General features: G+C 37.0%; 2 protein-coding genes and 1 pseudogene across 9 annotated transcripts in view; 1 reads left to right on the forward strand and 2 right to left on the reverse strand.

The window, feature by feature from the left end:
• The window catches only part of IL31RA (interleukin 31 receptor A), a 97,413-nt gene extending 58,162 nt beyond the window's left edge, over positions 1–39,251 (reverse strand). For 2 of the 5 annotated variants that reach the window (XM_027863477.1, XM_027863473.1), the window contains exons 1-3: positions 38,876–38,953; positions 16,714–16,761; positions 15,370–15,436 (exon numbers count right to left, since the gene is read on the reverse strand). The gene's annotated coding sequence lies outside the window, so the exon portion shown is untranslated. Of the gene's footprint in view, positions 1–7,074; positions 7,111–15,369; positions 15,437–16,713; positions 16,762–38,875; positions 38,954–39,231 lie in introns of those variants that run through there. The other 3 variants (XM_027863474.1, XM_027863475.1, XM_027863476.1) reach the window with 3 other exon arrangements.
• LOC114044083 lies at positions 4,020–25,924 on the forward strand (annotated as a pseudogene).
• A 12,723-nt stretch (positions 39,252–51,974) lies between the features above and the next one.
• Positions 51,975–112,776, reverse strand: DDX4 (DEAD-box helicase 4). Of its 4 annotated transcripts, XM_027863571.1 has the most exons (22): positions 112,629–112,776; positions 111,939–112,024; positions 110,833–110,890; positions 103,227–103,304; positions 100,491–100,571; positions 99,184–99,234; positions 96,645–96,701; positions 84,765–84,863; positions 82,668–82,751; positions 82,004–82,045; positions 80,992–81,039; positions 80,824–80,868; positions 80,300–80,442; positions 79,653–79,805; positions 73,758–73,912; positions 73,399–73,528; positions 72,392–72,558; positions 61,669–61,814; positions 57,622–57,721; positions 56,420–56,690; positions 56,130–56,243; positions 51,975–52,208 (listed from the first exon to the last, which is right to left on the reverse strand). In XM_027863571.1, the coding sequence occupies exons 1-22, from the start codon at positions 112,774–112,776 to the stop codon at positions 52,122–52,124; spliced, it is 2,343 nt and encodes a 780-aa protein (XP_027719372.1). In that variant the 3' UTR covers positions 51,975–52,121. The 4 variants fall into 4 exon arrangements, with proteins under 4 accessions (XP_027719372.1, XP_027719373.1, XP_027719375.1 ...); XM_027863572.1 differs by lacking the exon at positions 112,629–112,776 and having other exon boundaries at positions 100,491–100,564; positions 103,223–103,304; positions 111,939–112,010; XM_027863574.1 differs by lacking the exons at positions 100,491–100,571; positions 112,629–112,776 and having other exon boundaries at positions 111,939–112,010.
• Between the last annotated feature and the right edge of the window lie 11,704 nt (positions 112,777–124,480).

The raw sequence follows: 124,480 nt of genomic DNA on the forward strand, positions 1-124,480 counted from the left end.
ACCTTTCCCAAGGGTTGGTTGGCTTCAGGGACAAACCACCTACAGAAAATATTGGCTAGCCCGAGGCGAGGAGGATACAATGTGATTTGTCCCTGAAGCTAACCCTTGGGAAAGGTCCAGTCTAGGGACTGGGTCTTTTAAATGAAAATAAATCACTCCTAAATCCTTAGTTTAAAAATATCTTTAGGAATATCCAGCCCCATTCTGATCAATACAATGATCCAAGACAATTCCAAAGGACTCATGATGAAAAAATGCTATTCACCCGCAGAGAGATAACTGATGAACTCTGAGTGCAAACTGAAATATAACTTTCTAGCTTCTTTAATCTTTGCTTTTTTCTTCTTCCATTATGGCTAATATGGAAATATGATTTGCATGATTTTATATTTATAATTGATATCATTTTGCCTGCCTTCTCAGTGGGTGAAGGAAGGGCTGAAGGGAGGGAGTGACTCAGATTTGGGCTTGGATTCTTGGGGAACAGTCTTTTTCACCTCAATAGTTCTGGGGTCTAGAGTTTTCTCCTGCACAGGAGTTTTCTCCTGCAGTCCCAGTTCTGAAGGGTGGGTAAGTCTTATCCCCAAAATCCCTGCTCCTTGTCTATCAGACCTTCCACTTTTAGGTTGCAGTCTGTTTTCTTTTTTCTCCAAGCGGCTCTGGGGGAAGAGATCTAGACAGGTCTCCTGGAAGGATATCCTCTGTAATTGGCTAGGAGTCAGTCAGAGTTAATTGACATGTGATAATTCTAAATTTTGACTAGTAAATTGTATTGTAATAGAAGGAACTAAAGGGTAACTCAGAAAAAATCGGCATGTGCTGAATTTTGACCAGTCTAATTCTAACTCTAAATTGGTTTATCTTAAAAACAAACTAGGTCTAAAAAGCCAACAAGAAAATTTGATTCGTGCACCTTGTCTTGTCATTCTGTCCATGTCCTTATGTCTCTGTGACTGCCATGTTTCATGTTTGTGATGAAAGATTTAAAATGAAGGCCTGTAATTAGAGAAAGAACATTGGGAAAGGACTCCCACTTTAGGCTTTTAGTGGGAGATTAAAACCTTTTTTTCTTTTTTTGGGGGGGTCCCAATACTGGCCAAGTTGGGAGGCCCAAGTCAAAAAGGAGGGACTCTCCCAGAAGTTAGGAGAAGGTGAAATCAGAGCAGCAAGCAGCTTCTACTGTTAAAGATCTAGAGCATACAGCCCACGAGAGCTAGGGCTGAAAGAGGAAAAAGATAAGAGTTTGAATTCAGGTTTAATCAGATCCCAAAGCTGAGAGTTTAAATTGCTGTCTTTGTACCCCTCCCACCAACATATCTGATAGCAAGGCAATGTATTTAAAACTGCAAAAATAAGGGTTTTTCTGTCTCTTAATGCAATCACTTTTTAAAATGCATATTAACATTATAAAAGCTGTTTGTGAAGGGTGTGAAATATAGCTCTCTTGATTTGTAAATTATTAAGTGTTAACTCTCTCCAGATTCTAACAAGTGAAGACAAAGCAGGACAAATTGGAGTATGATTTTTATTTGGAATGTAAAGGAAAGTGGAGGTAGTCTGAGTAATGGATTTGAAAGATTAGGAAGGAAAAATAAAAGCTTGAGTGAAAATATGAAAGGGAGAGAAAAATAAAACCATTTGGGGACAGACGGGAGTGGGCTGGGCAATTACAAACCCATGTACTCTAAGTGTCCCCCCTCCATCTTGGGCTGGGTGCCCTTGTGCCAGCTTCAGATGGTTTAAGCATGTTGAGAGGGTGTAAGGAAGTTTGATTTTCTTTTAAGTAGAAAGATTGAAAATAAAAATTTTATAGCTTGATTTGAAAACCAGTAAATAAAGTTATAGAGGTTTAGAAGGAATTATGTCCACCCGCCTTTCAGGATAAATCTATAGGAAGGCCTTATTAAATCTAACACTACATAAATACTGGCTATTGTAAGATATTGGTTATTGTGATTTGTGATTATTATATAAAATCCTAAAATGTTCCCTTGTACTACTCAATTAATTATTGTTAACGCTAGAAGTTCTGGAGTTTTCTGCCTGGGGAACCAGCTATACCCTGTCATTAAATCAAATTCCTTAGGTTTCCTTTTTGGCTGGGCCAAATCCTTTAGCTAACCTGATAACAGGTGATTTCAAACTGTTTGTAAAACTTCATATACATTTCCTAGTATATGCAGCCACATGTCTTTTTAAGGGAATATATGAATTCATGGATAATATTTCCTTTTAAATGGTCAAGAGAATTGGACTTTAAAAAAATGTTTTTATCATTAGCAATTATAAATCCAGATTTGATTTAAGTCTTTTTACCTCAGTTTACTGTTCTGTAAGGGGATAATAGTAGAACCCACTTCCCAGGGATATTGTAAGGATCACATGATTGTAAAATGACTAACATATGCTGGACATGACATTATTATCTCTCTTTTTTAATGTAATTGTTAAAGTACCAAAAGTAATAAGATCAATAATTTCTGTCTATGATAATCTGAAAATGTAAATGGTGTCATCCGAAGCTTATTGTTTGTGTTTCTAAATTGTATTGTATTTCTAAAATTCTCTTAGACTGTAAAAATTTGAGAGACCATTGTGAGGTAGAAATGGTGTTAAAAACAACTTTTAATCTGTATTTTTGTTGCATATGAATTGGGCCTTTTAAAAAAATGTGATAAAATTTTTTGGAAAACTGTTAAAATTTAATGAGTATAATTTGGTTATTAATAAGTAATAATAATAATAATGATATTTATTATGAGAGCACACTTTTTCATTTGAAATCTTGACTATTATGAAAATATTTAAGATGGTTTCAGGTTATAACTTCAACATATTAATGATGAGATGAATGATTATCTGTGCAAAGTGATTTAGAAATGCATTTACCTAAATTGATAACAGGTTGTTTCAAGTCTTAAATACATTATAATGTGTAAGATATTATTACATTTCTAAATTGGGCAATTTGACAAACAATTGTATCACTTATTACGTTAGAAAAGCTATTTCTCTTATTATCTAGATGTTATTAGATTAAGAATTGTATTGTCAGAGGAAAAGAAAATGAATAGGTTAAGAAACTGTTAGGTCATTCTATCTGATCATGTATTGTAATATTTTGAAGTACTGTAATTTAAGAAATCATAAACTTCCAAGTTTTGTCTATATTAAAAAGGAAGTTTCAGCTGAAATTATTTGGTTCTCACTTATGAAATTTAAGACTACTAACTAAGCTATTTGAAGTTATTGTTAATTGCGCAAAGAAAGGAACTGGTAAAATCCTGTAATTAATTTAGTTTGTTATAGTAACAGGATAAATTGTAAGCTGTTTTTAAGAAAGGGAAATACTTTTACGAAGAAATGTTTTGCAAAATCTTTTTTGTGAGTTTTAGAAAGCCTACTAGATTTCCATTTGCAAGCTAATTTTGTTGCAGTGATAATTTATTATTGATGATAATTATGTCCAAACCTACTGTGAATTTCGAATTTTATTCCTAGATTTGTTGTGTCCTGGGACTGGCCTTAAATGGGCCAGAGGAACAGAGTCTCAATGGAAGCGGCATCAGAGATCTAAGGCTAGTGATTAATACTAAAGCATCTAAATGTCTGTAATGAGCTGTAAGTAGGGAAGATCTTGCTGTTTTGATCTGAATTCATTCCATAGCCTAGCAAGGGTTAGAATGAGTGTTTGAACTTCTCACATGCATAAGATTCAATTCCTGAAAGTGCCTCATTCTTTCAGATTAAGTATGGTTAGAGAGGGATAAATAAGCTTGAGAAACAGAAATGCAGATCTATTTGAATAGCAACTTAAGATCTTAATGGAAATTTGATTTTACTCATGATGTCATTTAATCAGGAACTAGAACATGTGTAGGAATACAGGCAAACTACTTAAGGCTTACTTTAGAGATGTTCCCTAACTAATGTGAGATTTTAGTCACATCTGAAACCCTGATGATGGGAGTTTGCTATCCAAGATATTATAGACTATTATTCTGAGTCTAATTCCAGGTATGGTCATCAAGGAACTGATTGAGCTACTGACCTATGATGCCAGCAACCCCGTGGCGGGGGTGGGGGTGTCCATGAGCTGCATCTAGGAACTGCAGAGGGTGTTCTCATGGGAAGGTAAAGAGAATGACTTTTCTACATGAGCTGAGGTAGGAGTCTCCTGACTCAATTTCCCCACTATGACACTTGGCAGACTTTAAGCCTGGCTCAATGCAATTGGCTGTTTCATGCCTGGAATTGACATGAGGTTAGGGAAGCATCGTTCCCTTACTTTAGTTATTTCCCTATTCTTTTATGGCACATTTCTATAATCAAAAAGTTTTGTAAGCATAATATCAATATTAAATAATAGATTGATGCTGGAACATCTGAGGTTATTATAGTAAGATGCAGGTATAAGATTGAGCTATTCGGCCTAGAATTTTAGAATTAAGTATTTAGCCTTGACATGTTGCTAGCATGTTCCTGTATAAGTCAGGGTCCTTTAATTCCTCATAATGGTACGGGGATAATTAGGCTGAGGGCTTGTGAAACCAGGATATTATTCTGTTACTTAGTTAATATCAAAGTTGTCTCAGCTTGTTACAATTAGTTAACGTTAAAAGAAGAATGGCTTATGGTCTATCTTGTAAATGACTTGAAGAAGCATCCATTTTAATTAAGGGTTACTTATTTGTACATGACCAGAAGTTGGACTTGTTTTATTCCTTGATAGGTATTGTTTTTAAATTGATTACTCAATGTATTTATGTATGTATTGGAGTCTGATATTAATTCCTTAGTAGAATTTCATCCTCCTGATGGGGGAATAAATAATAGTATTAATGCAAAATATAAAAACTGCAAATAATTCAAGGTATAATACTAGAATTAATGCAAAGTGTAAAAGCTGGGTTCTAATTTTCCTGTTACTATTTTTCTAATTTCAGTTTCTTAAACGTGACAATTGGCCAAGGTTCCAGTTTTGATCTTATAATAATAGAGACATAAGGGTTCAGTTAACTTTCACTATTTGACCTGGTTATTGGCAAGGTAATTTAAAATTGTGTTAAGATCAATCTTGTAGGAGAATGGACAGAAGAAAAAGGATCTCTATAAGACAACAGTCTGCTGGACACTGCCTGAACAGCACTCAGACCAGAAAACTTCATTGGATGATGTCCTGAACACCAGACAGCTGTATGACAGGAGACTTCTGAAGCCTTAAATGGACTATTTATTGTTACTTTTTCCCTTTGGTTCTCTGTATCTGTACTTACTGAGGGGACTGCCCCCTTTGATTTGTCAATGCGTCAATCAATTTCTCCTTCCCTTCTCCCATATTGTTATAAGTCCCCAAGACCCTTTGATGAAATGTTGACCATATCAGTTAGTGATTCATTGAGAAAGCTACGCCTCTCATTAGAATCAGATTGGGGAATGTTAAAAATTATTTCCCTTGGTAATCTGTCCTGGAGACTCAGAGCTCCACCCTGCCAGCTTTCTGCTTCAAAATTCTTCAGAAGGACATCTCTGATAATGACATTGCATTGAATCTTCTTATCTTGGTCAAACTCCAACCCAGGCCTGAATTGATTTTATCTACTAAGGTTTGGGTGGAGGCAGACTTCCAAGATTGAGGGTGATATTTCCTTTGATGGCCCCTGTGGGCTGTGACATAGAACAGGTACTCAAGACTTCATCTTAATATCACCCACCATGTTGACCAATCACAGTTGATTGGCACCCCCTTCGGAACACCTACTCTTCAAAGCGCATGTAACACTATATCCCAAAATCCCAAATGGAACCAGTTCTGAACTGGCCCCCTTGGGGGGGGCAGTTTTGGACTGAATTCCCATGCAATGCATGTCAAGTCACTTTGAGAAATTAAAATGTGCACACACGTACCCCAATTTCATTTGTCTCTTTCTTAGAAAAGACTGTTTCAGATTGGGGTTCATGGGGTTGGGGGTTCACATAAAAGACTGGCAATGGCCCCTGGATGCAGTGGGTGACCTTGGCCTTTCTAAATGAAGGTCTTTCCCAAATCTCAGTTTGTCTGAGGCAACACCCATTCAGTGACAAAAGATGGCCTAATTTACCAACACAAAAATATTAGTCTGAGAGGGGGAAACCCTGCAACTTTCTGGCCAGAACAGAAAACAATTGCTATTCACACTCATTCTAAGCCATGAAAATCTAAAGAATGAGCCACCAAAGATCAGACTGGGAGCTTTTATTAGCCATTCAATAAAAGCCAGAGTGATTTGGGTTTAAAGGCATAGTAGCTCCATCTGAAACACAATGTGCTTTTTCAAAGCTTGTTTTTTCACAGCTTTGTTGCTGCGTTGTTTCAGTCAAGTCCTATGAGATCTCAATGACCCCATATGAGTCTTTCTGCTCCAGGCCCAGTGCTCTGTGCACTATGGCACCATGGCTGCCCCAAGAGCTATGCTTCAAGAAATCATAAATGAAAACTGCATGCAACAAAAAGCAAATTGTCCCAACTTTTTGAAAAAAAAATTTTTTTAAGTAAAATTAAATAAATAAATAAATAATGAATAAGGTTAAAATGGAGAAATCAGTCCCAGGAGCATTCCAGACATAAATTCCCCAGGCCCTCAGCTTTTTCTGAAGTAAAATACCTGGAGGTGTAAAGCTGGAAGTGGCTTTAAGGGAGATCTAGTCCAACCCCTTCTTTTTATGGATAAAGAAATGGAGGCCCTGAGGGATTAAGACATTTGCCTAAAATTATGTAGGTAGTGGCAGGACTGGTCTTTTGATCCCAAATCCAGTGTCCTTTCCACCATCACAGGACAATACTCTTGTGGTTTATAATTTCATTGTCTGTTCAATTAGGAAGCTCTTGGTCCTCATTTGGCTGCTTTACCAATAGAATTTGAACTTTGGTCTCAACAGCAACAAGTCTCAAACCATGGATCAAAACATTTCACAAACTGTAGCCTTAAGAGCTAGAAAAGCTAAAAAACATAGCTCTATATAAAACAAAGCAGAGCAATGAATAGAGTGCCAGGCCCGGAGTTATGAAGACTCATACGTAGGCAAGTCACTTACCCCTGTTTGCCTCAGTTTCCTCATCTGTAAAATGAGCTGGAGAAGGAAATGGCAAACCATTCCAGTATCTGCCAAGAAAACTCCAAATGGGGTCACATAGCATTAGACATGAATGAACAACAACAATATAAAACAATGTCAGAAAAACTGAATGTTTTCAAAGCACTCAGGGAATTGCCAGAGAAAAGTCTGAATTTACTGGCAACACAAGCAGGTGGATCATCACCAGTTGTTTTGTTTGTTTGTTTGTTTTTTAAAGGTCTGAGTGGCCTCTCTGAGTCCTCTCATCTAAAGTCAGCAGCTATACCTCCAAAAGATATTACTCCTCTCTTCTTAAATCTGGCATGTCTAATGCCCCCTATCCCAGATCACAGGGTCAGAGATACAGAGTTATAAAGCTGAAGGGCCTCTGGAGGCCTAATCCAATCCATTTGTTTTACAGATGGAGAAATTTAGTCTCAAAGACTCACCTAAGATTCTCACAAATCATAAGCATCAGAGGCAGGCTTCTAAATCCGGTTGGTTTGTTTGTTTGTTTGTTTATTTTGTTTTACTCCAGGTCCAATGTACTGTCCACTACACCATGTTTTTAAGAAGAACATGAGTCTTAGAGTCAAGAGAAATGGGTTCAAATATGGACTCAAGCACTCACTAAACCCTGGACAAGTTCCTTTATCTCTCATGTTTCTCACCTTCAGAAAGGGAATAATAATATTTACACCTACCTCACAGACATGTCTATCAGAGACTTGTCAAACCTCCAAGTACACAGAGAAATAGGAGCAATCTTTATTAATATCACATAGCATCCAGATGTCTTACTTCAAACCACTTCCCTTAACAAGAAGAAATCAGCCACTTCATCAGCTCCTGCTGCTCTTGATAGACCCAACTGAGCAGTCCCAGAATCTCAGAGACCTCTTCTCGGCCAACTCCTGAATGATTCAAAATTACATTTCTAACAGATGGCAAATGGAAAATTTGGCCATGTAGAAATGTGGCTGATAAAATTCTACAATTCTTAAGTTAACCCTTTTTTGTCTCTGAATGATCCTCCAGCAACTCAACAAAAGATATAATTAGTAATTATTTGACCCATGGAATCAATTGAATTATTTAGGATTTAGATGAAGCACTAACCTGAAGCAGTGTCCCTCCGGTGACTACAGATGAGGAATTACCTTCCTTATTCACTCTCTGTCCTCTAGCACAAGTCAAGTCCAAGAAAGGATTTTTGAGTTTTAATTTATCCACTTTTAAGCAAGATACAAATTTCCCCTGGGAAAGCTCCTCTGGAACTTTCTGGGAAACCAGCACTTTGCTTTTAGAAGGCCACCCCCCAGGGTACCACAGTGATTATCAATTTAAAGTAGAAGGTGGAATACATTATTGTAACTTTAAACAATTATCTCATTTTAAGTTTCATTTTCTAATATTACAGGAATCTGAATTCTGAAATAAGCAATTTTTAAAAGTAACTAATATTTTCAGTAGGCATTCCTGAACCCGGTTGTTACAGAAAGCTTTTGTAAGTAGACTTAGGGGAATTTCTGATACTGCCCACCCCCTCAAAAAAAGGGAAACTATGCAGCCTCCTCTTTTTTTTCCTCCAAATGACCAAGTAGAAAAGGAAAAGAAAAATATAGTCAGCGAATAGATGACCCTGGAAAGAGCTTAATAAATGTTAATAACTATGATAACTCAATCTTTATGAACAGTCAAGAAAATAACAAGGATTAAAGAAATATGTAACATGAGGTTTAAGGTGAGGGAGGTGAAGTCCAAAAGCACATGCAGAGAGAAAGAGAAAAAAACAGAGACAGAGAGAAAGAGAAAGAGAGCTGAGTTTACAGTTTGAAAACTCAAGTTCAAATCCTGTCTCAACAATTAACATCTGTGTAACTATGCTGTTATGAGAAATTTTATTTCCTTTTATTAATTTTTATTATTTGGGGTTCAGGGGTATTTCTCCTAAATATTTGGCTGACACCTATCTCCTATTAATATTAACCTCTCCTGGCTAAAACCTAATTCATGAACCAATAGTATTAAGAGAAGCTTTTTGACATTCCTGAAATAATAAACCAAAAGAGGAAAAAGTGAATATAGCATCTGCACATTTTTAATTAAACTCTCTCAAGGGGATTTTACTAACTTTATTTGAGGAAGGATCCCCCTGGCTCTGATCCTATGATTATCATTATGATGTGTAAAACTCCCCTCTCAATTAACCTATTGGAAACTGTGGACCTCTTTTGCCATTTGGGTTAGGCTATTTTTTAAGGTGTTATTTTCTTCAGTATTTTTTGAGGTCTCCTTTAGCAAGTTGTTGACCTGTTTTTCATGATTTTCTTGCATCACTCTCAGTTTTTCCTGTACTTCTCTTACTTGCTTCTCAAAATCCTTTTTGAGCTCTTCCATGGCCTGGGACCGATTCATATTTTTCTTGGAGGTTTTGGATGTAGGAGTTTTGACTTTGTTGTCTTCTTCTGGTTGTATGTTTTGATCTTCTTTGTCACCAAAGTCAAATTCTATGGTCTGACCCTTTTTGCACTACTTACTCATAATTGCAGCCAATTACTTGAGTTATAAACTCTTTGTTAAGGTAGGGGTCTGCTTCCAGTGTGGAATATGTACTGTCACAAGCTTTGGTGGTTTTGTGCAGCTGTTTTCAGAGATACTTCCAGGGACCTGTAAATTTTTAGTTCTTCCAAGATGCAATGATCAAGGGCAAGGTGTTTACTCTGATCCTGGCCTGTGCTCTAATCTATGAGTGACCATAAGCTTTCTTTTCTGTCTTGGAACCATGAGGAGGATTTCTTCTCTACTGCCACTACAAATTCTACCATGCCAGCACTCCTCCTCGCCCCAGGACCACCACACAGAACTGTGACCCAGATCCAAGTACAGGCAAAGCAAGAGAATCCTGAACCAGCAAAGAGATCCCTGCAATCCCCCTCTGATCAGCTACAAGATTCCCCCTCAGTCTGTGGGCCAGAAGCTCAGGAGGCAGCACCTGAGCTGTGCTCGGGACCGTGCTTCTCTCTCACCACAGACACAGACTTTTCTTACTGACCTTCTAGGTTGTCTTTGGTGTTCATGGGTTGAGAAGACTGGAAACTATCATAGCTACATGTGATTCAGTCCTCTGAGGCCTGCTCCAGGTTCACTGAGGCCTGCGTGCCCATGCCAAACTGCATTCCTCTCCCACCCAGCGCAATATACCTTTCTGATCAACCATCCAGGTTGTCTTGGGCTGGAAATTTGTTTTAGTGTCTTTTTGTGGGCTCTGCTGCTTTAGAATTTGTTTAGAGCCATTTTTTACAGGTATTTGGAGGGGTTTGGGGGAGAGCTCAAGAAAGTCACTGCTTTCCCTCCGCCATCTTGGCTCCGCTTCCCATTTGTGTCCATTGGAAACTCTTGAAAACGACTTTTAACAAGTAACCAAGTCTTTTTGGCTAAGAATGCTAAGAGGTTATAAGCCTGCTATATGTTAAATTTTATTTTTCTGTCTTTTCTGATAATTTTTTTCTCTATAAAAGTTTTGTCAGAAACCTCAATCTTGGTTTAGGGTTATTTTTCTGAATCCTGAACCTATGCTGAAGCATAATAAAAACCTATTTTTTAACCTCTGGAATTTCTGCATTGTATTAGAGTTTTTCAGCAGCAGCTACCTATCACATGAACTCAAAAGGAAATCTTTTCCCTATAACAATGTCAAATTACTTTACATCCTCTCAGACCCTCAGTTTCCTCATCTGTAAAACAGGAGTATTAGCAATACTTGTACTTCCTCCCTCCAGAGCTCTTATGAGGAAAGTAAATGAAATTTTATTCATGCTGCACATATTTTCATATGTACTTGTTGCCTCTGCCCTAACATATAGAAGGCATTTAATAAATACTTGTTGATTGATTAAATATACAACTTAAAAGTGAATTATTATTTTAAGTGAAGTTTCAACATAATGCAGGCCACAGGACTTCCATATTTTAACAGAATTTTGTCAAGCAGGAATGATAAACTGTACCAAAAATTACATTTCTTTTATTCATGTATGAATTCACTTCTTGGGGAAATCTTTGTTTAGCTTTCTGTGTGTCTAGCACTACCATGATAAATTCACATTATCTTACCTCAATAGTGCCATCTCTATGGAACTGCTATAATAACTCTATTCATTTCATTTCTCTATCCTACTCCTTGTACCTTATACCTGATGTCCCCAAAGCCACCCTCATCCCTCTTGCAGTAGATTATTTATCTTCCTAGCTTATTATGGACATCAAAGCCATATATCACAAGTTCCTTCATCGTTCATCCATCTTTCCTCAAAACTTCCCTATACCTTCACCCAATATCTTCACCTTCCCTCTAGCCTCAGACTCAGAAAAGGTGACCCTGCTTTTTGCCAACCTCTCTACTTCAGCCCTTCAGCCTATCCTCTCCTCTCTCCTCCAGGATCTTGCTCTAGCAATCAATCAATCAATAATCAATAAGTATTTATTAAGCTCCTATATGCCAGGCACTGATGATCACTCGCTATCATCTTCAGTCTCTACCTCTCTACTGCCTCCTTTGATCTACAAACATACTTAGGTTTCCTCTATGTTCCCCACAAACCCCCCAAAATCCCTTCCCTTATCCCTCATATTTCTTTAAATTATCATCCTATCTCGGTTCCCCTATTTACTACTAAGATTCTAAAAAGGGTATTTTATACCTATCTCCTCTTCTGTACCACCCACATACTCCTTAATCCCAGCAATCTGACTTCTGTTAATTCCACTCTCCCTTTTTCTAAGGTCACCCATGATCTCTTACCTGCCAAATATAATGGCATCTTTTCAGTCCTCATCTTCCTTAACCTTTCTAAAGCATTGGACATCGTTGGCCACCCTTCCTTTTTGATATTTTCTGTACCTTGGCTTCAATGATATTGCTCTCTCCTGACTGTCCTCCTAAATCTCTGACCAATCATCAATCTCCAGTGGTACTGCTTCCTTTTTGCACTTGTTAAGTGTGAGTATACCTCAAATCTCTGTCTTTGGCTCTTGTCTCTGCTCCCTACATAATCTCATCTACTTCCGTGGCCTTAATTATCACATCTATTCAAATAACTTTAAAATCTATATCTCTGTGTGTGACCCTGGGCAAGTCACTTAACCCTGATTGCCTCACCAAAAAGCAAAAAAAAAAAAAATCTATATCTCTGCTCCCAGCTTCCCACTGAGCTCCAATCTTGCATTTCCAACTGCCTGATGTACATTTCCATCTAAATGTCTTGTCAACACCTCAAACTCAACATCTCCAAAGCTAAACTCATCAATTTCTTTCCTAAATCTTTTTGTCCTCTTAACTTTCCCATTTCTGTTTATGTTGATCCCAGTAATACAGGTTCAAAATATCAGTCATTCCTGATATTTCCCACTCTGTTCACCTTCTGCATCCGATCAGTCACCATCTTGACTATTCTACTTCCAAAATTTCTCTCACTCATCCATTCCCACTTCCATTATTCCTAATTCAAAACTTCAACCTCTCTCACCTGTCCCTTGCCTCTACTCACTGCCTTTTCTAATCCATCCTTCACAACACTACCCAGGCGGTGTTCCCCAAGTCTTACCTTATCATTTGCCTGTTCAAGAACCAACAGCAGTTCTCCACTGACTACAAATAAAATGCAAGGTTAGCCTGGCATTCTAGGGCCTCCCTCTGCATTCTACCTGCAACATATCTTTCTAGCCTTATTTTATAGTATTCTTCATTAATTCTATACTCTAGCCAAACTGGATAATTCACTGTTACATGATCTCATCCTGCCTTTTCCTGTCTCCTTACCTTGGCACAGGCCCTCTCCATGCTAAGAATGGGAACAGCTTCCCATGTCTCTCATCATGGCATATTGATATTCTACCTTGAAGGTCTAGCCCAAGTGCCTTCTCAGTCATGCTACTGTCACTGTTCCTCTCACTTCAACTAGGAAATGATTCCTTCCTCCTTAAATTTCTCCAGTTACTTTGGCCTCTTCTATGTAGTAACTGTTGCTGCTCAGTCACGTCTAACTCTTCATGACTCCATTTGGGGTTTTCTTGGCAAAGATACTGGAATGGTTTACCATTTTCTTCTATAACTCATTTTATAGATGAGGAAACTGAGGCAGAGTTATGTGACTGGTTCAGGGTCACACAGCTAGTGTCTGAGGCCACATTTGAACTCAGGTCTTCCTGATTCCAGGCCTGTTACTTTATCCACTGAGCCACCTGGCTGCCAACTCCTATGTACTTAGTAATTTTGTAAGATATATCTATTTGTATAACCCTTATCCTGCCCCCCTCCATATACACCACTATATTGTAAGATCCTTGAGGACAGAGGACTATGTCATTTTTCATGTTCACATCCTTGGCATGTAACAAGTTCTTTGCACATAACAGGCATTTAATTGGGCAGCTAGGTGATTCAGTGGATAGAGTGCTGGGCCTGGGATCAGGAAGACTCCTCTTCCTGAGTTCAAATCTGATCTCAGACACTAGCTGTGTGACCCTGGGCTTAACTTAACCCTATTTGCCTCAGTTTCCTCATCTATAAAATGAGCTGGAGAAAGAAATGGCAAACCCCTCCGGTACCTTCGTCAAGAAAATCCCAAATAAGAGTTGGACATAACTGAAACAATGGAACAAAGGTATTTAATTAATGTTTGCTATTATATTGACATTTCCACTGCTGAAGGAATTGAAGATGAAAATGGACCCCACCTCTCTGTAATGAATTAGCAAATGGAAAAAAAAAAATTCTAAATCCTGTAATGGAAGGAAGAAGATGAGATATACTCAACACTCTTCCCCTTTCATCCTCTAAGTTCCTGAATCTTTTTGAGCCCTAGAATACCTAACCTAAAATCATCAATGGAAAATAATGTGTTAGGTGAAATAGGATTATAGAAGGCAGTTAATCACATGGGGAAAATGTTATAAATCAGACCATCATGAAATTGTCATGAGTTTTTTATTCTTTTTTTAAATTTTGGTCTAGCATGACCATTTCTATTTGTAATGAAAATCATATAAATGGTTGAGGCTTTTCTTATAGTGTGCTAGATTAGCTGAGACTCCCAATTATTTCAATGGAGAAAAGAAACAAATCACAGTATAAGAATTTTCACAATAGTCACCTGGTGGTTATAAGTCCTAGACTACTCCTATCAGTGGTTATTGTCTTATTTTACAACTAGATCTGATGTGATTTTTCTTCTTCAGGTACCTTTTGGCAAGCAAACTTCCTTCTTCTCCATTAGCCTAGCACAAATTTTACCAATTTATCTTTGGAGTGTAAATCTTTATCTTTCCTTTTTTTTTCTTTTTTGCAAATGTAATCCTAATTTTATTTATATATAGATACACACATATATATGTATGTATAAATATGTATACATACATACATACATAAAATTTATACACATGTTTTTTTTCTCTGATATAACTGGAAACCATAGAAGCCTTAGAAAAAGCTTTATCTATTGCCCAGAGGTAATTTGGAAACTCTAAGCCTTTGCTTTGAGTGTATAATAAACCTAGTTTTTAAATGTCTCTGCATGTTGATAAGTATGATTGGCAGCAGTACCTATCAACAAATCTTTGGATATTGCCAAAACAACATCAGGGCTTTACAATGCTATGGTGGGGTTCATTTATAATATATCAAAGATATTATATATGTATATATATATAAACTTATAAAATTTTATACTATATTTATTTCTAATTTTTTCTATATTAAATGTATTTTCATATTAAATGTATTACTTATATAAATTTTATAATAATTTACATGTAACATATCAAAGACATTACTACGAAAGGGAGTATGCACTTGGAGGGTATGCCCATACTGTTTTATTATAGTAGTTTGAGAACTTAGATGAATTGTTCTGATGGGATTGCCACAAATAGAAGAGAAGGGAGGTAAATGAAATTGAAAAATTCCAGCTGTGAAATCTTTCCCTAGACTCAGAGCTGCTCTCTGTCCTTCTCCCTGCCTGCAGACAGTCAGAGCACACAGTCAGAGGCAGTAGGGGACAGTGAAAAGCACTGGCCTAGGGACCTAGTTTCCAGTCCTGATTCTATCATTAACTTGTGTAATCCATGGGCTGAGGCCAAGGCTGAGGGGGCAAGCAGCACTCAATACTCCCAAGCACTGGGAGATTAAAATGTCATTAGAAAGGAGTAGTTGAGTCCTGCAGGACAGAGGGAAGTGCCATTCCAGTAGAATGCTTAAAGGGGACGTGTACTTACATTTGCAAACCTATTTGGAGATTAGACCTGGAATCCTGTTATTCTCAAGCACTTTCTGATCCAGTAGCTGGAAAAAGAAAGACTTTGGGTGAACAGCAGTCAAGACATGACTGTAATGGTCACGCCGGGTAGTTGTTATCTCCTGTTTGCACTGTTGCTGCTTCACGTACACTAACTCCTGGGAAGGCAGCCAGTGGAGCAACTGTTTCTCCCGTTTCCCTTGTATGGATATGCTTGGTATGCTACGTTGATGTGCTACATTGGAATCAGAGTCAGCTATGCTACAAGAGAGTGTCTGTGATTTATTTGTAGCTCAGAACCAACAGATGGCTACATATCTGATTAAGTACCCTGACACTAGAAGGTCTTAGATAGGGGTTTTCCACCAGCATTATAGAAATTATTCCTTCTCCTCCGGTAACTACAGAGAGGTTAGTCCAATTCATTCAAAGACTTAGAGGGTGGCTTCCCAATTTGAATGACAGCTAAGGTCATATCATGACAAAATTGCCTTACTCATGTTGGCCACAACAAGACCTCAGTTGAATCACTTTAGACATGTAGCACTGTGGTAGAGTGAGGCTGAGGTAGTGTTTGTGCTGCGGACACAGGAATTCATAAATGGATGCAATAATAGTGAGTCTGTGTATGAGGATAGGGGAAGAAGAGTGAGTTGCAATGTGAGTGAGAGCGAGAATATGTAGAATTCTGTGTCCGAAATTCTTCCCATGAAGAACATACACGAGCACGGAAAGCAAAGATATATACCAAATCTGCCTTATCTGAATCAGGCATCTGAGCTCTTTATAAGCTGTTTAGGGAAGTGAGTGAATACTAGAATGGATCCTGAAGGGGATCAAGGAGAACTAGAGAGCGGCATCTGTGGGACCACCCAGGATGGCTTCACAACACCCTTACCTGAGCCCACATGATAAACATGCCCATATTTCGGCAGCAAAGAAAACATGTTTTCATTGCTTAGGCAGGTTGAGCTAGAATTTAAAAGCAAAACTCATCAGATAAAGGCACCAGTGGGTTTTGTTATAGGGAAAATAACAGGAGCTACCCTTGATCAGTCAGTCCCTCTGATGGAGGAAAGAAATCAATTGTTAAATTACTAGCATTTTAAGACAAGTTTCTACAGGTTTGGCACTCTTGACTGACTACCTTACCATCTAGCCTGACAGCTTTGACAAGTCAGAAACTCCCAACCAAAGGCTCAGGAATGAAGGCTGATTGAAAATGTGGCAGGAATTTTTATTCAGGGTAGTAAGATTCATTAAAAGACAAGATAAAAGCAGAAAAAGATTAATTGCCATGATCAATCTATGAGTCAAAGGTTACCTGAGGTCTCAAGCCTCCAGGACAAGCAGGCCTGAATAATGACTGATTCTGAAAAAAAACAAACAAACAAACAAACAAACAAACAGAAAACAAACAAAAAAAAAACAAGCAATTAATTTTATGGCGGAAAATCTCAATTTTATGGTGGGCCTCACTTCTGCCAAAAAAAAAATCCTTCCATATAATTCTTATTTCCTATTCTATTCTACACAGTAACTATTCTAAATCTTTTTCTCTCTTCCAAAGACCCTAATAACACTCCAATATTTATAGCAGATGACTGAGGTTCTTATTTTACTGACAGAATTAAGGTCATTCAAAAGGAACTCCCTCAATTCCACTCCTCAACTCCTCGAAACTCAACATCGCCCATTCTTTCCTCATTCCCTTTTGCTTAAAGGAAACAGAATCTCTATGTTCCTTGCTAAGGCAAGGTACCAATATCACTCCCTTGTCTTTTGATCTCCACTGGTTTTTCCATCTGCCTACAAACATTTTAATGTCACCTAATCCTAAAAAATTTTTTAAAAAATGGAAATCCTTCCCTTCACCATTCTATTTCATTTCATATTTCAACTTATTATCACTGCCAAATTTCTTGAAAAAGTTACCATAATCTGAGACATCTCCAAAAGTCTCATGATGGAAAATGCTATCCACATCCAGAGAAAGAACTATGGAGTTTGAACGCAGATCTAAGCATACCATTTGCTCTTTTTTTTTCTTCTGTTTTGTTTTGTTTCTGCTTTCTTGTGGTTCCTCTTATTGGCTCTAATTCTTCTTTACAACATGACTAATGTGAAAATATATTTAATAGGAATGTCTATGTAGAGCCTATATCAGATTGTGCATGGTCTTGAGGAGGGGGGAGGAGAGGGAGAGGGAGAAAATTTAAAACTCAAAAGCTTATGGAAGTGAATGTTGAAAACTAAAAATAAATTAATTTTTAAAAAAAGAAAAAAGAAAGAAAAAGTTACCATATCTGATGCCTCTACTTCCCTACCACTCACTCTTTTCTTAATTCCTGGCAACTGGGCTTCCATCTTTGCTCTCCTGCTAAAACTGCTCTTTCAGAGGTCACCAATGACCTCCTAATCATCAACACCAGTAGGCTTTTTTCCAGTTCCCATCCTCTGTAATCTCTTTGTAATGTTTCACACTGGCAACCGCCCTCTCTTTCTGAATACCCTCTCCTCCCTTGCCTTCTGGATGTTGTTTTTTCCACTCATGACACTTTCATTCCACTCACATCAACTTAAAACAAATGTTCAAACAATTATGCTTGGATTGTTCATGAAAATTTCATAAGACATTAAACAGTGCTAACCATCATCTTAAGTTATGTCCCTGTTAACTGTTTTTACATCATATCAGGCAAGTATCCAAAAAAAAATCACAAAAGTAAAAAAGAAAAACCTTAATAATTTAAATACATGTTTGTTTTGTTAATGTGCTTGACATACAGTAACTTTATGAACGTTAAGCAATTCATTTTTACTATGTCTTTATTTGTACATTTGTTCTTAGATCACCTAAATCATTTTAACACAAAGAAAATTAATATATCAAAAATGATAAAAATGGGGGCAGCTAGGTGGCGCAGCGGATAGAGCACCAGCCCTGAAGTCAGGAGGACCTGAGTTCAAATCTGACCTTGGACCAAACACTTGACGCTTACTAGCTGTGTGACCCTGGGCAAGTCACTTAACCCCAATTGCCTAAAAAAAAATGATAAAAATGGCTAGCCATGGTGGCACATGCCTGTAATTCCTGCTACCAGAGAAGCTGAGGCTGGTGGATCACTTGAACTCAGGACTTCTGAGCTACAGTGGACTAAGCCAATTGGATGTCCACATTAAGTCTAGCACTAATGCAGTGAGCCACCATGAGTGGGAGCCACTAGGCTGCCTGAGGACAAAGTACCCAGCCCAGGTCAGAACCAGAACAAGTCAAAGTTCCTGGTTTACTGTGCTGGAGCCTAGTAGTGGCCTTTAAGTTTCCAGCCTGAGTGAGATAGGGAGAACCAATCTCAACAGCAACAATAACAATAGCCAAAATGAAAACAAGTAGCGGATAACTATACAGATAATGAAATGTAAACCATTTCTGCCCTTCTCCAGAGTAAATTGAGTAGGTCAATACTCTGTCTTAAGGAACACTTTTGTAACTGTAATCTTACAGGTATATATATCCTAAGATGAACGTAGTGTGGCATGTAATACCAATATGGGACATCTGTTTCTACCACATCCATGAGTGCTTCAACCTTAAAGCACTCCAAATAACTAAACTTATGGTATAACCAATTATCCCCTTCCCCTACCATAACAGGCCACTATGTAGACAGTTTTCTTTGCTTAGATGCGGAAGCTGTTTTAATACTGGCCTTATGAAATCACAATATACCAAAAGTACTGTGCCAAACCTTTAGAATATTTATAATATTCTTATTTTGTCAATAGCTATCTGCAAGGGAGTAGACTCTCTCTTGAGAGTTCAGGATTTCATAATAGAGCAAAATAGAGCAAAGAGAAGTTTGGAGCCAGACCCAATCTTATAAAATGTGTTGATCTTCTTTTTGCTCATTAAAATGCTTCTTGAAATATTTGTTATCATAAATCCACTATTCCTTTATTGTCATCACCAGCAACAATCTAAACCAAATAAGGGCAGTAGTCTCCTTTCATTTTCTGTGAAGCATTAGCAGTCCAGAACTTTTCCAATAAAGACAGGACATTATTGCAGATACCTGCTATCAGTTTTGTCTCTGTAATCTCAGACCATCTGATGTCTTTTTCTCGGCACCTCAGTGCTTGAAATCACCTACCAAGATGATCTCAGGGTACCTACTACTTTTTTTTTTTGGTAAATAACAGGAGAGAAAATTCCTCTTCTCTTTGGATAACTCAGTTAAAGCTTTCATGAAGCCGCTATGTCATCACATCCCTTAGACTGCTCAGCCAATGTGCATTTCTGCACCAGATCATTTTTATCCATGGTTAAGTATTCTGTGCTCAGAATTAATGATGGTAACATATGAACAGGCAGCACATAGGTGGCATATAGTAGTTCAGTGGCTTCTGCGTTGCCCTCCCTTGGTTTCTGATACATCATACCCTCCCACTTCTCCTCCCTCTCTGCTTTTCACTACCTCTTCTTCCCCATCGCAACCTCTTAAGGTGGGCATTTCCCGGGATTATTTCCTTATCCCTCTTCTCTTCTATCTAAATTTTCTCCTTTGACAATCTCATTACCCTCACAACTTTAATTATCACCTCTATGTAGAAGCCTCTAGCCCTGATAGGAGTCCCAGACACACATTTCCAGTTGTCTATAGGACATCTCTACCTACATTTTCCACATACATCTCCAAACAATATGTCCAAAACCTATTCCCCCCCCCAATCTGCTTACTTATTCTTCTGATTTCATTATGGCATCAACATTCACCAAGCCTTTATGTTTGAAATTTTGATGTCATATTTTACTTGTCCTTGTCTTCATCTCACTTAGCCAATTTACTAAAAATTCCTGTTGATTCTACTTTTACATCACCTCTCCTAAGAGGTAGCTTGGTGTAAGGGGAAGACTACCAAAAGAGAATTAGAATTATGGCTGAAGATTTTGAGTGGCAGAGACAATGTTACTGTGGAGGGCTTTGGAGTTCACAAATGGGTACAGAATAGGAGGAGTAAGCCTGTGCTTACTTCCTCCAGGAAGAGGAGTGAGTTGAGACTTGTTCAAGAAAAGCATGTCAGAATGTGGGTCCTTGCCCTGTCAAGTAGCATGTATACCAGCATGTTCAGCAAAGATGATTACTATATCTATATCAAGCCTTATCTGAATCAGACATCTGAGCCCTTCATAATTTGTCTATAGAAGACACAGATAGCAGAGTTAATGTCTGGGTTCAGATCTCAGCTTACCAGCTACGTGACAAAGGAAAACACTTTGCAATCTTTAAAGTGATATATAAATGTGAGTTCTTATGATTTTCCCTTACTGTTATGTTCCTAGTGCAACTGACACAGTAAAGCCCCTCATTACAAACGTCCTCTCTCTAGAACAAGATGGCCTGGTCCCTGAAGGCAGGGGTGGTCTTGCAATAATAGTGTAATAGGGCCTCCTGCCTCTACTCTCTTCTCCTTCCAAACCATTCTTCACATTAGTACAAGCCTGACACCCCTTATACAGAGAATTTAGCACGTCACTCCAATGCTCAAGGTCCTCCAAAGGCTTTCTATTGACTACTGAATGAAGTTTGTACTTCTTTTGCCTAGGATTCAAATTCACAAATTGGTTCCAATCCAGTAACAACAAGCCTTAAAAAGAGCTGAACATGACTGAAATGACTGATCAACAACATCTTCAATTTTTCCTGACGTTGGGAAGATACCAGTAGAACTCTATTTGCCTGTCATCTTTTGTTCCTGTTATTCCTGCTACATGACCAATCTTCCAAGAAACCCATGAAACAAAGAGATGAAATTTACTGGAGACAAACAAAATCTTATACTTAAGTTGAAAAAATCAACTGTGTATGGTACAGTGGGAAAAGCTCTTAGAACCAGCAATTCTACCACTGGATAAATATTCTCCATGAAGTTAAAGTCAGAAAGGAAACAATATATATCAAAATACTGATCACAGCACTTTTTGTGGTAGCAAATGACTGGAAACAAAATGACTATCCATTAATTGGAGAGTGGCTGAATAAACTGTGGTATGTGAATGTAATGTAATATTATCGTGCTGTACAAAATGCCAAGTATGAGAATTTCAGAGAAATGTCTAAAAGATGTGTATGAACTGATATAGAGTAAAATGCACAGAGCCAGATGAACAAGATTCATAATAACTATAATAACGTAAATGAAAAGAACAATACCAAGAGGATGCTAAACTCTGGGTTACTGTTGTGTCCATTCTTGGTCCCAGAGAACAGATGATAGTATGTCTCCATCCTCTTAGCAGAATGTGGATGGCATGGCTAGACAACAGTTCATGTAAAAAAGACCTGAACTCATAATGAAGAATGCTATGCACCTTCAGTTAGAGTGTCTTCCATTTATAGGTCTAGAGGGAGCCTGACTTTTATTCCTAGCATTATTATTATTAAAGAAATTACCTAGAAGAAATTATTAAAGAAATACCTAGAAAAAAGACAGTGATAATCACAAAGAGCCAGTATGATTTCATTAAGAATGAGGCATGCCAGATTCACTTGCTTTTTTGACAGGCTGGTTAAACTGGTAGATCATAGGAGTACTATAGTTATCATTTACCTAAATTTTAGCAAAGCATTTAATAAAATATCTCATTTATTTCTGAGGTAAAGATTAAGAGTTGTGGGCTAGAAATTGTAATAATGCAATCAGGTGGATTCAGAATAGGCCAAAGAAATGTCTCAAAAAGTAGTCATTCCTGATCTCCTTATGTATCTATGTTTAAACTAAACTTAACTCCACATGCCCCACACAAGGAAGAGCTTTTATATTGAAGGGGAAAATGGGGGATTGAGGGTGGCAATGCTTGAACCTCACTCACATCAGAATTAGTTTAAAGACAGGGGAAAAAAAAAATATATATATATATACATATACACACACACTCATTCATACATAGAAAATTAACTTACCCAATAGGGAAATAGGAGGGGAAGGGAATAAGAAAAAAGTGGGGGGGGGAATAAAAGGGAGGAAGGATTAAGGGAGGTGGTGGTTAGAAGCAAAATAGACTTTTGAGAAAGGATAAAAAGAGAGAAAGAAGAAGGAAATGAAATAGAGGGAAATACATGGTTAGTAATCGTAACTGCAGATGTGAATGGGTTGAGTTCATCCATAAAACAAAAGCAGATAGCAGAATGGATTAGAAACCAGAATCTAACAATATATTGTTTACAAGAAACACACTCGAAACAGAAGGACACACACAAAGTTAAAATAAAGGGCTAGAGCAGAATCTAATATGCTCCAGCTAAATTTTTTAAAAGGCAGGGGTAGCAATCATGATCTCAGATGAAGCAAAAGCAAAAATAGACCTAATTAAAAGGGATAATCAGAGAAATTACATTTTTCTAAAAGGTACTGTAGACAATGTAGTAATATCAAAAAATTTATATCAAAAAATTTATAGCAAGTTTCTCTGATAAAGGCCTCATTTCTCAAACATATTACAGAGTATAGAACTGACAGAAATTTATAAAAATAAGAGCCATTCCCTAATTGACAAATGGTCAAAGGATATAAACAGGCTGTTTTCAGAAAAAGAAATTAAAGCTATCATCCAACTATTTTGGAACTATGCCCAAAGGGCTATAAAAATATGCATGCCTTTTGACCCAGCAATAGCACTTCTAGGGCTGTATCCCAAAGAGATCATAAAAATGGGAAAAGAACCCACATGTACAAAAATATTTATAGCAGCTCTTTCTGTGGTGGCAAAGAATTGGAAATTGAGGAGATGTCCATCAAATGAGGAATGGCTGAACAAGTTGTGGTATATAAATTTAATGGAATACTGTTGTGCTATAAGAAATGATGAGCAGGCAGACTTCAGAAAAACCTGGAGAGACTTGTATGGACTGATGCTGAGTGAAGTGAGCAGAACCAGGAGAATGTTGTACACAGGAACATCCACATTGTGCGAGGACTAACTTTAATAGACAGCTCTTCTCAGCAATACAAGGATCTAAGACATCTCCAAAAGTCTCACGATGGAAAATGCTATCCACATCCAGAGAAAGAACTGTGGAGTTTGAATGCAGATCGAAGCATACTATTTGCTCTTTTTTTTCTTCTATTTTGTTTCTTCTTTCTTGTGGTTCCTCTTATGGGTTCTAATTTTTCTTTACAACATGACTAATGTGAAAATATATTTAATAGGAATGTACATGTAGAGGTTATATCAGATTTCATGCCGTCTTGGGGATAGAGGCAGGAAAGGGACGGGGAGAAAATTTAAAACTCAAAAGCTTTTGGAAATGATTGTTGAAAACTAAAAATAAATAAATAAATTTTTAAAAAAGAAATTAAAGCTATCTATAGTCATATGAAAAAAATGTTCTAAATCACTATTGATTAGAGAAAGGCAAATTAAAACAATTTTGAGGTACCACCTCACATTTGTCAGAAATAACTAATACTGGAGGGGATGAGGAGAAAATAGGTACACTAATTAACTATTGATGGAATAGTGAATTGGTCCAATCATTCTGGAGAACAATTTGGAACTAGGTCCAAAGGGGTATAAAACTATGCATACCCTTTGACCCAGCAATACTAATACTAGGTCTGTATCCCACAGAGATCAAAGAGAAAGGAAAAGGACCTATAAGTACAAAAATATGCATAGCAACTCTTTTTGTTGTGTCAAAGAATTGGAAACTGGGAAGGTGCTCATCAAGTGGGGAATGGCTGAACAAGCTGGGGCATATGATTGTAATGGAGTACTATTGTGCTATAAGAAAAGATGAGGGGGGTGGTTTCAGAAAAACATGGCAAAAGCTACATGAAATGATGCAAAATGAAGTGAGAAGAACCAGGAGATCAGTGTGTACACTAACAACAATGTTATAATGATATGAAAGATTTGGATACTCTGATCAATATAATGATTCATGACAATTCCAAAGGATTCATGATGAAAAAATGTTATCCACTTCCAGATAGGGAACTGATGAAATGAGAATGCAAATTAATGGATTTTCTTCATTTTCTTCATTTTCTTCATTTTTCTTGCTTTTTAAAAAAGATGGCTAATATAGAAATATGTTTTGCATGATTTCATATGCATAATTGATATCATATTGTTTGCCTTCTAAGTGTTTGGGGTGCTAGTGAAGGGAGGGAGAGAATACGAAACTCAAAATTTTAAAAGAATGTTTAAAATACGTAAATAATAAATTTGAAAAAGAAACCAAAGCACATGTCAGCAGATGATTCAAAGGATGACTTTGTTCTAGATAAAGATGATCAGTGTTTACTTTCTTATAAAGATGGGAAGACAAACCAAGAAATAGATGACCCTAATGAGGAGAAACAAGCCTGAGAAGTCTGTGAAGAAGACAGTGAAAAGGAAAGGAATAAAGAGAGAGAGATTGAGGATTCAGAAGAAAGTGATGCCCCAGGGAGTCACTCTGACCTTGACTCCAGTATGGACAGTGAGAAAGAAACCATTGTACAGGAGAATCAAAAGAAAAAACAAGTCCAGGCTCCTGAAAAAATCCAAGTGACACAAACCAAAAAGCAATGATGGAAGCTTCCAGAGTTGAATTCCCATATAAATTTGCTGCTTCTAATTCTTATGAGGAACTTAAGTCTTTACACTTGGGAAAATCAACAGAACAGCAACCTGTGGTGGTCAAGAGAATTGAGAAACGCCACCAGCCAAGCCTTGGAAACAAAGCAAAATTAGAAAAACTCTTTGGCTTCCTTTGGGAGTATGTTGGGAATCTGGCTCCTTAGGCTCCACTAGATCTCCAATCGATTGACAAGTTAGTTGTGTAAAACCTTTGCTGGATGTTTCCTGAATTTGCAAGCAGCTCTGCTAAATTTAAACATCTCAGAGACGCTGTGCATGAGGTGGGAGAAAAGACTGAAATCAAAGGCTGTGCAGCATTTCTGGGATTAGACGTATTCATCTATTTGAAAATTAATAGAATATTATTTCCAACTTCTGACAACCATTAGTAACTCCTGCACAGATGTGCATGAATCAAATGCTAAGTGTCCTGTCATGTAACTCCAAGACATTGTTAAAGGAATTTTTGTGCACTGCTTATTCCTACAATATCTTTGTCCCAGAGATTTTTACCTGAATTTGTTAATTTCCTTGCTGGGGTGCTTCACTTATCAACTCCCAACAAAGGTAGTCAAGATTACACTCTAGTGCATGCTTTCAAACCACTAGAAAAGAATTAAGAACTGCTTCTGGTTTCTGATAAGGAAGATATGGAAACTTGGTCAAAGAAAAGCCTCGACCACCCCAACCCCCCCCCCACTCCTGCCCCAGTAAAATGAATGGATTAAAAGAAAGCAGTAAAACAGAAACAAATCATATCAACACATCTATATATCTAAATCTCATTAAACAATGTTTATCTATGTACAGTACACTACCATCTCTTCCTGAAATAATGAAACCTATCAAAGTCCTCCTTCCAAAGCACATTCCAGAGTGTGGATGCCCCAGAGAGCTGCAAGGATTCTGAACAAAAGCAAAAAGTAAAATAACTTTTCAGTAGCCTGGCTACCCAGGAAGGAGAATAAAAGGCCCTGAAAGGAAAAAGCTCAAAAAATAAGTTGTTTTATGAGTGGAAAAGAATTTATTTTATATTTGTTCTAGGCCAAGACTGTTCTGAATTCACAGTGAATTTTGTATCAAGATTCCATGGACAGAGCTACACATCTCCATTCGTCGTACAGATGCAGGCTCTAACGTGAATATTGGGGCATTGCTTAATCAAGTCAATTCCTTAAATACTAAGATATCAATGATTTTTGGTATATTTTTGTAGTTTAACAAAACCTCGAGTGGAAGTGGAGGAAAACTAGATAGTTTATAACTTTGAGTTAGTGGAGGCAGTAAGTGAAAGTGAATCAGCAGGCCCGTTTCATTTCAGTGTCCTTCTCAAACTCAGTTAGGCCTTCGTGTCCTTGGAAAGTCCATAACGCAGAGTGCAGTCCTTACTGACCAGCTCATGACCTTGCAGGGCCTCAGAATCATACTGCAAAACAGTGATTCTCGGTGTAAAACATTCAGTTTGGAAGGTGCAGGAGTTTGGATTGCGGTGGACAGAACGTAGGACTGCATGAAAGTTGTTTTTGAAAGTGAACTCCTGGTATAAAAAAAAATTTATTTGCAAACCGTAAAGTGCTATATAAATGCTACTACTACTATCATTAGCAATTATCTAACCATACTGTGGTTAGAGTACTGTCCCTTCACACAAAAACAATTAGAATTTGGATTTCCCACTTAAGGGATTATTTGGCTAGAATCTTTATTGTTTAATTTCAAATATGACATGATCTGTAAGTCATCATGCTCTCTTTCCTGGACAGATTTACCAGAAATATGTCTGGTGTCAATACTGGTGATTCTCTACGGGAATCCAGTGCCTACTGCATTCCATCTGCACTGGCAGAACACACTGAAAGCAATGATGGGGCAGACCTGAAAAGAAAGAGTGAAATTCCCATACTGCATAGACTATGTTGCCATAACTTCTGCTGAGATGTCTTAGCCAACCAAGTGAGGACCCAATGTCCTCTTTGAGTCATCATGTCACTCTAATTTCCCAACACTATGAAATGGGACAAAAGGTCCACCCAGGCGACCTCTCAAGCCTTCCCCAGGAAGCAATGGTGCTGTTAAAAGGGCAACAATTTCTTTCTCAACAAAATAAGGCCCTTCAGTTCCCTTCTAGCTCTTAATCAATGATCCTATGATTTGGGAGACGACTGTTTCTGGGATGAGAAGAATCATGTGCAAAAAGGACAAGATGTTGTGTTTTAAGGGCTGTCACAAGTCCCCATGGCCTAAAGTGAAGGATGAAAACAAATGCTAGTTATGTGCACAAAATATGAAGAGAACCAGAGGAGGGCTCTTTGGATAGAAGTGGAAAATACAGTCAAGAACCCAGAATCTGTATGCAAAAAGGACATCCCTATTCCAATGAGACTAGTCAGAAAATGAATAATCACACAGATTTAAAACTGAAAGGAACCTTAGGGCTCATCATCTATCTCTTCTCTCATGCTCCTCAAATCACATTCCCCCAACACCATTTCCAACCATTTCTTCTTTTACTCCAGTCTCTGATGAAGGGAGGCCTTCTCTCCAAAGCCAACTCCTCTCTATGAACAACATTTGGTTCTAAGCCCTCCCACTTTCTCCAAAAGATTGAACCTCACAATCATCCCCATTCTCCCTCAAATCTTCAGTCTCTCCCCATCTACTGGCTTCTTCCCTGCTGCCTACAAACATGCCTGTCTCCCTTTGCCTAAAAAAACAAACCAACCAACAAAAACAAAACCCACCTTCCCTAGACCGTACCATCTCTACTAATATTGTCCTATACCTCTCTCCTCTTTTACTTAGCTAAATTCCTTTTTTTCAAAAATGTCTACACTCACTGCCTCCATTTTTTATTTTCTTCCTTTCATCTTGTTTTTTTCTTTGTTTTGAAGAGGACCAATGAATGACATCATGAGATGATATCTTGACTTGAGTGTGAATTAGATTTAAATGAAGCAGAGTTAACCAAAGTCATCAGTCTCCTCTCTCTTCCAGTCACTGAAGTCCAGTAGCAAGACAAAAATCAAGACCACTGGCAACGGTCAGGGATATAGTTGATAACCTTGGCGTCTTCAACATCTGACCAAGCTCTGACCACTCCGCTGTGCCTACCTCACTTACCTTCATGGCCGTTGGAACAAATTGTTCTCATCCACCTATTCCACTGGGGAAAATCTTCACATGCTTAGACATAGTTGTAGATACCCCCACCCCACCGCCCACAACTCACCGACAGATTTGAACCCTGTTGGTTACTCTCAACCTGGTTTATTCCATCTGGCTTGGATGGTTTTCCCAGGGTGTGGCCGTTATATATGGTACAACTTCTTAGAGCCACAAGTGAGAGTTTGGTGAAAGGTGCACACCAAAGGTAGATGAGCAGCCCTGAGATCAGCAGACCTTCACACCAGAGATGCTAGTCCTGCCTGAACGTCTTCCTTTCGTCTACACCTGCAATGTGGACTCCAATTTTCTCATTCCAAAGTTAATGATCTCATGACCTTTTCTCTATTCTTGATCTTTTTTACTCTTTGTAGCCTCTGACATTATTGGCCATCCTTGACTACTTTCTCCTCTCTTCAGCTTCTATGACACTAACTCCTGGTTCTCCTCCAATCTGTCTGACTACTCCTTCTCAGTCTCCTTTGCTAGATCTTCATCCATGCCACACCAACTAACTATAAGTGTACCCCAAGGCTCCATTCTGGATTCTGCTCTTTTCTCTCTAGACTCTTACTTGGTGACTCCATCAGCTCCCATGGCTTCAATTATCTCTGCACAACACTTCCTAATCTATATATTCCATCCAAATTTCTCCCCTGAGCTCCAGTCCAAAATTACCGACTTCTAAATGGACATTTAGTATTGGGTATCCTGTAGGTATCTCAAACTCAACACATTCAAAAGAGAACTCATCAACTTTTCTCTAAAACCTACTTTTCCTTGGAACTTTCCTAAGACACTTGAGGGCACCAGTCAGGCAATTGCTCAACAAAAAGTTATTAAATCTTTACTCATGCCAGGCACTGTTCTAAGCACTAGCAAAACAAACAGAGAAAAAAAAAACAACAAAAACCCACCATCCCCTAGTCTTCCAGCTTTGCTACCATCTTCATCTCCTCCCTCTTACTCACCCCATGTATCTAAGTATTGCTATTTCTACTTTCACAATCTCTCTCATATCCAAGTCCTTTACTCCAGTCCCGCAGCAGCCACTCAAGCTCAGACTCTCATTTCCTCTCACGGGAATATTGCTAGAACCTTCTTCTTTGTCTCCCTGCCCCATATTCCTCTCCACTATCCTCCATCCTGCTCATCAGTGGAGTCCAACTACAATAGAAATGGGGGCCACTAAACCATACATGGAGCATCTCTACAGGCTACATATTGACTTAGAAAACCACACGTTAACATGATCTATGTTCTATTGAATTTTTATTTATTTTGTTAAATGTTTCCCAATTGCATTTTAATCTGGTTAAAGTTGCACTGGGGAGTAGAGTCTGATACCTCTGCTCCACATAAACACCAAAGTAATTACTTTGAAGTTCTAGTTCAGCCATGCCCATTGCTGTTGTATAACTTCAGTCATGTACAGACTCTGTGACCCCATTTGCAAAGATATTGGAGTGATTTGCCACTTCTTTCTCCAGCTTATTTTATAGATGAGGAAACTGAGGCAAACAAGGTTAAGTGACTTGCCCAGAGTCATACACCTAGTAAGAGCCTAAGACAGGATTTGAACTCATATGGATAAGTCTTCTTGACTCCAAGCTCAGTGTTCTAACCATTGTGACACCTAGCCATGCTCAAAGCTTCATTATCTTGCAAGATGAAATGTAGAGTCCATTCAGGACATTTAAAGCTTTTTACAAGCTTGGCCCTTCCTACAATCCCTTACACATTATTCCCCTCCATGAACTCTGTGGTTCAGCTACATGGGCTTGCTTGCTGTTCCTCACACACAACACTCCAACTCCCACTGGATGGCTTTGCCCAGTGCCCAGTGCCTGGTGTGCCCTCCCTCATCACCTCTCCATCTTGAAATCTGTGATTTTCATTACAACTCAGCATGAGTAGCACCTTCCACAGGAGGACTTTCCTGGTTCCCCTGGATGCTACTGTCCAAGTAGGCACCTTGTGCGTATTGCCTCCTCAGTGAGAATACAAGCTTCTTGAGAGCCCAGAGCTCAGCCTCTACCATCATGACAGAAATCTGAGAGGTGGGTGCCCAAAGTAGTGTGATCTGTTTTATAGAGAAGGAAACAGAGGCTCAGACAGTTTAACTAACCTGGTCACAATTACTAACAAATGTCAGAGCCAGAACTTAAGCCCAGGGACCCTGGATTCATCACCATTTCTCCTTCTGCCCCACCCTCTGTTTCACTCTGGTCCTTCCAGGACCAGCATCCTGCGAAACAAGCAAGAACCTGTATGGGTAGCTTCCACCCATCCCCATATTTATGTATATATGTATATTACATTATATATATATATATGTACATTATATGCATGCATGCATATATCATGTGTGTATATGCTTGGGCTTTTATGTGTATATGTTATATATGCATGTATATATGTATGTATATACATGTATATTATCTGTATGTATAGGTATAGGTATGAGTACAGGTTGTTAAATGTATCGTATATGTCTTTGTATCCCCTATGCTTAGCTCAGAGCCTGCATTGCAGGCATTGAATGAATGCTTGTTGACTAACTAACCCATTCCCTCTTTTTTCTTGTTCTTCCTTTTTCCCTTATTCTTTTCTCGTTCCTATTTCTTTCCTTTTCCTGTCTCTTTTCTCCCCTCTTTTCTTTCCTACTTCTTGTCAGCCAACAACTGCCCCAAGCATTGTTCAGCCTTCCTAGGTCCCTAGTTCAAGGGAATTCACTGTCAATCTTACCTTTTTCCCTTCCTACTGAATGTTTTTAATTACAGAAGAGAGGTGGAATGACTTGGCAACTTTAGAATGTTGAGTGTCTATAATTCAAAGGGGTGTCAATAAAGATGAATTTTTCATTTCTCCCTAGGCACAAGTTCAGAATTGAGTTTCTTGGCAATAGCAAATAAAGCACTAAAAACAGGAAAACCAGATTTCAAACTGTGAAATAATTATCTGCTAACAGAGGAGAGTACTGCACTCAGAGTTTTGTGATCTGTAAATGAAAAGATGCATTCATTTGAATTCTGGATGTCTCATTATAAAGTAAGGATAATTAGAGGGCAGCTCTCACAGAAAACTTTTGAATTATTAAGGAATAGGTTTATGGGTAGTATTTATCCGTATCCTTTTAGTCATGGGCCAGCTCTAACAGCTCAGCCAGGATGGGCTATAGAAAGGAGGCAGGAAGGAGCCATCTTATTCAGACTTGACCCAACCTATCCAGTAGGAAGGAAAGGACTCTGGTCTTAAAGCTAGGAGTCTTAGCTTCCTACCTTGCTGTTGATGCTTAATACTTGTAGAACCCTTGATGAGTCTCTTAAATTCTCCAAATCCAGAAAAATCTAACCTGTAAAGTCATCCTATCAGTCAATTAGCATTTATTAAGAGTTTACTATGAGACAGGCAATGTGCTAAATGTTCAAGACACAAAGAAAAGACCAAAAAGAAAAAGTCCCTTGCCCTTAAGGGGCTTACATTTTAATGTCTGAGATAACATGAATATTAATTTATAGAACTAAGATACTCCAGCATGTGAAGGCAAGTATGATTTTTACAATGATCAATATTGATATGTGTAATGAATATACTAATAATTTAGAATTCTCAAGCATTGCCTTTTCCAGTTTGTGAGTCAAAGCTCACAACGCAGCTTGAAATGATCAAACTTTGACAACACTCACAATCACTGCCTGGGTACTGTAAGTGAAGCAAATCAAAGACTGTAGAAACCTGTTCCCCTCACAGAACTCTGGTTCTGTGCCCTAAGGGAGGAGGTCACGACACCCAAAGACTTGACTTCAGAACTGTTGTATTGTGGAATTTGTGGATTTCTTGTGGGAAGCCACTGAACAATTGTTTGTAATTCCCATTTGTGATTTATGTATATAACCTTTGTCTTCACTTTAGCAAAATGGAATTCTGACAGGAGAATTCCTGATCTGCAAATCTGTTCCTCATAATGAAACTAATTAAACTCCTACCTGATTACCGGCACTTTGTCTCTGGCCTGCTGTATCTCATTCTCAGGTTAGAGATTGGCTCAGTAAAAACCTGTTAAGAACCCTACATGGGTAGTTTAGGAGGCTATTACAAAAGATCATGTGAGAGGTGATGAGGGCCTGAACCAACATGGTGACTGTGTGAGAGGAGAGAAGCGGATTTATAGGAGACATGCTATAAAGGTAGAAGTGACAAGCACAGACAACTGGTTAGAGATATGAGGTGAGTGAGAATGAGGACTTGAGAATCGTAGTGCCCTGAACAGTAATGTGAAAGTTCAGAAAAGGGATGGGGTTAAGGGGAAAGGCAATGAGTTCTGTTTTAGACAGAGTTTGAAACACAGCACATCCAGTTTGAAATGTCCAGATGGCAGACTGGAGCTCAGGAGAGAAACTAGGGCTGGATATGAGGATGTGGGGATTATTTGCATAGAGATGGAGATATTAACATTTGCTCAACCCATATCACAGGGTTGTTAGTGATCCTGAAAGACCATTGTGAACCTCAAATCGCTATGTAAATGTGAGTTATTATTGTTGTTGGTTATTATTGTTGTTGATATTGTTATTATTATTATTATTTATCCAGATCCCTTCCCTTACCAGCAGTAGCTCAAAAAGTTGACCTTTGCCCTGTCTAGCTTCTGTATGATAATAATAATAATAATAATAATAATAATAATAATAATATCATTTATAAAGCTTAGTAATTCAGAAACCATCCCTGAAGCTTAGCTTGTGGACCACGATTGCTGGCATTCCTACTGGACAGAACCACCAGCCTTGACCTCCAATATGTCGTCCACTTTCTGTTTCCTTTACTCTTTCTGTATTCCTCCAAGTGTACCATGTCCAAGAGTCCAGGCTGTGCAAGGATTTTTTTACTTTTTGTGGGGTCATGGACCCCTTTGGCAGCCTGCTGAAGCCTACAGACCAGTTCTCAGAAAAAAATCTTTTTAAGTGAATAAAGTAAAATACATGGGATTACAAAGAAAACCAATTGTACTGAAATAAAGATGTATTTTTCCTCATCTAAGTTCATAGACCCGCTGAAACCTGCAGACCCCATATTAAGAACTCCTTTTCGGTGTGACTGACCAGTAAATAAGTGGAAGGAGGAAAGTTGGTGAGCCCAGCTGTCAAACTACAGAATAGATAATACCAATGCAGACACATAACTCATAGTAAACTGTGGTTAGGCTGGCAAGCAGCTAGCTGATGGGGTCTTCATCTAAAGTCACACTTCCCAACTCAACATTGTCTCTCTATATCCTGTTCACAAATCATCAAGGTGTTGCAGTAAAAATCATTAGATAATCTGCTTATAAATTTTTTTTCTTCTCCTCACTCCCAACTCTAGCCAAGAATCAACCAAACACCAAGTTGGGTCAAGGAAGTTCTGTAGGATTTTTTATTTATATTCACAGCAGCACACTTTGTAGTAGCCAAAGAACTGGAAACAAAGAGGGTGTCCTTCAGTTGGAGAACTGCTGAAAAATTTATGGTATGTGAAGATCATAAAATATTATTATATGGTAAGAAATGGCAAGTATGAGGAATTTAGAGAAAGATGGGAAGATCTGCATGAACTGATACAGAATAAAAAAGGCAGAGAATACTATATAGGACAACAATGTAAATAAAAAGAACATTAAAAGGAAGTTGAACTCTGAGTAATAATTTTTTTTTTTTTTGGTGAGGCAATTGGGGTTAAGTGACTTGCCTATAGTCACACGGCTAGTGAGTGTTATATGTCTGAGGCTGGATTTGAACTCAGGTCCTCCTGACTCCAGGGCCGGTGCTCTATCCACTGTGCCACCTAGCTGCCCCTAAAAAAATAAAAAATAAAAAATAAAAAAACAACTACTAATGAAGGTCATGGAAGAGACATAATTACAGTGGGGCAGCTAAGTAGCACAGTAGAAGAGTGCCAGGCCTGGAGTCAGAAAGACCTGAGTTCAAATCCAGCCTTAGACATTTACTACCTGTGTGACCCTAGGGAAGTCACTTAACCCAGTTTGCCTGAGTTTCCTCCAATGTAAAATGAGCTGAAGAAGGAAATGGCAAGCCACACAAGGATCTTTATTAAGAAAACCCTCAATGGGGTGACAAGGAGCCACACAACTGGACAATGACGACAACCACCCCCTCACAGCTGCTGATAAATACGCTGAACTATAGACATCGCCAGATCAAGTTTCTGGGACAGATATTTTCTGTCACAAGGGAGTGGAAGGAAATGACAACTATAAAGACCAAAGATATTAATTAGAGTATTTTTTTTAAGAACCATGAGACTTCTCTATCTAGTTATAGTAGATCATGGATTTAGAGCTAGAAAGAATATTAGCAGTCATTGAATCCAAAACTCCCTCTTTACAGATTAGAAAACTGAAATCTGGAGAAGTAAAGGAAGATCACCCAGGTAATTAGTAGCTGAGCAAGAATTTTGAACTCAAGTCCTTTGATTCAAAATTCAGTGTATTTCCTTCTACCAAACTACCTTTGATGCTGGTATCAGTAAACAAATATTGATTTTTTTTAAACGAGGGTTAATTATCAACCCTTTATATTCTGCCTTTATATATTTAATATTAATTAATTATATTAATATATCATATATTCATACTAATTATATATTACTATATCATCTATCAATATTAATTACATATATTAATAAAACAGATTTTAATTTACTTAATAAGACAGATATCAAGCTTAACCCATTCTACAAATGGCATACAATTTGATAATGTTATAACACAAAGTCTATTTCAAACAGGTGCCAACTGTGACACCAAAAATCTCCCCATTTTTTCAATAGCCACAACAAACTACTAGTTCCTAGTACTGATGATCTTACTGAGACAAAACTTTTTGCTGTCCCAAAGGATTGCTTAACTAGTAAGATACTTCAGCTAAAGGAAAAAAACATGTTGAAATTGTCAGGACATGCCACATTTCACTAGCAAGCACATGCCTGGATTATCATGTTTTGTTCTCCTTGGCCAGAAGTAGAAGAATAATTAAGTGAAATTGATGGATGAGTTATGGCGATGATAGAGGTTTTGCTATTTAAATAATAAGCATCATTTGGACACTACAGCTGTAGGATAACCCAGTGGGAAAATTTATAACAAAGGTTCATTCACCAGCTTGGGAATGCAGTCCCTGACATTTCCCAGAAATCAACAGACTTATTTGCCATTGATTCATCAAACCAATAATTATTGCAACAACATAAGAGTCCCTTCATCCAAACAGTGTAGTAAAGATTCTCATAAAATATCTTTTTTTAATGAAGAGTCTTAATTTCATCTATTTCATTCCAAGATTTTCTTACCTCTACCCTTGATTCTAAGAAGCTTTTTCATATTCTCATATCCCACTAGCTTTATCCCCAAAGCCAGTATTTTGGGGTTCTGACCGTGTATTTCAAGGCTTAGTGTTCTATGACTAGAACCAGAGACTTCTAGATTCTGTGGTCTTGAAGTTCCATCTAATTTCCAACAAATCATGATTCTTAGGTGAAAGCTCTGTTGCTTCATCAAATGGACAGGTGGGTGTGTTTCCCCCAGGGGATTTTGGTTTTTTGGGTTGGTGGTGATCTTAGTCCTGTAGACCCTGGTCATTACTAGCCCCAAAGAATTCTTGCCAAATAGAAATTGGTGGAAGAGTAAGATTGGGGATGAGGGTAGGATATGGGAAATGGTCAGTGTGAACAGCATGACCAGAAAAGATTGGGATTACCCCTACCTATCCCTTAGTCTGGATCTAAGGTCTTGTTGGCAAAGATACTGCCTAAATCTAGAGTCCTGGCTAGCTATGAGGACAGAAGTCACAGGGGTTTCTCAGCTTCTGTTCACAGTTCCCAAGAGGGACAGTCTAAGACAATAGCACAGTAGAAGGCCAAGTTGTCTGAGGCAGTGTTTGAAGTGTTGCCCATTCAGATGGTGACTTGGGACTGATGGTTGGCTGACCTTTCTCTCTGACAAATACCCAGAAATCTCTGTTGAAGACAGCTTATGTGTCAATGGCAAAGGGCTTCACTGTTACTTCCTCCAGCCTTCCCCCAATCATCTTTGCCATACCTGGAATTTGTCCCCATCTGGAATGTCCCATCATGCAGGTGAACCATGCTGTTCCCTTGCCTTTGCCTGTCTCAAGCCACAGACCCAGAAGCTTGAGCTCTGGTGTAGCCACAGCTATAGAAACTGGGAGCCAGCACTGCCTTTTCAGAAGGTCTCCCCTGAGATGTGAAAGTATTAGCTCTTCCTCAGAGGATTCCAGTCACCACAACCCATTCCAGAAATTGTCCAGCTAGCATTCCTACCTTATAGATAAGCAAACTAAGGGAGAAAAAAAAAGGTCAATTTAGGTATCACATGGTGAGTCAATAAATGGTATCAGCATAATTAATAATGCTTCTGATTGGTGATAGAATATAAGTTCCTTGACAGCAAAGATTGTCTTGTCTTTTTTGTTTGATCCTGTCTCTCATCATTTTGCATAGTAGCTTTCATGTAATTGAATTATGTATTTCAAATTTAAATGGCTTCTTTTAAAAGCTGACACCAGGACAGCTAGGTGGTGCAGTGGATAGAGCACCAGCCCTGATGTCAGGAGGACCTGAGTTCACATCTGACCTCAGACCAAACACTTGACACGTACTAGCTGTGTGACCCTGGGCAAGTCACTTAACCCCAATTGCCTAAAAAAACAAACAAACAAACATAAAAGCTGACACCAGTCTCATTTGTGTGTAATGTCATACAACATTTATTATCTATGGTATGCAAGGCACCATGCTAGGTGTTGAGAATACAAGAATGAAAATCAACAAAATCCCCCTGCTTGCAAGAAATTTATAGTGAACTAAGGAGGTTATTACATGGGCACAAGTAAGTATGTATGTGGCAGATGAGAGAAATAAAACAACAGTATTCTAGGAAAGTGGGAAGAAAGTGGACTGGAAATTAGAGAAAGTTTCATGAAATCTCAGCAAACTCGAGAGGAAGAGAAAGACTTCAACAGGTAGAGAGCAGAGAGTGCATTTCAGATATGGGGGATGGGTTGACATGATATGATACAGGAGGGTGGAAGACACGAAGCCAAGATCAGCAAAAAGCCAGAAGTCCCATTTGGTTGTAATATAAATTGAGTGAAAGTAAGAATTATTAAAATAAGGCTGACAAGGTAGATTAGAGTCAATCTGTGAATGGTCCTCAAAGCCTCACTAAGGAATTCACATTTTATACTAGAAAAGAAAATTAATGAATATTTTTTGAGAAGAGTGACATCTTTGGACTTTTGCGATAGGAAGATGACTTTAGCAACTGTGTAAAGGAAGGATGGACTGGAGTAAACAAGACTGAAGCCAGGGACATCAGTTAAGAAGTTATCACAGCCCTAAACTCAACAATCCCATCTTCAAGGAATGGATTTAAAAGGACAGTCTTAAGGGAGACAAGGCAAGCAGGCTATGTCCCCCTTCATATTCTGACCAGACTTTTCTTCTGTGCTTGCAGAGAAAGCCCGCTTTGTGAATCCCAGAGTCTTGGAGTAGGTAAGGACCAAAACACATGATAGGTATAATAATTTAGCTGTGCTGTTTGCTCCAGTTAGATGAATAAGAATGAACACAGAGATTTTTTCTTTTGGAATATACAATAAACAAAAGCCAAGGAAGCAATACACATGCTTTCTGCAAACTGAAAACAAGAGGACAGGATTTTTTTTCCTAGAGAGGAAAGGAAGGCAGCAAGGGTGTTATTGCTGTGATTCTGTTGATTTGGAGTCTGTAAAGCACCTTCATAAGCATCTATATCCTTTTTCCCCATGACATAACAAAAGAGGTAGGACTGAGATTATACAGAACAGGTAATCCTCCAAAGATGCTGTTAGTAGCAGATCTTTATTACATCTGACAATTACCAGAATTATGAGCCTAGTGAGTTTTATTTTGTATGCATTTGTATTGGCTGTTTAAATTTTGAGAATCACTAAAAGAAGAATTTCACTTCCAATCATAATAGCTGCTTTAGAAAACTCAACAATAATGTCTTTAAATGCTTAATACATGTTAAGAGGAGGGAACTCAATTGAAAAATATTTGAAGGGAAAGAAAACAAAATTCAAGTCCCCTTTTTTGTCCCTCTCCTTCGCAAACCAATAACCCGTAGAAACTTCAAAATCCACATTGTTGTCTGATGGAGAGTGGGAGGATGGAGTGCCTTAGAGAAAGAGTAAAGAGGGAATCTCTCAGGATCACTGTGGAGAAGTGACCCATACATACATTCATTAACCCTTCTAAGTGTCTCACTTTGTAGGTCTGTAAATCACTTTCCTGTTATTAGCAAAGTTGTCCACCAGTCACCAGAATTCAAATTTTGCCCCATCTCAACTTCCAGAATAGCATGAAGTGTAATAGAAAGAAAGCTGACCACTTTTGTGACCTTGGGCAAGTCAGTTTCCCTCTCTGAGCTTCAGTTTCCTCATTTACATATGCCATCAATTCGTCCTAAAATGCCCAAAATATTCTAAATTATCCAGTCCTGAAAACCTAAACTTCTAAATGCACAACATCTAGGCTCCTAATTAGAAAACCAGGCAAGGAACCCAAGATATCACCCACCACCACCACCACCACCCCTTCAAATCCAAACCATAAGATGATCTCATAAACCACTTACCCCCTTGGCACAACCGGTCCTGTTACCACTTCTCTGACACTGACCCTGACCCTTATTTTGCCTTCCCTTACATCCACATACACCCCCCCCCCCCCCCCGCCCCCTTCTTGAGCTTTCTCCTCGCGGGTCCCCACCTCTTAATCCGCGCCCCGCCCCCCCTTCCCCTGGTACTTGAAACCACTTTCCATGGAATACCTCGACCCTGCCCAGCAAGTAAGGACGCCTCCAACCCCTCCCTGCTTTCTTTTCTGGGGAAAAGATCCTCCCTCCCACCCACTTAAGAAAAGTTGCAGCGAAGTCTAGTTCCGCAAAACAGAACTGGACTGGGACGGCGCCTGGTCTGAGCGCGTACAAACCGGGAGAAGCTAACGCCCTTGTAAGCCGGGAGGGGTTTGCAGGATGCCAGAGTCCTGGCCCGCAAACGCACAGCCAGGGCTTGCGAGGTACCCGGGGCATGCACCACATCACAAAACAGCTCTCCCTCAGCTCCTCCCCACCCCACCCCACCCCACCCCACCCCATCCCATCTCTCTGATTTCTGATACTGAAAACACTGATGAGGGAACTCACCCTGTCCATCAACCTCCATTCTCACTCTTGACATCCAGAAACATGACAGACCCCTCCCGCCCCGCCACCATGGGCAGGGGAGCAAGGAACGTATTCTATATCTCCCCAGACCGTTGGGCTTCTCACTGCTCAGAGGGTGGGGAAGGGCCTAGACTTTGAGCCAGAAGGGACCTTGGCTCACCAGTCAAAACCCATTTTACACGGTAGAACTTGTTCGGTTTTCAGTGGTGCCCGTTTCTTCGTAACACCATAAACCACAGGATGCTTATGCATGGGACTTTCTTGGTAAAGATAATGGAATGGTTTGCCATTTCCTTCTCCAGTGGATAAAGGGAAACAGGTTAAGTGACTAGGCCAGAGTTACACAGCTAGTAATTGAGAGTCCAATTTGAATTCAGGCTTCCTGACTCCAGGCCCAGCACTATCCACTGAGCCACCTACCTCCCTGACTGAGGACACTGAGGTTTAAGAAAGTGAGATGATGAGCATTAGATACCATGGGTAAAGTGAGAGGTGGGATCTGAACCCTGGTTCTCTGACTCCAAATGCCTCCTTTCACCAGACCCCACTGCCTCTTTCCTTACAATTCTGAGTTCTAGATTTGGTTTCCTTTTTTTGGTTTTGTTTTGTTTTGATTTTGGCAAGGCAACTGGGGTTAAATGACTTGCCCAGGGTCACACAGTTACTAAGTGTCTCAGGCCAAGTTTGAACTCAGGTCCTCCTAACTCCAGGGCCTGTGCTCTACCCACTGTGCCACCTTACTGCCCCTGAGTCCTGGATTTGGAGAAATCACACACACTGTTTAGAGAGTGTAGGAAACCGCCAAGTTAATGGGATCTAAGCAATTAGTTGTAAATCATCTACTGTAGCAGAGGTACAATGTTGACTTGTCAGCCAACTATGAGAAGATGACTGGGAGTCAGAAGACCTAAATTCTAATTCCTGCCCCTCTTGCTTCACCTCTCTGTACCTCAGTTTCCTCCTTTGTAAAATCAATCCTTTTAAGAAAAAAAACATGATTATAACAATGAAAATAAAAGCAAAATAGAACATTTTAATACAAAAAAGTTTGTTTTGTTGACATTCTGAATACTTCTAAATAAATACAATGTTTATTAGTATTGTTGTCCTTTTAATAGGTGTCCTTAAAATCATAAATTTTCTTTTGTGAGGGGATGCTTTGCTTTGGTATCCCCATTTGGAATCATGTGAATTATTACAGTTTTTTCATATAGCTAGCCAATAAAAAGCTTTGATCTGCACAACCCTACATACTTGTGATGGAATAATAAAAATTTGTATGGAAACAATTTTCCATAACTAGAAACTGAAAGCAGTTAATAAACTTAAATTTCACGTAGGACAGTAATATGTTCAGATACTATATTTACAGAGTGGAGAACATACAATTATATTGTATATTATTGCATCATTATTCAGCAAACATACTAAAATTCTATCTTTGAAGGTCCAATAGAAGGGTATATTTATATTATAATACTTATATGGGGAGTATACACTCATCTTCACAATGGAAGTTATGTTTGTGATTCCCATGTTTCAGAAGCACAAAGAAAGTATCCCAAAAGTAAAAGCTGTAAATCCAAGACTGCTTTGTTAATCTTTGAAAGTAAATTTAATAGAGGCAGTCAGCTCTCTAGTATGAAATGCAGGCAGCAATAAATAGTCCTTGAGAAACTTAAGATTCTATATGGCTATACATAACTGTAAATTATTACTAAGATTTTAAGTTGGTTCTAAATGAAATTATAATCAGTCTTATTTAAAATGACATGCATTTTCCTATCAAGATTTAGATAACACTTGTGATATTTGCCCCTGTACAAATAAAAGTCTTTGATAGAAAATACAATTAAATACAGTTAAATTAATTTCAATATAACTGAAAACACAATTAAAATTTGGCATTAAAAGGTAAAATGCTTATAGGCCAACTGTCTAATTTGATCAAATATTTTTTTCCTTTCCAAGACCAAAGCTGTGTGTTCATTAAAATTAACCATTTCTATGCTTATCTGCTTACCATTTCAGAGGACAATTTGGCAATTTTGTGGTTTTGAAATAATGTTTCTCTTAAGCACCAGTGTTTTAAAATATGGAGTATTATTTTGTCATATGATTTTGACTTTCAGATTCTTATTTCAGGTTTGCATTTGGTTGTGTATAATTTTGGGAGGAATACTGAAAATTTTAATCCTATATGATCGTAATAAACTAATAATTGCAAAAGTTTAAAAATAAATTTTTAAGCATTTACTATATGCCAGGCAAATACAAGCAAAAAAAAAGTCTCTACCCACGAGAAGGTTACATTTTAACAGGGGAAAATAGCAGATAACTGCTCCCTAGATGGATGTCTGCTGGGGGGAAAGTTCTGAGAGTCAGAGTAGACCCCAATACAAGTGAGCATGGATAGCCTGGGCACCCAAGGCTAGCCCTCTAGATCCTCAAGTGAGGCCCTTTCACTGAATCCAAACTTCACAGAACAAACCCTTTTAATAAAAACTGGGTCAAAAGGCTGCACCCAAGGACCTAGAAGGCCACATGTTCACCACCACTGCCTCTGGGCTCTTCGTGAAAGAGATGTTCTAGTCACAGTAGAGTAGACACTGCTCTCTCCTGGACATCCTCATGCCTGTCTTAATTACTCCTTCTCAGTCTCCTTGGCTGGATCTTCATCTGGGTCATATCCACTCACCATGATGTCCACGAAAAGTCTGTCCTAGGACCTCTTCTCATCTCCCTCTATACTATCTCACTCGGTAATTTCATCAGTTCCCCTGGATTCAATTATCATCTCTATGCAAATTACTTTCAGAACTATTTACTCAGGCCTAACCTCTGAGAAAATCAAATTTATTCTGATTCCATTTTGTAATTGATTCTATTCTGTATCACCACCACCATATTGCATAACTAACTAACATCACATTCCTTTGTCTCTAAGTTAAGTTTGGAAGTTCAGAAGTTTAAAAACTCAGCTTTCCTATAATGACCAGCTTGCCTTTCTGAGTTAAGTTTAAAAGTTCAGCTGTCCTACAAGTCATCTTTAATTGGAAAAACCTATTATGACCAGCTGTCCTTGATCAATTAGAGGAAATTCGTTATTTCTCTACCACTAGTTGTCCTTACACAATTAGAGGAAATCTGTCATGTGTCTACCATTAGTTATTCTCATAGGGTGTAGGTGGGTTCAATAAATCAGTAATTTCCTAGCAATAAGATGCAAGGAGGGAAATCTTTATATCCACTCAATCATATTGTTTTCCAAGCCTATGATGTTTTCTGACTTTGTAACCAATCATATTGTTTCTGCCATCTATAATGCACCTTGTAATTTGAGGGGGGGAGGGCTCCTTTTGTCTATAAAAATGATCTGTTAGTCCTCAGAGTGGTTTAGCTTGCTGAGGAGCTGAAACACCCTGTTTATTGGTAATTGTTAGCCTTACAAATAAAATTATCGTGCTTGGAGCTTTGTTCCTCAGTCTCCCTTATTTTCAATCACAACCCTTCTTTCCTGAGTTTGAGGCTTAAATTTCCAACTGCCCATCAAAAATATCAAACTGGATGTCCCAGAGATATCTTAAATTAAAATATCCAAAACATAATTGATTATATTTCTCTTCAAACTTTCTCCCTTCAAAATTTCCCACCATCCTCCCTATCATACTCAACACCTGTTTCTTCCTTGATGCCTCACTCTTACTCAACCTACATACTTAATTTGTTTCACAGGCCTGTTCTTTCTACCTTTAAAACATCTCCTGTATATGCCCTCTTCTCTCCTCTTGCACACCTGGTGCAAACCCTCATCACCTCATGGCTGGACCATTTCAATTGCCTTTTGGTTGGTCTCCCTGCTCCTGTCCATCTTTCACTCAACTATCAAACTGATCCTTGTAAAGCACAGGTCTAAACATGTCACTCCCCTACTCAATAAACTCCAGTGGCTCCCTATCACCTTTAGAATCAAATATAAAATCCTCCATGTCTTTTGAAACCCTTCACACCCTGGACGCTTCCTGCCTTTCTTTCCTAATTTCCCTTTTCTCACACTTCAATCTGCTCCACATGCTCTATAACCCAGTAACACTAGCCTTTTTGCTGCTCCTTGGATACAACCCTACACCTCCTGCCTCTGCACCTTTGCAGCAGCTGTCCCCCACATCTGGAATGCTTCCCTTCATCACTACCTTCTAGTTTCCTCTGAGACTCGGGTCAAATCTCACCTTCTGTAAGAAGCCTTTCCTGTTCCTCAATGCTAGTGCATTGAGGTTACTATAATTTTACCCTGTGTATATTTAGTATGTATGTAGCTGTTTGTAATTTCTTCCTCCCATTAGACTCTGAGCTCCTTGAGAACACTGCCTGCTTTTGCCTTTCTTTGTATCCCCAGTGCTTAACACAGGGCCTGGCACATGGAACGTGATTATTAAGTGTTTGTTGACTAACAACCTCTCCTCTGAGGATGGTTCTATCAATTATACCACCCTATCCAGACCCTCGTGGCAGTCATTGGCCAATAGCCTTCCTCTCCACCCCAACCTATACCCTAATATTTTAATACACATATCCCCACAAGTACTCTATCCCACAAATACTTCAACAACTTCCTTGATGTACATGATCCATATTTTCACTCCTTCTCAACTTGGATCACAGCCTCACCTACAATTATTCCATCTCTGTGATGCAGCTAGATTGCTCAGTGGATAGAGTGCTGGCCTGGAGTCAGGAAGACCCAAGTTCAAATCTGACCTCAATTACTAGCTATGTGACCCTCAGTCACTTAACTTCTGTTTGCTTTAATCCATTTAAGAAGGAAATGGCAAACCACTCCAGTATCTTTGCTGAGAAAACCGCATGGACTACACTGTTCACTGGGTCATAAAGTGTTGGACATGACTGAATGATTGAACAACATGATGTCAAACCCTGAAATTCCTCCATCTGATCTTAGCTGTCCAGTCTTCCATAGCTGCTTAAGCCTCACCCTTCCTAAACCTAACCTTCAACCTCACCAAATCCTCCAATCCCTCCACCCCTCTACATTCCCCCAGGCCTCAGTGAGAAGGCTTTGGCCTCACTTAATTTGATGCTATATTTTACCATTTCAACTGTCCACTATCCTCAGGTCTTGCTTCCCTTGCCCCTCTGTCTATCACTACTCAAGCTTTGCCAAACTGCATCTCTTGAGTTAACCCCCATAATCACCCTTTCCTGCATCTATTCACATGCTGCCTGCTGGCACCAGAGGAAATCACACAACTGCATTATGTAATTTCAACTAGGCCCTCACTGTACGGCATTCCTTGTTTTCTTCTCTAATTGACTGTCATAGTGTCTATCCACAACAGCTCTTTCAAACCATCTCTTCTCAGGTCTCTCAAATCCCTTGTCTCCTCTCTCTCTCTGGCTTCCAGGGGGTAATGCTGAGGGGTTTGGGTGATGGTTTCTCTATTCATTGCTCATGAGCCCCCATCCAGTATATCCTCCCCCATATTAATTACCAGTTAACATCTCCCCAATATCAATTGATCAGCTGACCTGTCTTCAATATCAATTAATCAACTAAGATTAATTAGCTGTTACGAAGGGGTATTTACTAAGAAGATATAGTAAGAGCTGAAGCATAGAATCTCTCAAATTGGATTCCCATTCTCCTCTACCACTTCACCCCTAGGGAGAGTGGAATCAAAAGCAAGTGTTGGCCACCAATATGTGTCCCACCAGGTTCACTTCTGACTGTAGAATAGCCAATGGACAAGTCTCTCCCTTGCTTGCGAAACAGTATCTCAGTTGCCAGAACAATTCATAGCTTGCTTGGATCAAGCAGGTCACTCCTCAGGTGTGGCTCCTCACCAGACTCAGCTACTTCAGCTATCATGGATTCCAATTGCTGGACCACTGGTGGCTCCTTCAATCTTTTCAAGATGACAAGGTTACATAACCTGATCCACTCTCTCTCTGATACTCATTCACCAAAAATCATGAAAGGACACAATAGGGACAGAAAGAACATAGGAACCATTTGTTCATGGCCACATAGTGGTGCAGGTAGGGAGCGGCAGGAGCACCTATCACTGTGGCTGACATTACTTTTTTCCCCATCCTGCACTGCATAGTATTTCTTCCTACTCATTGCAAAGCTTACAGGGAGAAAGAGGGCTCTTTCCATCTACTTAGCCTTTTGTATTCACATTCTATGCTGGCTTAGCAGTTAGTTAAGAGATTTTTCAGCACCATGCAGTGAGCCAACAGGACTGTCAGAAAATACCTGTGCATGCTCTAAAGCATGTAACAGGCCCCTCCATTACTCATATCTAGAACCAGACTCACCCAGCCTCCATGGGGATCCCAGCAGGCAAAGCTCTGGATTCTTATTGGCCACTCTCCCTTCCCCCCACCATTGCTTTATACACACACACACACACACACATATGTATATATCTCCTTCCCCACTTCCCTACCCACTGAGCCATCCCTTGTAACAAAGATTAACAAAAAAAAAAAAGAGTTCAGCAAAATTAACCAGCACATTAATGCAGCTGATCATATGGCATCTCTATCCGTAGTCCCTCCTTTGGTCAATGAGTCATTTTCTTAGCTCCTCTCCTCTCCCAAGTATCCTAAACAGCTTCTGAAGACTTTGTATATGCGTTGATGAAAATCTTAGAGAACTTACTAGATATTTGTCTAAGTAATATTCCCTATTACCAATCCTCCTTTTACTTCAATATTTTGTATTGCCACACTATCCTTCAGAAGTCTAATACTGTCTTCTGAATTCTTCCAGATTTCTGCTACTTGTTTTCAGCTACTTGATAATTACAATTTAATTATTATAAATCCTGATTATACATTGCACCAACCAGCAGACTATTAATTGTCACCTATAATAATTTGTCTTTGGCTACAACATATAGATCATTTCAAAAAATGGTCTTTGCTGATAAATTGAAATGCTTTCATATCTATGTTTTAAAATCTTGTTATACTTGGCTGAAGTATGTTGATTATGAAATTCAGAAAGATCTGTATCTATTTGCATGTGATGTTATATCATGTGCTAGAAAACACACATAAAAATGGGTATAGTAGAATAGTAGAGATTCATAATTTCGTATCTAGCTTTTTTCTATTCTTCCTTGCATAAGGAAATGTTTGCATTTATTTTTTGTCAAGATCATAATAATGTGACCTGAATTCCAATGGAATAATGGGGCATTTTACATGTAATGAATGTGGAAGGAGCTTAACTCAGGATCGGTGGAGAAAATGCTGCCATGGATGGCATGGTGGGTAGAGTTGATGCCAGAGCTTCCTGAGAGAAGGATATGTGTGGTTTTACATTCTTCGAGAGAGATTTTTTTAATATAGAAAGCTGCAGACATGTAGTGAAAGCCAGCTTTTCAACATATCCCTAATTTCTAACTTGCTTCCCAAGAGATTTCAGAGAACATAGGGCAAGATTGGAGCTTCCTGGTTGAGCCGAGATCTTATCCCATCTGAAGAGCTCATTCCTTCACATTCGTTCTAGTATATTCTAATCTATATAACTTCTGTTTGCTGTTTACTTGAATAAAAGGGTTTACTCACTATTCTTTATTTGTGATTATCTTTTGTGTAACCATTGTTTGCTGGAATGTGCCAAGTCAGCCAGAATAAAGTGATTAATGGAAGTGGGGTTTTTGTTCTAAATCAAACCAGCATTGCTGGGAGAGAAGGGGAATTGGCAGGGAGAGGATAGAAAAATATAACCTTAGTCTGAAACTTCTTTTGACAATAGTCAGGGAAAGTAGCAAGGCACCAGAGCCTTCTTCTGACTTCCCTCACAGTAGGAACTTAAGTCTTCTATGGAGAAGATAAGCCAGATTCCAGAGATACTTATCCATGTCACCTGTCTGCTAACCATATTTAGGAAACCCAGTGAACAGTATCTTGAATAAGCACACACATCTGACAATAAAAAAGGAAAAATTTTAAAAAGAAAACATATGTGCTATAAGATTATTGCACTTCTCTCTCAACTACAGAAAATAGTGTAGGAATTCAACACACTGTTAGCAAAGTGATATTCCTAAAGCATAGGTCTGCCCATGTCATCCTACTCTTCAATAAACTCCAATGGCTCCTTATTACTTCTGCTGCAGGAACAAATGGAAACTAGTCTAGTATTCACAATCCGGCTTTACCGTTCCAATCTTATTATGAGGCACTTCCCTTCGTGCACTCTATATTCCATCTAATAGACTACTTATCGTTTCCTCTGCATGACATCCCACTTCCTGTTCATGCTTCAAAGGCTCTTCTTCATGTACAGAATACTCTCCATCCTCACCATAGCCTCTAGGAAACCCTCACTCTCTCTGAGGTGCAACCTAAGTGTCAGGTCCTACAGGTTTTTCCCAGTATCTCCAAATGCTATCGCCTCCCACACCCCCAAATTAAGCAAATATGGAAATGTAATTATATGTGTTTTGTTTCATTTAATTTGAAAAAAAACTATCTCCCAAGTTGCAGTTTTGGATACACGTAATTGCTATAAAGTTTTCTCTATCAAGCCAAAATTTGCTTCTTTCCAACTTCTACTCATTACCCCTCATTCTGTCCACTGAGACAAAGCAGAATAAATGTAACCTCTTCTCTATTGTGATAGCCTTTCTAGTACTTGAAGTCAACTACAATCCCCACCAAGTCTTTTCCTCCTTAGGTTAAATATCCTCATTTTGTTCCCAAATCTCTATTTACCTCTAACTTTCCAAATCAAAATACCCTTCCCTAGCTACCACTTCTCCTAAATACACTTACTTTCCTTATTAAAACATAGGCTGGTTAAAGGAAGCTTCATTTTTTCCCCACATTCCTTTAAATCATGCTCATATGGCACAAGCTCAAGATCCTTCAGTCTACCTTCATATTTATTTCATATGACTTCTATTCACATATTTTATGTCCAGCAAAACTAGAGCACTAGGTCTTGAATCAAGGAATTCCATTTCCTACCTCCTCGCATTCACCTTGGCTGATCCCAGTGCCTCGAATATACTCCTTCCTCATCTCTCAGAAGTATCCTTAGCTTACTTCATGTGCCACCTTTTTTATTAAAAAACTTTCCCTGCTTCTATTCTTCTCTCCCTGAAATCATCCTGCACTTAACAAGTGTAAAAATATGTGCATTTAATACATACCACAATAGAATGTGAGGTCCTTAAAGCAGATTACTATTTTTCTTTGCACCTCCAGGTCTTTATACGGTGCTTTACATACTTTAAGTCTCTGAACTGAATTAAAGGGTATGAATAAGCACCAATAGGGAAATCCAAGCTGTTTAGTCATATGAAAAAATTCTCAAAATCAGTAATGATTAGAGAAATTAAAATTTAAATATCTCTGAGGTACATACTTATCAGACTGGCTAACATGACAGAAAAGGAAAATGATGAATGCTGTTGGTGGATGTGGAAAAATTACACTAATGTGCTGCTGCTGGAGTTGTGAATTGGTCCAACCATTCTGGAGAACAATTTGGAGGTTTCACAACAAAGGTTTCATGTAGAAGGTGGTGTTTGGCCTAAGTCTAGAGGTATTCTATGATGCAGAGGTGAAGAGCTAGTAAATTTCAAGTATTAGAGACAGTTCAACAGCACACAGATGGAAGATGGAATGACATGTGAAGAAATATGTAGTGGGGGAGGTGGGGAGAAGGGAAGGGAGTAAGCATCTATACATGCAGTACAGCACTGTGCTAAGTACTTGACAAATATCAATCTTCAAAACAACCACACTGCAAGATAGGTGAGGTTATTACCCTCATTTTACAGATGAGGATATAGGCTAATGCTGGGGATTTACATAGACAGTGTGCTTCCAAGAAAATCCTATGTTAATGCTTCACTGTGGCACTGAAGTATAACCCAGAGTTCAAGAAAGCTATGTCAAAAGCTCTGGGAAGTTCTACCAAACAATCAGGAAAAGCTTATATAAAATCATTTATGATTTGAATACTCACAACTAGAAAAGTATTCTACGCAAGGTGATACATTTTTTTCCACCCCAAGAAATTGACTTTATGCTCTGCAACAGATACCAAAACAAGATAAACCTAACTCGTTGATCATCTGCTAAAGCAACCTATAAGCCATTCATTTCAATTAAATAAGCACTTATCGGAAAACTTAAATACAAAATACACTAAGGAAATCTCTTAGGGGAGAACACAAGCGAAATGGGAAAGATAATTTAACAACGGAACAAAAGCTCTGCAAGGTACAAAGAAAAGGTGGCATAAGGCCTAATGGAGACAGGACAGGATGGGTGAGGCTAATCGGAATGGAGCAGTGGCCAGGGAAGGGATCTTCAGTCTAGACAGCCTATGACTGTCAAAACGATTCTAAGTGAAGTTATAGGGTGGTAGATTTTCATATCATCTACAGCATAACTGGTTTTTTGATAACAATATCAATCCCTGAGCAAGAAGTAAAAGGGCAAATTACAAGTCCCCATACTGTCTGATGATCCAAGCAGTGGTTGGAGAGAGATCCCTGACTCGTTATAGAGAGAAGTCATACTTGAGGCACTCTTCCCTCAAACCTCAACCAGGTCAGCTTTGTCCCAGGACTCACTCCAAAATTAAGTAACTTACCTCCAAATTTCATTTATAATGAGACTGTTAATAGAGTTTTGGTTCATGTGCTGAAATTATCAAAGACTTTTCAAAAAGTTAATTTTCAGAGGTCGAGAGGTAATATTTCTCTCTTGTTCATTCCCTAGTATTAAGTAACAAATGCTCTCTAAACAAGAAGTTACGTGGCAATATTATGCAAGAAAAATGAGAGAAGACAACTTGTGCATTAACTTATGGGTCCAATGGATTTATTTAGATATATCATAATCAGCCAGTCCCGTGGTCACTGGGGAAGTGGTGCTCAAACAGGATAGCCTCTAATAGTTGATCAAGGGCTTAAGAGAAATCTTCACATTTCCACACTGATGAACTCTCATGCATGTGGAAAGCAAGCAGCACAAATAATGGCTCAATTTCTGAGCTTTTAATAACTTAGGAGACCTACCTTTTGAAGTTATCTGCTTTCAATCTTCTCAAGTCACCAAAATCTTAAGATGATTGGATGAAACAGGAATATTCTCCATCCCAACCCAATTCAGGATTTGAAATGCTTTGGTCTTAGTACCCTGAGTTAAGGGCTACACAATTTTTGTCTATTTCCACCCACATCATGAGGTGTCCCATTATCTGATCAAGGTAGGGGGGTGGGTGGGTATGGGTGTGGGTGTGTGTCTGTGGATGTATGTGTGTCTGTGTGTGTGTGTGTATGTGTGTGTGTGTCTGTGCTCCTAAAGAATTCTGTATTTCACAAAATTTTGGTAACATCTTTCTCATTGCTTAGCTACACTCAACCTCAGAGATTAGAAAGAACTATCACATAGTTCATTTTTAAAGGCTTTTCAGCTTCACAGGAGCTGACAGAGCTTCTGTTCTGTTGGCACAACCTTTGAGAACTGCACTCCACTAGGACGCATCATAGCAGAACACTTGTGTAAAATCTCCAAGGATACTTTTTAACAAAATCTCAAGTTCTTTTGAAATTTTTAAGTAAAGCCTATGTAACAGAAATTATTAAAATATAAAAAGTAGTAGTCAGTACCCCACCAACTAATTACATCTATCTTTTTGGCAAAAATGACAATCACATTCATTAGAACACTGAGTATTTTCTAACATAGTTGATACAATGAAATTCTGACTTGTTATCTGATCTCTACCTTTTGGTAGAGGTAATGGTAATAATCTAGAGCTTAAGAGGCAAAGTCAGGCCAAAAAAGAGACAATTCCCAAATGGTCATTATGACCCCCTTTTTCCTTTATGATCACCTTCCTTAAACTCTTCTCTTGGAATCAAGAATAATACGAGGATGGACATGGTAAGCAGGGTCAATGTGATCCAAAATTTCTCCTTCAACACTTCTTATAACTAGTATCTCAAATTTAAGCAGTAAAACAGTGATCTAAGAACCTGTGTTTGGGTTTTTATTCAGTACGTTTACAAGGAAAGTTTAGCGGCTACAAAAAGTAAAAGCATTTGTCATGTCATTGGGTACAGAGATCACGTTTCAAGCATTTAACAACCTTCACCATATATTTAATCATCTAAATCAAAATCACTGAATCTTACACTATTTATTTTATGTAAATTATTCTACAATCACATGGTGACACTATTGCTTTAAAGGTTTCTTTTTAAGAAAAAATAAAAAGGACCCAATAATTTTTAAATCAAAAATGTTTCACATCTTTTTGCTTATTTTATAGGCTCAAAAAGCACTACTAATATTTTAAAGACTTAATATAGATATGAAACATGTTAAACTCCTAAATAATAAAAGAGGTAAACATGACATTTAGAATGCTTAAGCCTTTCCAGTAAACACCATTTGTATTAGTAACTGCAACATTTCAACATTTAGCATTTCACGTAACTAGCCAGTAAAGAATTTTATTTTTTTAAAAGAAGAAGGGAAGATTACAGGATGGACAAGGAGTTACCAAAAGAGTGTCCTACTTCCTTTAAAACTCAAAACTCAAAACCATCTTCACTGCATCAAAACTGTATCTGGAACTTGAATAATTTTGGCTTTAATCCCATGACTCATCATCTACTGGATCTGGAGCTTGTGCAGAAGAAAACCCTACAATGTTCATGCTGCTCTTGCCTTGGTAACTCTACAAAATTGAAAAAGACAATTGTATAACTGTCACATTAGTTCAATCTTACATTTAAAACAGCACCCTGACCCAGTATGAGCAGCTTTTTTTTTCAATTTACAAAAAGATTTGATCCTCACTAATTCTAATTGGATACAGATTCAATCTAAATTAAAAGATGAAATAATAGTTAAATAAACCTTAATTTTTAAAAATTCTAACCATTTCGGTCCTCAAGTACCTTCTTAAATGAACAGGTAACAATACTTGTAATTAGCATATCAAGTGCTTCTCAGTACAAAGTAAATATTCTAAAATTATCATCAAATAACAAATAGCCTTTCCTATTACAGGATTTCAGAGCTGAAAAGGTCTTAACATGGTCAATGTTACTAAATCACCAAATTAGCATTACAAAAATGAACAAGCACAAATTCCTAAAAATTTAAATTCCTTATCTGTCAAAAGCATTATAGCTAATAATTTCTCAACTTGCCTAAATGATAATTTCATCCTTCAAAAGGCAGAGAAACCACAAAGAGGAAATTTCAATTTCTATATCTGATTCTTGTAAGAAGGAGAAACTGGTTGCTTTGGTGGAAAATGGGAAGGTGGGGATGACCATATTTTAGGATAGAGAAAAGGAATTCTGAGTATAGTCTGACATATACCCCTAGATGTTGGAGAAAGCAGATTTCAATGAGGTCACAGGAAGTATGGGTAAATATGTAGTAAAATGTAAATAGGCAATAATAGAAATCTGACTGGATGGATAATGGAGCACTAAACTCCTCTTAAAACTCTCCTTTATAGAGGGCAAGACCCAAACTTTCCAACTCACTCTCTATTTTCCATCTGCATTTGTGCTTGGTCTGAATTCCATTGAACAAGATGCCCCCATACTAGGTATCTCAAGGTATACCTCTCTTGCTTTCCAGTTTCCTTTTGTATACTATCTTCCTCTATTAGATTATAAACTCTGTGAGAGCAAGGACCATCTTTTCTTTTCTTATTTGTATTCTCAGTGCCTGGAAATACACAATGCCTTGTATATAGCAGGCACTTAATAAATGTTTACCGAATTAAATTAAAAAGTTAACCTGGGAGAGGAGAAGCTCAAGAATAAAATTCTGAAGACACAAAGATGAAAACTTCCAATGACAAAGTAAAACATGGTGTTTGTCCAAAGAGATCCATATGGATGCAGAGGAAACTCACCAATTTAGATTTTTAAAGGAAATGTATACAAGACGGAAGTAGGTACAGTTAACAGAAGACAAACTTAGGAGAGTTTACAATCCTATGAAAATAGTGTTAAGGATGCTAAAGATCAGAATCAGTTGAGGTTCCCAAAGGGAGCTAGGGACAACAATAACAAAAAAAACTTTTTAAAGTTATATTGGGAGAAAAAAGAGACCAAAGAAGGGAAAGAACCTTTGTTTGGAGTATAGAGAACAAGGATAAGTGACAGTGGAGAAAAGATACAGCTGCCCAATTCTTGTTTGTTTGGATTTAAAGGGAGATGATACTCAAAATAAGTAAAGTGAAAGAGAACACCTAGCTACCTCTGATGAATTCAAATCACTTGGTCAAGATGAAGTACATCAAGTCCTGAAAAAAAGAACTGATAGTTGTGATTGCTGAGACACTGTCATTGATATCTGAAAGATTACACAAGAAGGCAAGGTACCTCAGAATTTGAAATGGGTATGTGCTATCTTGATTTCAAAATAGGAAAGACAACAGACTATAGGCCAGTGGGCTTAACTTGGATTCCTTGGAAAATTCTAGAAAGAATCATAAAAGAGATCTTTGGTGAATATCTAAAAAGGGAAGCAGAGATTACAAAAAGCAAGCAGGGTGACATCAATAACATGTCATGCCAAATTAACTTCATTTCCTTTGATATAAAGGATTATCAAACTAATGACAGATGAAGGAATGCTGTGAATAGAGTTTACTAGGCTTTTGATAAAATTTCCCATCTTATTATCATGGAAAGGAAAGAAATGTGGATTTAATAATAATAAAACAATCAGATGGATTCAGAATTCACTGGATGATTGAACTCAAATAGTGGTTAATGAGTCAAGGTCAATGTGGTAAGGCTTCTGTAGTGGAGTATCCCAGAAATATGTACTTGGCTCTGTGCTACTTAACATTTCTGTCAATGACTTGGATAAAGGGCATAGAATGGTACACTCATCAAATATGCAAATGACACAAAATTGGGAGAGATACAGCTAACACACTGGATGACAAATTCAGGATCCAAAAGGATCCTGACAGGCTAGAGCACTGGAATAAATCTATTAAGATGAAATTCAATGGGTACAAATGTATAGTCGTGCAGTTGGTTATAACAAAAAAAAGGGGGAGACAAGATAAGGGAATTGTTTTGAAAATGATCTGAGGGTTTTAGTGGACTGAAAGTTCAGTATGTGTCAGGAGGCTAAAGAGGTTTGGGGCACTTTTAGAAGAAGCATAGCTTCCAGAAATAAAGATTATAAACCTACTGTATTCTGTTGGCCCTTGTCAGAACTCACTTGAAATATTATATTCAATTCTGGACACCACAGATAAAAGTGTCCAGTGGAAGGTAATCAGAATAGTGGAGAGCCTTCAATTCATGGCATACAAGGTTGGGGCTTAAAGAAGGTTAAAGGTTGAAAGAAGAAGGTTAAAGTTGAAGAAACTGAGGCATATTAGCATGTAGATCATAAGATTCAAAGAGAATCTGACAACTATCTTGATAAAAGGGAACATGAAGGGCTGTCATGTAGAAAAGAGTTCAGACTTGCTTTGTTTGGCCCAAAGAGCAATGGGTAGAAAGTGAAGAAGCAAATTTAGGTTTTGACATTGGGTCAAAATATTTTCTAACAAATACTTCCTAACAATACTTTCTAACAAATTAGAGCTCCCCAAAAATAGTATGGCTTTCTTCAAGAAGTGGTAGGTTCCCCTTCTTTAGAGATCTTAAAGCACAGGTTGGAAGCTCACTTCTTGGGTATGTTTTAATGGGGATTCCTTTGTATTAGACTAGGCAGCTGTTGAGGTCCCTTACAATTCACAAATTCTGTGGCGTGGTTGGAGAACAGTTTTCCTAAAAAAACATTTAGGGGTTTCAGTAGACTGCAAACTCAACATCAGTCAACAGTATTTTAATGGCAATCAAAAAAGGTAATGTGATTGCAGGTTGCATGCAAAGCAATATAGCTTTAAAGAATAAGGAGATAAATTCTCACTTTAAAGTCTGCCCTGGTCAGAACACAACCAAAATATTGTGTTCTGTTCTAGGTACCATGGTTTAAGAAGAATATTGTTAATTAAGATGGATACTGTCCAGAAGGGAAATGCTGGTGGTAATATGCCTTGATTTCATGCCATATGACTATTAGTTGAAGGGAATGGAAATATTTACTCTGGAGAAGAAAAGGATGGACAAGATAGCTGTCTTTAAGTATCTGAAAAATTGTCATTTAGAAAAGAGATTAAATTTGTTCTTTTTTTTCTGCCTGAGGGAAGAACCAAGAACAATGGGTAAAATTTAGAGAGACAAATTTTGGCTTGCCATGAAAAACTTCCTAATGATGAGACCTATCCAAAGGTAAAATGAACTAACTTGGAAAAAGTGGATTACCTCTTAACTCAGTCTTCAAGAAAGACGTTAGGTAAAATTTTTCCATGTTGTAAAGAGGATTCTTTTTTCAAATGGACCAAATGCCCTCAGAAATCTCTTTCAAAACCTCAAATTCTATGATTTCACGAGTAGGAAGAATCTAAGCAGACATACGTGTGTATGTATTGCTGTCTTAAAGTATTGTAAGACAATATTCATGTCATTATTTTAACCATAGTTTATCAAGACTTACCAAAACTCACAATTTTAACTAAATTAACTGCAAACATTTCTGAAATACAACTTTTTCTCAAACTAACCTTTCGAGTATCAACTGAGGCAAACACATTTCCCCTTGAAGTACCACCACTGAAGCCCGGGACATACGTACTGAAAGCAATTTCTTCTAACCACGCAGGGACATCCTGTTGAGCCTAAACAGAAATACATCTCTTAAAACCAGCAATTACTACCCTCATGTCCAAACTGTATAACTGAAGTAATCAGAATAGATTACATCTCCTGAGTTTTGCTTCATATGTACTCAAAACTTTTAAATGTTATATCATAAGATGTGGAAAATTCCTTAAATGTTTAGAACAAAACTTACATCTGACAGTACTTTTACTAAAGGTTGTGCTAAGTGGCTATCTGGTTCTGGATCAAAGAAAGAAATAGCTTTGCCAATGTTCCCACAGCGACCAGTACGTCCAATTCGGTGAACATATTCATCGATGGTGGAGGGAAGGTCAAAATTAATAACATGTTGAACATTTTCAATATCTAGCCCTCTGGCAGCTACTGAAGTAGCAACAAGAACTGGACACTTTCCACATCGAAAATCCCCAAGAGCTTGCTCTCTCTCCCTCTGTTCCCGATCACTTTAAACAAACAAAGATAAAACACATATTAGAATAGCTTTTTCAAAAGAAGTCCCCCCCCAAAAAAAGTTCTTGCCCCTAAGTAATCCAACCCCTAAAACGAGCTCATTGCAAATGAGATGACTAATACATGTTATAACTATAAGTGATATAAGTGACATAAGTCATTACACTTTACTGGGTAATCTATTTCTTCAAGAACATTTCTGAATTTAGGACCACAGATGTAAAGCTAAAAGGGACTTCAGAGGCCATACAATAAAAAATGAGAGAACTAAGTGAGTTCAGGGGAAGTTAAATGCTTCACCTAAGGGCACACAGGTAGAAAACATTACAGACTGGATTTGAACCTAAGTTCTCTAACTCAAGAATTGGTATTTCTTCCACTGTACCAACACTGCCTCATGAATCCAGTTTTAAGTATGAACATTTAACAATTAATGGTCTGCTGCACTGACACAAAATCCTTAAGAGTACAAATTGATGTATGTCACCAGCACTTGGGAACAAAGTCGTCATTTAATGAATTCTTGACTGAATAATAAAAGGTGGATTAGTTTACTAGTTAATAGTAAAAACATTTTCAAACCTTCCTATAATCAGAAGAGTTAAATTCAGCAGAAGAGAAAACAGGGAAATAAAATACCACAGGGTCAAAAGCTTAAATTCAGTGGAGAAACTGTTATTCATCAAGGACATTAGGATAATGATTCTAGTTTACCTCTCAAAAAACTATCTCCCTCAACAACCTGAAAAAAACTAGCTGTATGATTCAAAGAATAAGAACTAGTACAGTAAACATATTGAATCAATCTTGAATCCTAATTTCAGTTAAGCATCATAAACAATGGCAGATTTCTTAATAAGTTAAGGCCACCACATTGCTCAATTACAATTAATTATCATTACAAGTATAAAAGTCTTCACTTACCCATGAATACTTGTTGTTGATATTTTTTCTTGACAAAGAAAGGTTGCAATAAAATCAGCTTTTTTTTTAGTTTCAACAAACACCATTGTTCTTTCCTCACCTACAAAGCAACATAATAGATCAACAGTCAAATACAAAATTAGTAAAGAGCACGACAAGTGTAATATGTGGTCCTTAAAGCAGATGTTCTTAATCTTTTTTTGTGTCAGGAACTCCTTTAGTGAAACCTATGGACTGTTTTTCTCATGTCAATAAGCATTATTTAAGCACCTACCATGTTACAGATGATGTGCTAAGCACACAGAATGTTTTTAAATGGTAAGATAAAATACATAGGACTACATTAGAAACCAATTATGATGAAATATAGTTACCAAAATATTAAAAAAAATTCAGAAACACTAGGTTAAGAACACTTGCCTTAGAGTCATTCTTTTGTTTTTCCTGTGCTATAATTTACATGATCCCTAAAATGCTTCAAGCTGAGTTTTTTTAACTTGTATATAAAAGTTGAAATAGTTTCTAAGAAATTTAAATTGTGCTTTCTATTTAAATGCCCTAAAACCTAAAAGACAAATTCAGTATAAGATATATCATTAAGTTATTTTATCCTATACAAAACAAAGATGTCATTAAATGACATTCCAACAGCACATAATATTTAAAATTAAATTCATGTAACCTTTTTGAAAGGGAGTAGACTATATATATTGTCATCAGCTCATTTCCTTGTTAATATTCAATAACATCTTCAACTATTAAAACTTAAAGAAGGTTTTGATAAAAGTTGCAAATATAGACTCTTTTGTCACCTTGGGAGTCAATTTACAAATATAAAAACCATTTAGGAAAATGATTTCTATTTTAGCACATGAATAAGATGAAAACTGAACTAAGTTACTTAATAATTTAAGTTTACTGTATTGTCCTGGTTTTAAATTTTTTACATTTGTAACTACAATGAAGCACTAGAATAACATTCATTTGGATATTGGTTTTCCCTTGATTATGTGACCAGAATATCTTCTTTCCCTCCCCACTACCTCTAACCATATATTTCTATGATGACACTCTTTTTTTAGTAGCATTTTATTTTTTTCTAATTACACGTCAAGATAATTTTTAACATTCGTTTTTTATAAAATTTTGAGTCCCAAATTTTCTCTTTCCCTTCATCCCCTCCCCCCCAAAAACAGTAAGCAATATGATATAGGTTATTTATGTGCAATCATGTAAAACATATTTCCCTATTAGTCATGTTATGAAATTAGAAACAAAAGGAAAAAACATGAAAAAAATAAAGTGAAAATTCTATGCTTCAATCTAACATTCAGACTCCATCATTTCTCTCTCGATGTAGACAGAATTTTCCATCATGAGTCTTCTGGAATTGTGTTGGCTATTATGACATTCTTTACACCACTTCTGCGTAATTCCTAATTTGTACTGTGCTGCATCCTGTTCACACCCTCCAGGTGCCTCTCCATAACCCTTTGGATAATGCTGGCTTAGTAATGATTAAAAAAAAGGGGTCCTTTGTTTTGGGAAAAACTTGAAGTCATTAATAAAAGTGGACAATCTTCCAAAAAACAATCAAACTCACTATCTTCCTCTAAGTTCAATTCTGAGTCTAATTTAATATTCGTTTGCAATGTCAATCCCACAAATACTGATACATGTAGGGCCAACCACCCAATTGAATATCATAGTCTCAACAATAAGCATTTTTCAGCCATCTGATTTTTCCTTCACAACTGGAAAGAACTCCTGAAATGATGAGATCACAAATCCATTTCAATATGAATACTTGGTGCATACCATATTCAATATTTCCCAACTGTTTTGTCAAAAAAAAAGAATTCATCATATGTAGGCATGAGGCTTTTAGGAAGCCTAACAGCCTTTTGCTTCTTTCATCCCTTAATCATGAATACATGTTTCACTGTTCTTTCCTTTGTTAACATGTACATCGAAATCACTGAGTATCAAAGAATACTGGATGATCTAATCAAGTTGTTCATAGAATTTTTCTACTTCTTCATCTTCTCCAACAGATTATTGGGACATGAGCTGAAATTATCATTAGCAAGATGCTGGAAACCATCTAAGATGAAACCTGCTGATGAACTGTGAGGAATGTGTATTGAGGCTATGTAAGAGGAAAAATTCAATCAATCACTGATGGAGTTAAACAAAAATCTACATTAATTTGCATTGGTTAATTATGCAATTGTTTGGTGTGATCTTAGTCAAACAAAAAATCACGAATCATTTACTAAGTGCTTTACCATGTGTCAAGAACTGTTAGACTCAAGATATATACACAAAAAACGCAATAGGCCTTACCCTCAATGAGCTTACATCCTAACAAGAAAAATAACTCTTCTCTCCTAAGTTACTAACGATCCCTTAAAAGACCAAATCTAATGACTTTTTCTCAATCCTTATCTTTCTTGACCTTTCTGTAGCACTTTATATTGTTGACCACCCTCTCCTCCTGAATGACTTCTCCTCTATGGGTTTTCAACATAGCATTCTCTCTTGCTGCTGTGTGACCATGCCTTCTCATTTTCCTTTCCTGGATCATCATCTCTATCAATTCCTAAATGTATGTGTATCCTAAAGCTCTGTCCTGGGTCCTCTTTGTTTTTCTTTCCATACTATCCCATGAATTCAATTATCTCGTCTTCCAAATCTACATATATATACACTATTATCTAGTCACACTATTTATTCTTCTTGTTATTCCTTGTATACTACATCTCCCATCCCTTTGCCTTTACACTGGATACCCCTATGCATGCAATAGTTTCTAACTTCACCTTCATTTTTAATAACTCTTGTGTTTCAAAAATACCTATACATGTGCATATTATCTCCCCACCCAAAAGAATTTAAGCTATTTGAATACAGAGATTATTCTGTTTTGTATCTTTAACCAAGCATCTAGCATAGTGCCTGGAACACAGCACGCACCTAATAAAAAACGTATATATGTATATGTGTACATATTCAAAATATATTCAACATAATAAGGCAGTAGCAGCGTGGGGGTGGGAGGAGAGGAGATCTGGAAAAGGCTCTTATAGAAGATTTTACTTGACCTAAGTTTTGAAGGAAACTAGAGATTTTAAGAAGCAGAAATAAGAAAGGTATGCAACTCAGGAATAAGAGGCAGTAAGAACAAGTTGGCTGACCTCTCTAAACCTCAGTGCCTGGCAAACAGTGAATGCTTAATAAATGCTTGCTGACAGACGTGTGAAATTAGGATGTTGGACTGGATGACCTCTAAGGTCTCTTCCAATTCTAGATCCATGAAGTATATAAACACAAGGGGGACAAAAAAATTGCTGCAGAGCTCACTGGTGACTTTAAAAGTAGAGTTCAATGAGTGGTGAGGATACAAATGGTACAAGGTGAAGGAGGGATGAACATCAAGTGTGCAGTAAAACATCTAACAGAGTAACCTGAGTGGGAGAGGTAAATAAGCCCACTCCCAAACACAAAGAAAACCTACACATATTTTAAAGGGAAAAAAGGCAGGAGAAAGAGAAAATAAAAAGACTAGAAAAGAAATAAATAAAGTAGCAAGAGTCCTCATCTGGCAAAAAAGGGATTGTATTCAAAAGCATAATCAAGATAGTAGCTTTTGATGAATAGGATATAGTTCAATACCAAGACATAGTTTAGAATTTCTGTTTTCAGTATAATTATTTCTCAGGGGAGAATGGTTCACAGATCAAAAGTCAAACTGGAAGAAATGGTATTAAAGGAACATGCAACTGGTCATGATAGAAACAAATTCTGTATCATAGACATGAAATTACCACATTTATTCAAAGACTTCAAAGCAATCTGAAAAATGGAAGCAGAAATTATCAACATTTATCTTTAAAATGTCCTTAGAGAAATGTTAAAGATTCTTTGGGAATCAAAACCTAAATATATTATTCTTAAAATTCCATAACATGTTCCTTAAACATTTCTTAAAGTCAGTTAATTTTTAAAGACTAAATTCATTACAAAGAGTAAGTATATCAATGTTACCTATGTTTCGTAGCATTTCAACAAGCTTTTCTCGTTTTGAGTACTGGCCAACTTGCAAAACAGTCTGCTGAACATCACTACAAGCTCCACCCACTTGTCCAACAGCAACAAACAAATAGTCAGTTTTTAAAAACTCTCCAGCCAATCTAGAAAGGAAAACAATAATTACTTAACCTCTCAACGCCTCCTCCCCACCTCATAATCATTTTTACTCTGGTATTCCTTTAGAATTAGTTAAAAATTTACTAGATAGCTACTTCTAATTATTTCAATCACAAATAAAATTGCTGATTAGCACATTTATCCAATACTATTTGAAAAGTTATTAAATAAGCAAAACTTTGTAAAAACATAAAAACTGGCAATGAAAGAATGTGTCAAATTATGTTAATAATACCAAATAAATTTACTAGCTCAACAAGGTATTTGTCACTTTTACTCATCATAAAAATTAAGGTGAATATTAAATTGAGACTACAATCCATGAGGCTAGCTCTTATTCTGTTAAGTTACTCAGTGTCAGGCCTATTGTGAAAAGATTCATGGTTAAATATGGTTTTCTCCCATCTACTAGAGAAAAATCTAGGCTTACCATATACACAATGATGAAACTGTATTTGGTTAAAAAAAAAACCCAGCAACAAACAAAAAAACCTAACACATGACTCACAATCCAGTTTTCCAACATTCCTGGGACACCCATGACTCAAAAGAGGGCAACAGAAATGAAACCTGTGAAGGCAGAAACAAAATGTAGCCACAGAATGGATAGATGAGATAAGAATAAGAACTACAAGATGACACTGAGACTGTGGACGTACCCTCAATACTAAGAGCAAAGTTTGTAAGAAATGATGTTTTGGGCTCTGTTCGAACATGGCAGCACCTGGCATGTGAAGGAGGGATGAACACCAAGGATACAGTCAAACACCTGGTAGAGTAACCTGAGTGGTAGATCCCATGTGAGATCTCCAAGGGAAGCTGGAGATCTGTCTGTGGTTCAGGAGACATCTGTGTTGGAGTTATACAGTGGTAGAAACAAGATTTGGCCACTGATTGACTACGTGTCATGAAAATATGGAATTGAGGATGACAACAAGTTGTGAAGCTAAGTAAACTCAAAGGATGGTGTTGTGTCCCCTTGACAGAAAAAGAGAAATTCAAAATAAGGTTGGTTTTGTGGTGAAGGTTAATAAACTCTATTTTGTTGTGGTTTTAATTTTTGGCGAGGCAATCAGGGTTAAGTGACTTGCCCACTGTCTAAACTCCATTTTGGATGTGGTGATTTTGAGATATAGATAGGGCATTGGGTAAGAAACATCTAATAAGCATTTTGTAATACAAGACTGGAAGCTCAGGGAAAACATTAGGACTGGATACACAGATCTGGGAGTCAGTATAGAGATGATAATTAAACCCATAAGAGATGATGAGGTTACCAAATAAAAGAGTGTAGAAAGAAAGAAAGAAAAAAGGGCGCAGGATAAAACTTTTGGACACATCTACACTTAGGGGGTGTGAAATGGATAATGATCCAGCTAAGAAAACCAAGAAGAGGCCAAACAAGCAGAAGGAGAACAAAGAAAAAGCAGTATCATGAAAACTCAGAAAGGAAAAACTATCTAAGAGGTAAGGATGGTCAGTCAACAGTGTCAAATGCTACAGAGAGAAGATCCCTAGATTTGGCAATTTAAAAACCCTTTGTAATTATAAAAATGGACACTAGGTGGCGCAGCAGAAAGAGTGCCAGGCCTGGAAACAGGAAGACTAAAGCACAGGAAGAGATAAAATGATAGTAGATTTTAAGTACAGAAAGGAATTTCTGAGATTTTGATCCTGGAAGTAGAACACTTATGGGTGTTAGCAAGATCAGTGTTATAATCATTCCTGTGTGTACATAAAAGAGAACAAGGTAGTGGGTTTATAAGCACTGAGTAGACTGAGGAATTGATGGTTATGGTCTTCAGTCAGATATGAAAACGACTAAACTACAACAATGGGGGCCTAAAACCAAGGATTGGGCATCTTTATTATAGAATAATATAATCACCCTGGGCACTGAGAGATTAAGTGATGTCCTCAGGATCATACATATAGTATATGGCAAAGATGGCACTCAAACTCAGATCTTCCTGATTCCCAGGATAGCTCTCTACCCAAGACTATACCACAGAGTAGGGAACTAAAAGTTATCGTAATATCAAAACATTTGCTAATGAACATTGATAACTAATAACATTAGTCTCTATCCTGACACATCCAGTCAAGTGGTTCTTTTAAGTCATTGCTTCAAAAGAGAATGGTTTAATTATCAAAGAATTAAGAGAGGTACTCGGAAAAAATGAGAAATCTCTTCACTAATATGACCCTGATAAGAAAAATCAAGCTTGAAGAAAAGATAAAATAAACTTCAATATTTTTTCATTTCATTTCTAAAGACAAAGTTCAATCAAACATTTTATTATTTACTATTGAAATATTGTTCTCCAGTTTAAATAGATTCACTTTAAGTGACTTTTCCCAAGTACCAATTATTCTCATATATTGAGGACCTCCTAAATAGTGGTATGTCAATGGATCTGGCATCTCTTTAATCAATGCAAGCAAATCCTTTCAACAATGCAGACAGCAACCCATACACACCTTCTCATCATGAGTGACTCTTCTTATACATATATTCTCAATAAATATTCCATAGATAATCTAGCCAAAGTGCCAGAAACTAGGTGATTACTACCAACTCAGGCTTATCATCTTTTATGTTCATTATTATACGAACCAGCCCCACCACCTTTCTAGAATCATAATACTCATAAGTCTTTTTAATTCAACATATATATATCCAAGATTCCTTACTACAACATATCTGTCAAATAATAATCCAGTCTTTCAATAGTAGTAATGGAGGAGAACACTATCTCCAGAAGTAGTTCATTCCACTTTGGAATGGCTTTGTCAAAAAATGTTCCTTTTATCAAGTCTAACTACATCACTTTGCAACTTCCATCCAGTTTTGCACTCTGGGAACAAGCAAAACAAATCTAATTCCTTTTTCCACATAACTCTTCAACAATTGAAGATGACTACCATGCTCCTTCACACCCATTCTCTTCTTTTCCAGGCTAAATATTTCCAGTTATCTCAACTCATCCTCTATGGGTATGATTTTGGGGCTGTTACTATCAGGCTCTCCCTCCTCTGGATGTATTACAGCTTATCAATGTCCTTTAAATAATCTCACATTTTTCCTTTTGTGTCAACTAAAATTATGATTCCCGCAGACTATGGTATTTTGTGATTCACAACCATATATGATCCCCAGAATAATACTGGTGTTGAGAATAACTTCAGATCATTCAAAGTACTGCATCATTTCCCAAACACAATCTAATCTGTTTTCTTCCTAATCAATTATGGCCCAGTATCGATTTGTAGCAACTGCCTAACATATAAGTGCCAATGAACTCACTCAATAGCATGTCATAATCTCAGCAGGTCATTTTATATGGACAGCCAGGCTGATTGTTTTTGTTGGTCCTAGGTAACTGAAGGGCTCCTTTTAACATTCTTGACTTGAAATGATTTGCTGAAATACAGCTTGTAATCTTCTGCCATTTTCTCCTCTAATGCTTTGGAAATTTAAGATTACAGTATAAACTGGTCTTGCCCTTACTTTCTATGTTTCTCTCCCTGGCAAGGAGATTTAGTTTTTGGGACCAAGGTATATTTTGGAGTCTATCTTCTCAAATGAAGCAAATGATTTAAATCAAACTTCTGTAGAAAGTAGTGATAATACAAATCCATGTCTTTTCCTTTATTAAGTATCACTTTTCTGGCCTCAATAACTTCTTTGAACTACATCCAGGGGGATTTACTATAATTGCACACAGCATATTTTCATCTTTACGTTTCCCTCTAATTTAGTGTTATTTGGATCTTTGTTCTAAGATCTGATTGCACACAGCTTACTTAGAAATCATTCCTATTATCAGCAGATAGATATTTCCTATCTTATGATAGTCAATTTCATTTTTGTGATGCTTAATTCTCATCATCCAATGGGCAGCTAGGTTGTACAGCAGACAGAGCACTGGACCTGGAGTCAGGAAGATCTGAATCTAAATCTGACCTCAGAGACTTATTAGCTATATGATCTAGGGCGTCACTTAACTTCTCTTCCTCAACTGCAAAATGGAGATAATGATATCACCTATCTCCCAGGGCTACTGTGAGGATAAAGTGTGATATCTGTAAAGTGCTTAGCACAGTGGCTGGCACATAGTATGCACTATATAAATGCTGGCTATTACCTTCCAAAAGTCTTCTTAAAGAAAATATTCATAAGATTTTTTCCTGCTAAGATGGACATCTGAACAAGAGGCAGACTGCCTAGCTCTCACATACCTACTCCAACAAAACCCTAAAGTCCACACCATAAGGAATAATAATCAAGATATCTGTTAAGAAGAAAGTACAGTAAGTGACTTCTTTCTCCTTTAAACGATATGCAGTCAGGCAACTCCTGCTAGCAAAACTGCCCCTACCTCTGCTACTTTCAGAACTATCAGAGATGGCCAAGGAAACAATAGCTTCCTAGGCTGTGGCCACAGGCAACAAAAGTAGTGGCTCCCCTGAAAAATCCCCACGGTGGTCAGAAAGCCTGAGGTTGGGGATCTTGGAAGGCTTACAGCAAGAATGGGCAGCAGCCAGTACGGTACCCAAACATTCAAACTGGGATAGCCCAAAGCCAGGGGCTCTGGGGTCTCTAAAATTCTGTCCTAAGATGCCAGAGAGGACCTTGAAAATCCAACATTCCTATCCTGAAAGATCCAGTCGATTCTACCCTCAGTAGGAGGCAAGCCCAGGAGTCCTGAGGATCCAAGGAAACAACACACAGGTATAACCTTCCCCTCTCACCCAAAAGCAAAAAGCTGGAGGAAGAGCTGAAATGAAATGAAATGAAAATGAAATGAAAAGGACATTAAAATAGGGGTGGGAGAGAACTAGAATCTTAAGAAGGGCCTTAGAATGCCTCTTAGACAACTGAGGAATGTCAAGTAACTGTGATTTATAAATGCAGGGAAGATTACTGCACCATATAAAATAAAGGTGATTTCAGACAATCTCAGTAGAAATAAGTGACATAATTCTAGGTCTGTATCCCAAACAGAGCATACAAATGGGGAAAGGACCCACATGTACAAAAATATTTATAGCAGCTCTTTTTGTGGTGGCCAAGAATTGGAAATTGAGGGGATGCCCATCAGTTGGGGAATGGCTGAACAAGTTGTGGTATATGAATGTAATGGAATACTACTGTGCTATAAGAAATGATGAGCAGACGGGCTTCAGTAAAACCTGGAAGGACATATATGAACTGATGCTGAGTGAAGTGAGCAGAACCAGGAGAACACTGTACACAGTAACACCTACACTGTGTGATGACTGACTTTGATAGACTTAGCTCTTCTCAGCAATGCAAGGCTCTAAGACAATTCCAAAAGACTCATGATGGAAAATGCTATCCATATCCAGAGAAAGAACCATGGAGTCTGAATGCAGATCAAAGTATACTATTTGCTCTTTTTTTTTGTTGTTTCTTCTTTCTCATGGTTACTCTCATTGGTTCTAATTATTCTTAATATAAATATATATGTATAGTCCATATCAGATTGCACGCCATCTTGGGGAGGGGTGAGAGAAGGGAGAGAGAGAAAATTTAGAACTCAAAATCTTATGGAAGTAAATGCTGAAAACTAAAAATTAATTAATTTTTTAATAAAGAATCAAGCGATACAGAGTGAAGTAAGCACAACCAAGAAAACAATTTATACAAGTACAACAATATTGTAAAGAAAAATAACTTTAAAAGGCTTAACTGATCAAAGTTTTGGTGATTGTTTTCAAATTTCTTTTTGTCTTTAAAAATATTGTTATTATATAAGATGACTATCTGGCAGGAAGAAGAGGGATGGATATTGAGAAAAAATTGTGACATAAAAAAAGAATTAATAAAAATTTATTTTAAAAAACTCTGATAATAATCAAGCATCTATCTGGAGAACATATGGTGAGACACGTTACCCACCTCCTCAGGGAAAAGTGACAGATACAAGGTGCAAAGACATACATTTTTGGGAGGGGCAGAGCCAAGATGGCAGAGGGAAAGCAGTGACTTGCTAGAGCTCTCCCCCAAACCCCTCCAAATACCTATAAAAAATGGCTCTAAACAAATTCTAAAGCAGCAGAACCCACAAAAAAACAGAGTAAAACAAATTTCCAGCCCAAGACAACCTGCATGGCTGATAGGAAAGGTTTATCACACCAGGCTGGGATAGGAGCGCAGTTTGGCATGGGCGTACAGGCCGCAGCGACCCTGGAGCAGGCCTCAGAGGACTGAATCACGGGCAGCTGTGGCGGTTTCCAGACTTCTCAACCCACAAACGCCAAAGACAAACTTAGAAGGTCAGTGGAAAAAGTCTGTTACTGCTGTGAGAGAAGAAGCTAGGTTGTCCTGAGCGTCCGGCCCACAGACTGAGGGGTAATCGAGTGGCTGATCAGAGGGGGATTGCAAAGATCTCTTTGCCAGGGCTGAGGCAGAGATCTCTTGCTTTGCCCGTGCTTGGATCTGAGTCACAGTTCTGAGGGGCGGTACTGGGGCGAAGAAGAGCGATGGCATGGTGGAGTTTGTTGTGGCGGTGGAGAGGAAACACCTCGCCCCTTATCACAGAACCTTGGAAGAACTGACACTTTGCAGGTCCCTAGAAGTATCTCTGAAAATAGCTGTACAAACCCCCGAAGCTTGGGATAGTACATTCTCCACACTGGAAACAGACTCTTACCTTAACAAAGAGTTTAAAACTCAAGTAACTGGTTGGGATCATGAGCAAGCAGCGCAAAAAGAATCAGACTATATTATCTTACTTTGGTGACAAAGAAGATCAAAACATACAACCAAAAGAAGAAAACAAAGTCAAAGCTGCTACATCCAAAACTTTCAAGAAAAATATGAATCAGTCCCAGGCCTTGGAAGAGCTCAAAAGGGATTTTGAGAAGTAAGAGAAATAGAGGAAAAACTGGGAAGAGAAATGAGAGTGATGCAAGAAAATCACGAAAAGCAAGTTAACAGCTTGCTAAAGGAGACCCCAAGAAATACTGAAGAAAATAACACCTTAAAAATAGCCTAACCCAAATGGCAAAAGAGGCCCAAAAAGCCAATCAAGAGAAGAATGCCCTAAAAAGCAAAATTGGACAAATGGAAAAGGAAGTCCAAAAGATTACTGAAGAAAATACTTCCTTAAAAATTAGAATAGAGCAATTGGAAGCTAGTGACTTTATGAGAAATAAAGACACTGTAAAACAAATCCAAAAGAATGAAAAATTAGAAAACAATGTGAAATATCTCATTGGAAAAACAACTGACCTGGAAAATAGGTCCAGGAGAGAGAACTTAAAATTTATTGGACTATCTGAAAGCCATGATCAAAAAAAGAGCCTAGTCATCATCTTTCAAAAATGATCAAGGAAAACTTCCCTGATATTTTAGAACCAGAGGGCAAAATAGAAATTGAAAGAATCCACCGATCTCCTCCTGAAAGAGATCCCCAAAGGAAAACTCCTAGGAATATTGTAGCCAAATTCCAGAGATCCCAGGTCAAGGAGAAAATATTACAAGCAGCCAGAAAGAAACAATTCAAGTATTGCGGAAACACAATCAGGATAACACAAGATTTAGCAGCTTCTACATTAAGGGACCGCAGGGCATGGAATATAATATTCCAGAGGGCAAAGGAGATAGGATTACAACCAAGAATCACCTACCCAGCAAAACTGAGTATAATCCTTCAGGGGAAAAAATGGTCATTCAGTGAAATAGAGGACTTTCAAGCATTCTTGATGAAAAGACCAGAGCTGAATAGAAAATCTGATTTTCAAATACAAGACTCAAGTGGAACATGAAGAGGTAAACAGGAAAGAGAAATCATAAGAGACTTATTAAGGTTGAACTGTTTACATTCCTGCATGGAAAGACGATATTTGTAACTCATGAGACCTTTGTCAGTATTAGGGTAGTTGGAGGGAAAAAATTATATGTATGTGTATATATAGAGAGACAGATAGAGGGCACAGGGTGAATTGAACATGAAAGGGTCATATCTGGAGAATAAAATTAGGGGGTGAGAGAGGATTATACTAGGAGAAGGAGAAAGGGAAGGGTAGAACAGGGTAAATTATCTCACAAAAAAAAACATAAAAGAAAAGGCTCTTACAGTGGAGGGGAAATGGGGGAAGGTGAGAGGGAATAAGTGAATCTTATTCTCATAGGATTTGACTTAAGGAGGGAATAACATATACACTCAATTGGGTATGGAAATCTGTCTTACCCTACAGGAAAATAGGAGGGGAAGGGGACAAGAGAGTAGGGGGACGACAGAGAGGAGGGCAGATTGGGAAAGAGGGTAATCAGAAGCAAATACTTCTGAGGAGGGACAGGGTCAAAAGAAAGAATAGAATAAATGGGGGGGGCGGGATAGGATTAAGGGAAATAGAGTTAGTTTTTCATAGCATGTCCACTATGGAAGTGTTTTGCATAACTGCACATGTATAGCTTGCCTTTTCAACGGGGGTGGGTGGGGAGGGAGGAAGGGAGAAACTTTGGAACCCAAAGTTTTAAAAACACATGTTTAAAAAGAAAATGTTTTTACATGCAACTGGAAAATAAGAAATATAGGAAATGCGGTACAGAAATCTATCCTGCCCTACAGGAAAATAGAAGGGGAAGGGGGGGAGAGATAGCAGGGAAAGCAGACTAGAGGAAGGGGTATTCAGAATGCATGCCATCTTGGGGTGGTGGGAAGGGCAAGATGAGGTGAAAATTTGGAACTCAAAATCTTATGGAAGTAAATGTTGAAAACTAAAAATAAAAATTAAAAACAAAAAGACATACATTTTTGGACATGGCAACCATGTGGATTTGTTTTGCTTATGCTTATCTGTTACAAAATTTTTGGAGTTTTTCCCCTTTCTTTTGGTTAATTGGAGGGATGAGTAATGGGTTTAGCAATACTGATGATCCAAAAAAAAAAAAAAGAGGGTCATTGTAACATTTTAAAAATGCACCCGGGGGGGAGGAGGGAGGGGAAGCTAGGTGGCGCAGTGGATAGAGCTCTAGCCCTGGAGTCAGGAGGACCTGAATTCAAATCCAGCCTCCATAACACTCCCTAGCTTTATGACTCTGGGCAAGTCACTTAACCCCAACCGCCTCACAAAAAAATGCACAGGAAAAAGTTCATAAGGAAACAACATCAGGACAGTTTTGAAAGTACCATTTAGAATTTATTAAAACAAAAAATGTGAAATCAAGATTTAGAGTTTCATACAGAATCCTCTTTTTGCATTCAAGTTCAAAATAAAAAAATACAATTAAAAATATTTTTAAAAGTATTCATGATATATAGACTGAGTACTCTACAAGCCTTAGACAGATTTCCTTCCTTCCTTAACTCTGAATCATTTTCCAATACTTTTTATTTTCAGGCTTCCCAGTCCCCACCTTCATGATGAAGTCAACACAAAACTTATCAATGTATATAATGACTTGTTCTGGAGGATCTTGTCAAATTCTTCACAGAATTTTACTACTTCTTCATCCTCCACCAAGTAAAATTACCAAGAGTGCCACTAGAATGATATTTCTTATTGCCTTTGGGAACAATATGAAATTTACTCTGGTGGTTTCTTTATCGGCTTCTCCAAGAAAAGCCTGAAAAAACCCTACTGTTTAGGTGAAACTTCCTTTTCTCTTCTGGTTTGAATTGCAGCAAGAATTTCAATATTAATATGGTTGAATTTCTCTAATAGTGTATCAAATAATCACTGGATGAAAGTCTCATTTTTACTGTACTAAAAGTTAAATCAGTATTTACAAACCATCTAAAAACTGTGAGCACCATGTTTTTTCTACTACTCTGACCCCATCACTGCAAAATCAGAAGTCAAAAGGGTAATCTGATGGAGAGAATAAGAAATGAAGAAAAGGCATCTTATTTATACAAATGAATCATAAGAGAATGCAGAACGAAGGCATTCATTTCACATGTGCTTCTTAAAAGACTTATTTTTGGAATATTTACAGATTAGTTCTTTAGATGCTTACATCTGATGAAAGCATAAAGAGGAGGATGCACCAGAAAGTCTCATACAAATCCAGTACCTATACAGGAAAGAGGCTTAGAACCAATGCAGCTAGGGTATAGGAGAAAGAGAAGGATCTGGAATCCAAAGACCTGACATTTAGTACCTTAGGCACATCACTTAAACCACTATGCCTCCATTTCCTCATCTCTAAAATGGAGAAAATCACATATACTACTTATAATTCACAGGTTATGGTGAAGCTTTTACACAAAATAATATGTCTAAAGCACTCTGTATCTTGTAAAGCACTATATAAATGCCAGCTATTATTTTCCACTGTATTGTTAGTAGTAACAGAAAGAAATAAAGAATAGATCTCCCAAATTATAAAAGAAGTTAACTATAAGAGATTCACTTAAGTAACCTTTTCAGAAATGTGTTTTGTTCTATAAATTAAAACTAAAGATGTATTAAAATCTAAATTCAAAAAAATTAATTCTGCCAATTAAGATTAACACACTAGTTGACTGCTCATAAAAATGTTGATGCATATACCAAAGCTATTTTTAAAACAAAAAAAATTTACCTTTGAATTTCCTCTGGAAAAGTGGCACTAAACATCAGGGTTTGGCGCTGTTCTTTTGATGGCATTGCCGGAAAGGAAATTAGCTTCTTCATTTCAGGACCAAAACCCATATCCAGCATTCGGTCAGCTTCATCCAGTACCAAATATCTGACTTGTCTGAGGCCAATCTTTTCCGAAGGGCAGAAAGAAAAATGTATATGACTGATTAAAATTAAAATATTAATTTAAAATTTTTAGTCTATTTCTGTTTAGGCTGTATATTAAAAGTTAATTCCTGAATAAACAATGTTATTTTTCCTTATCTCATAACCCTAATATTCAATTTTCTCACCATCCAGGAACTACCAGGAATCTCACTCTCACAGAAGCCAGTGCAAAATGTTAAAAAATAAAAGCATATATTGGAACGATGGAGAAAGGAAAATAAAAATAAGATTTGTAATTTCTTACAGGTTAAATCTGATGAAAAGTTCAAAATGTCTTGTTGACATTGCTACAGAAAATGTCTGAAGAGATAGCTAGCTAGCTTTTTCACTAAACTGAATACTCTCAAGAAGTAATCTGTAAAAAGAGAAAACTAAACCTATCAGATACATGATGCTACATGGAATAGCACACAGATAATGTATGTTTCAAGTCAGGTATTTTTCTTATTCTGTGATTCTCAGATGGTTAGTAAAAAAAATGCTGAATTACTTCTAAGTTATTGTATGTGTGGCAAAAAATGCAATGAAGCTTGATTTAGAGATTCAAAGTAGTCTGGAGTTTTAGCACACTTCCCCTCCTATAAAGATCTACTAAATTTCTAAGCCCATATCACTGAAAATCACCCTCACATTTGAAAGGAGGTTAAGTAAGAAGAAAGTAAGATACTGGGTTAAACACTGTCAAAGTTTTCTTCCAGCATAAAACCACAACAATATTCATTAGGAAACATATTTAGAATTTTTCTAATAAAGGAATTTTGTAATTAAATCCACATTCTAATATCACCTTATAGATCCTACCTTTTCTTTACCTATGATGTCCATTAGCCTTCCTGGTGTAGCACATAAAATGTTACAGCCTTGCATTATCTGGCGAATTGAATGTCCCAATTGTGTTCCCCCATAGATTACAACAGGTCTTATACAAGTCCTTTTAACAAAAAGAATACTGTCAGTTTTTATTTCTTAAAAAAATTAAAGTTCACTAAGTATTCATTATATGAATCACCATGAAAAGTAACACCTATATGTATATGGTATTAATAATGATGATGAAACCAATCACACCCACTTTTTTAGACAAATGATGAGAAAAATATTTTTTCAGAAACTTCTATGAAAGGAAAAAATGTTACAATGGGCACCTCAGACATACTTACCCAAAAGAAAATTTCCTTGCTTCCAAAAAGATCTGGTTGATCAACTCTCTAGTTGGAGCAACAATAATACACTCTGGTTCCTGCTGATCTTTAAAACGACTGGCAGTTACTCCATCCCGCATCATATGAGCCAAAATTGGCAAAAGAAAAGCTGCCTAAAGGTTAATTGTAAAATTTACAATATTTTATAATATAGTACATTTCTCCATGGAAAAAAATTAAATATATTTTCAACAGGGAAACAGAAAACCAACTCAAATTTCTAAAGAAGAGACAACATTTAAGGTCTCTATGCTTATCTTATATAGGAGACATGAACTGTCAGTCTTTGATATCTCAGCTGAAAATTTACTTCAGTCATTTATAAACTCAGTATCTTCAATTCTTATCCCATGACCTATTCTTCCATACACAAAGATGGTCACCCTCTTGATTCCACCCGTACTCTCTCCCCACCCCACCAAGTATCCTAATTCCTTAATAAAAAAGTCTCTGATATTCCTTTATCTGGCCATAACCTCTATAATTCCATCTCTCCCTTTGCTTTACCTCTCCTAGACCCACATTCCACATCTTCAATCTTTCTATCCCTTGGTACTTTATAGGTCCATTATCCCTGTTTGGATATCACTTTCCTCCTTTACCAATCTCAATCCTATAACTAACCAATTTAACCACAAACTGTAGTCTAATTCTGAATCCCTCTCCCTTACCACCCCTGATCATGGTTCATCCCCTGTCAATCCTTGTATATTCCCACCATCAACATCCTTCACTCCCACTGCATGACACTCTAGCTTGACAAGGCTATCATACTATGATCTGGTGTTTATATACTCTCCCCCAATTGTAGATGTTCCCTGAAGTTCTGTCCTCGTCCCTCTTCTCTCTCAACTCATCAGCTCTTACATGTTTAATTACCATCTCTAAGCAAATGAAACTTCTATGTCTAGTCCCAGTTTCTCTCCTAAGTTTCAGTTCCATATCACCACATGGCTAACAGACATTTCAAATTAAATTGTTTCAGAGACATTGCAAATTCAAAATCTATCTCTCAAATCTATCCCCCCCTTTTACAAACTTCCATACTTCTATCAAAACCACCACAAGGTATGTAATCTTGGTATTATCATCTCTTCTATGTTGCTTTATCCCATTGCAAATACCTCACCTTTAGATGCCAAAAATTGTCATTTCTCCCTATACAATACATTCTTCACACAGCTGCCAAGCTGATTTCCTTGAGCACAGTTCTGATCATGTCACTTCCCTAACTCAATACACTGTCTAATGCTTCTACCATAATTTTTCTGTTTAGCTTTTACAGCCCTTAACAACCTGGTCCCAACCTATCTCAATAGCTTCATTATACATTACTCCCCTTCCCACAGTCTGAGGGCCAGACAAATTAGTCTTCTTTTTCTTCCTTATATATGTCACCTTATCTCCTATCCTTAAACCTTTGCCCTGGCTGTCTCCCCTGCCTGAAATGCATTCCCTTCTCATGAAACTGCTTTCTTTCCTCAAGACTCAATTCAAGTGGTGCCATACCAATTAAACTAACGGATTACTTTATAGAACTAGAAAATAACAATAATAATGAAATTCATCTGGCAGATGAAAAGATCATGAACATATAGGGAACTGAAATATCAAGGAAGATCAAAAATATAAAGGGAAATGAAAAACAGCAAGTTTGAAAAAGCAGTAACAGCTCAAACTATGCTAGAAAGCAGTAATCACCAAAACATTTGTACTGGTTAAGAAATAGGCTGATCAATCAAAGAGATTACCTATATAATATAGAGAAGCAAATAAGTGCATAAGTGTAGTTTTTGACAAACGCGAACATCCCAGACTTTGGGGCAAGAACTCATTATTCAACAAAAATTGCTGGGGAAAAACTGGAAAACAGCCTAGCAGAAACTAGGTATAGACCAATATTTCACATTGTATACCAAGATAACTTCCAAATGAGTTTATGTCTTAAGACATAAAGGGTAACATAAAAAAATTAAAGGAGCAAGGAAGAAATTATATATCAGATCTGGTTTGTGACTATAAAATACAAAGAGAATCACAGAAAGCAATATGGGCAATAATGATCACACAAAATTTTAATGCACAAATAAAATCAATGCAGCTAAAGTTGGGAAAGAACCAGGTAAATAAGAAGGAAAATCTTTTCCACAAGTTTCTCTAGTAAAGGTCTCATTTCTAAAATATATATGGAACTGATTCAAATTTATAACAGTAAGAACCACTCCCCAATTAAGGATATGAATAGGCAGTTTTCAATGGAAAAAATTCAAACTACAGTCATATAGAAAAATATTCTAAATCACTACTAATTAAAGAAATACAAATTAAAACTACTCTGAGGTTTTACTGCATACCAATCAAGCTAACAAACTTGATAAAAAAGGAAAATGAAAAATGTTGGAAGGGATGTGGAAAAACAGGTACATTAATGCACTGCTGATGGAACTGTGAACTTATCCAACCATTCTGGAATGCAATTTGGAACTATGATCAAAAAAATCTACTAAAATCTACACATCCTTTGGACACAGTAATCCCACTGCTGGCTCTGTACCCCAAAGAAATCAAAGAAAGAAGAAAGGGAATCATATGTACAAAAATATTTATAGCAGCTCTTATGTGGTGGCAAAGAATTGGAAAACTGAAAGGATGCCCATCACTTGGTAAAAAGATGAACAAGTTATGGAGGATGCCCATCATTTGGGGAAAGGATGAACAAGTTATGGTGTAAGAATGTGATGGAATACTATTGGACTGTAAGAAATGATGAAAGGAATCGTTTCAGAGATGCCTGGGAAGCTTTGTATGAACTGATACAGAGTGAAGTAAGCAGAATTAAGCTAATAATTTATAGAATAACAGCAATATTATAAAGACGATACTGTGAAAGATTTAGGAACTCTGATCAGCCCAGTGACCAATCACACACAATTCCAGAGGATTCGAGATGAAATGTATTACCCATCTCCTGACAGTGATGGTCTCAAAGAGTACAGATTAAGATATATTATTTTTTGGACATGATCAACACACAAATTTGCTTTCCTTGACTATACACATGTGTAAGAGGTGTTTTGTTTTTCTTGCTTTCTCATTTGGTGAGGGAGGGAGAGCAGAAGAAGAAGGAAGGGGAAGGGGGGAAATGTGGATCGAAAAATAAAGTATAAATTAAACAACTCTGCAAACATTAAAAAGGACTCAATTCAAGCATCCTCTTCTTCTACACAAAGCCTTCCCTGATTCCCTCTAAACTATTAATGCCCTCCCTTGCTTAAATAACATGTATCTTCTCTTTATATTTAACCTATATATTTATGCATGTGCATATTCTCTCCCCCAACAGAAAATAGATATCTTGAGAATGGGGATTTTTCTTTTCTTTTAAATTTTATCCCTAATGCCCAGCATTGTACCTGACAGCTACATAGTAGATATTAACAAATATTTGTTGACTACGTGATCTACTAGCTAGTTAGGAAGAAAGATGAAAATAAGATAGCTTTATTCTTTAAAAAGACACAAATATAACCTGAGGTTGATCATCACCACAGGATGTCTTCAGCACACTCTTCTAAAATGACATCTTCTAAGGTAATCATAAAATCATCACTCAATATCCTCCTGGATAATCTCTTTCTGGGTTTTTGTGATAATGCTCTCTTGCTTCTCCTCTTATACGTCTGACCACTTCTCCATCTCCTTTGTTGGCTCCTCTTCCATATCACACTACCTAATTTTGGCTGTACCTCGAAGCTATATTTTGGTCCTTCTTCCATTTTCTCTCTATAATCTCTCATTTGGGGACTTCATTGCCTCCCACAGATTAATTATCATCTTTATGCAAATGACTCCCAGATCTACATTCCAGCTTCAGTCTCTCACCCAAGCTCTAGTCACACATCCCCAATTGTTCACTGGTTATCTCAAACTGGATGTTCAAAAGGCTTTTAAAAATCCAACGTATCCAAAGCAGAACTCATCTTTTCTCAAACACTAGCATTTTAAACATCCCTATTTCTGTCAAAAAAAACCCATCATCCTTTCATTCACAACACTGGCCTTGTCTTTGCCTCCTTCCTGTCCCTCCTCATCATGCCATGTCAACATGACAAATCCTGTCATCCCTTCTACCTACTCACACAACACCCATAAATATAACTCGGGGTCTCATTACCTCCTAAAACTAAAGCTACTACAATAGTCTAATTGATCTCCATACTTCAAGTCTTTCTCTCTCTCCAATACATCCTCTATACAAATGGCAAAATAATTTTCCTCAAAGATATGATCATTGCGCTACCTGACTCAAATGGAAGAAGTAGCTCATACAGCAATGAATCAAATAATGGGCCTAGAGTCAGGAAGATCTGAGTTCAAAACCAGGCACGGGCAGTCACTAGCTATGAACTCTGGACAAGTCACTTAACCTGTTTGCCGCAGTTTCCTCAAAACTGTAAAAATGGAGATAATAGCACCTATCATACAAGGTTGTAAGAGCAAATGAGATATTTGTAAAAAGCACTAAACATAGTGCCTGGGACATAGATGCCATATAAATGTTTATTCCTTTCCATTCTCCCTTCAAGTGCCATTCTATTACCTCTGAGATCAAAGACAAGCTCTTTTGTTTAGCTATTAAAATCTTCCATAGCCTGGTCACATACTGTTTGTCCAATGTTATTCATGACTCTCTTTACACACTCTACTGTACAACCAACTGGCATTCCTGCTATGCTATGCCTCATAGATGACTTTCCATCGCTTATTGAAACCTTTGCGCTGGTTATCCTACATTCCCAGAATGTATTCTCTACTTACCTCCATCCCTTAGAATCTTCCTTTATCTTCAAATGCCTAATCAAATGTCACCTTATAAATAAAATTCTTCTCGATTCCCCCAAGCTGTTAGCATTCTCTCTCAATTATTTCATATATATTAATATATGTACATATATTATCCTCCCTCCAGCTCATCAAAGAATGACTTCTTGAGGGCAGAACTGCTTTATTTTTTATTTTGTATTCTTAGCATCTAACATATTACCTAGCACATAGCAGGCTAAATACATAGGGAGACAAAAAGACCGAGAGAGACTGAATTGGAAGACAAATATTCTAAATGCAGAGCACTGAAGGAGGAATCCATACACACATATTATCAACTATGTGACCTTTTCTTAGACAAATAAAATTCTGGGCTCCCGTTTCCTCAGCGAATCATATCACTATTATTCTTAATCATCTCACCTCTTTTTGTTACAGTCCTACCCTATAAGCCTGGTGGAAGTACAGAGAATGAACTCCATAATCCGAGATAATTTCTCCAGGACCCAAAGGGGCAGATCTGAACTTCTTATTCACCCTATCTTCCTACTTAGCTCCAAATGATTCCAGGACTAACATGGCTTCGCTAGACCCCTTTAAACTAAGATTAACCAGCTGCTCCTGAATCTAAATAAGTGGGAACAATCCACAACAGATGCTCCCAACTTCCTACCTTTTTGTTTGCCGTATTTCTTACAGATATTAGTTTCTGTTTCCCAAACTCTTGTGTTTAAACTACAATATTGTGTTTTAGATATTACCACCTTCTACAGATTGGACATTCATTAAATAAAAATAACCTCATTAGATTGAAACAATCTTAGAAATAGCTTAAGCTAAGTACTCAGAGCCCAACAAAATTAGGAATTAAAAAGCAAAAAAGCTATGTACAACATTTTTATATTGATTTTATGACAATCTACAGCAAGCTGATATTCTTCCTTACAAACAAAACAGAATCAAGGTACCTATAACAAAATTCTTAAATCTACAACATTCAAATATAGTACAAGACACATATGAACTTACAGTTTTCCCAGATCCTGTCTGAGCACAAGCCATCAGATCTCGCCCTGCCAGTGTAATAGGAATACTATATTTTTGAACAGGAGTAAGTTTAGTATAACCAGCTCTAGTAATGTTGTTATTGAGTGTCTGACAGAGATCAGCTTCTTCAAAAGTCTAAGGAAAAAGTACAAAGGATGAAATTATAGATTATATTCCATAAATGTGTTCTTAATCACATATCATTCACATTTTCCTTAAAAATTTAAATCCATTTAAAATCCTAAAGTTATGCTACCAATTTTTCTTATTCTAAAAGTCATGTCCAAGAATCTTACTGCTTGCCAAAATTTCTGAAACATCAACTAAAACCACACTCTCTCCTGCTCTTGAAAGAAGTTAAGATTTTGGAATTCTTGGAGAATTTATGCTTTTGGCTTTCAAGAAACTTTTTAAGGTTTTCATATTTGAAAGAATATTTTGTCCATGTTATCATAAAATGGTACAAAACTTCATTTTAAACAGCTCATCTGTTCCTAAATTTCATACCTAACACACATGATATAAGTCTGACATTAATTTCGAGAAATGTATTTTCAGATACTAGTCATAAAAAGACATTAGGAAAAGGTTTGCTTGGTAGCAACTATACAAAGTATAAGTATACTAACCAATATTGCTGGCGGAGCATCATGCCCAGATACTTCCACAAGTATAGTATCATATTTGTCAAAGTTTATGCCAGTCTGGTAGTGTGCAAAGATAGCATCTTCATTTTCAGGTGGGGGAGGTGGTATGTAGGTCACTTTTGGTCCTTGAATAGAAAATAAACCAACAGTTATAAAAGTGACAAGAGGAATGAACTATTGACTAGAAAATGTAAGGAATCAGAGATATGTTAAAGCTAAGTAAATATTAAAAGTTAAACAGAAAACCAAGTTTTATACGCTTCTTTGCTCCCCACCCTTTTATAAAGTCTTTAATGTTTAAGTAGAAAAAATTAACTGGTTTAGGAAAATAAGCCACTGTATTTCAGATTTTACAATTCCTTCATAAGACTTTTAAAAAGTTATAGAACTCTATCCACGAAATGTTTGTACATTTATTGATTTAATTAATGTGCTCTTGAAAACCTATCAATGTTCTAAATATACTTTCAATTTATATAATGTAACTATAAATAAGGTGAACAAACCTTGAAAGTCACCACTTTCTCCTTCAGCCTCTGATTTCCAAGTGTCTTATTAAGGGATCAAAAAGAAAGGAAAAAGAAAAAGAAAAACATGTTTCACAAATTCAGGAATGAAAAATCATCACAATAAAATCAAACAAATGAAATCACTTCTATAAAATTAAAGCTTACTTCTTCCAGAACCTGCCACTACTTCTTCGTTGAATCCTTTGTAACCACCTATTAAAGCAGTTAATAAAATGGTAAACATACAAGATTACACACATTTGAGATTGCTCCTTATTTTTTCAATAATCACTTCTGCTCAAAAATTAGACAAGTATCTTTTAAGCACACTATCACTCAACAAGTGTTTGAATTCAGTATCAGGAGTAGGAACCCACATATTAATCTGCTTAGTATCCAGAAATGTGTTGAATTTGGCATCCTTCCTGCTTGCACCAGGTCAATTATTATTCTCTATTCCCTAAGGGCATACTCCAGAATTTGTTTTTCAACTGGAAGGAACCCCAGGAAAACCAAAGAAAGTTTTCCTCTCAGGTACAGAACCACTCGACAAAACAACAAGATAGTCACAAAAGGAATACAGATTGGGATAGACCTAACAAATCCTCTCACCTGGTATTCTCCAAAGGGTACAACCTAAGTAATCAGACAATTTGCCACTAAGGGAAAAAAGCTTTGTGAACAGCATCACATAATGCATGGGAAGTTCTACTAGCAACCATTAAAAACAGTGGTACGTGGTTTTAATTGGTCCTTCACTAATAATTTCTGTAATGGAAAACCCATTAAGTAGGGAAAAACAGAAGGGAAACTATATTAGAAAACCCATGAGAAAAAATATTAGAGAATCAAAATAAATGTTGCTCATTTTTCACAATAAAACAAGTCAAAACAAGTTCCTCCTAATCTGAAAGGTTTCAGCATTTTAAAAACTTCCTTATATGGCTTGCAACAGTGCTTAGTATTTTGTCATGTAGAGCTATTTACTTCTTCAGCTACCTACAGGCCAAATGCCCTATCCCTTCAACTTAATATAAAAACATTTGTTTCTAAGCACTACCACTTCCCCACAAGAAGTTAAGGCAGAAGAAGAAAATAAGCTGAATGGATAGCTTTTATTTCAATCTGAATTACTGTTATCAAATTTTAAAGTTAAGCACCCCACCGCAGACCTCACCTCTTCCACCAACACTTCTGCCTCGGAAATTGTCACCATTACCTGAAAAGTATTTGACAACAATCTTAAATTTTTTTAATTCTCCTCAACCACACAAGCCAAAATGGAGGTTTCTATTTCATCACTGCTGGGCTGATAGAAGGAATTAATCACTCTAATTCTTCTACCTAAGTTTTCTTCTATTTATGTATCTAATTCAAACTTTTCCTTATATTTAAATCTCTCCACTACTATTGTGCTCTCATTTTTCATTTACTCCCAAATCCTATCCATTCCTTCAATTTTCTTTTAATTTCATTCCCTTGACACTGGTCCATGAGACTGCAAATGCTTTCATATCCTCCTCCCACCTCAATGATTTTAATCAACTTTAATTTATAACTGAAATTAACTTGTAGGTAACAAACAATGCACAGTGCATAGATTAAAAAAAAAGCAACAAAAGTTTTCTTAAACCAAATACACAAATACAAAAAGGCAATGAGCTACTCTTCTTTACATTTAACTTCAGTACTTCAACAGAGCAAAAAAATAGCAAATGAAGGAGAACAGGGAGAACAGTCTGTATATGTTTTGCCATAGCATATACACTATTTATTAAAACTAAATAATGAAGAAATACATACACACACAAAACTTTTATCAATAAATTCTAGATTCTTACCTGCTGGATCAACTAATCCTGTTCTTCTTGAATTAAAAAATCCACCAGGGCGTTGAGGCCCATCTTCTCGTTCAGATTCATTATCTAAATTTTATAGATATAAAATGTATTATATATTTCAAGTACATTATATTGTCTGATGCTTTTCAAATGTTTTTAAATCACTTAACTGTATGTAAGATTATTTATGTTTAAAATTTGTCTGAAGACAATCAGAAGCACATACAATTAGCTGCCACATCTAGTCAATCTTATTTAACAGCTCTAACTTAACTCTGCCTGCCCTCTTTACTCGATTACCTCTTCCTTGGACTATGGGAGAGGTCTATCCATTTACCAATCCACTTTCCACACAACCAAAATAACAATGAACAGGCATTGAATGACAATGAACATGTCATTCCCTGTGAAAAGAACTTCTAGTAAATCCCTAGTGCCTCCAGAATAAAATCAAAACTCTTCACCCTCAGTATTTAAAGCCTGTCTACAGCCTGGCTCTAGCCTAACTCTTCAGACTGATTTTACATTACACCAACTTTGTGCTTTCTATATTCCAGCAGAACTGGCTTACTGGCTTTTCCAACCAGGCATTTCATTTCCTGCCTCTATGCCCTTGCAAGGCCTGTCCTACAGGCCTGGAATGAAATCTCTGCTCACCTCTGCCTCTTAGAATCATTCCATTACTTCAAAGTTCAACTCCCTTCAACTGAAGGGAGCTATTCCTGACCTCCCAAACTGTCAGTGTTCTCTCCCTGCTCAAATATTCTTACATAAATATATCTTTATAAGTGGTAATCACCACTCCACATCCCTCAACTGAAGAGATGCTACTTTAAGTCAGGGCTTTGTTTTTCATTTTGTCTTTGTATCCTTAGCATCTTGTATAGTATCACCATTCTGGAAAGTGTTTAATGAAGTTTTACTATATGAATAACCTTTTGAGTTTAAGCAGATTGGGGGAATAAGGTTTTCTCCCCAACAAATCTCAAAAAAGATTTTTCCACTAATTCTATAGGCTGAGAAAGTTATCTTCTGCAGTTAATTTCCATGAGAAATAATCTTTCCCTTTTATAAAAAGAAATTCTTTAATATTAATCAGGACTGGTCACATGCAGAATCATTGAGTCAACCAAGTTCACACCTCTCACCATCTTCGGGGGCAGCTAGGTGGCACAGTGGATAGAGCACCGGCCCTGAAGTCAGGAGGACCTGAGTTCAAATCCAGACTCAGACCAAATACTTTACACTTACTAGCTGTGTGACCCTGGGCAAGTCACTTAACCCCAATTGCCTAAAAATAAAAAAAAAGAAAAGAAAAGAAAAGACCTCTCACTATATTCATGTTCTCCAGAATGTACCCGTGCAGCATCTTACTCTGGCCAGTTCTCCATGAAAGCAGGCCATGACCACAACCCAATCCCACTACCTCTAAATCAAAAACATTTTCTTGCTTTGGCCTCCAAATGATCCCTCCTCCCAAGAAGCACATGGATTTGAGTGGTGATTTTCTGGATGCAATACCAAAGTGATCACTCAAGACTATTTTTGGCAATATGGCAGACAAACAGGACCTTAGAAGAATTTCTTAAATCACACCATGGAAGAAAGTATTCTGTTTTGGGACTATCTTTGAAAACTCTGAAGACCTGGTTCAGTGTTCAAATCAATTATAATTTTCAATCATTTCTGTGTATGTACATTTTAAAAAAACTTAACAAGAAACAGATATCTGGGCAGGCAGCACATGATAATGGTTTTCATAAATTTAAAGGGCTGTCATGTAAAAGAAGGAGTACATTTATTCTGTTTCACTTTAAGGAGAGAACCAGGACTAATAAATAGAAATAAAATTTCAACTCAATCAGAATTACCCAGCAATTACAGTTTTTCAAACAGAAGAATTATGTAGTAAGTTTCCCATCAATGGAGGTATTACAACTGGGGTGGATTATCACTTTTTGAGATGTTTCAGAAGTGATTCCTCTATCAGAAAAGGACTGAACTGAGCTGTAAAGAACCTCTCAACTCCAATTCTAGAAGGTATTTTAGTAACATCAATATTAAATCAAAGGTGGCACACAATTCACCACTACTAACTGTGAGTGAGACCAAATCCTCCACGGCAACCTCGGAAACTGCCACGTCCACCTCTTCTTGATGACCCTGAAGCTTCTGTATCATTTCCATCTTGATAACCTACAAAGTTACAACAAAACAAAAACCTGTTATTTTGGTTCATGGAATTTAATTACCATGTAACTATATGACAAGTAATTACAAAATTATAAACTATTATGGAAGTGTCCAATTTTAACTACAGTATACTCTCTACATTTACATTACTTTTCTTACACAATTTTTCATTAGTAACATGTTACAGCCCACTCATGCACACTGTGCATTATCACCACTGCCGTTTGAATGAACAGCAACTTTAATTCTTTGGAGACTGAGAAATTATATAATATACACTATCAATGGAAGAAAGTTGATATGATTTCATTCATTTTCTTTGTTCCAGGGAAAAGCTTGGAATCATTAAAAGCACAATTTTTTATCAAGGTTAAAATGGATGATTCCTGTAAGCCTGGACACTAAGTCTCAGATAAGTCCTAATTTATCATTGCAAACAGGAAATTATTTTAAATTTATTAGACAATAAAATGTACCAATAAAATCACATTCTCTTTGGAACAAAACCCAAAAAAGTCACATAGAAACCAAATGAATACAAATACCCAGGGATAGTTTGATATTGAAACTGCATATAGGCCTTTTTAATGGCAGATTTTGCAAAAATCTGCCTTGGAAATAGACCAACTAAAACGGACTGATAGTCATTGATCCTTAATTAAAACCCATTACAGAACATTCACCAATTAACCACAAACTGTGGTATGCTATTAAAAATCTCTCTATTAAATTCACAGATTTCCTTATTCTCATTTGACAGTGTCTAACTAGGGAGTGGAAATGATAGATTACCATGATAGAAAGCAGGAGGTTTACATTTTTCACGTAAATAGTTATACATATGAATGGGCATAATTCACCCAGATGGCTGGCAAGTTAAAGGAGCAATATTCTTAAGTGCCACAAATTGAAAAAGAGTTTAATTTAACTACAGGAGAGAAAAACGGAGTTATTTCCTAAGTCTGTACCAATGGTAAGTGTGATTCCTGTAAGTTAAAAAAGTTTTCACCTTCCCTTCTCCCTAAGAGGAACAGCAATAGATCTAGTTGCTTAGCTTAGCACCTGCAGCAAACAGTTTAATTGTCACACACTTCAAATCCTACAAAGCACAAATTGAGAATTCTGGAACTTTATCCAAAACTCATGGGATTACAGTAAATTCCTAAGAAATTTTATTATTATCACTCTTAAGAGCTTCCAACGATATTTGATCTCAGTAAAGTAGCAGTACATAAAAGAAAATCACAAAAAACCCAACACTTTTTATATGATCAAGAAAACCCAACAGAAACAAATAGAAATAGAAATTTTATTCAAAATAATCATAGATTATATGAAATATAGTTAACTTATCAAAACATAAATGGAAACTGTATGAATACAATTACAAAATACTCTTTATTTAAAAAAAAGAACCTTAAAGACATTAATTGCTCATGGTTGGGCCTTCTTAATCAACTAAAAATGACAATACTAATTTACAAATTTAGTGCCATACCAAACTACCAAACACTTACTTTATAGAACAAAGAAGAAATAATAACAATTCATCTGGAGGAATAAAATGCTAAAAATCTCAATGAAAATTATGGGGGAGAGGGAAGGTAGGAAAGGAGTTCTAGCAATTTAAGTTAATAGAGAAAAAAAAAGTTGATCAGTGGAACAAATTAGATTCCCAAGATCCAGAAGCAATCAAAACAGAATAGTTATAATGTTCAATAAACCCAGAGACACCAACTACTGGTTAAGAACTCGGTATCTGTCAAAAAAAGATATTTGGGAAAAGTGAGAAATAGTATGGGAAAATTAGCATAATACTAAAAGTTTACACCACATACTATGATAAGCTTCAAATGGATATATGATCTAGATATAACAAAGTTAGGAGATCTTTTACCCCACAGATAAAGGGAAAACTCTTAACCAAAAAGATATTGAGATGACAAATGATAAAATGGATAATTTCAAATACATAAAATTGAAAAGATTTTACAGAACATCATAAAATTAGAAGGGAAACAGTCAACTGAGAAAGAAAAAGATTCATCAAGCTTCTATAATAGTCTGCTAGCCAAGATATACAGGGAATTGATATAAATGTGTAAGTTCTATTTCACAACAGACAATGGTCAAAGGAATAGCAGTTCTCATAAGAAATGTAAGCTACGAATAACCATATTAAAACATGCTCCAAATCATCAATAAAAAAAGAAGTATAAATTAAAACAATGTTGGGGCATTACCTCACACCCATAAAATTGGTTAAAAAAAAAAGACAATTAATGAGAGGACTTGTAATTTTGGTGGCATGATAAAGAGTTTCTACCTTTCTGGAAGGGACTTTAGAAGTATACCTTCAAAACTACTGAACTGCAGAGCCATACCGCTACTACGCATGACCCCATGGGAATCAAAGATAAGGTATTTTTTGTTACAGCAAAGAACTAGAAACAAAAGAAGTTCCCATCAATTGAGGAACAGCTGAACAAATTAAGGTATATGAATGTAATAGAAAACTATTGTGACACAGAAATAACATAGGGGACAGAATGAGAAAAACTTGCATGAACTGATACAGAGTGAAGAATGCAAAACCAAAAGAACAATATATACAGTGACTAACTACAATATTGTTAAGGTAAACAACTGTGACAAGCTTAAACTCTGATTAATGCAGTAAACTGAGCACGGCTGCAGAAGCCTGTTAATGAAGGATGTCTATACAACAGGTGGTATAGACGACAGGTACTGAAAGAGATACATTTTCAAACAGGACCAATGTGTGAATCTGTTTTGTGTGACAAGTTATTTGTTACAAATGATTCGTTTGAGGGGAGAGGAATAGGAAGAAGTAGGAAGAGAAAATGAGATTTAAAAAAGACAAATAAAAAGCATATGAACAAAGTTTTCAGATGAAAATATTAAATCTATAGTCACATGAAAAAATGCTCTAAATCACTATTGATTAGACAAATGCAGATCAAAACAACTCTTGAGGTACCATATCACACATATCACATTGGCTAACATGACAAAACAGGAAAATGACAAATGTTGGAGAAGATGTGGGAAAATTGAAATACTAATGCGTTGTTTGTGGAGTTGTGAACTGATACAACCATTCTGGAGAGCAATTTGGAACTATGCCCCAACGGCTACAAAACTGTGCATACTCTTTGACCCAGTAATAGCACTTCTAGGGCTGTATCCCAAAGAGAGCATACAAATGGGAAAAGGACCCACATGTACAAAAATATTCATAGCAGCTTTTTTTGTGGTGGCCAAGAACTGGAAATTGAGGGCATGTCCAACAACTAGGGAATGGCTGAACAAGCTATGGCGTATGAATGAAATGGAATAATATTGTGTTATAAGAAATGATGAGCAGGAAGACTTCACAAAAACCTGGAAAGACTTATATGAACTGACGCTGAGTGAAGTGAGCAGAACCAGGAGAATACTGTACACAGTAACAGCCACGTTGTGCAATGACTAATTTTGATAGATTTAGCTCTTCTTAGAAACGAAAAGATCTGAGACAAATCCAAAAGGCTCATGATGGAAAATGCTATCCACATCCAGAAAAAGAACTATGGAATCTAAATGCAGATCGAAGCATACTATTTTCTCTTTTTTTCTTGTTTTGTATCTTCTTTCTCATGGTTCCTCCCTTTGGTTCTAATTCTTCTTTACAAAATGACTAATGTAAGAATATGTTTAATATGAATGTATATGTACATATATATGTAATGTATATAAGCTTATATCAGATTGCATGCCGTCCTGAAGAGGGGGAGAAAATTTAGAACTCAAAAATCTTATGGAAGTTAATGTTGAAAACTAAAAATTAATTTTTTTAAAAGTCCAAAAAAAATTCTGATCCTTATTAACAATGCTTATATCTTACAAAGGAAAGCAAGCTGAGAATTTATTCTGTCCTTCAACAGTTGCTGAAAATGATGCCAAAGCTGACACTTCATTAAAATATTTTAAGTTTCATTTAAAGCTTTTAAAAAATGTTATCAATACATTATTTCACCCCAAAAATTTGATGCATTCCCAGCTGAATATGCAATCCATGAAAAGTATAACATAAAAGTGACTGTTACTAATAGATACACCCTCATTTCAGCAGTTTTCTATTTTATAAAATATTCACGCCTTATAATATCTACAATAGTAATTGCTAGCATTTATATGGCATTTATGCACAAATATTTAATTTTATCCTCACAGTATCCCTGGGAAGAAGGTGCTATTATTATCCCCATTAGAGAGATAAGGAACTTGAGTCAGAGGCTAACTGATTTATCCAGGGTTACACAGCTAGGAAGTGTCTAAGACTGGATTTGAACTCAAGTTATCTTGACTCCAGGTTCAACACTCTATCCACTGCATGACCTATTTGCCATATGTTAACTTAAAGTTATTCACAATATTGTCCAATATCTTCATCTGAGTTTTCTAGTCATTTTGAGTTGTCTTCATTTACAGTAACTGTAGCAATTGTATATAAGTGCTCTTGGTTCTGCTATGTTCACTCTATCACTTAATTGATTTCTTCCTATATTTCTTTAAAAGTTTTCTGTCATTTCTTATGGTGTAGTAGTATTCCATTTTATCTACCTACCATAATTAGTTTAGCAACTCCCCAATCATGGGGCACACAGTTTGTTACCAATTTTTCCTACTACAAGTAGTATCTAATTCAAATTCTCTTCCCTAAAACAGTGAACCAACTCAATAGTTCTACCAACCGTAAATTAATATGCTTATTTTCCAGAATCCCTATAAATATTTTATTTTTAAGTTTTTTTGCCACATTTGCCAAGAGGATATCTCAAAAGGATAATTCAGTGTGCATTTTTCTGGTCATTAACAATTTAAATCTTTTTAGATAGCTGATAATTATGTTTCTACTTTTGAGAACCATTTGTTTATATCCTTTGACCACCTTAACTACTGAGGAATGTCTCAATTTCACAGATGTTAATTTCCTAAAGATTCTGGGATGTCAGACTTTTTAAGGAGAGCTGTTTTTATTCAAAGATGCTCCCCAGTCTGTATTTCTTCATCTTATTCTAGCTGCATTTATTTTAATACAATCAAAAATAATTTTAACTGATAGGCTTTCTTAATATCCTCAATGTCAAGGCTAGTTACAAATTCATCCCTTAGCCACAGCTGTGAGATATAATTTGCATGCTACTCTTTTAATGTGAAACTTTTTATATTTAGTTCATTTAACCATTTGGAACTAAATGTGGTACATAATGCTGGTCTAAACGTATTTTCCACCAAACTAGTATACAATTTTGAATTAAGTTCTTTCTCAACATTTTATGTTCTTGACTTAACCGAAGAGCAGACTATTATAAGCAAATGGCTGCTTCTAATCTTGCTTAGACCCATAAAATCAATCAACTTTTTTCTTTTTCCAGTACCAGATAGTTCTGTCCATTTGCAATTTAATACCAAACCATTTTGTTCATTATTTCCTGAGACAATATTTCTTTTTCTTCTTCCCTATAAATGATATTTTGCTTAATTCCACAAAGAATACTTTTGGTAAAGATATAGCATCAAAGATACAAATTCGGGTAATATTTTAATTTTTACTATACTGACCAAGCCAAAACTTTACACAATGGCAATCATTACTATCTTTTTTTTTATTTCTCTGAAAAATGCTTGGGTAATGGTGTTTAAACAAGTTTTGTGTCTATCTTCTAACAATTCCCAGATACTAAAAACAGTTCATTATTTTCCATATTGTTCTGTTTTCTTCCTGGTTTTTATTAGAAAAATACAGAAATGGCAATAATTTTGTTTTTATATTTTATACCATGCTAATTTTCTCAAATAACTCATTCATCACTTTTCCCCATAACTTTCTATACTTAAGGAAACCATTTTACTCAAATGGTGATAATCTTGTGTCCTTTTTGCTAACGCTTACACCCTAATTTCTTTTTCTTATTGTATCGAGGTCTGGAATTTCTAGTAACAATCCAAATAATGGTGACAGCAGACATTATTGTTTTATTACTGATCTTTTCATTCTCTAATTCATCCCTCATATAGCAAGAATATAACTATTCCTAAAAACACGAATCTAACCTTGTTCTCCTACTCAAATATTCAGTGGTTCCCAATTGCCTCTCAGCTAAAATACCAAATCTGAAGACTGTTACAAGTAGCACAATTAACAATAGTGCTGAGCTTGGAGTCAAGAAGACTTGACCTTTCAACCCTGCTGTGTGATTGTAAGTGATTTAACCTCAGCTTCAGTTTCATCTGTAAAAAGAGAACAACTCAACTCAATGGCCTCTAAAGTCTTTTTCCACTCTCCAATATGGTTTTCAATCTATTTTTGCATTGTTAATTCACATTACTTCCTTTCATGCACTCCTCATTTCATTCAAATTATTCAGCAGTATAGCTGTTCATGATAAATAGCATATCATCTGCCCCCTCCATGCCTTTATAAAGGCTGCCTCCATTTCTGGAATGTGCATATGAATTTCTTCATCTCTACATCTTGCAGCTTTCTCAAAAAAAGCTCAGGTACCACTTCATATAAGACGCTTTCTTGAATCCCTGTAATTAGTGTCCTCTATTTACTTATCTACATACATGTTTAGCCCTTCAGTAAAATGTAAGTTCTATTGGAGGAAAGATTTTCATTACTTTTCTAAGTTCAGTATTGAGAAAATAAACATTTAGTATAAACACTTGTCCACTGAATTAAATTATTGCCAAAATTGCCAGTATTTCCCCATTACAAAGAATATTAACTCTAAATTTTAAGTGGTTTTGGTCATATTCAAGAAGTCTTTTTATTCCAGTGCCTCATAGTGTTTAATATGACAGAGTGACTGATTTCAAAGACTTTGCTTATTCTATTAATATAATGTATTTATTTTAGTCACTAATGATTATGCTGATTGTTTTACTAATAGTGAACTATCCTTATGTTTCTGGCATCAATAAAACCTGGTCACCATGAAAAATTTATTTCTATAAACTCTTTAAATTCTATTTAATATACTTATACCAATACTTTTGACCTATAAATGGTATTGTTCTATAGTTGTTATTCTCTACTTCATCCCTCCCTATCTTCGCAATCAAGACCACACTTGTCTTACAAAATAATTTGGTACAATGTTGACTTCTTCCATTTTTTAAAAAGTCTCATATAAGGATTATTTGTTCCTTAAAGTTTTCACAAAATTCACTTACAAATGCATCTAGATATTGAGTTTTTTTCTGTTTGGCTTGGTTCAATTTTTCTGGGCGATGAAGTTTTTTATGTATTTCCAGTTATGTTAATGTTTAGAATTTTTTTTAGCTATTCATCTATTCGGTTTAGGTTTTTACTTTTATCATATAATTTAACAAATTAATTTCTAATAACTACTTGAGCATTTATTATTTCTCTTTATTCATTTTCAAACTTAGTTTCACTTTTTTTTTAAAAAAAATCAACTTAGATAATGGTTAATTTACTGTGTTACTGTTCAAAATACCTTTATACAGTCTGTTTATTTTCAATTCTGTTTCTCACATCTTTTAATTTTCCTAATTCTTATTGTGAACATTTTTGGTTTGTTAAGTGTTTGTTTTTTTTTCTCTTTAAAATGCATGCTCGGGGCAACTAGGTGGTGCAGTGGATAGAGCTCTGGCCTTCAAGTCAGGAGGACCTGAGTTCAAATCCGACCTCAGATACGTGATACAAGCTGTGTGACCCTGGGCAAGTCACTTAACCCCAACTGCCTCACCAAAAAAAAAAAAAAGCCACATAAAATGCATGCTCAACTCATTATATTTTTTTGTTAAGTATTCAGAGATTTAAATTTTCCTAAAAGGATTCCTTTATCAACATCTCAACTCTTGATACATTCTCTCAATATTTTTTTTGTTTCTATGATCTAGTCTCCAGTATCAATTTTTTTTCGTCTCCATTAAGGTCTATATTTCTTGTTCTTTTAACATGTCCTTTGTTGATTAAATTTTTATTTTGGCTTGTAAAGGAGATTTTTAACATTCTTCCCTTTCTGCATTTGAGTTCTTTTTGCCCCAGCCTAATAGTCAATTCCTGCTAATCACCCATGGCAGCCTGAAAAATACATCGCCAGAAGACTCCATTGACCTAATAGTTCTTCCAAGGTTTTGGGCAAAAATCTCCTTCTTATCTTTCTTTTGGATTTATTACGCTTTGCTAGAAGAACATGAAAGTAGCGTGGAATTAGTTTTATAATCTGGACCACTTCAACACATCAATTAGCTTTTTCTTTAATAAAACAGCTGCTATGTTTGCCATTTTGTACATGTAACTTCATTAATAATATTCTTTATCTGTAACACCTCTAGTCATAATGTAGTTTTCCCACTTATCTTTCATTGTTATCTGTTAATGCCTTATTAGAAAAAAACCACTATTAATTTTCTTGGATTTAGCTAAAGCATAATAGCCCTTGTGCTATTCTATATATCAGCTATTGTAGCCATTCATTTGAAATCTGCATCAATGCCTATGCTTTCAATAAATGTACTCTAAGCATCAAATCAATAAACTATCAACAAATGGGTTTTGATTCCTAATCCATTTTTTTTTAATTTTTGCTTTTTGGTGAGGCAATAGGGGTTAAGTGACCTGCCCAGGGTCACACAGCTAATAAGTGTCAAGTGTCTGAAGCCGGATTTGAACTCAGGTCCTCCTGACTCCAAGGCCGAAGCTCTATCTACTGCGCCACCTAATCCATTTTATAATTTGTTTCCTTTTTATTGCGAAATTCGGCCTACGAACACTAAAGCTTGCATGACTTGGCTTTCCTCCATTAGACCTTGTTACGTTGCCCTATCCCCTTTGTATCAACTACTTTGTCTTATTAATCCAACATCATTTCCTGCATTAATACATGGTCACACATCTGCCCTCACCAAAGATGGATATAATTTTCATTTTTTAGAAATTCTAATATTATCTATTCACCTCCCCTCCCCTGACCAAATTTTATTTTTATTGCTATAATTCAAGTCCATTTTAACTCTTTCCTACTTAGTCAGGAATGTTATCTTTCCCTCATACCCCATACCTCTGTTTGATTAACCTTTACTTCTATTCCATTTCTAGAATTCACCTTTTCTCTAACTATCTTTTCTGCCCTTCAGATAATCTACTTCTATCTGCTCCCTTTTCAAAAGATTATTCCCCAAAATTCTTAGTGTTTGCTTTTTCACTGACCCTTCTACAAGGTATGAGAAAACCCAGAATAGATTTATCACCTCCTTACATCACATTAATACTGAGTCATCCATTACTTCTTACTTGCATTCAATTCCAGACTACCCAACAGCTTCAGTTGCTTGGTCAATGTGCACATCAAAGGCTCTTCCCTGTTCTAGAATTCACAACAGGGATAAATTAAAATTCCTGTTTACTGAAGAGCCATCATTCTCATGATAGATCACTATGCTTGGTTATACAAGACAGGTTATTTTGGAGATATATCTCAACTTCCCTTGCATCACATTGCAGCCTCTTATATTCCTTGCCCTTGTTGACTAGTCTCACACAAGTTGAATTCACATGTAAATTGCCTCCTCCTGGCTGCCAGCATGATTCCTTCATCTGAAGCTTTAAAATTTAGTTACATTTCAAGGTGAGTTAAATTTCAGGTACTATTCTATCTCTGTCCTGTCAATCTACTGACTTGTATTCTAACCTCCATCTACCATGCTTTCGGACAGTATTTTTTAAATTTCCTGAAAATTAGTGGAACATCTCATTCAGGATTACTTCACAATTGTGAAATTCCTTCTCCCAAACATAGCACTACCAATGTTATCTATATTTTTGACCTCTAGACTAATCCCTACAATACCACAATACCCTCTGATATCAACCTTGATACGATCTAATTAAATCCAGAGAATTCAGAATGTAGTTTCCTCCCTGGGTTAAGTTTTTAAAAAGAAAACACTATTTCAAAGCACATAAATCCCAAACTCCAAACTTGACTGGCCTCTGAATATAGTGTATTATTAAATCAGAGATGTTCATATTAAGACAACTTTTACCTTTTCCCCCCTCATTTCTAAATGTTCTACAAAAAGCAGAGACAAAGAGGTAGGTCAAAGGTAAGGAGATCTGTTAGAAAATCTGGTGACCACAAAAGTAGCTCTTGTTGATCTCCAAATTCAGAGTTTCTAATTATGAATATCAAAAATATGTGGCATTGATTCTGAGAGGAAAAATTCCCAGTGATCCTTGCTCTAGCAGTCTGATCCAAAATCATAGTGCCTAGAAAAGTGGTGACAACTAGGCCTGTACCTACATCTACATACCTCCTGGCAGCTCTTGGTACTACCTTCATTCATACAATGGTTACATTCTGCTATGAAAGTGAAGACCACGGAAAGGGAAAGGAAGGACACTCTTGGAAAAGGACATAAACACAGTACCAACTGTCAATTACCAGGTATCATATGCCAAAGTCTGTATTATCTTCCAGTTCCAGTCTGTCATACATATCATCAGTATAGGTCTGCTTTTCTTCAAACCAGTCAAGTTATGGATTATGGATCATATTTCTTTCAACTGATACTAACAGAAGGTCATTTGTACATTATGTTATATGATAATAACAGTAATGATAATAATAATAATAATTTAACAGCTAGTATTTATATAGCACTGTGGGGCAGGCACTGTGCTAAGTGCTTTACAATTATTTTCTCATTTGATCCTCACAACAACTCTGGGAGGTAGGTGCTCCCATTATTTCCACTTATAGATGAGGAAAGTGAAGCAAACAGAGGCTAAGTGATTTGCCCAAGGTCACACAACTAGTAAGTGTCTGAGGCTGGACCTTCCAACATTAGAGGTCTCAGTTTCTATGGTAGCTATGTTCAAAACAAATGAATACTCAAGACTACTGATTCTAAGTTGTTTCCAGTGAGAATGTACCAGTGTCCTTCATAGTTTCAAAAATCAAGAGCTCTGGTAAAAGGATAAGCTAGAACTGAAGAACATCTTTCTCTACAAGCCATATTCCATGTTTCACAAAGAAAAGCTCTGTGCATCTGAGTTATCTTCAGGATACTTAAAAGTGCTGGCAATACTCAAAAGTAGCTGCTATTAAACAACTGGGCAAATGTGAATGCAAGAAATGTGAAGAATCAGTGCTTTTAGAGAAGATAAAGGTTCTATAAGCTTAGATACTTACTAATTGTATATGCTTGGAAAAGTAACTTTAAAACCCTATATAAATAATACTACAACTATCAAAAAACTCTCTATTCCTACAACTGCATAAAGACAGTAATTCCACATACAGCTTTTCCTCACTATCAATACTAAAAAAACTGATTGATTGAACGTGATGAAAGACTACTGATCAGCAGAAAATAACTTATCACCCGTCCTCAGAGCCAAAGTCAACTTAGATTCACCTGACAAAGACTCAGAGGATCTGAAGCCTGTAGTTGGCAAAAAAAAATAATGCAAACACCTAAGAAGTACAGTTCCTGTAAATTCAGAAGCAGAAGGGCACCTGCTAAATATGTTCAAAGACATATTGTTTTCTTGTAAAGGTTGTCTTCACCACAAAAACTCATTCCCAGTCTGTTCTTCTAGAATCAAAGTTCTGCTACAATACACCTACCTAAGGGGTTTTTTTTGGGGGGGGGGAGGGTTGTGTGTGAAAAGTAAAGCTTCTCTCACCTACAATGAATTCACTCTACAACTTATCAAAACTAAACACAAAATAGACTTACCACCTCTTCTGGTGAATCCTCTGCTCCTTGTCTGATTATCTTCATAGTCATTAGATTCTTAAATGACAAATTAATATATCACATTTAAGCAACACAACTGAAAGAAATCATAGCTTTCAAATGGAATTATTATTCCATTGTTTCTGACCTAGTCCCACTGCAATCAATATGTTCATGTATACATATGTAGATATGTACAAATGTAGACATATGATCATATCTACATTTCTCTAATATTGAACTTTTTCTAAATTTTTAAGAAATATTGCCATGGTGTCTCAAAATCTATACCAATTTTACCAATAACTCTTTAGAATGGGGAGAGGGTTAGGCAACAGAAATAGATGGCACAGATGATCCTTAGGGTGTTTTGTTCAACCTCAAGTGAGGAGTGAAGTTCAAATACTTTCTTTTCACAATATCCTTTTGGCAATTTAAAGTAAAATATAATTTATTTGATTTTGTTTCATTAGAGCAAAGAATCCTTAGCTATTAGGGCTAACAACAAGGCTATATCCTTATTTTAACCTTATTTTTTATGTGTGTGTGTGTGTGTGTGTCTGTGCTCTGTGTGTATTTATACATCCTTATTATAACAAGGTCTTGCTGCTGACTCCTACTGGGGTTTTTCTTAAGTACATAGCACCACCCAAAAAAAGTACCCAGAAGATGTAATCCACTGGGCTGACAATTCGCTACTAGCAGAGACTAAACAATGAATGGAATTAAGGAATGGTAGTTAGATAGGACCAAAGGAAAAAAAACTCTAAAAGAGATGAAGAAAGGAAAGTAGGTAAAAGTACCTCTTGCAACAGTCCATGACCAGCATGGTTTAAGTCAAAAAATTAGATCCACAGAAAAAAATCTTCTAGCTTGATACCTAAACCTCTCCTCAATAGCATGCCATTGAGGATCAAGACAATTCCAACCACACATTTAACTTCTGATTTATTAAAGGCTTGGAAGGAAAACAAAAGAAAATGAGTATCTTACAGAAAAGGAGATACTGGTCCCAGGTTAGTTTCATATTAATCATTTAATAACATATGGATCATGGGAAATCATGCTTATCTATAAAAGTTACTAATCAGCACTTGTATGTGTGTGTATACACACATACCTATTCATACATACACACATATAATCTCCATTAGGCCAAGATAGTGGGGAAAACTCAAATTTCTGTAAAAAGTGGCTCAGGGAACATAAGGAAATAAGTGAGTGGAAATGTGGCATCATAAATAAGTAGCTTAAGGAACAGAGATTAACAGAGTGTCTAAAGAATAAAAAAAAATCATTAAAACTTTCCCCGAAGGCCCAAATGTCAATCCTCTATTACTGTTGTTTAGTCGTTTTCAGTGGTATTCTTTGATCCAATTTGGTGTTTTCTTGACAAAGATACTGGAGCGGTTTGCCATTTCCCTTCTAGCCCATTTTACTGATCAGGAAACTGAGACAAACGGTTAAATGACTTGCCCAGAGTCACACAGCTACTAAGTATATGAAGCCAGATATGAACTCAGGAGGATGAATCTTGCTCACTCTAGCTTTCCCACTTTATCCACCACACCACCAAGCTGCCCCAATTCTCTATTACAAATACACTATTTTTACATACGTTGCCATAGGCATAGAAAGCTCAGGTCTTAACAGTGCTTACTTGATTCTATTCTATTCTATCTCTTACACTCTTCTATGGTCATTCTTCCATGAATTCCTCCCTTTTTCAAGCCCATTTTATACACCAATTCCAAAAACTTGGGCAGGGGAAAAGTGTTAACAAACATGTCTTTGTAATTTTCAGTATTAATTAGCAATCTTATAGACAGTGATGATTTCCCATAATCTATGTGCTCTTCAATGATTAGCTTGAGGCCAATCTGAAACCAACGGATTTCTAAACATTAAAGTTATTTTTATTTTTGAATCCCTAGTCTCATTTTGGCAATACAACATATTGAAAGGGTCGTATCCACAGACTACTTTTATGATCATAAATTTAGAAGGGATGCAGGGAGTTATCTAGGTCAACCCCCTCATTTTACAAATAAGGAAGCCAAAAAAAGTGATTAACTGACACTTAAAATAGAACTTTTAGTTTGCAAAGCCTATTTATATGCATTATTTCATTTCAATATCACAACTATCTTTTGATAGAGGTGACAAAGGTAATATTATCTTTAAAAGATTAAAAAAGAGATGCTAATTGACTTGTTCATAGGCACACTATTAAGTAATAGAGGTAGAATGTGAAATCAGGTCTTCCTCATTTCAAATCTAGCACACTATTCACTAAACACACTGCCCTACATATGCAGACTAATTTTCTACAACCATAACCATAAATCTTTTCCAGAATACTATTCCTGAGTTTCCACTGAGAGGAAAAGAAAGTAATTTCAATCTCAATTTTTTAAATTATCTCAGCAAAGGTAAACTGGGATACACAGATAAACTCAGCCAACTCTTAATTTCTCTTCAACATATAACCTAAATGTCACACAACACGAACTATTCACAATCGTAAGATCTAATTTACCTCTCCAAAAGCTAGAGCTATCACCTTCTTCAAATTTGTTACTTGAAAGACCTAGGGAAAAATACAAAAGCATACAAATTACTACAACAGTTATTTGATCTGTTGTTCTGTGAGTAAGTAGCCAAAACATAGTACTTCTGGGGATAATCAGTACTATCATTTCTCTTTGCAACTACATGAGCTAGGTAAAAAGATCCAAGTGGCAGTGATATAATTATAAGTTTTATGTCATTCACACATGAAAACTTCCAAATGTTTCTCAAAGTTTCATTTTTAGGCAAATAAACAAGTCCTTTCTCCCTAAACAAAGAAACTCTTATGTAGGAAGAATAGAGATAATTATAACAAAACATAACATTAATGTAATCTGAACTTATTCAACATGTACTTACAGAGCACCACATACACACACATACATTCTATTAGGACACAATATGGTCAGGTCTGCTGTAACACTTGTATTGAAAATGTGGATCTGTTCCAATGAAATTGATATATTAGAGAATGCATAACACTCGTTAGCTGTGTGAACCTGGGCAAGTCACTTGACTCCAACTGCCTTGTCAAAAAAAAAAGAAAGAAAGAAAGAAAAGAGAATGATCTGAGCTTAACATGAATTTTGTTTCTGCTTATTCTCAATTTTGTCTTCAAGAAACATTAAGCAAACTCAGAAAACTGCACTACTTCACAATAACTCACAAACTACAACCTTGCTAATACCCATTTCCACAAGCAAACTTTCAGTCTTTTTCAATATAAAGTGTCATATTTATTGTATATCTTCTAGGAAACTAGGAGCTGTGGACTGAAGAGGTCTAATCTACTTCCTTACCCCACTTTCCACCATGGCTGAGACCCAGGTCAGAGTTTCAGTCCACTGGGGCCTGCCCTTACCCACAGCAACTTGACTTTGCCAATCCGCATTTGGGGCCTTATGGAAACCCCAGAGGCTGAGCAGTAGCCCAAGATTGCTGACACTGCCACTATTTATTATAGTATTTGTATTTTCTTAATAATTTAAAACGTATAAAACTGTGCTGTTTTTATTGGACTCCTACCTTTTTTATGTGTCACTGATAAAGTTTTTGAGTGTTGCACTCAGAAACTCCATTTTTCCATTCTGTGGGTTTTATTGGACTTCGTATGATACAATCATTTTTAGGAACATATTTTATTATATGAGAACTCACTGTACATAAAAAGAAACTATTACACTGCAACCTTCTACCGCTATCATCCATGCATTAATAAAATTTAGGGGTAACACCTTTTGCCTAGCAAATAATTACTCATGACTAGGTCATTACCTCTGTTTCCAAAACCCTTTCCTGGTCCAAATCCACCCATCATGGATAGCTCTTCTCTCTTAGAAGACTGATCACTGGCATCTGCAGAAGTTCAGACAGAATTAAATCCGTAATACATTTTTTTAAAAAATCTCTTAAAATGATCAGCCAAAAGGCAGGCACTCTACTAATTCTGCGAAGTAAAAAAAAAAGGCTCAGGAACAAACCTGAATTTAAAATAATACTAAACCTATTACTATGGTATAAAATAATTCCACAGATGAGCTCTATAAATACCAGTGTTACTGTACAAAGAGTTGGAAGAAATCTCAAAAGTCATCTAATCCAACTTTTCCCCCAATATATCAACAACGCTTCTACAAATAACCCCCTAACAAATTAAAGATAACCAATGACAGAGGACTCATTACACTTCAAAGGAGTCCATCCCACTTACTCTGTACAACTATAACTGTTAGGAATTTTCCTCAAACTGAGCCAAAATCTGCCTCCATATCAATTCTACTTATTTGTCCCAGTTTTGCATTCCAGGCCCAAAGTAAATTAAGTCTAATTCCTCTTCCATGAGAAACTCTTCAAACATTTGAAAGTTATTTATTCAGGTTAAACATATTAAGTTCCTTCAACCAACCTTCATAATGCATAGCTTTGTGTCCCCTCATCACCTTGATCACCTCTCTTTGAACATGATTCCAAATCAAAAATATCAAAAAGAATTAAGGAAAAACAGAGTATATTGCTTAACACTAGAAACAGAAGACAAGCTAAAGATGGATAGTACTTTATTTTCTAAGTACCAACTATATATAAGCAGTAGTTAAAAGGACAAAAGAAATCAACCAAGGCCTCCTAAAAACTGAAGGATATCATCAAACTGTTGAGAGTTTAAAATGGAACATACATATATATGTTTACACACATATATACATATACACATACTTATATATACATGCATATATATCTCCTAGTTCAAGCATCTTATTTTAGAAATAAGGAAAACTGAGGCCTAGTGAGGTAGATCTGCCTGATATCATACAGCAAGTGACCAAACCAGGACTTAAACTTTGGCCCCAGCACCTTTTCCATAAATTTCTTTATGCTTTGTGAAGTCAAACAAAAGGTACGACAATCAGACAACCATTCATCTTTCTCAAAGAAACTAATTAAGCAAAAGAAGTTGCAGAGGCTATCAAGTATGGGTTGGCCCTCCAATATTCCAATTTTGTTACTTCTAACTTTGTAATCCTATAATTCAAAGTTACAGGAGTGAATGGCATTGACCAGAAGTTCAATTGTGCTAATTCAACCTAGGACATCTGAAAAAAAACTTTCTTTTAAAGTTCTATCAATTTGAATCTTCACTAATCAATATTCCCACAGCTACATTAGGAAGCTATGGTTAATTTAGCTCATTCTGAGTTGGGCAAATTTTCAGTTGTACATTTTCTTTTTCTATATAAACATTTTACAACTTTACAAAATTCATGCTAGCAATTTCCCTCAGCTGTATTACCACAATATTATTTATTACTCCTACTCTTTGGAGAAGGTAGGAAGGATGGAATTTAACTTCAGTTAAGTTTATAGACTTAGGAATCAATGTGTTTGATTGTTGTGCTTTATTAAAAAACTTACACCTGTGATAATTTTGATTACAAAAAGAACAGTACAACTTAAGAGTGAATTATTATTTCCTCTATTGGTCTGAGGACTAGTTCTAAAAAAAAACCAAAAACACAACTACATACTTGGTTGATTATGCCTCTAAAAAAATCTCCAATTCTTTGAAATGTCATACAAAAAGGTACACAATCTTCCTTAGGTTTCCAAAAATGTAAGAATTCTTAGAGAGGCCTTTATATAGGTAGAAAGCATTTCAAACACACACGAATTATATCACATATCAAATGCTCCACAGTAAATGACACAAAAATAATAGGGATACCAAGTGTTCCTATTGCCTTTTATTTCATTATAACAGTATTTACTTTATATTCTGTTTTAAAATAATTTAAAATAAAATTATATTTGAAGTTTTTGATGTTTCTTTGTGTCAAAAATTATTCCTTAATACTTATGACTATAAAATAGCATAATATTTTATTCAGTCTGTCTTCTGTCAAAACAATCACTATTACAAAAAGAATAAAAATTTTTAACTTATGAAAAATACCCTTTCAAGGTACAAAACAGAAATCCCTTTTACATAGTCTAGGGTAAATACAATATTCTTTCTTTAAATAACACAAAGCTGATACCATTAGTTGTGGTATTTAAGACAATTTCGTAAGTTCAAGAAATATAACAAGCTAATGGCTTGATAATACCACTCATGGCATACACAGTGAAAAGAAAAAGCTTGGGCAAATACATATTATGAAGTGGAAACATTACTATCATTTCACGTTTATATAGCAATTTATAGCTTATGAAATATTTTCACTTTCATTAATTTATTTTATCCTCACAACAACCCTATGAGGTAGGAAGGTAGGCACTTAGACCTTCTCTAGTATGGCTTCCACTAAATATTTAGTAACTCTATTAATAGTTTCTTTTAACTAAAAGAAAAAACGACAGTAATTATACAAAAAAACAATGTCATATAGAGTTTATCATCAACAAAAAACACAAACCACCCTCGCCCCCCCCCAAAAAAACAGAAAAGTAACATACTCACTATCACTTCCTCTACTACCTACCTATTCAACAGCCATGCAAATTCTTAATACATACCTCTACCTCCCAAACTACGTCCAGAAGCAAATCTACTTCTCATGAACTGATCTCTCCGGGTAGGCGCATCACTGATTTCTAAAGCAATTCACATTTGAAGTGAATTTAGAAAAAAAAATCAAGATATTTCATTAGATGTGAATGTAATATGTATATTTATTTCAACAACTAAAAAAATTTAAGTACCAGTTAATATTTAAAAGATACTGCTTAATAATAAAAAGTTAATGAGTATCCAAAATTGAATTGGCAATGTTATATAACATATATGTGTATGTGTGTGTGTGCATATATATACATATATGTGTATGTGTACATATATACATATATATATACACACACGTATAAAAACACAGAAATGCTCTCAGATAGGATTTCAAAAATTAGATGAGAAAATTAGGGAGTTTTTTTTAAATCCTTTTATAAAGTCATATATATCGTCTAGTACAGCAAAGTGGAATTCTGAAAGCTAAAATTTCTGGAAAATGTTTATTTCAGGTACTATGCTCCCTCTCCACAGTGTCCAACTCCTTTCACTAGAATCCACATGTGTATTTCTTTCCTTATGGTACTAGATATATTTAGGTATTCTGTGGCTTTAATTATTGTGTGGGAAAGCAATCAATAAAAAAATTAGTGCCAACTATAAAAAAGGCATTGTGCCAGGCACAAAGACAAAAGTAAAATGGCAAACTCCCTCGATGAGCTTACATTTTATTCCAGGTATGGGGAAATGCCAATACAAAAGCACAGGGTCAAGAGATGAGAATGTTATGTATAAACTATAGTAAGAAGGCAGTTTGACTAGACCACAGAGTACATGAAAGGAAGTAATGAATAAAGCTCAATAGGAAGGCTGGGGTCAGGTTATGAAGGACTTTAAATGACAGAGGAATTCATATTTGATCCTAGAGGTTAAGAGGGGACCCTCACTCCTCTTCTACACCTACTTACTCAAGAAATCTCTGGTTATGCTATCCATCCCTACTCTGACCTCACTTTCCACTACTTATGATTGACTGTATCATTAACCAGTTCATTGTCTTCATTGTCTTTACCCTCATTGCCTTCTTCACTTGAGTTCCTTGTCCATTTGTCTTAAATACCATTCATGCCTTAACAAACTGACACTGAGTTACTTCATCATCTGTCTTCTCTCCTTCTAGCATGCTGCTAAATACATCCAAAGGAAATCATACCACTGGGTCCACCACAAATTTATGTTATTTTCATCTAGGCCCTTACTACTATAAAGCAGTCCTTTTATTCTTGTTTGACTGACCCATTGCCCGCTTATTCCAAACCTTCCCTTCCTTCCCTAAGCCTCTCATTCCATCACCCTGCTCTTATTTTCTGAGGACCTCCTTTCTTACCTTACTGATAAATCAGAGGATATCCATCATGAGCTCCCTTTTCTCCCCTCAAGACCTCTCGACATAATCCCCCATTTTCCTCTTCCTTTGCTAGACTCTGAGAAAGAAGTCACTCTTCTTGCCAAAAACAACTCCTCTACTTCTACACTTGATCCCTTCCTTTCTCTTCTCCTTTAAGAGTTTACCTCTGAAAATCCCTCTTTATCTTCTCTACTACCTACACATTTGCTTGTCACCTACACATTTGCTTGTCTCCTCCACCATTATCTTTCAATTGACCATCACCTTCTCAAGCTATTGTCCTGATCTTCAGCACTTCCACAATCTAATTCCTAGAAAAAATTATCTATACCTGTTGTATAGACTATATATAGACACTTCCTAAACTTCCAATCACTTCTCTAAACCTTATAATCTAGCTTCTAGCACAACCACTTAACTGAAACTCCTTTCTTCAAAGCTACCAATGATCTCTATATTGCTGAATGTACTAGTCTTTTCTCAGTCTTCTCCAATTTAACACTTTACTATCCCTTCCCTCCTGAACACTATCTTCTCTGCCATGTTTAAGTATATTGTTCTTTCCTGGTTTTCCTGATTGTTCCACTTCAATATCAATTGCTAGATCATTATCAATGGTTTATCCCTCACCACTCTTCTTCTCTCTATATATACTTTCAATGATCTTATCGGCTCCCAGAGTTTAACTTTTCTATGCAGATAAATTTGAAATATGTATATCCAGCTCTGATCTCTTTCCAGAGTTCCAGGTATCACCAATTGCCTGCTGGCATCTACACCTGGATGTTCCATCAGCACCTCATCCATCACATGCAAAACAGTATTTATCTTCTTCCCTAAATCTTCCCTAAATTGCTCCTGTATATGTCTTACTTTTGTTAAGGATACCATCAGTCTTTACCTGAGTTCAAATCCAGCCTCAGACACCTAACACTCACTAGCTGTGTGACTCTGGGCAAGTCACTTAACCCCAATTGCCTAAGCAAAAAAAAAAAAAAAAAGATACAATCGTTTTTTCCACACAGGTTCAATCATCCTTGACTCTTCCACTCTCATCAAGTCTTATGGATTATACCTCCACAGTAGCTTTCAAATCCCTTCTCTCCACTCTCCACACTTGTGCAGAATCTCATCAACTCAGACTATTAATAACAAGAGTCTTTAAATTGAAAGCCCAGCTTCCAGTCTTTTCTCTAATATATCTTCCACATAGCTGCCCAAATAATTTTTCCTAAAGCACAAGTCTTATCACGTAATTTACTAGCTCAAAAATCTTCAGTAGCTTCCTACTGCCTCTACGGCAAACTGTAACTCTCAGCTTGGTTCTAAAATTTAGTCTTCACAATGTGGCTCTTATCTATCTTTCCATACTTTTCTTACCCTACTCCTTTCACACACTCTGCATTGCAGCAATACTGGACTACTTGCTGTTCCCCAGAATTCAGAATTCTATCACAAACTGTCCTGCATGCTTAAAATGTCATTCCTTCACATTTCAGCTTCTTAGTAACTTTAGCCTACTTGAAGGCTCAACTCAGATGCTATGTCTTAAAGGAGGGCTTTCCTCATACTCCCCAGTTAGGTACCTATTCACCCTACAAGATAAGCTCCAGAATGACAGGGTATTTTTTTTTTGGATTATCTTTAAATCCTCCACAGCTGGCAAAATGCCTTGAACACAGCAGACACTAAACAGTTGTTAAATTTAAACATATCAGAGCTATGTAACTTCAATGTACTTCTACCTATAAAAAATAGTATTAGCTTAGATCATAGACTTCTAGAGGTCAAGGCCCAGGTTCATTCAATTCTCTACAAAGCACTAGAAGCAGGCAAGTAAGTACTTACTACTACTTTGTAAATTTATATTTAAAATAAAATGAAAGTAGTTTTATTTTAGTGCACGTATTACATTCATTAAAAAGTAGACAGTAAATGTTTATATATTTGTTCCTTATAGTACTCGATCTCCCATCTCTATGCCTTTGCAAAGGTCATCCTCCATGTTCCATTAGTCCAATAAATGATGACTTATGACAAACTGATAATACTTGCCTAATCAAACAGAAATGTATAGTGCTGCCTAACCTCAGGAGGGATCTTTAAAGATATTTTTTGTAACTCAGTTCCTTGAGCTCTTATATTGAATTTGATATAATATCCAATTTAGTGTTGAATCCCAAATTCAATCTCTAAATATAAGCTAGAGATGTTTTCTCTTGCTTGGGAAGATTTAACTACCTTATTAAAACATCCAGATTATAATTATCAAAATGAATGTCCATGAATATGGGTTCTACTAAAGCTAAAACTCCGCTCAGTTTTAGATGACAGATTTAACCTGCCCCATATCAATAAAAGCATATAACATGTGGTTGTATATTTTCAGAACAAAACACCTACCTCAAAATAAAATGAAAGTAAAAAAGTGTGAAACATCAGCATTACAAGTGACTAAATCTTTAAAAGATTCAACACATTTGAATTGTTAAGATAAATGTTCCCCATTGCTTAAATCAAAAACAAACACACTCCCTTATGGCACAAACTTGAGTACACTAGTCAAAGGCACCAAAGCATTTCCCCATGCGCTTTCTTCCCTCATATTTTGTTAGCTTTCTTTTTTCTTCTCCCGACCTTAAGACTTTCTTTTTAAATCTGTATCTTAGGTCTTTCAAAGAGTTCATTGACATGGTTTAATCCTTTTGTGCTTAAGGTCAATTAAAAAAAAAAATTCTTGCTGGTTTCTTGCCCTTATAGTAGCACCAGGCCAAGAGTAGTTAGCAAAAATAAGAGAACTTCAAATGTTACCTATCAATACAAAGATTCAAATATAAGCCTGTGATAAGATGCAACAAGGACTGACCTTTAAATTAGCAGAACTCTAGGTTCAAATAATGCTAGATAAGTCACTTAACTCAAGTCTCTACTTCCTCATATATAAAACATGACTAATACTTTTACTACAACTTCCTCATATATAAAACATGAGTAATATTTTTATTGTTGTGAAAACATTTTATACAAATGAAAGTTACACAGATGAACAAAAGACACAGCAACATATTAAAAGACTTCAGTTTCTTACAACCATATCACCCTTTTATATGCTATAGAAAATTAAAATTTAGAATGGAGTTAGGAGATAGGCACAAAATAACGACCAACATTTATGTAGGACTTTTTAAAAATTTTCTAAGTGATTTCTTCACAACCCTCTGAAGACAGGGAGAAGCCATGCAAGTAGTTTCCCAACTATTTCTAACGAGGAAACAAAGTTTAACAAATTAATTTACTTGCCCACGAGTAGATGGATTTCAGATTGTGGATAACGTACTCAGTTTAAACAGAGCTTTGTTTCAAAATGTATTTTAGATGTCCAAAAGAAAAAAAGTATTTTTCCTTTAAAAAAATACAAATAAGCTTACTCAAGGAGTTGGGAATCTGTGAGTAGTTACAGATAGCTCTTAAGTTGCCTGTTCAATTAGCATTTAGACCAGTTTCAAAGGAGAGCTGAAGGGAAAAAAATTCTTATGACTAAAAAGGAACCAATAGTAATTTGACTGAACATCAGTGAACAGTACTTCGGCATAGTTGTTTAGCTCTGATTTTGTGACAAGCTAAGAGGGGAAAAAGGATAATAATTAGAATGTGGTTTTTCCCTTGAGCTATTAAATGGGAGAATAACAAGCACGAATACCAAGGTTTAGAGGCACGGGGCATGGTTCAGCTGAAAGCAGACTAGACTTCTTCAGAAGACAGCAGGAAAGTCCCAAAGATCTGCCATTTCTTAGCTGTATGATTCTTGGGTAAATTATTTGCAAGTTGGGGCAGCTAGGTGGCGCAGGCATAGAGCACCAGCCCTGAAGTCAGGAGGACCTGAGTTCTCAAATCCAGCCTCAGACACATTAACACTCACTTAGCTATGTGACTTTGGGCAAGTCACTTATCCCCAACTGCCTCACCCCCCAAAAAATTATTATTATTATTATTATTATTTACAAGCTGATGTTATTAACATCTTAGTCCCATTTTCCTCATCTGTAAAACAAAGATAATACTTAGACTACCTACCTTACAGAAGTGTTGTAATGGAATAATTTTCAAACTTTTTTTGCTTGTGATACAATTTTCTTTGCCATGTGACACTGCACAAACACTGAACATTTTACTACAAAAAAGGGTTGGGCCTTCAGATCTATTACTCAGGTTTAGAGTTTCCTCCATCTCTTTCCCCTTCCCCACACTCTTCTTCCTTTACTTCACCTGGACACAGGAGAAAGCAGCTTTTCACCTTTGAAGCAAGAAATGCTATTTTGGCATTCCAAACCACCAATAAGGAATGAACAGGAAACAAACTGTAGCTGGAGGTGGGAAAAGCACTATAGACATTAGTTATTATTATAACTAAGAAGGCATGTGACTAAAATTTGGTTCAGCATGAATTTTTTTTTCATCAACCTTGGACTCAGGCCCAGAGTTGGATTAGACTAAGCAGTTACTGTTAACAGTCCAGATTTAATAAAGAAGGCAACAAAACATGCCTAGGTATTCATAGTTATAGTAAATATTACTCTATTATCATTCTTTAAATATTTAAACATTAGTAATTACTGATTAAGTTAGTAAGTATTAAGTGCTTAGTATTTTAGTGAAGAACTTTTTTTTTTTGCTAAAACGAGAAAACTCCTGATTTCAGAAAACTGATGTCTAGAGAGGCAGTGATCACACTTCTAATTTAACAATAGAGCTGGATCTATTTTTATAATGCAAAAAGACAATTAGCAAGAATCACTTATTCACAAGTTTATTAAGCATCTGCTATGGGGATACAAAAAATTTTTAAATTATAATAATCCTTATGTTTGACATTACATTTTGCTAGAATTAGAAGGGGAAAAAAGAACACAAAGAAATATGCAAATTAAGGAATCATGAGGAAAATATCTATCAAGAAAATGCTTTTAAAATTTTGAGTTGAATGAGAATATCATCAAGAGGGGAGGGGAACATTAAAGAGATCATAAATGTAGAGCTAGAAGAAACAATAGAAGTCATCTAGTTAAATTTCCTCATAGATGAGGAAAACAGATCCAGCAAGGTTAAGTAGTGGCAGAGCCAGCTTTTGAATCCAAATCTTCTCCTTTGAGATCCACTCAATTTATAATGTGTTATTCATGAATTTCTTCTATAAGTAGTCTCCTAGGCTCCACTTAAAGATTTCTAGCCCTGGTAAATTCATCTCTCAAGGCAGTCCATTCTACTTTTGAACAGTTATATTAACAAGTGTCTCCTGACAAAGAGCTGAAAACTCTCTGCAACTCCCACCTGTTGTTCCTATTTCTGTCCTATGCAGCCAAGCAATTTTTAATCCATTATTCACATGAAAACTCTTTATACATTTTAAAGAACACTATCTTCAATTTCCGCTAATGTTCTTGTCCAAGGTAAGCATCCCCAAACCCTTCAATGAATCTTTACATGGCACAGTTTCAAGGTCCTTCACCATCCTAGACACAACCCATTTTATCATTGTCCTTCCTAAAATGTGGCTAAGCAGAACTGAAATATTCCACTGAAAGATTTAAAATCTAGTTGAAAAGACACATCAAAAGAATCATAACCACAAAAATAATAAGATAGGTGTACGTGGCTAGTTAACTCAATCACATTATTCTGCAAATATATCTTCTTTACAAAAGGAAACAGAATTTTCTAGTTTGGGTTATTTTTGGTCAATAGCTGTGATTTCATTAGTGTAGCAAGCTCACAGTGAGCAAACTTTCAACACCAGGACAGATTAGCAGTTTATCCGTAATTTATGGTCTTAAAAGAATTACCTGAGGCTCTGAGAGGTTAAGTGATTTGACAAGGGTCACAAAGGGAGGATTTGGGTTAACTTGTTAAGAACTCTGTCTCCTGATGAGAATCCCTTGAGATTAAAGTGCTTTAAATGCCTGACAAGTCCAACAATAATTCCAACGATGACTTAGGTGGTTCTCTTGCTCAGAGGTTACCATCTTTCAGGACTTTCAGCACTCCAAGTTCCAAATTCTGTGCCCTATTCTCAATAGAAGCCCTTTCACTTTGACTCAGAAGCCAAACATGCTCCAAAATCAGGACAAATTCAGATTGAGTCCAAAAAAATTTCAGACTATTCTACCTAACACTGATGTCCTAAATGGGATTCACATTTCTGCCTTAACACATACCTGATGAATCTGAAGCCCTATTAAAAGCATCTCCATTTGCTCCTGAAGAAAAGGTATCCTAAAAAGGAAACAGATTAAACTTAATTATTCACTTTAAATTACAATCAGGACCTGCAACTACCAAAAAACAGTACATCCAACGGGCAACCTTAATTCTTAAATGAAGTCCCTTACTGAATTTCAGACAAAGTATTACACCAGCTGGCCACAGTAGTAGTAATAGTTTAAAAAAAATTTTTACTGCAAAACTCTCTCAGGTCTGAAATTGAACAAAAGGTAAAAGATTTGTTTTTGCTCCTAAATCAGTAGAAAAATACTATTTCAAAAATATGAGGATGCCCTAAAAATGGGGGAAGAAATGTGAACAGATTCTATGGCTCAAACATAGCATGGTATAGCGAGAAGAATGCTAGATTATCTATCACAACACCTAAGTTCTTGTTCAAAGTCACACAGCCTAATAAGCAGCCATGGCTCCCTCTATAGAATATATATTTATAGCAGCCTTCATCATAGTTAAGCATACCTATTTTACCAAGAGGAAAACTGCCTTGCCACAAGCAGAAAAGTAAAATTTTCTTCTAAACAAAACAATTCTCTTATACAAAACAGAAACCAAACATCACATAGCTGAATTATAATTTGAAAATTAATGACAATCTCTTTAAGGGGACCCAAGACTAATATTTAATGAAGACTGTACATAGTCTCTTTTTTATTGGCTACCCTTTCTCAATTTTTGTTTCAGATGAAAACTTTGCACAACAAAAGTCAATGACTTTGTTAAACTCGACAGAGGGAATTGATTTCCACAAAAGAAATAGCCATTTTCAGTTGTTGCTATTCCAAGTGATAATAAGTGAGTCTAAATCTGACTTCCTGCTTCAAAACCTGTACAATGTACTAAACTACTTGTTAAAAAATAAAAATATTTGTGGGAATACACTGACTTTATCACTTTAGGATACCTTGCTGTTATTTTCCCATTCCCTATAAGGTTGTCTACTTATCAGTCTAAAACATGTCTAAAGGCCAACTACAACTACAGCATTTAAAACTCCCCAGTGGACTATTTTAACAGACATAAAGAACTTTAAGCACAGCACCTTGTCAAATACAGGGACAAAAGATGGTATGTGAGGTTTGAGGATTTCTGTGTCCCAATCTTCATCACCCATGTTGGTCACGAGTTCTACTTAAACAAAAACACAACTATGTACATTTGACCACAGAATCATAAGCCTATTAATAACAACACCCCCATTTCACATGCTGACTTTAAAAATTACTCAATTAGTTCATTTTTAACACCTTCAAGTGCTTTATAGATGAACTACTTCTATCAGTATTTTGCATCAATAATAGTGCAATAATACATACAAAGGGAGCTCAGTTCATCTAATGATCAAATTCACCCCCACCCCCACCCAATCCCAATCCCCCTTGGACTACAGGCTCACCCTAAGGGAAATAACTGCAACCCACTTAAGAATCACGAACAAAACTAAAGGGGAGGAGGGGAGTGAAGAAGGAGGAAAGGTGGGGAGAGGGGAGGAAGGGGAAAGGAGGGATGGAGGGAAAGGGGGAGGGTAAACTCCGAGTTTCCTTCCTAAGGAGAGCTTGGGCTCCTTGCTACAAAGGTAAAGGGGGGAGGGAGAGAGAAGACAGGTGTGGGGACCCGCCCCGCCCGCCCCCGTGCCCTCGGTCCCCGATAGCGGGCGGTGGCGCCGCCCTGGCCTCACCCAGGTCCCCCAGGCCGCGAGGCCTGGGCCCGCTGATCCCCCGCGGGCACCTACTCGAGGCCGGGCAATGCGGGGCCCCCACCCGGGCCTTCCCTCTTTCCCTTCCCTCCACGGCTGCCATCCGACCATGAAGCGGGGTGAGAGGCAGCGGCGAGGCGCGGTGTCCGCCTCGGCCGGATGGTCTGGGGGTCCCCGGTCCCATCTCCTGGGCTGCCTCCTCACCTCCTGCTACCACAGGCAGCCACCGCCTCACTGAGCGGTCCCGCCCAAACGCGGTAGGGGCGCTTAAACCGCCGCACGTGCCGGCGCCGCGGCGGCGTCACGTGCCCTGGCCAAACAACAAATCGACGGGCACCCGCGGCCAATCAGCGCTTGGGCCAGCTTCAACTCGCTTGCCGCCCGCCCCACCCGCGCATTCCAATCCCTCTTCGTCGAAGCAAAGCCTGGTCGGGCCTAGCTCCGCTCAGTGCCGCCCTGGGGGAGGGGCGGGGGGCGGCGAGCGGTTTCCCGCCAGGGCCTTCCCGGCGGGGCGGTGTGCAGAGGCTCCAACTTGCGTGAGAGCCTGGGAAGGTCTCTCTGAGGGCCTTCGATCCAAAAACCGTGCATGCATCGCACCGGGTGCTTGTGCGTGTGTACCGTTAACAGAACAGTCCTGATGCAGGACAGACGGGGTTGTGGAGAAGGAGCTGGGCTTGGAGTTCATTTAACCTCCAGGGAGCTTTAGCAAACCCCCTAGGACTTAGATACCAGGTCTGAAAGAGGTGGATAGAAAGGTTCCACTCTACAAAGTGTACTTAATGTGGAAAATGTGAAACTTGACAACTCAAGGCTACGTTTTCTTGGGCATTTGAATATGTTTCGTATGCATTTAAGCTTCACATAACGAAATTCATTCACTCAAAAGTTCTGTACAGACAGTTGAGACTTTAGAGATTCCCTAGTCCACCCCTCTCATTTTACAAATCAAGAAACTGAGGCACACAGGAGCCCACACTTCCAACGGGAATTACAAGTGAAGAGGGATTGGGGGGGTTAGTGAAATAAAAAGCGTGTTAGTGGGGTAAGGCAATTAGAGCTTTGGGAAGAAAATCAAAGGGGAAAAACAAACTGAGAGAATGTTTGCTAGGAATATAAATTATGTCATCTACAATCTTCTTATTCTGGTAATTGGAGACTTAGCTAAGATTGTGGCCCATCAATTATGCCATGTAAAGTAGTCTCCGAATAAATTTTGTTGTTGTATCACTTTGGGATTTTCTCGGCAAAAATACTGGAGTGGTTTGTCATTTCCTTCTCCAGCTCATTGTACAGATGAGGAAACTGAGGCAAACAGGGTGAAGTGACTTGCCCAGGGTCACACAGCTGGTACTTGTCAAGTATCTGAGGCCGGAACTCTATCCACTGTGCCCCCTCGCTGCCTCTTACTGTTTGTTTTTCTAAAGCAAACAAATGCAGTTTAGTATAGGGGAATGAGCACATAATATAGAATTAAAGGAGAACCATAATTGGGTGTACCTATAACCTACAACCATTAGCAGCCTCTTAACTATGAACAAGTTACTAAACCTCTGAATCTTCCTTTCTTCATCTACAAAATGGGGGTGATAAAAGCAATGTATGTAAGGTGCTTTATAAACCTCAAAGTTTGTAATGTCACATATTAAAATAACAATACTAAGCAGAGTTCCTATATATAGTAATCTGAAAGTTTCTCTAAAACTCAACAACTTCCCACTCTGTCAAAGATCAGCACAGTCACCCTCTTCATCCCCTCTTCACCTCTTCAGTCTTTTCTATTTTTCTTGGTTATCTTAGTGGTACTACAGACAACGTTGCTTAACTTGAAGGCGTTCTGTCACCAAACTTTATTTAAACTAATTTTTCTCTCCAAAGTTTTTCATTGTTTTGTGAGGCAATAATCTTCCACTATCTTTAAAATCTCACAAATAAGCCTATAAACAATGTTACCTTTGGTTATATATTTCTGTTGGAAAGGAGATTAAATGTTTGCTGCCTGAGCAAGAGACCATTACATTTTGGTCTACTAGTAAAAGCAATTTACATAAATGTTCTAAAAAAAAAAAAAGGTAATAATCTGTGTAAAATGTCTGTTGTTTGAAAGCTGTTCCATTTGGCAGCATGAACAGCTTGTTAACAGAGGTCAGATTAGAGTTGTCTAAATTAATTCCTGTATCTCCATCTCATTTTTATTCTTCTAGTTTGAGATTTATTTGATCTTTGCTGTAACAAGTTGAGTCTGACTAGACATAGACAACTGATTGGAAACAACTCCTGTATCAGAAACTCAGTTTTTCTGTCTGTTAAAATAAACTCAGTTTCATTTTTTATAATATCGCACAGTGCTTGCTATATCCAGGGCGCCCCAACTCTCTTCTTGAAGGAATCGTTTATGATGTATGGAGTGAGACTTTGGTATAATCTATAATCATTTGACTTCTCTAATTTCATACTCCTGGATATATTGTTCATCATTCTCCCCATGCTCACCTTTTCAGTTTGGGTAAGCATTTCCCAACCTCCCCCACCCCAGCTCCCAAATTCCCCATAGGTGGGATTTATTTTCCCAGACTACTTCTCTCTCCGACTACTGGGGCCAGTTTAGTGAATGACCCTTTTTGAAGTCCCTACCCCTATCTTCTCTTAGAGGGTAGAGAAAGCTGTAAGGTCCCTTTGTTCAAGTGACTGGAGAGCTGAGAGATAAGAGATTAGCTCAAGATTTTTTTTAGCCCAGGGAAAGGGTCTTAGTTCCTCTTGGCTTTTTTTCTCTGCAGTTAGAAATTTTAAAAATTGTTGTTCTCATTCAGTGGTTCTGACTCATCATGATCCCTTTTTGGAGCTTTCTTAGCAGAGATACTGGAGTGTTTTTGTCATTTCCTTCTCCAACTCATTTTACGGATGAGGAAACTGAGGCAAACAGGGTTAAGTGATTTGCTCAGGATCACACAGCTAGTAAGTGTTCGAGAGAACATTTGAATTCAGGTCTTCCTGACAACACCCCTAGCACTCTATCACTGTGACACGTAGCTGCCCAAATACAGATTAATAATAAAATTCATAAAATGCTCCGAGCCCCCAGGCAATCTTGATTATCATGTCAGGAAGGTATTTGTCCAGCTGGTTGAATATTGTACCAATTATTCACTGCTTTCTCACTTCTTGGTGACATCTGTAACCATCTTGGGCTAGTAAAATAGTAGCTCTAGAGTTTACCACCTGAAAGAAGACCAAGCTTAGGTATTTGATGAGTACCCTGAGCCAAGGTGAAATGTGAAATGCTTAATTAGTAGCATTGCACAACAGTATTATGCTCTGATGAAACTTGAAATATAGGCCTTTAAACTGATTGTGACTGTAGATATAAATTGTTACCAAATGCTGTGTGCTGTGATTGTTGTAAGTTTAAGATTACTTTCTTTTTTCTCTTTTTAAATTAGCTTTTTCTGCTTATAATAAATAAACACAATCAAGAAAAGTATATTCTTATATTGTCCATGTCCCAAAATGTGTCTCATTCTGCACCTTGAGTCCATCACCTCTCTGCTAGGAGGCAAGTAGCATCCTCCATTCTTGGTCCTTTGTAATCATGGTTGATTACTGCTTTGATCAGAGTTCTTATGTCTTTCAAAGTTGTTCATTTGTACAATGTTGTTATTATTGTATAAATTATTCTCCTGGATCTGCTCATTCAGTTCTATGAAACCATTTATTTCATTATTTCTGACAGCTCAACAGTATTCCATTATGTTTGAATACCATACTTTGTTCAGCCATTGCCCAGTTATAATGGGAATCCCCCTCAGTTTCCAAATCTTTGCCATCACAAAGAGCTGCTATAAATACTTTTTACATACCCATCTTTTCCCTCTTACTTTGATTGTTTGGTGCATGGGCCTAGTAGAGTTCTCACTGGGTCAAAGGGTATGCATAGTTCAGTAATTTGAGGGGCATTGTTCCAAATTGCCTTCCAGGTTGATTAGAACAATTAACCATGCCTGCAACAGTTCATCACTGTTCTTATTTTCTCTCATCCCCTCCAACATTTATCATTTTTCTTTTTTGTCAAATTTGCCACTATGATGAGTGTAAAGTAGAACCTCAGTAAAACCTTGTTTTAATTTGCATTTCTCTAATTATTAATTAATTGGAGCATTTTTTATATGGCTATGTTGATAGCTTGGATTTCTTCCCTTGAGAACTGCCTGTTCATATCCTCTAACTATTTATCTATTTAGGGAATGATTCTTATTCTTAGCAACTTGTGTCAATTCTTTATATGTCTTAGAAATGAGGCCTTTATCAGAGAAACGCTGTAAATATTTTTCCCAGTTAATTATCTTCTTCCTAATATCGGACTTTTTTCACTGCTTTCTATGTCAGAATAAATTAACTGTCCCATAATTAATTTGTCATTCATTGGGTATCTCTTTTACTTTCCCACTTGTGGAGACACAGACAGGAACCATATGTTTTACTGTAATCAGCTTTGTCCCAGGAATATGAGGCTGGAGGTTAATTAGCAAGCCAAGTAATGTGAGAATGGGGAGCTTAATCGTTCGATTTAGAAGAAAGTTTTCTCTAACAATGAACCTCCTACAGGATTGCATGGCTGGGAACAAGCCTAGGAGTGTCATACTTCCAGTATCAGTTTCTCTGTATTAGACGATGAAATCACTAAGTGTTAACTATATGTTGATTTTTTGGAAGGCATTATCAAGCTCTTCATGGATCTCTACCTCCTCATCCTCTACAACAGATATTGGTGCATAAGTTACAATTATCTTCATGGTGGTCTTCTTAACAAATAATTAACATAAGTGTTGCAATGCAAGAGGATCAAATATCCCATGAAATGATGTTTATTGCCCTTGGACATTTGACCAAACCCATCAATGCCTTCAGTTATCTCTCCAAGGAGAACCTGTGAGCCATCCTTTCTGCTTAGTTGTAACTTCCTTTTGTCTTCAGGCTTCATTCAGAACAAGAATATTAAGACTGATAGAATTCAGTTTCTCAGGTAGCATGTCCAATTGTTGGTTATTAGACAAAGATTTCACATTTAACCTACCCACAGCTAAATTTATCTTCCTGGACAGCCATAATTTGCCACCATCAAAGAATTCATCACCAAGGGGCCAGGGAGTCTTTCTGTACTTAGCTAGACTGTTTCTCAGACAGAAGATGTAGTTTGTTTCTAGGGCCATACTCAAAGCCTTTCTAGCATGGTAGAACCTACCACAGCTTTTACACTGCTGGCATAGCCTTTAAGAATTCACCTCCATATCACAGCAAGGTACTAGAACTTTTTAGATGTTATCTATAATGCCCTTTCATTTATTTTTGTAGTTATTATTCAACATTTCTTTTAAAAATTTTGATGTCTACATTAATTTCCCAGTGTTCCTCTCCATTTAATCCTCCCTTGTGATAAAAAAAAAATTAAGCAAACCCCAAACAACAGTGACCTTATCTGACAAAGGATGCTCCATTCTATGCTTATAGTCCCCTGCCTGTCTACCAGCAGAGTGAAAATATTCTATCTCAACATTTTCTTTTATAAACAGAAGGAAATCAGAAGGAACACAGATGAATAGTACTGCTTTGAAAGTAACATACCAAATTTATTATACACACAAAAGGAAAAGCAAACTGCAAAATAAAGATTTGTTTTCATATAAAATCTTTATCATCTGCTCTACTTTGTTTATGGAAATCCCCTTTTTGCTTGGTGGTTGGTAGGTTCAGAATAAAAAAAAAGAAAAGAAAATTATCAATCTATAGAATGTAAGCTGATTCAATAAGTAATAAGCTGCTGAAAGTTTTGTCAGAGTTTAGATTTAGTCCTTCATTGAAATCCCAGTGCTATGACAGTGTAAATGTGATGTCTTCAAAATCAAGTATGCAAAAACAAATTGAAGAAAATGGGAGGGAAAAAACTGTCACCTGTCCTCCAGGATCAATACTGATCAATGAAATTCATTTGAGTTCCCCTGCCTTTTAGTATTGTTCTGATTTACATTCTTATAGTCACTTTATCTTTTGTTCTCTTGTTTCTATTCCTTCATTCTGCATCAATTCATGAGAGGCTACCTATATATTATATTATATTCACATACCACATTTTGTTTAATGGTTCTCTCAATCAATGGGTTCCCACTATGTTTCCAGTTTGGTTTTTTTTTTTGCTACCACAAAGAGTGATGCTATAAATATTTTGTCATATGTGAGACATTCATCTCCTTTCTGTCATTGTCCTCCATGGGCTATATGTCCAGCAATGAGATAGATGGGTGTGGTGTAGGCACATTTACTAGGGTCTCTTCCATGTAGGCTGGGGTAGTTTTTCTCTAAAAGGTAGGGAAGCGGTCCCCAAGACCTGATTGGTCCAGCCACTGATAGTCATCTGGTTGCCTGGGCCATAAAATGGCCAGCACAAAAGGATTCAATGCGCTTCAGATTGGACAGATTTTCTACTGCTATTCAAGTTAATATATTCTCCTGATCCAACGTGTCTCAAGACAAAAAGATGTCTGAAGCTACCTAAACCAGTGCTATATCCTTGTTGAGTATGCTTTCCATGATATCGTCAAGTAAATTTCTTTTTTGTTGAGTGTTGAATGGTCTACAGGTCTCTCATATTTTGTTCCAATCTTGAGCCTAAACCACCAGACAGGCTTTAATTGGACCTGCCCCAGAACACTGGATCGAACTATATAAGCTATAATGATCATTAAAAGATATACCTATCCTTCTTTTGGCCCTTCTGTCTTTTTTTTCTGAAAACTAACATTATCAGTAATTTGACCAACACGACATGGATTATTTTTATCACAGAGTGATGCATCAAGATACATTAAGTATGTTTTACATGACTGCAAACCCAAATCAAATTATCTATCATCTAAATGAGAAAGGAGGGAAAGAATTTAGAACTAAAAATTTTAAAAAACAAATGTTAAAATTGTTTTTACATATAATTGAAAAAATACTTAATTTTTTAAAAGTTATATTAAGATGATAATCATAGTTGAAAAATATCTATTGTTCAAAGAACTCAGATCTCTGGAGTGTCTGTGTCAGAGTTTGAGAATGCTGAAAAAGGGGAAATACTTGTGTGCTCAAGACAGACAAGGAACATAGTTCAATTTTGTTAAAGATTTAAGTGGAATGAGGCCTTTGGTGCATGCCCAAATCAGCTAACATGGAGGCATCCTACTTTTCTGACCACCTGGGTGGAAGTAGGACTCCTTTGATTGGCTGTATAGCCAGAACAGGCTGCCATACTGGGACAATCTCTCTTGGCCTTTCAGGTATGATCTTTCCTGCTGCTGTCCAGAGGGTGGAGATCATAGTTTACCCACAATGGGTACCATGAACTGAACCAGGACAGGATATTCCTTCTACCTAGTTTCTTTTACTGTAGCTCAGGGCCTGGGGATGTTTCTATTTCTGTTTTGTTTTGTATATCCTTCTGAGCTTCAGATGCAGGCAATAATCCAGGGAAACAAGAGAAGTGGATACATAGGGAAAGATGTTATGAAGGTGGAAAAACAGGACTTGACCCCTGATTGGATATAGGAAAAGTGAGACAGAGTAAGGAGTCAAGAATGACACCTAGGTTGCAAGCCTGGGAGACTGGAAGGATGGTGGTATCCTCAACAGTAATAGGGAAGTTAGGTAAATAATCACTCGAAAAATGCCCAGCCTTTATAAAAATCAAACAGATGCAAATCAAAATCATTTTGTGGTACTACCTCAAAACATCAAAGGAGCAAAAAGAAATTAAAAGCAACAAAACAATACTAGAAAGGTGAAAAACCATCACTGGTTGAATTGCAAATTTGTAGGCTCTTATTGGAGAATAATTTGGCAATGCACAATAAGTTACAAAAATCACTATACCTTTTTAATTTTATGGGGTTCAGCTTTCAGCTGTTCTCATAGCCAGTGCCTAGAAGATTCTATCATCCTACAGATTTTGGGGTATAAGCAGGCTTGATAAAACAATAAGTCAAAAATACACGAAGAGCAAGGACCCAATTACTAAAACTATGTTAATGTGAAGAAGAGTTGTTAGAACTGATAGAGGCTCCCAAAGCTCAGACTAAGAACTACAGTTTGTTATTCTGCAGCAATTATATTGACTTTATGTGCAATATGGAATTTACTAAATACATAGCTCTGATAATGAACATAAACCTCTCTGGCAAGGTGAACATCCTCATTCACTATCATTTGGGTTGTAATCATTATTTTTCATTCAGCTAAGTAAAGGCACCTGATCCTGCCCCCCCCAAAAAAAAGTTCATGCAAAGCATGATAAGGATGAAGATAAAGTCTTACACTTGGATTTGAACAACTGACTTCACAAGTACAAGATCATGGTTAAGACCGTAGTTTATCAGAAAAGAGTTGGGAGGTCTTAGTGCACTGCAATCAGGGTCAGCAAGGCTTGTGTCTCAGAACTTAGCACAGTGAGAACTTTTAATAAACCATTTTTCATCCAGTCATTCCTAAGGTAGAGCACATATAAATGAAGGCAGCCAGGATGGCGAAGAGCCCTGAGGCCATGCCACACAAGGATTGGTTGAAGGAACTGGGGTTGTTGAAGAGGAGACTCAGGGGAGTGGGATGGCTGCCTTCAAGTATTTGAAGGGCTAGCGTGTGGAAGAGGAATTAAATTCTCTTTTTTCCCAGAGTCATACAGCCAGTACATGCTGCAGGCAAGACTTGAGTCAAGGTCTTCTGTGTTCATTGAGAAGAGCAATCATTGTAGAAGAAGCACACTTTCCTTGTTTAATGGAAAGGGGATTATGGACTGTGCAGTACTTTTACTTTAGGTTTGGATCTTAAGATACAAAGACATGCTCTATGCTAACTTAACAAGTAATTGAGTTTATTTGATAATGCTTAAGGTGATAGAGAAGTAGGAATTAAAATAATGTACATATGCATACAACCTAGTGAATCAACAAACAACAAAGAAGGGATAGAAATAGACAAAGAAAGAAAGAAAGAAGATACATCACCAAACCAGGCTGTGGGAAAACTTACAGAGGTGGACATCCCCATCTCTGAAACAAAGACCTCAAAAGGTCCCTTTCCCAAGTGGCCCTTTTTATATCGATGTAAACTGCGGGAAAACAACCTTAGAACAAAGAGGGAGCTTGGCCAGAGCTCCAGATGCCTATATTTTATGTATGTGTCCAAGGATAGGCCAGATCCTTGAACACACACATATTTCTTGAGATAAGAGTTGTTCTGCCCAAGTAACTTGTTTATTCTTTGATGTTCCATTCCCTTGGAGCTCCCGGTCATACATACTAACTTTAAATTACATCTCCTATGTCAGGCCAGGAGGTGGTCATGTGAGGAACTGGGGAGGATCTCCTCAGTTTCCTTTATACCTTGTTACTACCAATACTAACAGCCACTGTCAGACAAGTAAGCCCAGGAACATTGGGAGTGGCAGTACCCTCTAGATTGTTTCAGATCTTGTTTCTATCCCAAATTCCACAGCTTGGGAAACAATTCCTGTGGAGACAGGGTCAGCTGTCTCCACCAACTGCCAACCAATTGCCACCTAGTCACGCAAGCCAGCCTAGCTAAATCAGCCAGGAAGCTCAAGGGAGAGTCAAGAGGCAGCATGTGCCTGGCAAGTCAAATCCCCTCCACCATCTTGACCACCATCTCCCCTTGGAGCCTAGAGATAGTCCAGGACCCTGAACTCAAGAGCTGTGTTAATAGCTGTGCCCCTAAGACTTAAGACTATCAGCCTTCTTAGAATTCTAGCCGTCATTGAAAGGAACGATTCCCGTAGAGAAGGGGCCTACTGGGCTAGCACCACCAACTGCAGCTATGATCTTGGAAAGTGTGTGAGTGTGAGAGTGTGTGAGTGTGTGACCTGGCAACTGCTTCTTCAGGTAGTACATCCCCTTCCTCTTCAGCAATCACAGCTGCTGATCACTAGGAAGAGAAGTTGTCTCCACCAAGGTCCTTGGCACCATCAATAGTTCCACATCAGAAACAAAAATGATCATCAATGGAAAGGACATTAATGAAGATGCTTTACCACGGACCATAACACTCATGGGGCTTTTCCATTTGACTTGCAGCTGAAATTTATATGTCTAGTCCTTTGTTTCAATGTAAGCTTTTGCAAATTCTGCCATGCTTTTCTGTTTCTATTATCTCCAGAAATTAGCACAGCATTTTGCACATAGTAAGTGCTTTTTCAATTATTCATTCTTAAGAGGGAAGAACCAGCAGCAGGGGTTGGAAGTTGCAGAGGCAAATTAGGCTTTTCAGGGGGAAAAAACACTAACAATTAAAGCTTTGTATAAGGGGAATGGGCTGTCTCTGGAGGGGGAGGGTTTCCCTTCATTGGAGGTCTTCAAGCAGAGTTTGGATGATCACTTGTCTTTATATGTTGTAGTAGGAATTTGGGCAAGGAGGGGCAGTATAGGTTGGACTAGTTGTTCCCTTTCAGCTCTGAAATTCTGCGATTCTGACATTATCATATTTAAGTTATTAGACTAGTAGGAAGAGAGAAGTGGCATAAGTTGCTTCTCTATTTTCATCTGTCCCTTTCTGCCACTGAGATTTTTTTTGAGGTCTTTCATACCACTCTAGCAGGCACTGCTAGTCTGAAGCCACAGAGGCTAGAGACTTTCTCCAGTCCTATATCTTCCGTCACAGTTTATTCTGGGTTCATTGCTCTAGGGTTGTCTGTGTTGAGAATTCTCTCAACCTCTTGGTAGAAGCATTCCCATCAGTGGTGGTCTACTACGATGGGTCAAAGGCAGGAGGCCAGATTGAAAGTAAAGAGTTTTATGAGCATACTAAAGAATCTGCTCTTGTTAAGAGCAAATTCCAATTCCTGGGATACAAAATTTGGTTTTTATAACCTTTCAGGCCCACTTAGAGCACACAACCAATCAACAGCATTCTGAAGTAACTCAGTATAGATAAGTAAAGCATTTCACAAGAGAGGGAGGGGTAGAGAAAGAGGGGGAATCACCTAAGGGAGGAAAGGGGAAATATTTGGAATGCAACTAGCAGGATTTATTGTCAGAGTAAGAAATCATTTCTTATTCAAGGTTAGAAGACAAGGAGAAAGAGGCCAATCACTTTTATAACTGTAGAAATTGTCCTTTTAGGCAGAACTTCGGGGTCCTTTATCCAAGGACAGCAAATAGTTGTTAAAATAGTGGATGAGACCATCCTTACCACATCCATACATAGGGTTTGGGGATTTTCTAATATTAGGCCACTATGCTGTTGAGACCAGGAGCTAGGTGGTTCATTGGATAGAATGCCTAGAGTCAGAAAGACTAATCTTCCTGAGTTCAAATCAGCCTCAGACACTTATCAGCTATGTGACCCTGGACAAGTCACTTAACCCTGTTTGCCTCAGTTTCTCTTCCGTACAATAAGCTGGAAAAGGAAATGGCAAACCACTCCAGTATCTTTGCCAAGAAAAACCCAAATAGGGTCACAAAGAGGCAGACATGGCTGAAAAATCAACAAGAAGTTGTTGGGGGGAATTTTTACATTGTTAGTTGCTCAAGATGTAGTGACATCATTGTGGTTCCTATTTCCCTCACACCTGTTTCCTCAATAGAACTGGGTTCCCCAATGCTTCAATTCACCCTCCCCCCAACCCCCCACCTCAGGTTCTTGCAAAACAATTTTATTTTTGGTTCTAGTCTAAGGGGTCTTTTCAATATGGAATAGGGTGGGGACAGTAAAAACAAAACAAAACAACACTCAGAATACAAACATGAAACAAATATAGAAAGACAGTTTTCTTTTTCAGGGTTTTTAAAAAGTTTTTAAAAAGCTTCCTGTAGCAGGTAGGATTTTAGCTGAGACTTGAAAGAAGCCAG

This window comes from Vombatus ursinus, unplaced genomic scaffold (assembly GCF_900497805.2).
Source record: "Vombatus ursinus unplaced genomic scaffold, bare-nosed wombat genome assembly UNPS02014772.1, whole genome shotgun sequence".
Lineage (NCBI taxonomy): Eukaryota > Metazoa > Chordata > Mammalia > Diprotodontia > Vombatidae > Vombatus > Vombatus ursinus.

Bases quoted from the DNA above. Each gene is read 5' to 3' on its own strand.
- DDX4 (XM_027863571.1), bottom strand. From the start codon at position 112,776: ATGGGACCGGGGACCCCCAGACCATCCGGCCGAGGCGGACACCGCGCC. The intron at 84,864-96,644 runs GTAAGTCTATTT...GTAACTTTGTAG, and splicing joins AGGATTCACCAGAAGAGGTG to GTTATCAAGATGGAAATGAT. The intron at 52,209-56,129 runs GTTAGTTTGAGA...TCAATTTTGTAG, and splicing joins CCTCAGTTGATACTCGAAAG to AGTTACCAAGGCAAGAGCAG.